Genomic DNA, 144,179 nt, shown 5'->3' on the forward strand with positions numbered 1-144,179 from the left:
AGGAAAGAAATGAACTAGATTCTTTGGGAGATGTTGGGGGCACCTAGTTTAGACAGACAAGACCAAGAAAGGCCTCCCTGAGGAAGTGACATTTAAGCTTTAGCCTAAAAGGAGATGCACTATTTTTGTCTGAATTTGCCATTTAGAAGCAGAATTTGAGGACCAAATCAGAATGTGACTGGTGAACAAAAGACAGATTCCTTCAATATTAGAAACTATGTGGCAACACTGGATTCTCTGCGTATCCTTTGCTTCCCTGGAATAAACTGAAGGGCTGCATTATACTGGTTGGCATTTACATAATGTTCACAGTGCTCTTGCCTTAGAACCTTGCCCAAAACCCATTTCTACCTGTCAATTTTTATTAGAATTTGCATATTTTTTTCTTTAGAAACTTAGCAGAGGAAAAGGGGGATTATTGTTCATGAGAAACATTTTGGCTCTGAAATAATTAATGTTTAAGAAGATTAACAACCGCAGTTGCTTCACGAGCAGGGGCTCATGCTTTTGGTAGGTGTTCAATGAAGGCCATGCACAGAGTGAAAGTGCCCAGTGGGGGCCTTCAGTCTGGGCATGCATTTGTGTATTTTTCAGTGTCCCAGAGCCCAGAGTGCAATGTGCCTCTCCCAGCTAAAGTATGTGACGTTCATATTGTGACAAACACAGTCACAAAAACACTCTACCAACAACAGCTTCCTAGGAAGCCTTCATCAGCTTCTCTAATCTGCGTTGATCCATCCCTTCTTCAACACCTTGAGTCACTTATCTTTATTACTTAAGACTCTATGATCAGAACCATATAATACAGCCCTTCCTTATTTTTCTTGTGATTTCCTGGTTACTAGGACTTCTTTTCTCCCTGAGTAGACTCAGGGCCCTCAAAAATTAGAAAAACGGCTTCTTGTCAAGATAGAAGGGCCTCATTATACACCCAGACCGATCCCCTCATTGTGCAAATGAGAAAACTAAGATCCAGAGAGAGAAGATGCTCAAAGACTGAAAATGCTTTGTTACAGACCTGTGGCTGGGACTCAAGTCTCCTAACTGCTAGCCCATTGCTTTTCCCACTACACCACATCATCTTTCACAGCACCTAATTGTGATAAATACACAGTAGGCTGTTGGCAACTACTAATAATGAAAGCATTTTAAAATATTCAACAGAATGAGAAAGAGCTGTCTTGCTGACTCACCCTATAACCTCCAGCAGCTCAGGTGGCACTTCCGGGCTATGACGGTTTCAAGAGAGAAGCCCCTGAACCTTAAAAGCGCAAGGCCATGTCCACATTTGATTGAAGCCAAGAACACACAGATCTGTTGTTTCTCATTTTTTAGGGAGTCAGTAACAAAGTATCTCTGAAGAGCAGTCTTCTAATTCCTCCAAAAGTTGCATTCAGAAAGCGACTAAACAGACCAATCACGTTTGGCAGAAATGCTTCTGCCAGGTGTATGATCAGGCCCAGTCCTGATGCTTGCTATTGCAAAGTCAACCTGTCTGCATAGAAGCTACCTGGTCTCTAATTTGACAAAGCCTTAGTTTCCTCACAAAATCGTAATCAGAATGAATCAGAGCCATAATATTACTTCCAGGTTCATAAAGCACCAGAGTTTACAGAGGTCACCTCAGAGCCCTTCATCTTCCTGTGTAGTAACTGCCTCTCAAAGACAAAAACAACAATGAAAGAAACCATATCCAACATCAGAAAGCAAGTCAGCAGAAGATCCAGGGCTACCTAACCTCAGAACCCCTCATTCCCAAATCATAGTTCACTGCATTGTAATGACTCCTTCTTAATAAATCTCTCTGAGTTCCCTTCAGTCATTGCCCCAATTTTAGTTTTCTTGTCTTCATATTTCAGCATCAAGCTCCCCTTTCTTCACATGAAAAGGCCAGTCATGCTCGGCGTCCCTGAGGCATGGGAACAATCTCTTTCATTCTAAGGTCAAACCAGGCATGCTGACAGCAGAAATTCTAGACTTAACAGTCACAGTGCACATTTGTGATGATTCTCTCAAGTAGTCTGTCTCTGGGAGAGCCATCATCATTCATTCATTCATTTGTTCTTTCACTCCACAAATATTTATCAAACACTTACATTGTGACATTGTCTTAGATGCTGAAGATATAGCAGAGGAAGATATAAACATGGTCTGTGGCTCAGGAAGCTTACTTTCTAGCATAGGAACAGAGACATTGAACAGATAATTACCAAAATAAATGGCCACCAGGAAATACTGGCTGCTATGCACATAAACAACAAAGAAAATATGTCTAGTTCAGAGAATCAGGAATGGCTGTTCTGAAAAAGTGACTAACTGAACTGAAAGAAGAATAGAAGTCACCCAGGGGGAAAGAAAGGTGAAAGCATTGCTGAGAGAGAGAAAAGCACGTGTGAAAAGACCAAAGCAGAGAGCAAGTCGGTGGATTTTGGTAACTTAAAGAAGACCAGGGTAACTACCAGGGGGGAAATAAGGGAAAGGGTGATGTACAAGGAAGTGATGGGCAGGGACCAGATCATGCCAGGCCTTATGCCCCATGTGAATGAATTCAGACATTCACATGGGGAGATGTGAATGTTTAAACCCAAAGAGGTTGGAAAGCCTTTGAAAGGCATCATCAAAGAAGTGATACTATCAGATTTGCATTTTTAAAAGATTCGGTTGGTTGCTGTGAAAGTAGGCAAAAAAGAATATGGGGAGAGACCAGTTAATAAGTCTCTAGTAAGAGACCAGATAAGAGATGATTGTGACTTGGTAGTTGGGGCACATGTAAAGAGGTGAGGAGAGGGAACGTCTAAGTGTTTATGATGTGAGCAACTGGCTGCTTGATGGTGGCATTTAACCAAATAGGGAATATAAAAGAAGCAACCAATTTATAGGGGAGAGATATCCAAAAGGAACAGACAGATAGTCAGGTCTGGAACAGAAAACAGGTTTAAGTGGGAGTTAAACCAATGAGAGGAGATTAGATTTTGATGCAAGGGGATATAAAAGAGGACTAGGACAGAACCCCAAGAAACTCTGATATTTAATGACTTCCAGTATGTAAAAGCCTTCAGTAAAGCCTCATATGGAACAGAGAGAGGATTTAAAGAATAATAGAATGGTCAGTCATGTCAAATCCTGCTGGAAAGTCAAGTCAGTAGAAGTCTAAAAGTTTGTTTGGAATTGTCAGCCTGGAGGCCATTTGCATCTTAGCAAAAACTTTGGTAAAGGGAGCTGGGAGAGACATATTACAGTGCTATGAGGTGCAAAAACATGCATTGATGTATTTTTCATGTATGACTTTTGTGATATTATGTCACCTAGTTAAACCTATGTCTTCAGCATCCTTAGAAAACCTTAATCAGTTATTAAATGGATTACCCAAATTCTACTGTCCACCACAACTTTATAAATGGCAAATAATTATCTACATTAGTGATTTCAATATTCTTCTTGAATTAAACCTATTCTTCATCCTTACAAAATCTTTGTCTTACTTAAATATACCTGGCAATGTTAAGCCACAGTTTTAAAAATTGTAAGAACTCACACTATTTTCCAAGCCTCCTTCTCCAAGAATTCTGAAGAAATCCTATGATATCTGTTAAGGATATCATAGAACAAAAATCTGGGGGACAGGGAGAATTAGAAATAGGAGAAAGGAAGTACATTTTTAAATTTTTAAATTAAAATTAATATCCACGGCATGAATCTCTTTAAACTTTTTGAGTCTATTGTCATTTACATCCCTCATTAAATAGGCACTTTCATTTGGGGCAACTGAACCATATTCAAAAGTATTTGAAAACTAATGGTGGGGTATGGATAAATAAATTGGAACACTGTAACTTCTTTATATTGAATTTAATTGCAAATGATCTCACATGTTTGTTTAGTTTATACACTGAGAGCTAGCAGTGTGGAATTGAAATAGGCTAAGTGGTTATTGGCTATTAAATCACATATGTAATGGAAATATTAAGGTCTATATTATGCATTTGTCTATAATTTCTCTTACAAAGTGCTTTCATGTGTATTTTTTGATTTTAACAGCAACAGTGTTAGGTGAGTGGGGCAGAGGTAATCATCTCCAGTTTACAAATCACAGAAATGAGGGTCAAAGAATTCAAAAGACCCAGTCAATGTCAGAACTCATGCTTCCTGTCTTCGAGCCCAATGGCTAAATAACATTATTTCTCTGGCTTTTTGGAATGATTGTAACTCAAGGTTTCTGTAACTGACTCAATCCACCATCCTGAGTTTTTTGGTTCATGACACTTTCAGATCATGTGATGAGGAACTTCTTTTCTTCCTTAGACACAAAAATTTATTCCTTCTTTATGATCCCATTCTCAATGGGTTGGAGCAGATGATATGGAGGTAAAGACTCATGAGAAGGTAACATTTCTCCTCTTCAACTTTGTATCTCCATTCAGGTGGCAGCGCTGTTTTAGGCACTTTCTTCTCCAAATTCCAGCTTTCTTTCTTGAATTGCTCTCTTCTTCCCTTTTAGCACCCACAGAAATACACCTATCCTCAGCACTTCAGCCTGGTACACTCATTCAGCACTACAAACAGATCAGTTATTCACGAAGCCCCACAGAAAATCAGACTCACTCAGCTTTCACCCATTCCTTCCTCTCTTGTTCAGTACCTCGGTCAGCTCAAATCCAGCCTAGACACCGTCTAGCTATATCAGAACCATGGATAGCGCACGCACTTTTCTCCTCCCTATAAATTACTTTGGTCCTGCTCCAACAACAGATTACCTAGCTACTATCTCTGAGATCATTCAAAGGTGATTCAGTTAAGCAAATAGTTCCCTAGCACCATTCTTTGGTATCAGAGGCAACTTCAAAGGATTGTTCAGCTTCAAAGATAGCTAAGTGCTATTTTCCAGTGTCACAGATTACTGAGACGCGTCTCGAATCACGGGCAGGATCATGTAGAGAGCGGTCTTACTTTCGTCACCACAAACAGCTTATTACACTTTCTCAGTGGCATATCTATTAAAAATGCTATCTCTTTCCTGGACAGCTTACTCATATGTCCGGTGTCCTGTTGCTGCCATCAGATGTCTAAAGATTACAATTTTCGAGGCAATGGACTGCTTAGCTTAACACATATCAGTATCACTGGCTATATGAAATGCTTACATCTTGGAGACAATCTTAAAGTCTTGACCAGTCTGGCCGCATCTGCAAAACCAGGAACATTTAATCTCATGCTCCTGTTGCCATGGAGAGCCCAGCAATATCTTCAGTGTTAAAGTTAGCTTGGTTATTTGTTCCATGTATTAGAGAACCCAATCACACTCTCAGCACCATGCATAACACAGTTTCACTCAGATATACCAATAGTTCAGTTAGTATTTCTCAGCCCCAGCTCAGTCACACTTTCACCCAATGCTATGAAATTTCCAACCACATTCTCATCCTTACAACATGTTAATTACTCCACAAAGCAGCTAAGTCATACCAGGCAGATAATGACTTAGCTTATCATGGCCTTCTCTTTTGTTATCTCTTATAATTAGCTTAGTCATGTTTGCAGCCACACCAATATCCCAAACATCCTCTTCCAGCAACTCGAGAAATCTAGTCACATTCTCTCCACTCCACGGTACTTATTCACACTTCCTCTCAGTCTTCATGACTAAAATCATTCCCACAACTAGAACAAGACTCAGCAGTTCTTGAAACTTTTCTGCCTGCTGTTTCTATGATACTGACATATCCTTTTTCTTCTCCTTCATTTTTGGCTACCGCATCTTTGTAATATTCAGTGCCATTCTGCCCCCACAACCCTCCTGGTTTCAGCCTTTATTGTTCTCCTCTCACTTTGGAGGACAACTTTCATCCAGATCATGGTGGATTTTAGTAAGTTGAGATTGAACATAAGACACTTGTCTTTTCAGTAGCATGGAATATGGTCAGTTTCTACCCACCCTGGAATCACAGTTCAGGTACACGTGCTTTCTCTTCCCTGTGTTCCCTAAACTCAATTTTGCTGTCAGGTGAAAAGCTCTTATTATAAATATCTGATGCATACCCATCCAGATTTCTTGAATATTTATTTATTTATTCAACAAATATCTGTTGATTACCTACAATGTACTAAACATTATTCTCAGTGTTTGGGGTTCAATAGCTAACCAAATAGACAAAATCTATACCATTATGGGACAAACATTCTAGCTGAAGGAGATAAATAATGAATAAAAAATGCTAACCATTAAGTAGTAGAAGTGTTATGAAGAAAAATGAAGACAGAAATAAAGGGGTCGAAAGTGGCCAGGGGCTGTTGCTTGGGAAAGGATGGTCAGGGAGTCTTCTCTAGCAAGGTGATAATTGAATGAGATATGTAATTACAAACATGAAGAGAATATGGGGAGAGAGACTAGCAAGTCGAAAAACAGAGGCAATATTGTGCTTGGTGTGTTCAAGAAACAGCCAGGGAAGTCTGTGGGCCTGGGTTCCAGTGAACAAGAGAGAGAACGATATGAAGTGAGTTCAGAGATTAAGTTTGTGGGAACACACTACAGAGTATATTTTAAAAGGGTCATTCTGACTGCTACAGAAAGTATAGGCTTCAAGCAGTTGAGAGAATGCTAGCAGTGAGGCAAGTTAAGAAGATATAATAGCAGTCCAATTAAGAGCTGATGGTGGATTGAACTGTGGCAGCTGCAATGGAAACAGGCGATAGTGGCTTGGACTACATGGTTAGCAGTGGCTCTGATGAGAATTAGACAGCCACACTTCAGCATCAGAGTTTTCTGAGGGACTGGATAGGAGATATGAGAGAGAAGTAATGGGTTATTTAAAAGTTTTAAGGCTTGGGACCTAAGTTACTAGAATAATGAAGTTACAATGTGTTAAAATGGGACAAGGCTAAGGAAGCAGTATATTGGGGTAAATATTATAATTTCACTTTATACTTCTGTCAGACATCTAGGTGGGTGGTGATGAATAGATGGTTGAATACAAGAATTTGGAATGTAACTGAAAGACTTGGGCTAGAGAAATAAATTTATGTTTCAAATGTGGCCACAGACTACTTAGGTTGTCATCATAACTTCAGCCTTTTTCTCCTCTGAAAAGTAACGGTCTGGGAAGCTGCCAGATTTGTTGACTGAGGCCCAGAGCTATGTTTAAGCTTCCAAAACTTATGAACCTATAGTCTGTGTACTGCCGCATCCCAGAGTGTAAAAAAGTGTCAGGCATAAGGGAGGAAGATTTGAGGAAACATAAAGGAGGACTCCTAAGTTTCCGACTTGGAAAAATGGCTATGCAAGTTATTGAGATAGGAAACACAGGAGGAAGAGAAGCTTGGTTTTGGTGGAGGAAGATGATGGGATCATGGAAGACAAAGATTTTGAGGTGTTTAAGGAGCATTACAGGGGATACGTCCAAAGGCAGTGGGCTAGTGTGACTGGAACTCAGAAGAACACTCTAGATTCGGGAGTCGCCTACATGAAAATGCTAACTGTAGTTGTGTATAAGTAGATGAGAGCAACCACGGGAAGTATGAGAAGGCACAATCCTACACAGGTAAAATCTTACATTTTGCTTACTAATTAAGCTTTCTGGAAAAACTATAATTACCTGTTTATCCACACCATATCTGCTATACAGAGACAAATGCTACATTAGTAGGGAAAGTCCTCTATTGGGTTCTTAAGACCTCAATGAGTTATGAGACAAAAACACTGGTCTCTGAGGCCCCTTGAAGTCTCACCAAATCTGAACACATTCAGATCAGTTGCTCCCTCTCTCAAGTCCCAGAAATCTGCAATGATGCCCCAATCAGTAGGATTCCAGAACTGCTCCAATCAGCCAGACCTGTCCCAGAGATGGTAAAGCTCTGACTCTGGAATCAAAAGACTCAGAGATAAGCTTGTTCAGTCTAATTAACATCTTTATAACACAGTAAGCACAGACCCACATTGGTTCTTAGTTTTTCTTATTTAAGGGAATACCTTTCACCTACTCTACAGGATTTTTGTTGGATGAAAAGGAATAATTACGCAGAAGCACTTTGTAAACTCACAGTACATAAATGAGGTGCTGTTGATACTGCTGTGGATGGGGGATTTGAGTAACTCATCTCATGAGGCTTGGTCATTTCTGTGATCAGACTTAACTAGTACACACTCAGGAGATAGGGAGTTTGTGATTTCTGTGTAATCAGAGAAACATCCTGCTAAGATCTACAAAATCTGGTAGAAAGAACCCTCTGTCCTGCCCTGCCCACTGTAATCTCAGGGAGACCCTCGTTGTCACCCTTATTCACACCAGCCTCTATCAAGAAGCTCTGAGTCAGCTGGCTCTCCCAGACCATAGATTTTAATTAAAGACCAACCACAGCTATTTTTATCACCATCAAAATGGCAAATGTGAAGCACCTGTTATCTGTTTAATTACATTTAATCTCCTTCTTAGAAACTGCTCATTCATCAGGTCTCAGAAATTCAAGTCAAGATGCCACTATAGCCCATGAAGAAAAGACCCAGAAATCCCAGAAACAGGGTAAATATGTACAGAAACTTAATCCTCAGAAATAACCAAACTCCACTCTGTTCTCATTCCCTGGGTGTAAGCTTTCTGATGTTCCTGGCCAGGAGTTGCCCTGATTCTGACAACAGAAAGAGGAGGTCCTAAGAACTGCCCCAACAAAACCTCTGGGGAGTCAAAGTTTCCTAGAACAAATAAGAGTACCTGCCATTTGGTGCCAGATTTCTTTTTCCCTAGCACCCCAACACTGGCTTCTGACCTACCTCCAAAATCCAGAAAGATTTCTCCTGGGCCCTAGGACTGTGGGAGTATATCGTGATTTTACCAGATTCTTTAACCTTGTCCTGTTTCATCTCAGAGTTGCAGAGAGTTTCAGTGTTTCTCAAAGGGAGAACGTCTTTGGCAGCTTCAGCCATGAGTCTGTTGAACATGAGACTCCCTGGGCCTCACCTCAGACCTACTGAATGAGAATCTTTGCAGGTGGAGTCCAGGAATCTGCATCTTAGCCCATTTGCACCCTGTGATGGCGATACAGCTAGCTCAGCACCAGACTGTGCACTGGCATGTGAAGATCACTGCACTAGAGAAGGTGGAAGAACTATGTTGTCACAAAGCCAGTGGTTACTGCAGAGAACTAAGAGGATTAGTGCCTGTTGCAGGAGCTTCAGATCTAGCTTCCCTAAAGCAAGCAGAAAAAATTCCACGTAGATACTCCTTTATCCATCTGTGATGGCAAACCATCCTGTTTGCTTCCAGACTAGCCGTAGGACTGACGAGCTTTCTGAGAATATTGTAATTCATAGAGAACTTAGAAAGTCAATGGACTGCCTTTTCGGGTTTGCTTGGACCACGATGGACCAGGGATCCCAGAGATCTTTTCTGGAAGCATTAGGGAACATATCCTAGGACAGGGTTTTGCAAGCTTATGGGACCAGAGAACAATTTAAAAATCATCACACACTGTTAAGGCATCAGTTGGCCATCAGGGGATGCAAGACACACTTGAAGTAAAATAACACAGCAAACATGGTTTCATGAACAAACCGCCTGAAGAATGATAAAAATCTTACTCATATGATTTTTTTTTTTTTTTTTTTTGAGATGGAGTTTCGCTCTTGTTACCCAGGCTGGAGGGCAATGGCGCCATCTCGGCTCACTGTAACCTCCACCTCCTGGGTTCAGGCAATTCTCCTGCCTCAGCCTCCTGAGTAGCTGGGATTACAGGCACACACCACCATGCCCAGCTAATTTTTTGTATTTTTTTAGTAGAGACGGGGTTTCACCACATTGACCAGGATGGTCTCGCTCTCTTGACCTCATGATCCACCGGCCTTTGCCTCCCAAAGTGCTGGGATTACAGGCGTGAGCCACCGCGCCCGGCCTCTCATATGATTTTTTTAAAGAAAAACATTATATGAGAAGGAAAATAACCAGTTAGAGAAATTAAATAATTTATTTTATTAAGAATGAAAGACTGCAATTGTGCTGCCAAGCTGTAGAGCATCAGGCAGAAGCACATTCTCAATTGGCAAGTACAGCACGTATTCAAGGAGCTGGGTCTTCTCCTCTATCTCCCTGCCACGTGCAAGGTTGGCTGTCCCTTCTTAAAAGCATACCATTATATAATAAAAAGAACAATAAAACATATTAGTGTCTTCTATACTTTTCACAAATGCATTATAAACGGGAACAGTTTACCTACATTGCTTTTCTCATAGGACACTTGTTTACGAATTCCGCAGAACACATTTGGGGAAACGCAAGGTTAGACAGTCCTCTCTGAAAGCTCTGAGCCAATACCCCTATAACTGATCAGCCAGTGTGAGTGATGGGGGACTGCCTGTGAGAAGAATTTCTGTAGGCCTGGGTCTGGCCCTCGGGATCTGGGACCAAAGAGGGTCATGACTGCAGAGAAGAAAGCATTGGCCCTATAGCTAATCTGTTCTGCCATCATTCAGGTTAGTATTCAGGAAGCTCAACCTTCCACAAGAGATCCTACAGGTTCTGGAAGACATGGGATCTTCAGAGAAGAGCAATAAAGAAAGATCCTCCCCCACCTGATAGTAAGAAGGCAAAAGGGGCTGGGCACAGTGGCTCATGCCTGTAATGCTAGCACTTCGGGAAGCTGAGATGGGCAGACTGCTTGAGCCCAGGAGTTCGAGACCAGCCTGGGCAGCATGGTGAAACCCAGTCAAAAATACAAATTATCCAGACATGGTGGCACATACCTGTACCTGTAGTCCCAGCTACTTGGGAGGCTGAGGTGGGAGGATCACTTGAACCTGGGACTTCAAAGCTGCAGTGAGCTGTGATTGTGCTACTGCACTCCAGCCTGGGCAACAGAAAGAAAAAAAAAAGGAGGCAAAAGGAACCAAATATCACTGTTTGTTCAGCTTGGGAGGGTTGAATGCCCACCAAATAGAGAGGCTTCCTTAGCAGAAACAGCTACTAAACTTCAGGGAATACACCTGCAAAAACTCAGGCAGACTGTTTAAAAGCCAGGGCTGAGTTGGAGCCAAACTAGAATAGATGTTTCCTGGATTGTCTCCTCCTCAGCCGTCACAAAGGATGTGCCTTCCTCACTACATTCAAATGAACCCTAAAATAAGGATTCCCAACTAAGGCTGCAGGGACTGTAGCAGTCACTATCTGTGCCTTGCTCATATCCCCAGGACCTAGCTGAGAGGTCACCTGCAGACACTTCCTACATGTTGGCTTCCTGCCTCTCTCTGCCCAGGGCTTTCTCTGGCCACTGAAGTAAGTTCTGTAGAGCTAATATCCCTGGATGACCCCAACCAATAAGGGGTAGGACTGGTAGATAAAACCCTAGTATCCTTACCCCTCAGTGAAACAGTTCTGAGCCTGGATTGTCTGTAAGAGTAAACTGCTCATAAAAATACTGCTTTCTTCTTCCTACCTTACTTTTCCACTCTTCTCTGACATTCCTAGAAATAGCTCTCAGATAAACTACTCGCACCCCAATATTTTTCTCAGAGTGTCATATAAAGACACTGGGTAACAGATGGAAATACAGAGAACCATTTCAATCAAGGGATCTCAAGTCCAAAGCTATTACTTCTGATGGGAAAGTCTTAAAAGAAGGACTAGTCTCTCATACCTACGTTACATTGCTGCCAATTCCCACCTCAATGTTGAAAACAACCTTGTCCTTTACCAGAGGGATTTATGGTAGCCCAGAAGAATTATGGACATTTGGCACCAAGTCAGTCTCATGGCTGAGTCTGCTTTTACCTCAAGCCCCAGCTCTAGGACCTGAAATTCTGGCTTAATCCTGTTTTCAATTCTCAACATCGCATTCCACAACAATCCAGGAATTCCTGCATTGTTACTAAACCACTGAGTCCCGGGATTCAAATGTGGTTCCAAACCCTAACTATCTCTTCTCCTCTAGACAAGAAAGAGAAAGTTAACTTAGTCCTTGTTTCTCAGAAGGGAATAATTAAAGACACTGAAGTCAACAGTGTTTCAATGGTCATTACATAAATACACCATGTTAATCAGGACTTGGGCACACAGCGCATAGAACTAAGTTAGAAGAAAATAGGAGACAGATGTTCAATTATGTAATGTAGGTTGACTATGAAAAGCTCACTAAGAGACAGATCAAATACAAACAGGCAGGCGGAGAAGAAGGGGGTCAGGGAAAGTTTCCAGAAGAAAGTCATGGAGGACGTTAAGGAAGAGGAATGATGTCAGAGCAGTGAGAGCTCCTACCAGGATTTCAGTGCATGGAAGGACTGGTAACAACCAGCAGAGGCTCCCATATATAGGTACTGGGTACAAGAGCTGCCTCTAGGGCTGGTGACAATAAGCAGGCTCTGTATCACAAGGCATTGGATTCAAGAGATACATCTAGGTATGGTGGGAGCAAGCAAGAACTCCGTCATAGTGGTATTTGATTTAAGCACTGCCCCTGCCACCATCTGCTTGACTTTGGGGTGTGTTAGCTTTAAAATGTCAATCCTTATATTCCTATGATTGGACCTGTGATTTTTGCTGCATTTTTCTAAACAAAATGTTCTTCGCTTTTTCAGCTATTAAGCTTTGTGGTTACCTCTGTTCATTCAACAAATGTCTATTCTGTGTCTACTGCGTGCCAGGCACTGTGCTAGGTTCTGGAGAACTGATGCTGAACAAAATAGATGTGAGTTTAGCCCTCACTGAGCTTGCAACTGGTAGAAACCATAGAAAGGCAAACAGAAATTCCAGAGCAGAGGTTTATAGAGAAAGTGCAGAAAGCTATGGAAACGTGAGATGAGAATCCTCACATAGACTTCATATAGGTCAGAAATGGAAGAAATTGCCTAAAAGCCAAGAGTAGAAGAATGAGAGAGGATTAGCCGGGTGAGACAAAGTGGGGGGATAATTTGAGGCAAAGGAAGTGGAATATGGAAAGGCCCTAACATAAAAAAGACTGGATCAAATTCAAGGAGAAACTTATAAAAGTAGTGTGGCTGGGGACCACCGTGCTGGAGAGGTCAGCACACAGTTTGGGTTATCTTGAGTGCTATGGAGAGCTTTAAAAGGACCATAAATAAAGATATCACATAACCAGATTTGCATTTTAGAAAGATCACTTGGCTACGGTTGGAGAATGGGTTAGAAAGGACTAAATGGGAATAAAAATAACACATAGGAGGCCAGTGGGATGACGGTGATTGGACCAGCAGTATAATGGAGAGGCTGGAGACACATGAAGAGAAGATACTAAGGAGACAGAAGCAACAGCACTGGATGTCTGATTGTATGTGGGAAGGAAATAGAAAGGGCATAATTATGGTACCCAGGTTGTGAACAGACACAGAAACAGGCTATCTGGGGCTAATGGCAGTAAAAAGACATAGAGGAGAGGCAGATATTAGAAAGAAGTGGGCAGATGCTAATGAGTTTAGTTTGGGGCATGCTGAGTTTGAGGTGCTCATGAGACACTCAAGTGGAGTGGTCAAATGAAGATCTGAGCCCCATGAACTTCTGAGAGCCTCAGATAAAGACTCAGTCATCTGCATATAAATGAGAAGCAGAGACATGGGAATGATGAGATGCCCCCAAGAGATTGTGGCAAATGTCCCTGAGTTTAAGTACTGTTCTGCCACTCATTAGTAATGTGACCTTGGAAAATTTAACTTTGCTGCTCTGGTATCTTATTTATATATTGGAGATAACACTTCACAGGTAAGGTGATAGTCGATGCAATAATGCATGAAAATTGCTTAACCGAGAGTCTGAAATACAGTGGAATCTCAGTAAATGCTAGTTAGTGCTGCTGAAGCTGTTAGTATTGTTGTTATTCTGAAAACAAAAGATAGAGTGTCAATATTCACAGTCATGTATGGGAGAAGCTGAGAAAGGAGAGACTGAGAAGGAGAAGACAGAAAGTTAGGAAAACCAAGAGAGTGTCGTGGTAGCCAAGGAGAGGCAGTATTTTAAGGAGGAAGTTGTCAAAACAGCCAATAGGACCAACAAGATAAGAACTGAGATGGACCTGGACAATATAGTGGTACATTGTATCTACAAAAAATTTTTTCAAAACTAACTGAGTCTGTAGCCCAACCATTCAGGAGGATGAGGTGGGAGAATTGCTTGAGCCCAGGAGGCAGAGGTTGTAGTGAGCAAAGATTGCACCACTGCACTCCAGTATGGGTGACAGTGATACCCTGTCTCAAAAAAGAAAAAAGTTAAGAACCGATAAGGGACCCCTGACTTAAGCCACAAGGAGGTCTCTTGTATCCTTGCAAGGAGGACTTTTAGTGAGATATGAGGGCAAAATCCAGGCTTCAAAGACTGAAGAGTGACTGGAAGCAGTGAGTAGAAGTAACTGCTTTATTAAAACCCAGCGGAGAACAGGAGGAGAGAGAAAAGAAGACCTGGATGGGCTCAGTATCAAGGGAGAGTTTTTAAAGTTGAAGGAAAGTTAAGCATCTTTAAATGCTGATAGGAAAGAGCTGGGAGACAAGGAGAGAGAGAAAAATGAGGTGGCTAGGAGATAAGATTCTAAGCAAGGGAAAAGGCGTGGTCCTCAGAATGTGGGATGACACCTCTCATGTTGTAACAGAAGGGAAGGAGAGAAGTCTGCAGAGGCAGGTGAGTTGGAGGTTTGATGGCATGAAGCTGCCAGAGTTCCGTTTTTCCCCATGAACTAGGAAATGTGGTCATTGGCTTACTGCAAGAGAAGACAGGAAACAGTCAGAAAAGAGTATATTGGAAACCTCAGACTAGAAGAAACTGCTGACTAGGGAAACCATAGGATTCCCAGGTGGTACTGAGATTCCCCATCACCCTTCAGCAGTTCAGGGGAATTGTTCTAGGTTAACTTCGGCTTGGGATTTAGGATAAGCATGAGGGAGTGGCTAAAATTGTGGATCACAGATCTGATCTGGTCATGGAGAGTCGTGTTCAGCCACAGACAACCTGGAGGGCCCAATGAAATTCTCCAGTAATCCTGAGTTCTCCAGTAACTTGGAGGTCTGAATGAAATTCAGACAGGGGGAGAAATGTTGACAATGTCAATAAATAAAAGGTTGTGATAAGAAAGTGGCGTGAGACTTAAATAAACCAAAGTCTTTGATGAATACGGGAGAGTGCCTGGAGCTCAGCGGTCCCGGAAATAAGGAGAGAGGACAGCATGGCTAAATCTGGTGGTGGTGGTAGGATGGTACAAAGTGGCGAAGAAACAATGACATAGAGGCACATGGGGAGCAAAGACCTAACCCTGAGGCACCTGCAGTAGGGTGGAATAAAAGCCTTCCCTGAGAGCATTGCAGGGGAATGGGAGAGGCTCAGAGTGAGCTCAGGGAGAAGCCAGGTATGAGGGTGGGAGGGAGGCTGTTCCCACAATCAAGATGCGACAGATGAGAGGGACAGGACCAGTGGGCAAACTGTCACCTCTCTGTGGTTATGTCCACTCTTAAAGAGTACAACTACTTCCTGAAGAATGAGAAGATGGAACTCCCCATTGGGTCCCTCGAAACTAACAACTTCCGTCGCTTTACTCCGGAGTCGCTGGTGGAGATAGAGAAGCAAATTGCTGCCAAGCAGGCGGCAAAGAAAACCAGAGAGAAGCACAGGGAGCAGAAGGGCCAGGAGGGGAAGCTTCGGCCCCAGCTAGACTTGAAAGCCTGCAACCAGCTGCCCAAGTTCTATGGTGAGCTCCCAGCAGAACTGATCGGGGAGCCCCTGGAGGATCTAGACCCCTTCTACAGCACACACCGGGTAAGAGCTATGGTAGGAATGTCTTCTCTCAGCTCTTGGAGAGGAAGTCTCAAGCCACCCAGCCCGGGAAGTCCTCCTGAGCCCTGGGTGACGCGGCAGTCTGCTAAAGACTCATGAACAAAACAATATCTAACTTCTTTGATGATCTCTTTGAATCTTTTACATTTATGATAGAAGCTAACTAAACCCACACCTCCAAAAGCAGGTAACTGCTGCAGAGCTTGCAGGAAAAGTCGATGGTTCCCTTGGATGAGCTCTGGCCTGGGGCCTCCAGAGGAGTTGGCTCGCTTCGCAGGTAGAGAGCAGACATCTTGAGGTTGGGGGAGGAGTGTGGGGATGGGGACAGAAAGCAGGATGATTTAAGCCAGTGGTCCTCAACTATGATCTTGGAACCCCTGGTGTCCCCAAAACTCTTTCAGTAGGTTTATAAAATCAAAACTATTTCCTAACAATACTTGGCTGTAATTTGTATTTTTCACACACATTCTCTTATGATCATACATTGGTGAATATAAACTATCGATGGGAGATGATGTCATCACTCTAACTACTGGAATGTGTGCCTGTATATTCCTGTGTTTTAAAATTTCCTGAGTTTTTAATTTCTAATATGGTATATACACACACATATATAATATGTATATACATATATAAACATATATACTTATATATACATTAATTTCTAATATGCTATGGATATGTATGGCATAAACAAAAAGATATAGACATAAACAAAACTTATTTGGGGTCCTCAATAAGGTTTGAGAGTAATAATCCCTGAAATCAAAAAGTTTGAGAATCACAAGTTTAAACAAGCTCTTCTTCATGACAATTATCTCACCTATATTGTATTTTAGATGTTCTACACAGCCAAAAAATGGTGACTACATGTTTGGGAGTTAGGAGGCCAGGAATCAACCATCTCAAATGCGGCTGGCAGAGTAAATAAAAAGGCACTGGACTATGTTTTTCCCTCCTCTCCCATGCCAAGGGCTCATATCCTTCTAAATGCTCAGAGTAAGAAAATAGGAGAGGGTTTAAGAGGCAAAGACCTAGGAGATGGAGACAGAAGGAACTTTACAAAACTGGGATGGTTCTCTAGTGAGAAGAGAAATTAAATCCAACCAGAACTTCAACATCCTGCTGCTAGAATTCTCCCCTGGGCATACTACATCTTACCAGCCTGAGGATCAGCTGTCTGTCCATTAAAGCACCCTCAGTGTGCTCATCTTGGAGCTCATCATCCTGTCAGCTCCAAAGACCAGGATCTTGCAGAGAGGCTGAGGATATAGCTTTTAGTCCTCGATCCTCTCTACCTCTCTGTACCTCCATTTGGCTCTCATTGACCTGTGGTTTCCAGAGCCCTTCTTGCTCACGAGCCTCAGATGATGCCACTCACGTTTAAAAACATGATTGCACAAGGAATCTTGTTTCTCATTGGAGGTCCACTTTCTGTTTTGTTTTGTTTTAGACATTTATGGTGCTGAACAAAGGGAGGACCATTTCCCGGTTTAGCGCCACTCGGGCCCTGTGGCTATTCAGTCCTTTCAACCTGATCAGAAGAACGGCCATCAAAGTGTCTGTCCACTCATATCCTTTGCACTGTTACCTCTTCCACGTGTTAGAATTAGACCTTGCCCACTGTGTCTGGTACCTGCTTTAGAGGTTAGCAACAGAGCCCTTCTCCAATTGAATCCCCAAAAGACAATGAGGTCATTAGATTGACAAAATGGTTTGTAGCTTTAATGTGTGCCGTACCCCAAAGCAGTCCCAAGACACAGAGGAAGTGTTCATGCAGCACACAGGGGTTTGGATTCTCCTCAGACTAATCTAGACACAACTGTGGATGCACAACTTGAAAAATGTCCTCTTTATAAGGGGAGGTTTGCTGATGCCCCCCGAAACATTCTCACCACCTTGTGTGGCCCGCTCTCCCCACAACATAACAGGCAGTAAGAAGGCTGCAAGCCTTCTTTGGGCAGATGAGATAGGCATGGGTTGTTACTCTGTGCCATAGCCATGCTGAGAAGTAGCTGCTTACTGAGCAAAAGAGCAGCACCTCCCAGAGGGCAGGGAAAACAGACCTTGATGGGAAGAGCACACATAGTCTCAAAGGGACCTCATTGGTCATGGGGCACTGTTAACGTCACAAGTTACTCGAAAACTACTAGCAGGTTTAAAGTGTCGACAGTCCAAGGTTCATGCCACACAAGAATGTAAAGATTAGAGACACATTCGTCAAATGTCTATTATAGTAATTGTTTTAGGTAGTGTTGGAAGCTGCCTTCAGGGGATTTTGCAAGACAAGCCAAACTAGCAGAATAAAGAGACTTTGGTTTGGTTTCCTACGATCTTCCCTGCTGGTCCTAATGGAAAGATCCTAATGACCTAAGATCCTTGGTCACTGGAAAGATTGGAAGTTCCTTATGATGAATTTAGCCCTGGATTCCAGGAGGTCGATGTGCAAGAATAGACCTGCCTCAGTTGCCTGACAGATGGTAACCAGCCTCTTCTTAGAAGGCTCCAGTAAAAAAGAGCTGTACTCTGCTCCCTAACTATGAGGCAGATTGTTGGATTTCAGGACAGTTGTCACTGAGCTGGTAACCTTGGCACAATCATCTATCTGCACACTCAGCATGAAGCTGCACGCTTGATGAAGTTGCATTATGTTTTCTCTTTTTACATTTTTTTCTTTGTGAGTAACCAGTAAGAATTATATTTTCTGAGCTGAATCTTGGGATTTCAGATCCACAGAAGAATATTTAATGACAATAGCAGTCCCCCACTTGCTAAATACTTCCTAAATGTCAACACTATCATTGGTTCAAAAGCCTCTGAAGGAGAGATCAGCATCCCCATTTTACAGATAATGAAACTGACACACAGAGGCACTAAGTGAATTATCCAAGACCACACAGCTAGTTAAGAAGTCCAGCCTGCATCCTACATGGAGCAGTATCTGCAGTGAGGAAGTAGGCAGTTAATGGAAAGTAATCAGGGTAATTATTCTCTCAATGTGTCATCTCTGCTTGGGTAGCTGTTGCTTTTTCAAAATACATACAATTACATGGAAATTACAAATAAAGAGAAATCGCAAACATACAAACTTCTCTTTATGGATTCTGGTTGACTTACATTTGGATAAGTAAGAAACAGTTAATTAGAAATAAAATCCCTTTAAAAGAACCAAGTGACCAGTGAAAATTCTCTTCATCTTGAGATTTGATGAGTAAGTGATTACTTAGTAGAGTCATAGCTGGACAGAAAAGCCGTTGAGGGGTTCTCTTACTCACAAAAGTCTGCATTTAAATCTCATAAATTTGGTAACTCCAGCCCGAAAAGATGCTAGAATTCTCAGGGCCCTATTATTAATATTTCACCAAAAATATAACTCCAACCACATTTGCTTTGTTTTCACAAGTAATATTATACATAAGATATATTACTTTTAAAGGTTTGTAGAACTGGAGACACAATTTTAATTTAATCCTTGGGTTAACATTTCCCCCAATGTGAGCATCTTTCTTAATGTAATTGTAAGTCAGCAGGAAAATGTGCTTTAATTAATAGAATTTTCCTTTTCAAAATAGATGTGTTCCTAAGTAACTGTAAAACCAGACACATCAAGGCATTTACAGAAAACTAAAATACATTTAAATACTTCTGCTCAAATTGAAATTATGAAAAATGAGTATTGTACTCTTTCTGTAGGTCAAGCTCATTTTCAAGCTTTGTTTTTCCTTGGGAAGTACTGTTAGGAGCCCAGCTATTCCTGAGAAAAATGCCCAAGCAGGAACAATTTTCCTTTAGATTCTCCCCACCAATGTTTCTTCCCTTCTATTTACCCCTTCCAGCCACCTTCCTTCCAACGTCTCCTTCCCCTTCTGGTGATCCCTTGGCCCGTTGTCTGCTGTCAATATTCTCTGCTCTGGCTATTCAGAGTTCTCCACTGCAGCCTAATCCTCTTTGGGGTTTTCTTCCTGAGCCAATATTTCACTTCCCTGTGCCTGCCTCCACCGTTCCTAGCCAGAAGACCATTTCCTCGGTGGAACTGATCTCATCTAAGTTATGCAAGCAATCTGATGAAACTAATCCCCACCAAAGCTTGTTCCCCTTGACTTATCTCCAAGTTTCTAACTTCTCTTTGTCGTTTAAAATAAAAAGACATTTTCCAGATAAAATTTCAGGCCACTTTGTATAGTGAAATGAAGGGTTTGAGGCAGAAGGACATTTCAGAAAACAAAATATGTTTCCTTCCATCTTGCTCAGAGTTTGTTATCAGACAGCTAGAGTTCACATCTCTGCAGCATGGTTGATAGCTGTGTGACCTGAGAAAAGTTATTTCTTTTATTTTTTGTCAGCCTGTTTTCTCAGCTCCAGAATGTGGATAATAATACCCACCTGTAGATTAGTTGCATTAGAAGTAACGTGGGCAAAGTACTCAGCCTAGCTTAGGCACTCAGTAAATGTTAGTGGTTATTATGTGACAAGATCATAAAGCTAATATTAGCTAAGAGTAATGAATGTAATCATTCAGCATCAAAGTGATCCTAGATGACATCACAGAGACTTGGTGATCTCAGCTTTTCCTTAACACAGGCCTTCCAGGTGGTTCAGTTTATTTATTACCGTCACTATTTTGGTCAATTGCGTGTGCATGACCCAAACTGAGCTTCCAGAGAAAATCGAGTGAGTAGATTTGCTATCATTGCTGTACCTCCTCTTTTTGCTTTCTTTTCTTCCTTCACTTGGCAGTCTTTGTCTTTTATTTATCCTCCCAGGCCTCATGTGGATATTGCCAAATCTTATTATCTATTTGTCTTTGTAATAACTAGGTCTCTTCTTCTGTGAACTTTGTTTCATAAACACACATATGATTTTCAGCTTCAAGGAGATACAGATTAGTGGTTCTCAACCTTGACTGGCTATTGGCATTTTCAGGAAAATTTTCAAATGCCTGAGTCCCAGGCCCAAAATGTTTAATTTCTAATTTCATTAGTCTAGGGTGGTCTAGGAAGATGAGTCCCCTCGCCTCTGACACAAACACACACACACACACACCTGCTAGATGCACACACAAGTGTATGTCTTAGAGAAGATATGCCTTTGAGAAGGCCTACTATGGAAGAGAGACAGCAGCAAAACTGAGACAGAACTAAGAACAAATGGCTCTGAGATATATTTAGGAAATAGCTCATAAATGAAGCTGTGTAAGTTATCATGCTTCATATGCCTCAAAGCAACCTTAGGATTCTCGAGGTTATTCTATTTCCCTAGGTTAGTGGATGAAACGTCTATAGTTTCAGAATGTGAGAACTTTCCAAAAATATCGCATATCTACACATCTGGGAGGGGTGCTGCCACTCCAGCTTGAACCTAACATACCTGTGGGTATAATAATAGGTGTTTTGCAGAGGTTTCTTTTTTTCCAACTTTTTTTTTTTTTTTTTGCTAACCATAACAGTAATGCATGCCACAACAAAAACATGTTCTATTTCTATTAATAGATTAAAGGAGAAGAATCACATAGTCTTCTTAATTGATGCTAAAAGTCATTTGATAAAGTTCAATTTCCATGTATGAATTTAAACTCTTAGAAATTTGGAATAGAAGGGAATTGCATCACTCTGATAAAGGGCATTCATTGTTTTAAAGCATCAAGCCTCATACTTAATTGTGAATGTGGAAAGCTTTCCCTTTGAAATCAACAGAAAAAAATAACAAAGATGTCTGTTCTTCTCAGTTCCACTTTGTAAAGGAGGACTTAGCCAGCATAATAAAGCAAGGAAAAAAAAGGTTAAGAAGAAAAAAACTGCCAAAGATATAGTTTACAGATAATAAGATTGTATACATAAAATATCCAACATAACCTAGAAATAAACTGTCAGAATTAAAGAGTATAGTAAGGTAGCTGGGTACAAATTAACACACATAAATCAATTGTGTATATACACTATCAACAAATAGAAAATCGTTTTTAAAAATACCATCGACACTGGCATTTTAAAATGTCAAGTATCTAGGAATAAGATTATTAAAGTATGAGTAAGATCTCTATAAGGAAAATTATAATAAGTATTGTGTAAAATTTTTTTTAAAAGCAAATCAGTGCAGAGACATGTTCTCAGATTCAAAGTCTCAGTATTGTAAAGACTCCCCAAAATGACTAATAAATTTAATGTGATTCTCAAATCAATATTTCAACAGTTTTTTTTTTGTATTACTTGACAAACTTTAAACTTTAAATTTTCTTCCTCAAAAGTTTACATAAAATTTTAAAGAGCAAATTAAAGCCAAGAAACTTTTGATGAAGAAACGAAAAGTGGGAGAACATTCTACTGGATGTCAAGGTTTACTCTAAAGCTCTAATTGGAGCAGCGCACCATTGGTGTAAGATTGGTCAGAACAATGTAACAGAATAGACAGTCCATAAACAGATCAACACATATATAAACATCTAATGTGTGAAAAAGTGGCACCTAGGGTGCCACAGGAAAAATGTGGCCTTCAGTGAATGATGCTGAAAAATTAGGAATCCCACTGGAAAAACTACATGAAACATCCAACTTTGCACCACACACAAGAGTTGATTCTAGGTAGATCAACACCTCATTTCCTTGGTAAACCTTAAATATACAAAGCTCTTAAAAGAAAAAAAAAAAAAACAAAGAAGAATGTCTTTATGACCTCAGATTAGGGAAAACTTTATTACATATGACACAATAAGCACTAACTATGGAGGAAAAAGCTGATACGTGTTAGTATACTACGATTAAGAATGTTCATCAGAAGACAACTTTAAGGGAGTGAAAAAGCAAGTGCTTATATTCAGAGTAATGAACCCCTACAAATCAATTAGAAAAATGTCAGAACAACCACTTGCAAAATCACACAAAATTTGAATAGTCATTTTACAAAAGTGGAAATCCAAAAGGCCATAAACATGAAAGTCTTCTTAACCTTTTTTTAAATCAAAGAGATGCAAATTAAAATCACAATGAGAGATTATTACACGTTCTTCATAGGAGGAACATTTTTTAAAGTGTCACATACCAAGTATTGGGAACGACATGGAGCAACAGAAATTCACACACTGCTGGTGGGAGTGTAAATTTGGGTGGCCTCTTTGGAAAGCAATGGGCATTATCCAGTAAAGGTGAGGGCACACATATACTGTATTCTTCCATTATACTCTTAAGTACCTATGCTCAATGGAAATATGTACTTGTGGCCACCAGAATACAGCTACAAGAAAGTTTATAAACATTGCCCATAAAAACCTCAAACCAGAAACCACTCAAACATCCATAAACTTTGAGTACGTTAACCATTTCTGTCATATTCTAAAATGAAAAAATTTACAGCAATAAAAATGAATAAACTTGGCTGGGTGCGGTGGCTCACACCTGTAATCCCAGCACTTTGGAAGGTTGAGGCGGGTGGATCACCTGAGGTTGTGAGTTTGAGACAAGCCTGACCAACATGGAGAAGCCCCGTCTCTACTAAAAATACAAAATTAGTCTCCGTGGTGGCATATGCCTGTAATCCCAGCTACTCAGGAGGCTGAGGCAGGAGAATCGCTTGAACCCAAGAGGCTGCAGTGAGCCGAGATCACTCCATTGCACTCCAGCCTGGGCAATGAGAGTAAAACTCCATCTAAAACAAAAAATAAAATAAACTTTAGTCCTGCACAACAATAAGGATGAGTCTTAAGAACCTAATACTAAACAAAAAAACCCAAAGGCAAAGGATTACATAAATTTGGTTCATTTATATAAAATTTGAAATCAAGCAAAACTAAACTATTTCATTATGGATGCATACTTATGAAGTAAAAAGCATCAATAAAGTAAGGCAAGAAAAAGTACCAAAAATTAGGAGAATAGTGACCTCCAGGGAAGAGGAGGGAGGAGGCAATTGGGAAGGGGCTTGTGAAGTGCTGGTCATGGCGTGGGTAGTTGTCACATAAGCTGCTATGGAGTTATGTCCGTATGGAATTGTGTCAGAATTCAAATGTTGAAACTAATTCCCCATGTTGCTGTGTTGGAGATGGGGCCTTTTAAGGAGGTGATTGAGGTTAAATGGAGTCACAAAAGAGAAGCCCTTAAGTGATAGAACTGGTGTCCTTGTCAGAAAGAGACAGAGTTTTCTCTCCTCTTTGTTTTTGTTTTAAAAAAAATAATAATAATTTTTAAAAATAAATGACCATTACGTAAAATGCAGAACATTGACAAATATAAATCAGAAGATGGTAACTAGGTAGAGAAATCACAAAATAATGAAATTATATTTAATATAGCTGAGATCATATAGAATGTAGAATGTCTGTGCTTCTTCTGGATTTTTAATGCAAAACTTTTGGTTTTCAAAATGAGTTATTTGGGACTTATTTGAACATTTTGGTTAAATATGAAAAATAGAATGCATGTGCTTTACCTCACCCTCTCAAAATGCCAATAGAATGACAGCATGGGGAGAAGAACAGTATAAATACACAAGAACAAAGAGAAAGAGAATGGAAAACACGGAGGACAAAAGATGTCAAAACAACTGGAAGACCAAAAGAGGGTGGAGAAGTGGTAAATCACTTAGCAGACCAGGGCTTGTTAAACCACAGGACCTCCAGAGGGTCATAAAAATGAGAATAAAGGCATTTTACCCCCTACAATCCCCAAGGCCCTACAAGTGTTGACATGATACAAATAGCAAGAAATGGAAGCAGAAAGAGGAAGGAATGTGGGAGCAGAGTATGTTCACTTATTCCTGCTTCTATAATAACAAGAAGTTAAAGAATATTATTTAAAGTTGATAAATCAAAAAATTGACAAAATAATTATATTCAACAGTACAAAAGTAAGCACAAAAAGATATTATTAAATACAGTCAGATGATGGATGAAACAGTGAGGAATGGAAAGAGAATTACCAAACTGAAATGAGAGATTTTGTTTAAAGAAATAGCACACTAAGCACAATGTATTACAAGGTTTTAATTATAATAATAAATTTATAATAGTTTTCACTTATAAATGAAACAACTAGGATAAAAATACAAACTCTTTAGTGATCTGTATATTTGCAACAAATAATATGACAAACTCTAAATATTGGAAAATTTTACATCAAAAAATAAAAAGCAAACAAGACACACCGAATAATAAAATGGTACAAAAGTAATTGGGGTTTCAGACCATGAATATTAAGTCATTGTAACTAGGCTCCAACATTTCTTTATTAATCAAAGTAGGAACTATTACAATCAACATTTTTGCCAATGAGAAATGAGTTTGTTTATTCCTGTAACATAAAAGTCCATGTTGGCCAGGCGCGGTGGCTCATGCCTGTAATCCCAGCACTTTTGGAGGCTGAGGGAGACAGATCATGAGCTCAGGAGTTCGAGGAGACCAGCCTGGCCAAAATAGTGAGACCTCATCTCTCCCAAAAATACAAAAAATTAGCCGGGTGTGGTGGCATGTGCCTGTAATCCCAGCTACTCGGGAGGCTGAGGCAGGAGAATCATTTGAACCTGGGAGGTGGAGGCTGCAGTGAGCTGAGATCGTGCCATTGCACTCCAGCCCGGGTGACAGTGTGAGACTTCGTCCAAAAAAAAAAAATCCATACTTCAGGATTCAACGAACTCTTGGAAAGCATTTTCTGTATCCTGCTGGTGGTGGAAGTGTTTTACCTGCAAAAAGTTGTGGAAATGCTTGAAGAAATGATAGTCAGTTGGTGAGAGGTCAGGTGAATACGGCAGATGAGGCTAAACTTCATAGCCCAATCTGTTCAATTTGTGAAGTGCTGGTTGTGAGACGTGCAGTCTGCTGTGCAGAAGAATTGGGCCCTTTCTGTTGGCCAATGCCGGCTGCAGGTGTTGAAGTTTTCCCTGCATCTCATCCGTTTGCTGAGCAGACTTCTCAGATGTGATGGCTTTGGTGGGATTCAGAAAGCTGCAGTGGGTCGGACGGGAAGCAGACCACCCAACAGTGACCATGACTGCTTTTTTGGTGCAAGTTGGGCTTTGGGAAGTGCTTTGGAGCTTCTTTTCAGTCCAGCCACCGAGCTGGTCATTGCCAGTTGTCCTGTAAAATCCACTTTTCATCGCACATCACAATCTGATCAATAAATGGTTCGTTTATAGAATAACAGAAGACGTCACTTCAAAATGACAATTTTTTAAAATTTTCCCTTAGCTCACGAGGCACCCACTTATGGATTTTTTTTTTTTTTTTTTTTTTTTTTTTTTTTTGCCTTTCAAATTTGCTTCAAATGCCAAACGACCATAGAATAGTCAACGTTGTGTTCTTCGGCAACTTCTTGTATAGTTGTAAGAAGATCAACTTCGATGATTGCTCTCAACTATTTACTGTCAACTTCAGATGGCCAGCCCCTACTCTCCTCATCTTCAAGGCTCTCATCTCCTTTGCAAAACTTCTTGAACCACCACTGCACTGTACTCTCGTTAGCAGTTCCTGGGCCAAATGCATTGATGATGTTGTGAGCTGTCTCTGCTACTTTACAAACCATTTTGAACTCAAATAAGAAAATCGCTCGAATTTGCTTTTTGTCTAACATAATTTACATAGTCTAAAATAAATACAAAATAAACAGCAAGTAATAAGCCATTAGCAAAAAAATACAGTGAGAAATGTGCATCAAAACGATGTATAACATAGCCACATTTATTTAAGAATGTATTCCAATATCAAATGGCAAATTCCAACAATGCAAAAACCACAATTACTTGTGTACCAACCTAATATTTTTTAAACTACTAAATAGATCATATAAAATAATATAAACAAACTAAGACTAAGCAAATCCAATAAATATAAATGGATTTGACTCACCTATTTTAAAAAATTCCTATTATACTGTAAAGCAATATCCAACTGTATTGAACAAAAAAGATACTCCTTGCAGTGACACAGAAAGACTGAAATTATAAAATTTGAAAGATATAAGCAAAGGCAAACAAGAAAAGCAGAAACTATGATCTTAATATCAGAGAAAGTGGAATTTAGGTCCAAAAGCATGAAATAGAACAAAAATGGCATTTTGTAATGCTATTACAGACATAGTAATATTAAAGACATAACAGTAATCTATATCTTTACAACAAATAATATGGCAACAATATTTATAAATCAGAAATTATTAGAGTAGGAGGATAAATAAAAACATTGTAGGAATAGAACATTTTAATTAATTTATTTTAGCCAATAACAGATTAAATGTATTAAAAAGTATGTATAGATGACCTAGTAATATAATTAATATAGCTGATTAACATATAACAAACTACCTTCCCTAACAATAGAAAATGAATCTCCTTTTCAAAAAACCAAACAAATCAAACCAAATATTAAGCCATGACAAAAAAACTCAATAAGCTCCAAAGAGTAGAAATAATATAGAAAACATTCTCTGATCACATTGACATAAAGTTAAAAAATAATAACCAAATTTAATAAAATGGGAGGACTTTCACTCAATTTTTTTTTTAATCTGTCTCAAAGAACTCTTGGACAAAAGACAAACTACAAACTAAAATGATACAATTTCTAGGGAAGAAAAGATAAAAAACAGTTTAATCAGAACCTAGAGAGTGCAGTTAAAGACATACATATTCAGGGATTAATTCACAGCATTGAAGCATAAAATACATCAGTAAAAACTGGAAAGAAATTATTTAAAGACCTAAGATAAAACTAGAAAAAGATTAATAAAATTAATGAAAGAAAAAAGAAAAAATTAATAATTATAAAAAAGCAATAATTTAGAAAATAGCAAAACAGTAGATAAATTAGAAAATAGGAAACCAGTAGATCTAATAAATCCAAAAGCTGTTGTAAAAATATGCACAAGATCTTTATACCAAAAAATGATAAAGCATCTTTGAGAGAAATTTTAAAGTACCTAAATGAAAGGATGCCTTATGTGAATAGATTAGAAGATTCACTGTTGTTAAAGTGTCAGTGCTGCCCAAATTAGTCTATAAATTCCATGTCATCCCCTAAAAATTCCAGCAGCAGCTGTTTTGTAGAAATTAGCTGAACAGATTTCATTTGCATGGATGAAGCAAAATTTATTTAACTATTGTCCTATTGATAGACATTCATGTTTATCATAATTAACATAATCCTCATATTTTGCCACCACCTATTAATATTTTGGTGAATATCCTTACACATGTCTTTTTGTACACATAATATGTGTAAAATTAAGGGATGAATTTCTAGAATTAGACTTGCCAGGTCAAAAGGGTGTACATTTTAATTTTTGAGATATTGCCAAATCGTCTTCCAAAGTTGTATCCATTTCCACTCCCACTAATTTTCAAATCCATTCTTTATAAGAGTTTGCATTAACTGAATTGTTGACATAATTCCCTTTATATGCACACTATGAAAAATATCATACATACAAATCTACCTATATGGTCATGATCCTGGGAATTTGTGTGACAGGTATTAGATGATGTTCAGCATTCTTGGTCTTGTGGAAATGATCAGACTAGATTTTCTTTTTGAAATGCAAATTGATAATAGCCATTAGTTGTTTCCTATGTTGCTGAGAGCCCAGAGGAAGAGAATAAATGTCCTTGGGATAGACTGGGGCTCCTAATATCATGCTGTATATTTTTGAAAAAAACATTAAATTTTAGCCAGTGAGGAATAAGAAACCAATCTCATTACCATGTTCTTAATACAATCTTTTTCCTTATCTTCCCTTCCTTCCATTATTCCTTGCTGAAACTTTGCACGATTACCTGCTGATAATGGTACCTCTATGTCTCTCTGTTTGCCTGCCTATCTGTCTGCTTGTGGGAAGATAAAGATATATATTCCATTTTCTAATCCCCTCTTTTACTCAGGAAGAAACTAGAGGTTCTTCCTCAGATTGGACACCAGAAGGTGAAGAGAACAGGAGTCAAAAATCGTTAAGAAGGACAAGACCAGAACTTTCCTACTCTATCCCTGCCCTGGTTTCATATAATCATTGAAAGGGCTCTTTGATGACCCTAGGACACCCATCACTAACCATATCAATATTCTAAAAAAAAAACCTGTGATGAATTATAGCAATTTGGTTGTAGGGAAGATAAATGTTTTCTCACCTGGAAAAGAACATGTGAAATGAAGCTGAATCTACTGCAAACAAGAAAGTGGGTGTTTGCCTTTGCATGCAAAAAATATTGATTTATAGCTTTTAAAATTTATGTAACTGTTATCATATTGTATGTGTGCTTTATCTGATGTTTTAAAAATTATGTTTTTGAGATTTGTCCAAATGGATACATGTAGACCTAATTCATTCATTTTTAATTGCCATATAGTATTCCATAAAGATATTATCCTGTGTTTTCTCCTCAAAGTCACAGTTTTTCTTTCTACATTTAGGAATTTCAACCTCTGAGAATTTATTTTTGTATGTGTGTGGTATGAGACAGGCTTCCAATATTTTTCCATATGGATTATTTCAACATTATTTTCAATACGTCACTTCCCAAGTGGTTCCTACCACTGCTTCTGCCATGCACCAGATCCCCATGTCTACTTGAATCTGTTTTTTCCAGTAATATCATTGTCACATCTTGAGTCAACACCACACGGATTTAAATGCTCTATAGTAAGACTTAACCTGCTCGAGTTGCATGCCCCTCCTTATTTGTCTTCTTGAAAACTATTTTGGTTCTTCTTGTTTCTTTACTTTTCCATATCAGTTTAAGGGTCATATTCTCTAGCTCTTTTCTCCCAACTCTGTGGAAACTTTGTTTGGTAATGCACTGACTTTATCACCACAGGAAGAATCAACACATTTACAGTATGAAGCCTTCCCATATATCAGCATGGCAGATCTCTTAATTTATACAGACATTTCTACAACATTTTATAATGTCTTTTTCCTAGGTACATTGCAATTTTGGTTGCCCTGTTGAATACTTATTATTGCTAAAATACCTTAATATTATTAATTTCTACATATTGATTTTTGCATCCAGCAACACTGCTGAGTTCCTTAAAGTTAAATTTTTCTGTAGATTCCCTTGGACTTTCTACTTAGACAGTTATATTATCTGCAAATAATGACGTTTGTTTCTTCCTTTATGATTCTTATACCACCTGTTTATTTTTCCTGTCTTATTGAATCAGCCAGGACCTTCAGCATGTTGCTAATGCAAAACTATAACAATGAGCCTATTTATTTTGCTCTTGATTTTAAAGTGTGTGTTTCTAATGTTTCACTATTATGCTGTTTATGAGAGTCTCATAATTATTCTATATCAAGTTATGGAAACTTTTTTCCATTTCTTGTTTGTTGAGACTTTCATCATGAATGGGTTTGGCTTCTATCGATATTTCCATATTTATTAAGGTTATCATATCCTCTTTTATCTGTTAATATAAGCTACTATATTAACTAGGCAGATTTGCTAGTCTATTTTTAATGGCTCCAGCTGATCATTTTACTGGATTCAATTTGCCGTATTTCATTTTATCCATCTTGCTAAATGAGCCTGGCCTACAATCTTCTTTCTTAAACTGTCCCTTTGGGATGTTCCAACTCTCCTTCTGAATTATCCCTGGGAACTCCAACTTATTCTTACTTTGTTTAGCAGAGCAATTCATCTCTTTCCATCTCCTGCAATGTTTCTCAACAAGTGATCTAAGGATCTGTATGCACATATAATTTTAAAATCTAACATGTAAGATTATGATTTTCATAGAATTTCTAACTTTTTATGTTTTTGAAAACAGAGCATGTGCTTCAAAAACCGATTTCATTCATACTGGTTAACATGGAGTTAATCATAGGCAGTTTATCTTTACTCATGTATTTTATTGTCACCTGACAGTTGTTTACACTTGTCAGACTTGTGTCTGCCATTGTCACTGTGGCCTTGCATAATATCACAATTCAAAAAAAATGAGTCATCACTTCAAAAGTGGTTTTCTGAAGCATAACAATAATGACAAAAATAGAAATATAAATCCTACAATGTGAAATAAGGTCACAATATTAGTCATGAATGGCCTCCATTATAAAAATAGAAAGCGTGAATCTGTTTGTCATGAGACAAGTGGACAATGGATGTGGATAATCTCCCTAAAACAGACAAAAATATATAAGAAGATGACAATGAAGAATCATAATTGAATTTTTTGGACCAATGATCCTTTGGCCTAGTCTCCAGTTTATTATCTGTTAATATTTTTGTCAAGTAATGATATAAAGCTATCAAAACTTCCATATTATTTTTCAGTAAAACTTATCAACCCCACTTTTAAACCAATTGACTGTCTCTAGTACAAGCACAAAATAAGGCTTTCCATTACAAAACTGAAAATTTTATGTTAAAGGTTGAGAAGACCACAAAACTATAGTTATCATTCATCCTCATATCAAAAACAAGCACAACTGCACTCTTGCTGGTAAGATACAAAACCAGCTTCCAAACCAATTACAAATATTGTAGTTGGAAAAGAAACAAGAAAAACAATTGGTATAATTCCTTAATTAGAAGTATCACATTCCTTGTAATGTAACTGGCATTTCAAGTCAATGATTGCTATATACATGAATAGACATTTTATTTTATAGTTGAACAAAACTATGAATAAATAAGTTGTCAGCATATGTTCATTATATATGTGGGAAAGACTTGGTGACCTTTTGTTCTATTTATCATGAAGCTAATTTTAAAAGGAAAGATTTCTGGTTTAATTAAAAATTAGTTTTAACCTAGAAAACAGACTTTAAAAAGTATGTTGGCTTATACACCAATGTTTGTAGCAGCATTATTCACAATAGCCAAATGTCCATCAACAGAGGAGTGGATAAGAGCATGTAGTATATACATAAACAATGGAACATCATTCCGTTTTAAAAATGAATGAGATCTGATACATGCCACAATATTGATGAAGCATTGTGCTAAGTAATATCACCCATACGCAAAAGAACAAATGTTGTGTTATTCCATCTTTAGAAGGTAGCTAGAATAGGCAAATTCATGGAGACAGAAAGTAGGATGGAGGTTGCCAGAGAGGGGGAATGGGGAGTTATTGTTTAATGGGTACATTTCTGTTTGAGATTATAAAAAGTTTGTAGACAGATAGTTGTGATGGTTCCACAACAGTGAATATACTTAATGTCACTAAATTGTGTACTTAAAAATGGTGAAAGTGGTAAATTTTATGTTATGTATATTATGCATATTTTACCAAAACTTTTTAAAAGAGGAAAGGTGTTAAATTGCCATTGAAGAATGTCCAGCCACATGGTCAGCAAGGAAAGGCATCACTATTCAGATAGAAGATGCTGCTTCCAAATCCCAGTGCTAGTGCATACCTTATTCACAGAACACAGCTGGGGGTCCGTAACATGCCTCCAGATTCTGATTTGCTGTTGAGGCACACAGTGGAAACTGTGACTACAAACTGATTGTGGCCACTTAGTGTACATCTCCTCTGCCTACTGGGCTGAAATGAAAAGTGAGTAAGAGAGGCTGCTCTCCCACACTGAATTGCATTGGCTGGCAAACAGGAAAGGCTTACACAGAGTTGTTTTTTTTTTTTAATTTAATTTCATTTTACTTTAGGTGCTGGGGTACATGTGCAGGTCATGCAGGGTTGTTGCATAGGTGCATAATGTATCCGGCATTTCTCCCCATGTTATCCTTCCCCAACCTTCTCACCCCCAACTGTCCCTCCCCAGCACCCCCCAACTGTCCCCAGTGTGTGATGCTCCTCTCCGAGTTCACGTGTTCTCTTTGTTGAACACCCACCTATGAGTAAGAACATGTGATGTTTGGTTTTCTGTTCTTGTGTCAATTTGCTGAGAAGTATGGCTTCCAGATTAATCCAAGTCCCTACAAAGGACACGAACTCATCGTTTTTTATGGCTGCATAGTATTCCATGGTGTATGTATGCCACATTTTCTTTGTCCAGTCTATCATTGATGAGCATTTGGGTTGGTTCCAGGTTTTTGCTATTGTAAACAGGGCTGCAATGAACATACGTGTGCATGTGTCTTTATAGTAGAACGATTTATAGTTCTTTGGGTATATACCCAGGAATGGGATTGCTGGGTCAAATGGAATTTCTATTTCCAGATCCTTGAGAAATTGCCACACTGTCTTCCACAATGGTTGAACTAATTTACACTCCCACCAACTGTGTAAGAGTGTTCCTATTTCTCCACATCCTCTCCAGCATCTGTTGTCTCCAGATTTTTTAATGACACCATTCTAACTGGCATGAGATGGTATCTCAATGTGGTTTTGATTTGCATTTCTCCAATGACCAGCGATGATGAGCATTTTTTCATATGTTTGTTGGCCTCATATATGTCTTCTTTTGAAAAATGTCTGTTCATAACCTTCACCCACTTTTGAATGGGGTTGTTTGTTTTTTTCTTGTATATCTGTTTTAGTTCTTTGTAGATTCTGGATATTAGCCCTTTGTCAGATGAGTAGACTGCAAAAATTTTTTCCCATTCTGTTGGTTGCCGGTTCACTCTAATGATGTTTCTTTTGCAATACAGAAGCTCTGAATTTTAATTAGATCCCATTTGTCTATTTTGACTTTTGTTGACATTGCTTTTAGTCTTTAAGTGTTTTAGTCATGAAGTCCTTGCCTATGCCTATGTCCTGGATGGCTTTGCCTACATTTTCTTCTAGTATTTTTATGGTGATAGGTTTTATATTTAAATATTTAATCTATCTGGAGTTAATTTTAGTGTAAGGTGACAGGAAGGGGTCCAGTTTCTGCTTTCTGCACATTGCTAGCCAGTTTTCCCAACACCACTTATTAAAACATGGAGTCCTTTCCCCATTGCTTATTTTTGTCAGGTTTGTCAAAGATCAGGTGGTTGTAGATATGTGGTATTGCTTCTGAGGACTCTCTTCTGTTCCACTAATCTATGTCTCTGTTTTGGTACTACTACCATGCTGTTTTGATTACTGTAGCCTTGTAGTATGGTTTGAAGTCTGGCAGTGTGATGCCTCCAGCTTTGTTCTTTTTGCTTAGGATTGTCTTGGCTATGTGGGCTCTCTTGTGATTCCATATAAAGTTTAAAGTGATTTTTTCCAGTTCTGTGAAGAAGGTCATTAGTAGCTTGATGGGGATAGCACTGAATCCATAAATTACTTTGGACAGTATCGCCATTTTCACAATATTGATTCTTCCTAACCATGAGCATGGAATGTTTTTCCATCTGTTTGTGTCCTCTCTTATTTCATTGAGCAGTGGTTTGTGGTTCTCCTTGAAGAGGTCCTTTACATCCTTTGTTAGTTGTATTCCTAGGTATTTTATTCTCTTTGTAGCAATTGTGAATGGCAGTTAATTCTTGATTTGGTTCTCTGTCTGTTATTGGCATATAGGAATGCTTGTAATTTCTGCACATTGATTTTGTATCCTGAGGCTTTGCTGAAGTTTCTTATCAGTTTGAGAAGATTTTGGGATGAGATGATGGGGTCCTGTAAATATACAACCATGTCATCTGCAAATAGAGACAGTTTGACTTCCTTCCTTCCTTCCTAATTGAATATACTTTATTTCTTTTTCTTGCCTGATTGCTCTGGCTAGAACTTCCAATACTATATTGAATAGGAGTACTGAGAGAGGGCATCCTTGTCTAGTGCCAGATTTAAAGGGAATGCTTCCAGTTTTTGCCCATTCAGTATGATATTGGCTGTTGGTTTGTCATAAATATGTTTTGTTATTTTGAGATACGTTCCGTCAATACCTAGTTTATTGAGGGTTTTTAGCATAAAGGGCTGTTGAATTTTGTCAAAGGCCTTCTCTGCATCAATTGAGATAATCATGTGGTTTTTGTCTTTGGTTCCATTTATGTGATGGATTACGTTTATGGACTTGCATATGTTGAACCAGCCTTGCACCCCCAGGATGAAGCCTACTTGATCGTGATGAATAAGCTTTTTGATGTGCTGTTGCATTCGGTTTGCCAGTATTTTATTGAAGATTTTTGCATCAATGTTCATCATGGATGTTGGCCTGAAGTTTTCTTTTTTAGTTGAGTCTCTGCCAGGTTTTGGTATCAGGATGATGTAGGTGTCATAAAATGAATTAGGGAGGATTCCCTCTTTTTGTCTTGTTTTATATAGTTTCAGAAAGAATGGGACCAGCTCCTCTTTGTACGTCTGGTAGAATTCAGCTGTGAACCCATCTGGACCTGGACTTTTTTTGGTTGGTAGACTATTGATTGCTGCCTCTACTTCAGCCCTTGTTTTTGGTCTATTCAGGGTTTCAACTTCCTCCTGGTTTAGTCTTGGTAGAGTACAAGTGTCCAGGAATTTATGCATTTCTTCCTGGTTTACTGGTTTATGTACATAGAGCTGTTTGTAGTAATCTCTGATGATAGTTGGTATTTCTGTATGATCAGTGGTGATATCCCCTTATCTTTTTTTATTGAATCTATTTGGTTCTTCTCTCTTTTCTTTTTTATTAGTCTGGCTAGCGATCTGTCTATTTTGTTGATCTTTTCAAAAAACGAGCTCCTAGATTTATTGATTTTTTGAAGGGTTTTTTGTGTCTCTATCTCCTTCAGTTCAGCTCTGATCTTAGTTATTTCTTGTCTTCTGCTAGCTTTTGAGTTTTTTTGATCTTCCTCCTCTAGCTCTTTCCATTTTGATGATAGGGTGTCAATCTTAGATCTTTCCTTGTTTCTCATGTGGGCATTTATTGCTATAAATTTCCCTCTTGACACTGCTTTAAAGGTGTCCCAGAGATTCTGGTAGGTTGTGTCTTCATTCTGATTGGTTTCTAAGAACATCTTTATTTCTGCCTTCATTTCATTGTTTATCCAGTCAACACTCAGAAGCAAGTTGTTCAGTTTCCAAGTGGTTGTGTGGGTTTGAGTGTGTTTCTTAATGCTGAGTTCTAATTTGATTGTGCTGTAGTCTGATAGACTGTTTGTTATTATTTCCATTCTTTTGCATTTGCTGAGGAGTGATTTCTTTCCAACGATATGGTCAATTTTAGAGTAAGTGAGATGTGGTGCTGAGAAAAATGTATATTCTGTGGATTTGGGGTGGAGTGTTCTGTATATGTCTATTAGGTCCTCCTGGTCAAGCTCTGCATTCAAGTCCTGGATGTACTTGTTAATTTTCTGTCTCATTGATCTGTCTAATATTGACAGTGGAGTGTTGAAGTCTCCCACTATTATTGTGTGGGAGTCTAAATCTCGTTTTAGGTCGTTAAGAACTTGCTTTATGTATCTGGGTGCTCCTGTGTTGGGTGCGTATATATTTAGGATAGTTAGCTCTTCTTGTTGGATTGATCCTTTTACCATTATGTAGTGTCCTTCTTTGTCTCTTTTGATCTTTGTTGGTTTGAAGTCTGTTTTATCAGAGACTAGGATTGCAACCCCTGCTTTTTTTTGTTCTCCATTAGCTTGGTAAATCTTCTTCCATCCCTTTATTTTGAGTCTTTGTGTGTCTTTGTATGTGAGATGGGTTTCCTGAATACAGCACACCAATGGGTCTTGACTTTTTATCGACTTTTTATCCAGTTTGCCAGTCTGTGTCTTTTGATTGGGGCATTTAGACTGTTTACCTTCAATGTTAATATTGTTATTGTGAATTTGATCCTGCCATTTGGTTACTGGCTGGTTTTCTTGCCCATTAGCTATCTCATTTTCTTAGTTGCATTTTTGGTCTTTGCCATTTGGTGTGCTTTTGCAGTGGCTGGTACTTGTTCCTTTCCATGCTTAGTGTTTCTTTCAGGAGCTCTTGTAGGGCAGGTCTGGTGATGACGAAATCTCTCAGTAATTACTTGTCCATAAAGGATTTTATTTCTCCTTCACTTATGAAGCTTAGTTTGGTTGGATATGTGATTTTGGGTTGAAAGTTCTTTTCTTCAAGGATGTTGAATATTGGCCCCCACTCTCTTCTGGCTTGTAGGGTTTCTGCCGAGAGATCCACTGTGAGCCTAATTGGCTTCCCTCTGTGGATGACCTGACCTTTCTCCCTAGCTGCCCTTAGTATTTTTTCCTTCATTTCAATCCTGGTGAATCTGAAGATTATGTGCCTTGGGGTTGCTCTTCTTGAGGAATATCTTTGTGGAGTTCTCTGTATTTCTTGGATTTGAATGTTGGACTGCCTTGCTAGGCTTGGGAAGTTCTCCTGGATAATATCCTGGAGCATTTTTGCCAGCTTGGATTCATTCTCCCCATCGTATTCAGGTACACCAATCAAGCGTAGACTAGGTCTTTTCACATAATCCCATATTTCTTGGAGGCTTTGTTTGTTTCTTTTCACTCTTTTTTCTCTTGTCTTGCCTTCTTTTCTTATTTCATTGAGTTGGTCTTCAATCTCTGAAATCCTTTCTTCTGCTTCATCGATTCAGCTATTAAAACTTGTGTTTGCTTCACGTAGATCTCGTGCTGTGTTTTTCAACTCCATCAAGTTGTTTATATTCTTCTCTAAGCTGGTTATTCTAGTTAGCATTTCCTCTAACCTTTTTTCAAGGTTTTTGGTTTCTTTGCATTGTGTTAGAACGTGTTCCTTTAGTTCAGAAAACTTTGTTATTATCCATCTTCTGAAGCCTGTTTCTGTCATTCAACACATTCTTTCTCAGTCACGTTGTGATCCCGTGTTGTTGAGGGGTTGTAATCCCTTGAAGGAGAAGAGGTGTTCTGGTCTTTGATGGTTTCATCATTTTTGCACTGGTTTTTTTCCCATCTTTGTGGATTTTCCTGGCTGTGAACTCAGGGAGCTGCTTGATGAGGTCGCTGGTCTGCCTGTCAAGGCACTACTTGGTTTTTTTTTTTTTTTTTTTTTGAGACGGAGTTTCGCTCTTGTTACCCAGGCTGGAGTGCAATGGCGCGATCTCGGCTCACCGCAACCTTTATGGACTCCTTCAGGTTGCTTCCTGTGTCTATTTTGTTTATACTGGGAGATTAGGCCCGCCTCTTCTGCTGACCTGGAGGTGCTGCTGGGTGATCAAGGGCAATGTCCCGTTGCTACCTAGGCTTCATGTGTTTTTTGTTAAAACCTGAGGCCTAGTCCCACTCCTTTAATGGTGGGCTATGTCCCTCCTCCACAGGGCTGGATCATTCAGGGTTCAGCTCAGACTGTGGCACTGGCTGTGCAACCCACTAGAGTTAGTGCTTCAGCCCTCTGGGTTTTGTGGGGGAGGAAAGGGACCCACCCAGCCACACTGGCTGTCTCCAAGTTTTCAGCTCCCTCTCTCAGGTCATGGGGGAGAGGACCACCCAGCTGCTCTGGCTGTCCTTCCACCTTCAGCTCCCTCTTTCTCTGGTCAGGGGGAGGGGGTGATAGCTCATCCACAGGCTCTCCCAGATGGCTTATGAGCTTATGTGTTTGCTTAGATCTGTGTGCCAATCCAGGACACCGTCCTAGATTATTATTCAACTCTGCGCTTGTAATTCCTGGTGCTTGACTGGCAAAGATCCCCTATTCTGTGTATTGCTGAGGCTTTGGGGGAAGCGTGGTATCTGGACCAGAGTGCCAGAGGGGGAGCCTCCAACTCACCAGTCAGATGCACTTTCTGGGTGAAGTGGCACCCCTCCTTGCCATGCCTGGGCTTTGCTCACCGTCAGACCAGACCCGTTGAAATGCACCTGGTACCTCGGTTGGAGCTAGGAGATCTCTGGATTTCTGCATCTCTCTCGCTGGGTGTTGTGCACCAGAGTTGTGTCTATTCAGCCATCTTGACTCCCCACACAGATTTTTAAAAATAAGGAATGAAATATTTTAAATTACCTTTTTTGTGAATACAAGTTGGGTATCTCAGAGATCCATTCAGAATTCGAATATTATGGATCTCTGCCTTCATATCAGGCCTGAATATCAGGATTCTTAATGATCAGATATCAGTGGTGCAAGTGACTTGATGGCTGGAAACTTGACTTTTTCAGAAATCCAATGATTTTTCTTCATTCACCAGAAAAAGCACTTAGGAAATAACACACTGGGCTTATTAAAAATTACCATCTGAGTGCTGCAATCAAACATCAAGAAATACCTTGCAGAGTCAAATACCACCAAAGAGAGGATGCGACTCCATTAGCTGCTGTTGAGCTGGGGCACTTGCCTTCTGGTGAAACACTGAAAATAGCCTTTAGAGAGAACTCTCTCCATAATTTCTGGGTCTGTGTTTGATTTGACAAACCAGAAATATCCGTCAAAGCTTCCCAACAACCTATAATTCTGAGTTAAGATTTTCTAATTTAGAAAACATAAAGAGTGGGGGGGGGGAACCAGCAAGATATGGAAGCTGACAGCTCAAGCAGCTATGCGGCCAGATATAGATTTCTTCCTGAATGACTTCAAACACAATTTCTCCTCTTACAGATGTGAAAAAAATAGTTATTCGCTTATTAATTTGACTTTTACTTCTATTTAAGACATATATGTTCACAATTTAAAAAGTCACAGAATCCTATAAAGATTCAGACAAAAAAAAACCCAGCAATTTCATTTTTCTCCTCCCTTCTTTCCAGAGGCCACCACTTTTAGCTTTATTTTTTACTTGTGTCTTCTGATACCTTCCTATCTCCAATAATATACTCATACTACTAATTTTTAATTTTCCAATTTCTGATATTATTTATTGGCTTCCTATTATGAGAAAAACTTGGGGCCACATACACACACTCATTTCCTCTCACCCTCATCTTCCTGTCACAGTTACAATCTTTGTTTAGATCATCTGATAATATATCCATTGTCTGACTACATATATAATTACATTACATTGTTAAGTTAAACCCTGTTTACAGTTGTTATCATGCAGTGTACTTCGATTATATTTCCTTTTTGCACAATGTTTTTGCTTTGCCTGGAGTTAATAAGGATTTTTGTTTGTTTGTTTGCTCAGTTTTTTATTTACCCCTAATTTGTTCCCAAACTCTTCTCCAGATGTTTAATTGTTGCTTCAATTTATTTGCACACATCAGGTGCATGTATATCATTTTTTTCCTATGGAAATCACTGCTAGAGTACTCTATCTTCTGCCTCATTCTGACCTAGATCTTCTCCAGACCTGATGCAAGCTCTTTTCCAGAGATTTTTTCTTCTTCATCCTTTTTTTGGATTCCTTTTGCCTCTCCCTTGGATTGCAGATATGTTTCTTGTTTGAGTGGAGCACATCCTCTAGTAACTTTCTTTTTTTTAGACAAGTCTCTCTATGTTGCCCAGGCTGTTGGCCTCAAACTCCTGGGTTCAAGTGATCCTCCTCCCTCAACCTCCCAAGTAGTTAGGATTACAGGTACATACCACCATGCCCAGCTTCTAGTAACTTTATTAGAAGGGTAGCTAAGAAGTAAATTTTCTGAGACTTCATATATTCTACCTTCTTCTTTGACAGTTTAACTGGGGAAAGACTTCTGTATTAGAAATAATTTTCCTTTTAATTTTGAAGGGCCTGCTTATTGTCTTCTACTTTCTTTCTAGACCTCCTATTAGTCAGACAATATACCTCCTAGTCTGATTCTCTAATTTTCAAACTTTTTATCACTTCTTTTCCATTTCTGCTTTTTTGTTCCACTTTTTGTGAGATTTCCAAAACTTTATGTACAAGTCCTCCTATTAGTGTTTTACTTTTGCTGTCATATTTTTGTTTTCAAAATTCCATATTATCTTTGAAGGTACGTTTTACAGGCTTCTGTTCTTGCTCTGTATGTGCAGCCTCTCCTCACCTAACTCTCTAAAAATATTAATACAGTTTTAGTCCTCTAACTTTTCTTCTGCTCTCTGTATTGTCTCTTTTTCTTTTCTTTTTTTCCAGTTGTTTCGTTGCTTTGGTTTCTGGTGTTAGAAGCATCCTTCAGATTCCTGATGCTCCTTGGCTGGCTGCTCTTGTTAAAAGTGCAGCATCTTCATGGGCTATCAACCTATCTTCTGGAAACGTAATGAGGGGCAGAAGTGAAGAGGGAGGGGAGTTGTTTGCCTTTCAGTATGTAAACTTTCCTTTATATACATTTTTCAGTGTGCAACTCTTACCCTCTTCTTCAACTCTTCAGAAAATGAGCATCCAATCCATCTCTGGAGCAGAAGAAGCAGTTTCTCATGGAATGGATGGTATAAAGTGGCATCTAGAAAGCCCAGCTGATTTTTGTAAAAACTTTCAAACAGTCCTTCCAGCCCTACTTCTCACCCTCCCCCTCAAACCTCACTTTTAGGGATACTTAGTATCTGTAAGTTCCAAGCAGTTCTGGGGCTCTCCAGTATAGCTGGGCTTGCTTCATGATATTCCCTGTTTCAGCCTGTTTTCAGCTTTCTCAGGTCTGCTCTGTCAATTACCACTCATCAGTCTGCACTCCAGTTTCTAAAAATGCTGTTAAGAGATAAGCTTCCAGCGTCCTGCAGGGTAGGGAGACCCTGGCAGACACAGAACAAGAGAATCCTTGCTCTTCACCCGCTACTGCTCTCTGCCTAACCCCAGAGCAGCAGAGGCTGCTGGCTGTCCCAGCCACACACATCCCTCCCAACTCCATCTATTTGTGTGGCTCTTGTTAGTTCCTCAGTCTGTGTCTTGTCTCCTTGCCTTCCCTTCTTCCCCCTTACCACCTTGGTGATGTTCTTTGCATGTCTTTTCTTGGAACAACCACAGCAGCTCATCCCTTCCTCCTGGAAGCAGAAGGAATGCCCTAAGTACTCTCCGTGGCACAGTTGATACTCCTTTTCTACCCTCCTTTTCAGGTACGTCTTCACTGCCATTTACACCTTTGAAGCCTCGATAAAGATACTGGCAAGAGGGTTTTGTCTAAATGAGTTCACGTACCTGCGAGACCCTTGGAACTGGCTGGATTTCAGCGTCATTACCCTGGCGTGAGTATTTCTCTATGCAGATTTGCATGTGCGAGAGAAAGGTGGGTGGGAGGCAGGGCTAACATGCGTGTCTTACTTGGACAGCATGTGGAGACTCACACCATGAACTTTTGCTCCAAGAACCACTGCAGAAATGCACCAGAAGAACTGAAAGAATTCACAGATCCTTTGAAATATGTGGCACACTGCTGCAAATTCTGCAAGGCAGGTGAAAAACTGTGAGCTCCCAAAGTGTGAGGGAGGGAATCCTGCCTCTAAACACACATCTCCACTGGGGAATCTGAAAATCCGGATCACAGGAGAAGAATTCACCCTTACCTAGAACGGAAATAAATTTAGCGAGCCACACAAAATATAAAAGTAGAAGCAGCAGAGAGAAGTGCCTTGTAGGCACTCCCAGTCTCCAGCTTGAAACCAGGGAATCCATCCTTGACTATATCTCACAGGGGCCCTTGAGGAAGAGGAAGAGAGCCAGTGATATCAGGGAGGGGTCACAGGGTGAAAGAAGCCTCAACTAAAATTAGTAATGATTTCTACTGGGCACAGATTTTCTTGAGTAGAATCCAGGGGTCAAATGGGAACTGCTGCAGATGTGAATGCAGGAGCCACTACTAAAGAGATGAGCAGACAGGGAGGAGTGAGGTCCAAAAGTCATGCTTTCTTTCTCAGCAAGGAAGCTCACAGCCTGGGGCAAGGTCTGAGTGGGGCACTGCAGGAGCAAGACCAGCCTCACCAATGACATGAGAGCTAGGTGAGGCCTCTGGCTACCAGCTATGTATGCCCCACCTCCCTGGAGAGCTCTATGGCACAGTAGAAGCAGCCAAAACTCCCTCTGGAACACAACCCTATTGGCCTGAGAACCAGCTCCCCATCCCCCACTGGCCACAGCAAGCCCCACCCAAGAAGAGTCTGAGTCCAGACCTGCCTAAACCTGCCCCTACCTGATGGTATTTCCCTACCTGCCCTGGTAGCCGAACACAAAACTAGAAAGTCTTGGAAGCTTTATGGCCCTGCTCATCACCTGAGAAACTAAAATACTTACTGTGGCAAACAGGGTGAGCTTAGATCCCCCTATTATTAATGTGCTAGTGCTCTCTTGAAAGCATCAACTCCTGGCTGGAGGCCAACCAACTCGGGCCATTAAAGCAACTCATGACAGAATAATCTTGATGCCAGGAAGAAGAAAACAACAGCCAATTACACTGCCTGCAACATCCTGGCTATCAAGAGGTCTTGAGTCTGTCCATGTGACGGCTTCACTGCTAACATAACCAGCATTCCAGGAAGCCAGCACATGAAGGACTCTCACAGACTCTACTTCACTCCTCTGCCACCTTCACCAGAACAGGTGCTGATATCCATGGCTGGGAGACTTCAAGATGAATCACACCATAGGACCCTTTGCAGACATTTCTCAGCACCACCCAGAGCCTGGTAGCCCTGCTGTGTGGCTAGACCCAGAAGAGCAATAATAATCACTGCAGTCCAGCTGTCAGGAAGTCCCATCCCTAGGGGGATGGGGAGAGCACCACATCAAGAGATCACCCCGTGAAACAAAAGAATCTGAACAACAGCTCTTGAGTTCCAGATCTTTTCACTGAAATAGCCCACTCAAATGAGAAGGTGCCAAAAAAGCAGTTCTGGTAATATAACAAAAGATGGTTCAATAACATCCTGCCAAAGATAAAACTAGCTTCCCAGCAATGGATTCAAACCAAGAAGAAATCTCTGAATTGCCAGATAAATAATTCAGGACTGGGCACAGTGGCTCATGCTTGTTATCCCAGCACTTTGGAAGGCCAAGTGGATGAATCACCTGAGGTCAGGAGTTCAAGACCAGCCTGACCAACATGGAGAAACCTCGTCTCTACTAAAAAATACAAAATTAGCCAAGCATGGTGGCACATGCCTGTAATCCCAGCTACTCAGGAGGCCGAGGCAGGAGAATCTCTTGAACCCAGGAGGAGGAGGTTGCGGTGAGCTTAGATCACATCATTGCACTCTAGCCTGGGAAACGAGCAAAACTTCATCTAAAAAAAAAAGAATTCAGAAGGCTGGTTATTAAGTGACTCAAGGAGATATCACAGAAAGGTAAAAGTCAGCTTAAAGAAATTTTTATAACAACAGGATATGGATGGAAAATTCTCCAGATAAATAGATATGAAGAAAAAACAATCACAACTTCTGGAAATGGAAGACACATTTAGAGAAATGCAAAATTCAGTGGAAAGTTTCAACAATACACTAGAACAAATAGAAGAAAGAATTTAGAGCTCAAAGACAAAGCTTTTAAATTGACCCAAACTGAGACACACACACACACACACACACACACACACACACACAAACACACACAAAGAATTTTTTAAAAAATGAACAAAGTGGCCAAGAAATTTGGGATTATGTTAAACAACCAAATCTAAGAATAATGACTGTTCCCAAGGAGGAAGAGAAATCAAAAAGTCTGGAAAACTTATTTGAGGGAATATTGAGGAAAACTTCCCTGGCCTTATTAGAAATCTAGACATCCAAATTCAAGAAGCTCAAAGCATACCTTGAAAATGTATCACAAAAAGATCATCACCTAGGCAAATAATCATCAGGTTATCTAAATTCAAGACAAAGGAAAAGAATCTTAAGAGCTGTGAGGAAAAAAAAAGCCTCAGATAACTTATAAAGGAAAACCTATCAGATTAACAGCAGACTTCTCAACAGAAACCTTGCAAGACAGAAAGGATTAGGGTCCCATCTTTAGCCTCTTGAAACAAAATAGTTGCCAGTCAAGAACGTTGTATTCAGTGAAACCAAGCTTCATAAGTGAAGGAAAGATAAAGTTTTTTTCAGACAAACAAATGGTGAGAGAATTTGCAACTACCAAGCCAGTACTACAAGAAATGCTAAAAGGAATTCTAAATCTTGAAACAAAACCTTAGAGTACACCAAAATAGAGCCTCCTTAAAGCATAAATCGCACAGGACCTATAAAACAATAACACAATGGGAAGGAAAAAACAAGGAATTAAGGCAACAACTAGCATAATGAATACAATGGTACCTCACATCTCAATACTAATGTTGAATATAAATGGTCTAAATGATCTGCTTAAAAGACACAGAAAGGCAGAATGGATAAAAATCCACTAACCAAGTATCTGCTGTCTTCAAGAGACTCACCTAACACAGAGGGAGTCACATAAACTTAAGGTAAAGAGAGGGGGAAAGATATTCCACACAAATGGAAACCAAAAGCAAGCAGGAGTAGCTATTCTTATAGCAGAGAAATCAGACCTTAAAGCAACTACAGTTAAAGAAGACAAAGAGGGACATTATATAATGACAACATCATTGGTCCAACAGAAAAATATCACAATCCTAAATACATATGCACCTAACACTGGAGCTCCCAAATTTATGAAACAATTACTAATAGACCTAAGAAATGAGATAAATGGTGATGCAATAATAGTGGGGCACTTCAATACTCCACTGACAACACTGGACTGGTCATCAAGATAGAAACTCCACAAGGAAGCAATGAACTTAAACTATATCCCAGAACAAATGGACTTAACAGATATTTACAGAACATTCTACCCAACAACTGCAGAATATACATTCTTTTCATCAGCACATTGACTATTCTCTAAGATAGACCACATGATAGCTAACAAAACACATTTCAATAAATTTAAGAAAATTGAAATTATGTCAAGCATCTCCTTGGAGCACAGTGGAATAAACATGGGAGTTAACTCCAAGAGAAACCTCAGAACTATACAAATACATGAAAACTAAATAATCTGCTCTTGAATGATCTTTGGTTTAATGATGAAATCAAGATGGAAGTTTAAAAAGTTTTTGAACTGAATGGTAATGGTCACATAACTTATCAAAACCTCTGGGATTCAACAAAAACAGTGCTAAGAGAAAAGCACATAGCATTAAATACCTACATCAAAAAGTATGAAAGAGGACAAATAATCTAAGGTCACACCTCAAGGAACTAGAGAAATAAGAACAAACCAGACCCAAACTCAGCAGAAGAAAAGAAATAACAAAGATCAGAGCAGAACTAAGTGAAATTCAAACAAAAAAATAATAATACAAAAGATAAGTGAAACAAAAAGCTGGTTCTTCAAAAATGTAAATAAAATTGATTGACCATTAGCAAGATTAACCAAAAAGACAGAAGATGCAAATAAGCTCAATTAGAATTAGAATGAAATGGGAGATATTACAACTGATACCACAGAAATACAAAAAAATCTTTCAAGACTGCTATGAACAACTTTATGTGCACAAACTAGAAAATCTAGAGGATATGGATAAATTCCTGGGAATATACAACCGTCCTAGATTAAATCAGAAAGTAATAGAAACTCTAAACAGACCAATAACAAGTGGCGAGATTGAAACAGCAATTTAAAAATTGCCAAGAAAAAGTCCAGGAGCAGACTGGATTCACAGCTGAATTCTATCAGACATTCAAAGAATAATTGGTACTGGTTTTACTGAAACTATTCCAAAAGATACAGAAAGAGGGAATCTTCCTAAATCATTCTATGAAGCCAGTGTCTCCCTGATACCAAAACTAGAAAAGGACATTCAAAAAAACTACAGACAATATCCCTGATGAACATAGATGCAAAAATCTTCAACAAAATGCTAGCGAATTGAATCCAACACATATCCAAATGATAATATACCATGATCAAGGGGGTTTCAAACCAGGGAGGTTGGGATGATTTCACATACACAAGTCAATAACTGTGATACATCGCATAAACAGAATTTAAAATAAAAATCATATGATCATCTCAATAGATGCAGGAAAAGCACTTGACAAAAATCCAACATCCCATTATGATTAAAACCCTCAACAAAATTGGCATGGAAGGGACATACTTCAAGGTAATAAAAGCCATCTGTGACAAACCCACTGCCAACATTATACTGAACAGGGAAAAGCTGAAAGCATTCCCCCTGAGAACTGGAACAAGACAAGGATGCCAACTTTCACCACTTCTGTCCAACATAGTACTGGGAGTCCTATCCAGAGCAATCAGACAAGAGGAATAAAGGAAATCCAAATCAGTAAAGGGGAAGTTGAACTGTTGCTGTTCACCAATGATACGATCATATGCCTAGGAAACCCGAAAGACTCATCCAAAAAGCTCCTAGATCTAATAAATGAATTCAGTAAAGTTTCAGGATACAAAAACAACGTGTACAAATCAGTAGCACTATTGTACACCACCACTAACCAAGCTGAGAAACAAATCAAGAACTCAAGCCCTTTTACAACAACTGCAAACAAAAATAAAGCAAAAAAGCCTTAGGAATATACCTAACCAAAAAGATGAAAGATTTCTATAAGTAAAACTACAAAACACTGCTGAAATAAATCATAGATGACACAAACAAATGGAAACACAGCTTATGCTTATGAATGGATAAAATCAATATTGTGAAAATGACCATACTGCCAAAAGCAATCTACAGATTCAGTGCAATTACCATTGAAGTACCATCATCATTCTTCACTGAAATAGAAAAAAAAATCCTAAAATTCATATGGAACAAAAAAAGAATCAAAATAGCCAAAGCAAGACTAAGCAAGAAGAACAAATCTGGAGGCATTGCATTAGCCGATTTCAAACTATTCTACAAGTTATAGTTACCAAAACAGCATGAAACTGGTATAAAAATAGGCATACAAACTAATGGAGCAGAATAAAGAACTCAGAAATAAAGCCAAATACAGCCACCTGATCTTTGACAAGGCAAACAAAAACACAGAGGAAAGGACACTCTATTCAACAAATGGTACTGGGATAATTAGCAAACCACATGTAGAAGAAAGAAACCGAATCTTCATCTCTCACCTTATACAAAAATCAACTAAAGATGGATAAAAGACTTAAATCTAAGACCTGAAATCATAACAATTGGAAGAAGATAACATTGGAAAAACTCTTCTAGACATTGGCTTAGGCAGAAAGTTCAGGACCAATGACCCAAAGCAAATCCAACAAAAACAAATATAAATGGATGGGAGGTAATTAAACTAAAAAGCTGTTGCAGAGCAAGAGAAATAATCTTCTGAGTAAACAGACAACCCATAGGATGGGAGAAAATATTTGCAATCTATGCATCCAACAAAAGACTAATATCCAGAATCTACAAGAAACACAAACAAATCAGCAAGAAAAAAAAAAATCCAAAGGTGGGTAAAGGACATGAATAGACAGTTCTCAGCAGAAGATATACAAATGGCCAACAAACAGGGAAAAAATGCTCAACATCATTAATTATCAGGGAAACACAAATTAAAACCACAATGAGATACCACCTTATTCCTGCAAGAATGGCCATAATCAAAAAAGTATAGATGTTGGCATGGATGTGGTGAAAAGGAACACTTTTACACTGTCAGTAGGAATGTAAACTAGTACAACCACTACAGAAAACGTTATGAAGATTCCATAAAAAATTAAAAGCAGAACTACCCTTTGATCCAGCAAACCCACTACTGGGTTTCCAGAGGAAAAGAAACCATTATATGAAAAGACAATTGCACGTGCATGTTTATAGCAGCACAATTTGCAACTGCAAAAATATGGAACCAGCCCAAATGCCCATCAACCAACAAGTAGATAAAGAAAATGTGGTGTATACACCCCAGGGAAAACCACTCAGCTGTAAAAAGGAATGAAATAATGGCATTTGCAACAAGCTGGATGGAGTTGGAGACCATTATTCTACGTGAAGTAATTCAGGAATGGAAAGCCAAGCATCGTATGCTCTCACTTATAAGCAGGAGCTAAGCTATGAGGATGCAGAGGCGTAAGAGTGACATAATAGACTTTGGGGACTTGTGGGAAAGGGTGAGAGGAAGGTAAGGGATAAGAGACTACACACTGGGTATAGCATACACTGCTCAGGTAATGGGTGCACCAAAATCTCAGAAATCAGCACTAAAGAACTATTCTGTGCAACCAAACACCACCTGCTCCCCCAAAACTATTGAAATAAAAATAAAGAACTTATGCAACCCAAAACCACCTGTTCCCCTAAAACTGTTGAAATAAAACAAAAAGATTTGCATGTGTGTCCGTGTGGGGCTTATGGATATATCCAGGCTCACACTCTGAAGATGTTTCCTCATCTCAGTTCGGCTTCCTCATTTGAAATTGTGTGGCCTGGGATTTTCTTTCCATAGAGTGCCGCTTCAGTGCTTGCTTTCCAAGATTAGTCCCATGTCCATGAGGCAAAGTCAAAGACCTCAAATCTGAGATAATAGCTGGCCTGTCACAGTGGGTCAGACAAGGCTCAGCCTTGTACTCCCCAGACATAGAGGTTTCCTCCTGAGAAACCAGTGCCTGCGGAGACTGGTTGGTCAAATGCCCATGTTTGAAGATCCATCCACATGCACAGTGTTGCCTAGATTGCAATGCATCTTCTCAAAGGGTCCACTCTGAAAGATGCTGCAGTAGTGAAATCAGTATCAGCGTCAGTCTGTAGATGGCAGTACCACTAGATTCTAAGTGTCTGTTCCGCATCCTTTCTATCCAGGCTCATGATACCCCAAATTGTCCTTATTTATGGGGCATGCATTCTGAGGACCTTTGCTTGCAGAGATGCTGACTCACTTCTTGTCCTACAGATATGTTGGCACAGCAATAGATCTCCGTGGGATCTCAGGCCTGCGGACATTCAGAGTTCTTAGAGCATTAAAAACAGTTTCTGTGATCCCAGGTGAGCTGCTTGAACCAGCACATTTATTCACAGAGCATATGTTATTTTTTACAGTCTAACTCCCTTCTTTAATTTTCACAAGAACTCTGTAAGGTTCCAGGGCAAGGACTATTGTCTCCACTTCAGAGACAAAGCAACTGAAGCCTGGAGTATAGGAAGCATGAACCCAAGGCCTCTTCACTAGTAAGAAGCAGTGTGACCTCTCCTAGGCCAGGCTTTTCCCAATACCACATGGCTTCACAAACAATACATAGCAGGAGGGGCATGCCCTCACTTCCTGTTCTGGTTGTGGGATTCAGGCAAGACCCTCAAGTTGAATTTTTATTTATACCATGAGCTAAAGGATTAAACTTGGAAATGGGGAGGAAGGGAGAAAGCAGTCCCAGTATCTTCACTATTTCCATAGGTCCACAATCCTGTCGTTAGACACCCAGAGGAGAAAAGAATTAGTTAATTCTTGATTACTGAGAACTCAGAACCAAAGTAGAGCTCCATTGAAGCTCATTGAACGGTGCCTCTAAGATCTCCACTATCACCAGTAGCCCAGCGACTACTCCTCATCCCCCATGAGGTTGATGGTGAGGATGGGGAGGCCAGAGACAAGGCAAACTTTCTGAAATGGGACTCAACGCTTCCCCTTTGTGGCCTGAAGGGTTCTCTCCTCTCACCCCCGAGCATTCATTCTCTCATCTGTAAACAGAAACACCCATTCTAGAGTGAATGGGTGTTTTTACCATTTCATGTCTGGCTGCGCAGGGAGAGGTTGGAAACTCTGCCAACTCCCACTGGACACACTTCTTGAAGAGAGCCCTGGTCCTGCCCCTTAGTATCTCTCTCGCTTGCTCTCAACTGGGAACACCCTGAGTCTTCTTTGCAAGACCTGGCCTGTTCAGACTCCCTCTCCTGCCTCATCTCTCACCTCTCCTCACCTCTCCCCGTGCTCTGGAATCCGCCTATGGCTCCACAGACACCCACACCATTGCTCACCTCCCAGCCTTCAACTCTGCTGCCGCTTCCTCCACGATATCCTTCCTCCTCTCTTTATTCAACTCACACTCATTCCTCAGGGCTCTGCCAAGGTTTTACCTCCTCCCTGGTTTTTCCCACCTTCCTCACACTCCACCCACCCCATTCCCACCCCTGGAACTTCAGTTCAGGGCTGCTCCCCTGTGTGCCCGTCTGCTCACTAATGCTCTGGACTTTCTCCTCAATTGTCAGACAACAGCACTCGACATGCTGTTGCCTTAGCCATCACTCAGCTCCCAGCCCAGGGACTGACACATGTAGCGCTCAGTGGATTATTTGCTGACCAAAATGACTAGCCAAAAATAAATCCTAGATCGCTTCCCTGGTTAGAGCTCTTTCTGCTACCTGCGAAGCTGCTCTCCCAAAGAAGTTGATTTTACTTACCAGAGAAACAAATCATCCCTCCTTAAACAAGCAAGTGCCCCGTTCTTTGCTGACAGCTGTGCTTGGCGCAAATTCTATTTCTGCCCCAATGACTGTCTCAGTGTTTCTCATAGTCTCTCTCTGTTGCTAAACTCACCTCTCTGTTTCTCTGTGTCTCTGTATTTTTCTTTCTCTTGGTCTCTCTATTTTTGTTTCATTCTATCTCCTTTGCATCTCCATCTCCCCCTACCTCTCTCTCTCTCTCTCTCTCTCTCTCTCTCTCTCTCTCACACACACACACACACACACACACACACACACACACACACACAGAGTGAGGTTCATGTGTCCCAAGTCTCAAGCTGCCTCCCGGAACTGAGATGTGCATGCAGAAAGATAGATCCCAAATTACTGGGGTGAAGTTAGTAGCCTCATGCCTAGCACAGTGCCTGGAAAAAAAAAAATAAGTACTCAGCATAAATTATTTAAATTGAATTGCTAGTGTCAGGAATTTTATTAGCCTCAAGATCATAAAAAATAGATTGCCTGGGTCTCAGTTTCATCGTCTTTGTAATGAGAACAATAGTCCCTGCCTGCCTGCCTCTCAGAGTAAATCAAGCTTCGGATGAGAAATAGCTTGGAACTGCCCAGGAGTGTGTGAATATTTCACCCCTGTATGTAGAGATGAGGAAGTACTCTGAGTCTAGCTCATTCATGCGGCCATACCACTGTCATCTTCCCGCAGGGCTGAAGGTCATTGTGGGGGCCCTGATCCACTCAGTGAAGAAACTGGCTGACGTGACCATCCTCACCATCTTCTGCCTAAGTGTCTTTGCCTTGGTGGGGCTGCAACTCTTCAAGGGCAACCTCAAGAACAAATGTGTCAAGAATGACATGGCTGTCAATGAGACAACCAACTACTCATCTCACGGGAAATGTGAGTGGAGTTTCTCCTATGGGGACCAAGGTCTGGTGGGGGCCTCAGTACCATATAGAGACAGGGGATGTAGAGCCCCTGTGTGTGCGTATAGATATGTATTTTGTTTCCCTTTTCCTGCCAAAATGCTTCTCTTGGGTTGTGTTTTACTTTTGGGTACTCTGTTTCCTGTTGTTCAGCATCCCTCTTGCAAGGAAATGAGCCATAAATCTAGAGACAAGTCATTCTACCTCTGCTGGGGGAGATTGAGAGCCGAAGTCACTGCTCAGCTCTTCTCTTCTCAGATGTGACTTTACACCTTCCACATGGCCCAGCATGCCCACTGAGTACATGTAGCCAAAGGAGCTCACTTTGGAAGACTTGACAGTGCTGCATTCACCACACAGGGCTTGGGTTGGAGGGTTCAGAACCATCTGTGAGGCTTTCTTTTCTTCCTTTCTTTAGCAGATATCTTCATAAATAAGCCAGGCACTTCTGATCCCTTACTGTGTGGCAATGGATCTGACGCAGGGTGAGTGCCCAACTTATGACAAAGCACCAATGCCCAACAATTTTTTCCTCCATCTTGTCCTTGGCATTTTATGGTCACAGATGGGATTGCAGGTCCTGGGAAAGATGTTTAAATAAAAAAGTCATGGCCTTTGCCATCCCAGAGCTCATGGGCAGGGAATGTATGAGTTAGTTTTTGCTGTGTAACAAATGACTCCAAAACTTTGTTAATTAAAACAACAATTTATTTAATTCATGATTCTGTGCATCAGCATTTTGGACTGGGATCAAATGGGCATTGGCTGACATTGACTAAGTTGACTAGGCTCATTCTCGTTTATTCAGACAGCAGACAGATTAACTGGGAGATGCCTGGGCTAGGATGTTCTGTCTCTGCTCATGTGGCCTCTCACCCCAAGCAAGTTAGCCTGGTTCTGTTCTCATGGCAGGGTTTCCAGAGAAACAGTGCAAGTTTGCAAGGCTTCTTCAGGCCTAGGCTTAGAACGAACACAGTGTACCTTTTTTACATTCTATTTACCAAAGCAAGTCCCAGGCAGTCCGGATCCAAGAGGTAGAGAAATAGACTCCATCATTCAATGAAAGTAGCTGAAAAGTGACATTGGAAAGGGTATGGATGCACAGGGAGGAGAACTGTAGCCATTTTAATAAACAATCTACCCCGGGAAGGAACCAATAATTATTTTTGTCAAATGCTCTACATTTAATCATCACAGCTAACTCCATTCTGTAGCTACATTATCCTCACAAACAGAGGAAGAAATACATGTATCAGACTTTGCCATTTCAAATTCTTAAAGAGGCCAGATTCATAACAACAAATGACTGGAGTGGGCCAGGTGGGAACCTGGGAGCTGAGAGTTCATGCCTTCTCTAAAGGGACAGCCTCACTGCTCAGTCCAGCTTTTAGTCGCCATGTGGAAATGTGGGTTCATTGCTTCCAGCTCTTCCAACTTTTAAAATAGAGATACAAAATTTAGGTTTTTACATAAAATCTCCCAACTATAAACATTGGCTACCTATTCCAAAAACTCTCTCCATATTTTTGGGCCAAACAAAATATTTTTGCGGGCCAAATCCAGCCTATAAGCTGCTAGTTTGCAATTTCTCATGCATCGACATAAAGATGCTACTCTGTGGAAAACAAGTTCTTTACTAGAGGCTTCATGGGCTGGGGAAACACTGAGCTGGTGGTGTGAGGCAAGGGAGAAAGTCGGGAAGGCTTCCTGGAGGTGGTGTTTGAGGTGAGCTTTCGAGGGCAGGTAGGATGTTCCAGGCTGGGTGAATACAAGATAGTTTGAGTGAGGGCCATTCCAGGTGGCAGAACAGAATGTGAGACAAAGCTAAGGGATGAGGACCCTTCAGCTCTGCCTGCTGCTTTAGCCCCTAGAGGAAGGCAGTAGTAGAAAGCCTTTAGGCAAAAGGTCAAAAAGGCCCACCTCACCCACCTCAATGACTGAGAGCTTGGAAGAGCAGAGCTCACAATGCCCCCACTCCCTGAGAGGCTGACGGCTCCATATTGTCTGGGCGGACCTATTTGGAGCCTGCATGGGGCTCCACCTTCATCAGCTCACTAGGAAAACCATCTCAGAGCTGACTACTGGAAACAAGCAGGAGTATTTGGTCAACATCAGGTTCCTTGGCCTCTTCTTTCTCAAATGCACCTGGCATTTGGTTCTTTGGCTCACGGGAGAGTTGTTCTGACATCAGTTTTCATTTGCCTTTGACTTAAATGTAAACCAAGAGCCCCCTCAGCACCCTTCTTCTGTCTAAATAATGACATTTCTCAAGGCTGTGGCTCCAGAGTAGCTCAAGTCCTTATTGTGGTAAAGTTGTGGGGTCCAACTACACACCTCCACAGCTCAGCTCCCAGAGAGGCCAGGCCTGCTGCTTGGCAGGTCCCAGCCAGGCAGTGGGGGAGTGGACCAGCCTGGGATGGGAGAGAGAGGCCAGCTCAGGACAATGGGCAGAGTGAGCCCTGCAGGGGCTTGCTGTGAAAGCTCAACCTGGGTCCTCTGCAGAGTAGCCAGAGCCCTCAGGAAAAGCCCACATTAAGCAATGTCACTGTGAGAGGAAGGTCAGGGGTCTCAAGGCAGAAAACTGATACCCAAAAATAGCCGGTAATTTTCAGTGTTCTTCCACATATATTATTCCAGTGTATCCTTTCACTAGCTTCCAAGGTTAAAAACAGTAGGAATTTTCCTTTGCATTTTATGTACAATATTTACTATGTGGGAGGCCAAGGCGGGTGGATCACGAGGTCAAGAGATCAAGACCATCCTGGCCAACATGGTGAAACCTCATCTCTACTAAAAATACAAAAATTAGCTGGGTGTAGTGGCATGCGCCTGTAGTCCCAGTTACTCGGGAGACTGAGGCAGGAGAACTGCTTGAACCCGGGAGGCAGAGGTCACACCACAGCACTCCAGCCTGGCGCCTGGCAACGGAGCAAGACTCTGTCTCAAAAAAAAAAAAAAAAATTACTATGCAGAAGTGCAAGACACTGTAAAATGATCTCATTTAATCTTCAGAGAGGTGAGCTGTTGATATATAGTGGCTATATATAGTGGGTTTCTACAGAAGACACAGAAATAAGGCTGCCCTCAGCATTAATTAGGAAACCTACAGGTAATGGCTTGCTTAGCCCCTTGGGAGACCAAACCGAGAGCCTGCCTTTAAATGTGGGTATACAAAGCCAGAGAACTTGCAATCTTCAATCCAGGTGGAGACAGAATTGGAACTGATTAGAATTAAGTTGTCAGAGCTCTAATTCATGATATGGGTTGTTCACATGGATGTCTAAGATAAGGAGAGCTCCAGAGGTTGGTGTTCATGGAGAAATCCTGGGAGTAAAAGAATTCCATGTATTTGCAAAGAGTGCAGGTAAATAAAAAAGGAAAAAAGAAAAAAAATTTTTTTAAGAATTCCAAACTTCAAGTGAGGCATTCCTGCTTCATTGATCAGGCCATCTCCACTAGGGTGGATGAGAGCACTTTACACTCCCTGAGCTGACAGATACTTCTTGATATCAACTCATCCTCGTATTGTGAGAGAGAGGAAGGTGTTCAGCACTCCTACCCCAATACTCACCAGGCAGTCATTTTCAATTTGGTCTTCCTTCATAGGCCACCTTCAGGAGGAGGCTAGGCTGACTCAAGTATTGGGCTACTTGACAGTTACATCACTCCTTTTAATAAATACATGACACCTGTGTGGTTTTAGGCAACTGACTTCTTTCTGACCCCCAGCTCCCTTATCTGTAAAGAAAGAATATTGAATGATTAAATTACAGTGTTTGCGAAGCACTTAGTGGGAGAGAGAGGAACACGGAAAGCGCTCAGTAAGTGGAAAGTGTTATTTCCATTATTATATATAATTAATCAGTGAACTTGGATCATATGAGACCTCCTTTGATAGACAACTCTGCAGGTGATGCCAACAGGCTCGGGTTCTAAGTCTGATGATTGCTACTGATTCTCCCTTCCCTGGCGTGAACTGGCAGAGGGCCTATGGTATCGTGTCTGGGCAGTCAGCTGCCTTCCCAGGCCACTCCCCTGTGTGTGGAATTCTGAAGGAAAGTATTAGCATCCCCATTTTATGGATAACAGAAACTGAGACCTAAACAGACCAAGTGTCCAACATCATCCTGTTTATAAGAGGAAGACGAGACCTTGAACTCTGATCTCTAGCATCAAACTCTGTGGTCGTCTTGCAGCCCTGGGCTGCCTTGTCCCCAAAAGCAGGGGATGACCTTCTCTGTTCTTGCTGCAGCCACTGCCCTGATGGTTATATCTGCCTTAAAACTTATGACAACCCGGATTTTAACTACACCAGCTTTGATTCCTTTGCCTGGGCTTTCCTCTCACTGTTCCGCCTCATGACACAGGATTCCTGGGAACGCCTCTACCAGCAGGTACTGAGCTGCATGTCCCCACACAGACTTGGTTGGAGGCTGGTGGGTCAGCTGCATGGTTGTGCTTTCCCTGGAGGACATGACTTAAACTCGGGCATCCGTGCACTATGGGTACAGGTTTCTTTTCTTTCCCTTGAATCTGCAGACCCTGAGGGCTTCTGGGAAAATCTATATGGTCTTTTTCGTGCTCGTAATCTTCCTGGGATCTTTCTACCTGGTCAACTTGATCTTGGCTGTGGTCACCATGGCATATGAGGAGCAGAACCAGGCAACCATTGATGAAATTGAAGCAAAGGAGAAGAAGTTCCAGGAGGCCCTCGAGCTGCTCCGGAAGGAGCAGGAGGTTTGTGAGGAGTGGAAGCTTTGTGAAGAAGGTTGCAGATTGTCCATTCTTGGATAGAGTTCTGGACTAGCCACTTCAATTAGGGCTGCCATCTAGGGAACTATAGGAGGAATCATCTTCCTCCTATAGGAACTATAGGAGAAACCAGACCATATCAGGTCAGGTTTTCTCAAAGAAGAACCTAAGTGAGGATTCTTGTGTAACTGATCTATTAAGGGAGTGCTCTCAGGTGAAAGCTAGTGAAGGAAAACAGAATGCAGCAGAGGGTGGAACTAAGCAAGGAGTGTTCTCAGCTAGAGACCAGCTTCAGCCTGATCCCATAGGGAACTCTGGGGCATGACCTGTACCATAGTTAGCCCTACCTTGAGGCAAGGGTGCCAGCTTTTTGTACCCTCTCCATACCTATCCCAGAAGCAGGCAGCCAAAAGAGATTTTTTGCAGAGTACTGTAAGTTTGAGCCTCTGGCCACTGCCACTCAAGCAGATAGGGACAGGTGTGCTGACCTGGTGAAAGGGACCTGGGTGGGGCACCAGCAGAGTGGCCCATGAATGAGTGGGGGGTGATCCAGAGGTGTCTGTACCTGCCATGGCCTAATCCCACCACCACCCAGGTCCTAACCCTTGAGTTTCTCTGTTTCAGATCTCTCACCCCCGTGGCACCCCATGTCTGGGGGACACATTTATGCTAAATCCAAGCAAATACTATTGACTACAGCTGCTGTTCCTCTTCGCAGGTGCTGGCAGCACTGGGGATTGACACAACTTCTCTCCACTCCCACAATGGATCACCTTTAGCCTCAAAAAATGCCAGTGAGAGAAGGCACAGAATAAAGCCAAGGGTGTCAGAGGGCTCCACAGAAGACAACAAATCACCCCACTCTGATCCTTACAACCAGCGCAGGATGGTAAGGGGCTCGGGTTTGTGCTCTAAAGATTACCCACCACTGCAGCTGCCATGGACAATGGGTTGGAGTGGGAAGAGGTTTGTGGCAGAGAAAGAGCTGGAGGCACAGAGCTTGGAAGGATCCAAGGATATGCTAAACTAGGAGAGAATTATAGATGGGAAAAAGGAATTAACTGTAAGGACATTTTAGGGGAGGGGATTAACAAGATTGGGATTGTGGACTGTGGAAAAGGGAAAGCGGAGTCCACTTTGACTCCTAGGTTTCAGGATTGGGCAATCAAATGGGTGGTGATTCCAAGATGGGGACCCTGGAGGAAAGACCCAGGTTTGTAGGAAAGGTGGAAAGCCTGTATTGAACATGCCTGTCATAAGTGTCTGTGGACCTGAAAGGTCAGCTTCCTTCTGATGCTCTGAGCTGCAGTCTAGAGCTCAAGGCTCTCTGTCCATGGTGCCGAGATCCTTCACACACCTTTTTATTTTTTTCTGATGTGTTAAGGTGGTTTTTATTTTTTACTTGGTTATTTTTTTAATTAGAACATCACAGTTTTCATAATTATTGGGTATAATTTCTGACCTCCTTCCTAAGGTCCTGCAATTCAAGCTGTCACCTGTTGTTAGCAGAAAAGGTCCCAGCACCCATCTCTGTGACACAGTCCAGCCTGGGAATGGCTTCAGCACCTCACCTCAGACCCTGTAGCAATTTTGTTCCCCTAATAATAACTTTCCGCCTCCCCCTCTAAAATTTGCACCGCAACTTTCCTCACCACGCTTCCTCCCACCACCTTCCTGCCCCTTGAAAGTCCTTGTACCCCAAATATGCCCTTTCCCTAGGACTGACAGAAAACATCGGCTGTGTGGGAGGATGGTTCCACGCTAACAGTGTAGAAAAGGGGATCGGCATGGCTACTTTTTATGCTTTCTGCCTCTCACTTTCCTCTCAATCTCTTTCCCTGTGCTAAACCAAAGGGTTTTTACTTTTTTGCAATACCATCTCTCCAACCCTCAGATTTGTGTGTGCATATACAAACACAGACACACTTGCATGCACACCGATCTCATGACACACCCACACTTCAGCATTTATCTGCCTCTGTGCCCTCCTCTTCCTTGCTTTGCCTCTTTTGAGCAGCACCTGGCATACATGGGGCACAGTTCAGACAATGTTTCAAAGGGATTTGACTAGGGCTCTGGCAATCACAGAACAGGATGAATCACAGCTTCCATGGAAATGTCAATGACACTCTGAATTGGGCTTTAATTTCCCCTATTCTGTCAGCCCCACACAAATTAGCACCTGGATGTCCAATAATTGGTATGTGTGCTTGTCTCTCCAGTGATACTTACTTTCAAAGGGAAAAAAGAGGAACTTCAACTTGTTCATTCAACAATGTTAGATTCTTGGTATAAAGATATGACTAGAAAATGCTCTCTTCCCCAAGGATTTCCATTTGGGTGGAGGAGGCAGATATAAACACAGCCATATGCTAAATAGTGTGTTAGAGACACATACATAGTATTTTGAGAATAGAAGAAGAAACATCCACTCTTATGCGGCTTAGACAGGTATCAGAAAAGGCTTCCTGGAGGAGGGGATAATTGGGGCCAACTGCAAATAGCATGTAGAGATTCTTCCAGTAATTGAAGACTTTAGAGAATCTGGGAAGAAGTATTTTTCAAGCAGAAAGAACAACATGTATGTGGAAAGCCAGGGAGGAACCATTTGAGTACTTCTTTAATGCTAACTGATTGATTGGAGCCATTCAGGAAAGCACACTCTTTTCTTCCATTCCCAGGTATATTCATCTGGTAAACAGACCTTACACAGTTTTTATATAAAGCCATTTTCTAACCAACAGAAATGAAATAGAAGAATATATAGGAGTGACCCAGGAGGGGTTTCGTGGAAAATTACAGACCAGTTGGCCTGCTTAGAGGATGAATTCTTAAAGCAATTCTAATGCTTGTACTCAGAAGACATTGCCCACCATTTGTCAAAAAGCTTAATTCTAAAATAACTCATGGCCGTGGAGACACTGCTGTCAAATACACAACCAAAATTTTCTTCTCAGTTTCTTCATTGTTTGCTTAGTGCTCAAGCGCAAATAATGTAGTAATTCCCTTCTTTAATATGGATTTGTCAATTTTTCTCATTTGCTTAAAAAATGGGAAGGACTTTTGCATATTATGAGTTCTTTATGAGTCCTTGGGTATGCACTACAGGCATAGTATTCTGTTTATAATACTGGGCTTTTAATAATGGTTACTTAACAAGATTGGGCTTCAAATTATCAAGAGAGGAAACACCAGTTCTGTGAGATGAGAGGATTGATTAGTTAGGAGGACCCCAACTGGCAAGATTCTCCATTTTAGTAGTTTAGTAAACAAAAGGAAGTAAGGAAGGTGAGTGGAATAAATCAGTATGATCAGAATTCGGTATGAAGTCAATGTTTAGACTGCGGATGTACTATAGACCACCTGAGGACGGAAAGTATGGTCAGTTATGGTCAAGTTTCACTATGGCCATGGGAACTACCTAACCCAGCACACTAACTCTCTGAGGGCTCTGGGCTTATGAATTAGCTCTTTTCTCTGGCAACTTTAAGCCACACAGTTCCCTCAGTAAAAGATTTTGATGGGAAATGTTTATTGATTGGGAGGAATGACATTATTCTTCCAGGAAATTAGGCTGCAACTCTCCTTCAATCTCTCCATTGTTGACTGTTCAAAGCTTGCCTCGAGGGATCCTGGAAGCTCATTACACTGTACAGCTCTTGTCTCCTCCTTTGCAACACAAACTCACACTCATACAGACTGGAACTGATGAACTGTACAACCTAATTTTCAGACAATGAAGTGCACTCGTTTATTCAACAACCACTTACCAAGGACGTTCCAGTACTGGTGTGCATGGAAGTCTCCTCAGGTCACAACTTTGCATATGGAAAAGGGAACTTCAGACAGCTTTGTCTAGCGCTGTGGCCAAAGGTTGGCAAACAGCTGACCTACCGAGGTGACAAGGTTTCCTCTAACATGTTCCTGGCCATGATGACCTATTTGCTGAGCATCGGTACCCTGTAATCTCTCCTCCCTCCTGGTCTTTCCCCCAGTCTGTCTAGAATCTCCTTTTTTTCTTGTTCCCTCACCACGCATTTCTAGAATTTGTGCCTTACATTTGTGCCTTTATTTAGCTACTGAAAGGTCATAAAAATAGGGGCAGGGAAATGGGAGTAGGTGGAGGAAAGTGTTGGGCTCTAGATTTGCCAGAGGACCAGCTGCCAGCCTTTCTGCTCCTTCGGGGCAATGCCCAGTCTTTTCTAGGCCTCGCCTCTGGAAGACGCCGGACCAGCCACGGCAGCGTGTTCCATTTCCGGTTCCCCGGCCGAGATACCTCACTCCCCGAGGGAGTCACAGATGATGGAGCCTTTCCTGGAGACCGCGAAAGCCATCGGGGCTCCCTGCTGCTGGGTGGGGGTGCTGGCCAGCAAGGCCCCCTCCCTAGAAGCCCACAACCCAGCAACCCTGACTCCAGGCACGGAGAAGATGAACACCCCCCGCTGCCCACTAGTGAGCTTGCCCCTGGAGCTGTGGAAGTCTCGGTGAGTTTGTGAATCTTCAGACTCCCCCAGGCTGTCTTCCAACTAGAAGCCTTGGGCCAAGAAGCCTGAGTGTCACCAATGGAAGGGATCTTTAGCCATCATCCTGTCCAATGCCTCCCCATTCTACTCCCTTTTGACGGACATAGAAGGTGAGACCCAGAGAGAGAGAGAGACCGAGTTGGCCTGAGGTCAAACAGGTTTCCTGGCTTACTCTGCAGTACAGTGATGCAAATTATTTTCCATTTGACCCCATTTCCTCTCAGTGTTTCTCTGTCCCCACTCAACATCGCTGCCTCTGTGATAGGCCTGCTTTCTTCCTGGACAGGTATGAGAAAAACTGAAGGACCGTCTTTTCCTGCCTATGGCTCTGTGCACACTCCTTTAGGCTGGGCAAATGGAACCCAGAGAAATTCTGGGAGCTTCTCAGGACAGATCTCAACAGGAGCAGAGTATTCCTTGCTTTACTCACAGAAGAAATAATTTGCCAAAATGCACAAATTAGGCAAGAGTGACTAGCTGGCTAGCACTCTTTAATAGAATAATCGCAGAGTGTAATGGCAAGTGAGGGATTCCTCACTGGACTAGGAGGTGTGAGTTAATTCGAGTCCTCCCTCCAGTTTCAGTAATGATGTTTCTAGTGTTTTTCATTTGCCCTCTCTGGCTAGCTAGGGATACAGAGCAATTTGCTCACTGCAACCTCCACCTCCCAGGTTCAAGCAATTCTCCTGTCTCAGCCTCCCAAGTAGACAGATGCGTTTCACCACACCCGGCTAATTTTTTGTATTTTTAGTAGAGACGGGGTTTCACCATGTTGGCCAGGATGGTCTCGATCTCCTGACCTCATGATCTGCCCGCCTCGGCCTCCCAAAGTGCTGGGATTACAGGCGTGAGCCACCGCGTCCGGCCAACTTTGTGTTTATTAACTGTTTATAATTACAGTATTCAACAATAATATGCTGTACAGATTTGTAGCCTAGGAGCAATAGGCCACACTATTTTTCCTAGATTTATATAAGGCTATAGCATTTGTTTGTGTAAATACACCGTAGGATATTCACAGAATGATGAAATCACCTAATGATACATTTCTCAGAACATATCCCTATCATTAAGTGACACATGACTATATGAGACTGGCCAATAAGAGGCTGAATGTTCCATCTTTACCATGAAGACATCAGGTTAAGGGAGTGTCCTGACTCTGTGTTTCAGCAGGCATTTGATGCAGGACAGAAGAAGACTTTCTTGTCAGCAGAATACTTAGATGAACCTTTCCGAGCCCAAAGGGCAATGAGTGTTGTCAGCATCATAACCTCCGTCCTTGAGGGTAAGTGTTGCTCATTGCGTTGTTCATCCACTGTGCCGTGATGAATTCCCATGTGAGTGGCAGAAGCAATGCCTGTAACCCGTGTCAAAGCATCCATCTCTGTGTACTGGGATTCCAAACACTCCTCTTTCTTTTGCCCTAGGCCCCACCATCTTTTATCAATGTGGTTTTTTATATGCATAATTTTTCAAAAGCAAAACAATTTGATGAATAAAATATCCTAGCTTGTCTCTTGTTCAAATTAGCATCTGCTTTGCATGCATCACAAAACTAGATTTTTAAAGGTGATCTGGCAGGCATCAGAGAATTTCAGGCCAGCTCTCAGGTGTGCAAGAAATTTAACCATCTTTAATTTTCCAACATGGCAAAATTATCCTTTTCATGGTTTCAAAATTATATTTTTCATGGTTGTAACTTACACAGCTGTAACTTAATTTCTTTTTCAAGCCCCCATTATGCTGAATATTGGAAGACAATTTAAGACCATTAATCAATCAGTTTAACTAAGTCCTTGTTAATTTAAAATTCTACCAGTCAAGTGGGAATCCATTCAGTCTCACCAGGGATGTGTCTAAGTTCCAAGACAAGGAGTAGAGGAAGAGAGTGGTAATGGTCATGGCCACCTATCCACACACATTGCCACAGAGCATGATTGCATCTCCCTAACCCTGAGCAGGAGGTCTGTTCTAATCTAGCCTTTTCTTTTCTTTTTTTTTTTTTTGTCTCAGGGTATGGATAATGCAACCTTAGTCATTTCCAGTTATCTTACTCCCCTAGACAAATTAAACTGACCCGGGCTAGAGGAGTTGTAAGGGAACTTGAATGCCACTGTGCTCCTAAGAAGAAGTCCTGTGTGCTTTCCTCACAGCCCTAGGCTGAATCCTAATTTGAGGGGAAGAAGTGGTGGGCACCAGAAATCAAAAAATAATAATAATAATAATAAAGTTTGAGGGATTTAAAAACAGAACCAATATGTGCCTTAATTTCTAGGTGAAGCCAGAGGTGGCAAGCCTTAGAGAGAGAATCACATGCACAGAAACTGTAGAGTAGAACTGCCAGTAATATACCAGATGTGCAGAGATGTATCTGTTTTGCTCACAGCTGGATCTCCGTTACCTAGAAGAGCCGTGCATGCACAAAGGTGATATCTGGGGTGTGATGCTGACTTGTAGTGGTGTGAACTGATAAAAAGGAAGAAAATAAGGAATAGTCAGATATCCTGGGGTAGGATAGACTTCCACTCAAGGAAGATACTGTGAGAGTAGAGTAAGATAGTCTGGAGAAACGATGATTTTAAGAAAATCTGGGAAAAGACAACCTTAGCTTAGGTCAACCTTAGGTTAGAGAAGGCCTGAAGCAGCCTCAGAGAAAATCCTGTGGCTCCAGAATGGCAGAGAGGAGCTGGGTGATGATGTAGCCCCCAGTGAAGGCTATGGAAAAAGATGAGTGAGACCCACAGAGAGAATCTAGAGAGAGAAGAGCCATCTTCTTGGACTCTCCCACCAGGGACCAGATGGGAACTACAACTCAGGCAAAATATGCTAGCAATGACAAAGGACCAGCTCACCCTCCACCAGGCTTGAGCCCTACAAAACTTAGACACAGACTCAGATATTGAAATAGTATCCAACATTGACTTAACAAAAGACATTGCCCATGGTGAGAACTTGAAGCATAAACTGAATTCAACTGAGTTACATTTCTTGCATACCCGAGTGTGTGCTTTGAGAAATGTGTATCCATTCTCAACAACAATGTGTATAGACTCGCTAATATTTTTTCTCATTGATAATTATTTAATATCACTGTTCATTGTAATACTGTCTGCACTTCTAACATTTTTCATGGCATAGAATTTCACCAGGCTGCTAGTCCCACAATTGTTTTCTTGGTCAGATAGGTTTCTTGGTTTTTTCTGGTTTTGGTTTTGGTTTTGCCATCAGTCATCAAACAGCAAACATTAAATACAAACAGTTTGTTTTTTCATTTATTCTCCAAAACTGTTAAGCTTCCTCCTTCTCTCTCCTTTCATTTATTCACTTATCAACAAGCATTTGTTGAGCCCCTGTTGTGTGTGTGGCTTTGCTGGGATTCAGTGGTGGACAGGGAAGGGGACACAAAAGATGAACATGAATAGATATTCAGCCAGTGATAAGAAGTAGGAGAAAAAAACAAGTAGGGAAGGAGATGGAGAGCGTCCTCCAAGAAGAACAGAAATCTGCATTAAACAAAGTCGTCAGCTATGTAAGAACCTGAGGAGAAAGTTTGCAGACACGAACAGCAAGCACAATGCATTCTGCAAGAATGAGACAGGAACGAGCAAAATGTGCGTCCCAAACACATCCTTCCTATGCCTCCCATTAACCAAACCTGGGCAGCACCAGAGGGTGAGGGCAATGCATTTTGTACAGGCCACCGTCCCCAGGCACAGAGAGAGCAGAGAAGGTGGAGAGTAGGAGTCCAAGGCAAACCTTGCTAGGGAAGACCAAACAAAGTCATAGGATGAATGAGAGGCAGCAGAGGGTAGCAGTTAGAACACTGCTCTGGAGCCCGGCTGCCTGGGTTTGCATCCCAGCTCTGCCGTTTATGGTAAACGGTGACCCTGGAGCTTCAGTAAGCTCTCTGTGCCTCAGATTTCTAGCCTGTAAAATAGTGAGAATATACTTATCTTGTAGAGTTTTGTGAGGATTAAACGAGTTAGGGCAAGCAGAATGCTTAGAACCATGACTGGCATTTAATAAATACTCATCACGTTTGGCTATGATTATTCACTAGGTTGTAAAATCCATGAGGGCAGAGATGTATCTGTTTTGCTCACAGCCTGATCTCCATTACCTAGAAGAGAAGTGCATGCACAAAGTTGATATTTGGGAGGGTGATGCTAATTTATAACAGTGTGAACTGATAAAAAGGAGAAAAATAAGTAATAGTCAAATATCTTGGGGTAGGACAGACTTCCCCTCAAGGAAGATGCTGTGAGAGTAGGGTAAGAGAGGCCAGAGAAACAATGACGTTTTAAAGAAAATCTGGGGAGAAGAAACCTTAGGTGAAATCGAAGAGGTCAAAGTTTTCTGAGGATAGGACACATCATCTTCTCTGGTTGGATGTTATATTCATTATATACATGAGATACCTGAAGGATGCTTTGCGCTGCCACAGTCACAATAGGACTTACAAAGGCCACCTCTTTAAGAGGGATTGTGCTTAAGAAAGTTTGACCCAAACCAACAGGAGCTTGACAGTTAACTTAACTGAAAACATGTGAACCATCTATGGTTGGCATGCAAGCTGAGATTTGACAATTGTCCAAGCCAGAATCCCAGAAGCTGGGTCACAGCAGTGAGCACAGTTGAGTCTCTGCCCTCATGTTTAGTGGGGGTAGAAGGATATGAAACAAGCTATTACTGGAGCGCTGAGTGTCTTAAAGATGAAGTGCAGGATACCAAGTGAAATATGGTAAGGTTAGCCTGGAGTCAGGGAATTATTCCAGGCTTAAAAGACTGCAAAGCAGAAGAGAGAATAACATTTGAAGGAATGAAAAAGCCTAATGTAGCTGTAACCTAGAGAACCAGGAGAACTCAAAATGAGGCTAGAAGGATGAGTTGGGGCCAGATCCCAAGAACCTCCTAGACCACATTAAGAATATGGGACTTCATGCTAAGAGGAGTGGGGTGCCATTAAAGGAATGGAGGCAGGGAAGTCACATTTGCATTTTATAAAAGTTACTCTGGATACTTGTAGATAATGAAATTAAGGGGGGAAGTATGTTGTCAGGGAAACCACTTAGGAGGAAAAGGGGTGCAAGATGGCAGTGCTTGAAGTCTGGGGCAGTGTCAGTGGGGATAATGGGAGATGGAAGGATGTGAGAGCTATCTAATTCATATAAGATTCAGGACTTGATGATGCATATGGTTCTGTTATAAGTGCCTAAAGATATGCTGGTGCAATAACTTATTAAAGGGAGCATTTCAGGGGGAGAAGGGGGCTTCCCTGGGGAAAGATGAAAGGAGAAGATCATGAGTTGAGTGTGGGACATAATTGGGTTTCAGGTTCCCTTGAAACATCTAGGTAGGGATGTTCAGTAGGAAGTTGGCTTTATGATATATGGGTCTAGAAGTTAGATGGCAAAGATGGCCTAGATACATATATATATTTGAAAGCAGTTTGCATGTAGGTGGTAATTTTGAAAAGATGCAAGTGGATAAGATAACACAGAATGGTTGAAGTAAGAAGAGAAGAAGGCCTAGGACAGAGTTCTGAAAAACTAATGTTTAGTGGTTAAGCAGAAGAGAGAGACCCAGCAGACGTGACTGAGAAGGAAGGTACAGAAATAGGAGAAGACCTAGAAGAATACAATGCAGACCCAAGAGTAAAAATTTCTTCAGGAAGACTAGAAAGACCAACAGAGGTGGAAAGTTCAGGTAAAATGAAGCCCTGAAAAGGCCCAGGGACTTTAGTCACGTGGGTGTCTTTGGTGATCTAAGCAAAAGAGGATTCGTGCAGTAGGAGGGTAGGCATATTGAAGGGGCTTGAAGAACGAATGAGAGGTGAAGAAATGTTGATATTGTGTACAGACAGCTGTTTTCAAGAAGTTTGCCTGTGAGGGAGAGGAGTTAGTAAGATGGCACTAGGGAGTAGGTCGAATTGAAAGAAGATTTTTGGTTTTTTGTGTTGGGGGAAGGTTGGTTTGTTTGTTTTGAGCATATTTGCATGCTAATGGAAAGGATCTGGGAGAATAGGAGAGACTGAAGATTCAGGGAGGAGAGGGACTATTCAACAGACTCCTGCAGTGGCAGGAGAGGATGCACAAGTGGAGACACTGATGTTAACAGGAGGAAGGGGAACCTCCCTAAGTGTAACAGGATGAAGGGAACGAAGTTCTTTCTGGATCAGCTTTTTATATGAGATCCTTTTGAGGGGGAGCCATCATCATGTTTTAAGCTGGCAAGTAGCTACTTTTAGCCTCCGTGTCAATGTCACGGCTGCCTGCAAAGCTGCCTCTCTTTTCCCATCATGCCTCACAGGCGGCTGCTTCCTGCCAAAATGGCACCTCTAAAGTGTCCTCATTCATCACTACTTCCTGTGCTTCTTTTTAGTGCCAAAATAGGTCCAGGGAAACTCTTGCTTTTGTTCCAACCAGGCATTGTTGATTTTGGTCCCAGGATGTGCTAACTTCTTTAGAGAACAATGCTTTGCCAGTTTTGACATCTGTAGTTTCTAAAATCCACAGTCAGTGATTAAAACAGCATGACAGTGAAAATAGTCTGATCTGTGGAAGAAAAATGGACATGTGTATATAAAAACATATGAACATAAATGGCAATAACATGACAAAAATCACATTTCAAATCTTTGGAAAAGGAGAAATTATTCAATAAGTGATACTGATATAAATAACCAGAGATAGGAAAAAATAAACCAGATCATTATATTACTCTATCCAAAATAATTTCAAATGCACCAAAGTTTTAAGTGAAAAAAGTGAATCTACAAAAGAAAGAAAAAAACATGGAGAAGGTATTTTCCAAGCCTTGCAGTGACAAATTAAAATACTACTGATAAATTTTGACTACATATAAATTTTTAAATTACCTATCAGGATAAAGCACTGTTAGCAAAATTTGGGGACATGCAATTATTTCTCAAACCCATTTTTCAAATGCAAATAGTAAAAAAAAGTCTAAACACTGCAAATGTGTATGCATGACAGCTCTGTCTCCTTCCCACTATATACCCTTTCTGCTCCCCAGACTCCTGGTGCACACCTCCCCCACACCAGCTCCAGTTTATCTTATATTCTTCAAGCAATGTTCTGTGCATATATAATCACATACACGCACATGCACACATTACACATATATATTTTTCTACTTCACCACAAATAAGTCTGCCTCATCCTTTTTCACAATGTATTATACTTGATCAGTTGTTGTTTTCTATCATTATTACAAACAACGGACCTCATCTTTCTTTGCCCACATGGGCTGGTATCTATACAAGATGCATGTCTTGCTGCAAAATATCTAGATAAACCTAAAGCCATCGAGGTAGCCACAATTACACATCCACATGGGAATTTAATGGAGGCAGCCAGAGAGATGAGCCTAGTGTTCAGGAAGGGATCAGAAACTGGACACGTAATTTGGTGGGAATCGGCGTGAAGATGGCTTTTTAGGTTCAAAAAAACAGAGGGGCTAAGGTGAGAATGCTCGAGTTCTCCAACATTTACAAGCAGGAAAGGAAGAGGGAGACAGAAACAGAAAGTGAAAAGAAATAGTCACCGATAGGGAGGAAAAACAAGAGACGACACAGCCCCCAGAGCAAACGAACACTGGTTTCAAAGAGAACAATGTAAATTCTGTCAAATGCTGTGAGAGTACGATGAGAACTGGAAGCTGAGGATTTGAATTTGGAAGCAGTGGAAGTCAGATTCCAGGGGCTGCAGAGAAAAAAAGAGGTAAGGAGGTGTAGAAGGTTAAGTGTAGAAAACTCTTACGAGGAATTTTGCTGTTAAGGAAGCAGTAATGAAGGAGAGCATGGGATCCTGGGGGACTTTTTCAAAGCTGCGAGATAATTAAAGCGTGTTTATGTGCTGATGGGAATGGTCCGGAAGGGAGAGGGTCTGGAAAGGAGAGGGATGACGCAGGCCTTGAGCAGGTGGGAGAGGAAAGGGCCCGCACTGTGTGGGGCACAAGGGCAGAAGACCGGGTGCACTTGGGATATGCCAGAGGTTTAGTGGTGGGAAAAAGGGGAAGTTCTTTTGTGAGCTATTCTATATTCTGAGTGAAACAAAAGGGAGCTCTTAACAGAGTGAGGAGTAGAAAGAAGAGCTGGAGGTTAGAGGCAGGGAAGAGGAAGTGAGAAACAGTCATCTGGAAGACTGAAGGAGTGGAATATAATACAGAAACACAGCCAGATTTCTGCACAGGGCAAGGCTGGGCTCACGGATCTCTAGGAGGACCAGTAAGCACAGTTGTATATTTTTTCCAGCCAGGTCCAGCTGGTTGGGTGCAAATGCAGAGTAGTCTGCAAATTGGGTCTATCTGGAGTTCAGGTTTTGCCAGGCAAGTGCAGTGAAGGAGGAGAGGGGCAAAGGAATTGAGGATGCCTGCAAGGGAGTAGTCAGAGAGATGGATGTGAAATCTAAGCTGGGTAAGTTGAGAAGTAAGGACATGATATAGGTGATGGGCAGTAAAAATATGTAATGTCAGTGGTTCCAAGGACTGGATGGGGCAGAGATTAATTGGAGTTACAAGACTAAAGGAGTTCAAAATATAGGAAATGAACACCGGGTTGGGGGGGTGGCAGGTGCTGAAGTCAGGATTTTGGAGGTGGTAGTTATTAGTTACAACAAGGTCTAGGGGATGACCACAGAATTGGGGTCCAAGGTGACATATGGCTAACAGCTGTCATTGACCACACCTGTAATGCAGAACTCGAGGAGTCTGAACAGAGGTGCCCGCCCTGCTTGACCAGGTTGGCTCAGAAGTATCTGATCTGGGATTGCTGCCCCATGTGGGTGAAGCTCAAGACAATTCTCTTTGGGCTTGTGACGGACCCCTTTGCAGAGCTCACCATCACCTTGTGCATCGTGGTGAACACCGTCTTCATGGCCATGGAGTACCATGGCATGAGCTCTACCTTCGAAGCCATGCTTTACATAGGCAACATTGTGAGTGCTCTGGCTGGCACTGTCCTCACTGGTATGGCCGGGGCAGGGGTGGGGGTGGGAGCAGGGTGTGGTTCGGGTGGGGTGGGGCATGCCCTTATTGGTTAGTGTGTTGAGCTAGTTAGCTGACAGCAGAGCAGCAGTGCGGGACACATGTGGACACCAGGTTCAGGAGGTCAAGTGTGGGAGGACCCAGGCTGAGCTGGTGTGAATGGCTTTGGGATGAAAAAGAACAGGAAAGTAGACCAAGAGAGCCTGGAGCCAGAGGCAGCCAGCTGCCCTTTACAGAACACAGGGCAGCCACTGAATTCTCCAGATCTCAGCTGCCTTTACCTTGAAATGAGGATAAATGTCACTTTTTCATCTAAAGACAATCTTTGAACTTGTCAATTTCCTTCCAACATAATTACTTTTATGACTGCAATTAACAGTAGCCACGATTTTCAGTGCTGTCACTTAAGGAGAAAAAGAGTGGGGGAGGGAAGGGGAAGGCAGTGGGAGGGCGGGAGCATGGAAGCAGGGTGGCTGTTGTAACAAAACCGTCAGGAAGTCGGAACTTTTCTCCGGCGTCAAGTTTAGACGTGATGCTACTTTAAATTTCCCTCCATCATTGGCTGGTATGATTTACCCTTAACAAGATACAGTCCATCCTGGATTTCACTATATGCTGAATAAAGTGTCTGACTCAGAGGGAGAGCAAGCGCTCCAACCTTGCCCCCTCCCCGCCCCACAGGGATAGTAATAATACTCAGCTGCTTCTCATGGATTATCTCATTTTATGTTCACAATAACCCTATATGGTAGGTATTATTATTATTCCCTTCCCAGATGGAAAAACTGAGATACAGAAGGCTAAATAATCTTCCCAAGGTCATAGAGTTGACTTAGTGGCCACACCAGAATGTGAATCCAGACAGACCGGCTCCCAAGCTCACTTTTCCTAACTCCTGATTAAGTCACCTCACAGGACCTGCTTGTGTGTGTGTGTGTGTGTGTGTGTGTGTGTGTGTGTGTGCTTTCAAACACACATGCACACATGATAGGCAGAAGCTAGAAAGAGTCAATGTCCTGCCTTCATGTCTAAAGCAGGGCCCACCATGCTGGAGGTGACCTACTGGATTCACCAGAACTGTCCAGCTTTGGGGTCCAGCTTCTTAAAGGCTGCAGATCTAGGTGGAGCGGAAAGGCCCAGAGGAAATGTGACTACTCTTCCCTAGAAACCACTCTGTCCCCCATTATCCAGGGCTGTGAAAGGGGCTGCGGTAGGTTCTGGAACACGGTGGAAGCAGCATGCCTCATGCTTTGGCAGCACCTAGGCTGAGGTCACATCCTAAAGTTGATATGGAAAGGGAAAATGGAAACAGAAGAGAATGCTTGTTCCCAAGAAGTCAGCCTAAGACCACAGAGGGCCTTATGGAATAGACATTTGAGCCCACACCCTCATTCTACAGTTAGAGAAGTTGAAGAAAGAGAGAGAAAAGGCCTTTCCCATCATGTCAGAGCACAGCACCATTGTTTCTAAGCGAGAAAAAAAACTTATGTGTTTGGTGCCCGCAATGAGTCAGCTGCTTTGTGGATGTTATCTCAGTGTCACAACAGCACTATGAGATTATCATCACCCTCACGTCACAGAAGAGAGCGCTAAGACTCAGAGAGGTTAAGTATCCTGCCCAAGTTGTATAACTGCTGAGGGTGGAACCAGGGTCGACCCAGGTCTCTGGAAGACACAAGACCTCAGCCCCACCCCTCATCATACCACACTGACTTGCCTACACAGGGCCCCCCAAAAATACTCTTTGAATTACACAGGGGCAGTCTTGTGGCATGAGCAAGTCACTTAAACTCTCAGCCTGTTTTCTTCTCCGTAAGAGGGATGCATTGTCCGTGTCTCAGGCTGGTGAGGGGCTCAGATAAAAGGATAAGAAGGAAAAGCGCCTGACCCTGGTCTTTGCTTTCCTCCTTCTCTGTCTCCTTTCCCTGCTGGTGTTGTGTGACTTGAACCTGGTTCTGACCTCCCTCAATGTCAGAATGCTGTCCTATTTAAGACAATTAAAGACACACAGAGCCCAAAAGAATCTTAGAGACAATGAATCATTGTTCTTGCTAGCCACTATAATTTATGAATGTATTACTATTGCCAGGCCCTTTGCTAAGAACTGCACATGCATTCGCTTATTTTATGCCCATTATACAGATGAGGAAATTGAGGCACAGAGAGGATGCGTTATTTGTCCAAGCTTACATAAACTAGGAAATGTCTGAGCTGGGATTTTAATCCAGGTCCGTGATGTCCCACAACCTAGGCTTTTTAACCACTGAACCAGACTGACTCTTCAAAGACGTACTGATCTTGTAATAATGATCTTAAAGACTGTCCACTTACTCCACTCCCACCACCATTCATATGGGAAAAACTGCGGCATGCACCGCCCCGAGAATGGTGCAGAAATTTCTCCATTCTGCTGCGTTGACTGTTCCCTTGGCCAATGCTCAGGAGCCCACAGGTAACGCAGCAACTGAACAAGACCAGAGGACTTGCTGTTTTGTAAATAAGACATTTTCTTGCTGCCATTTCTGTCATTGCCCCCGACCCCACAGATCCCACCGTGATGAAAACTTGTTTCCGCTCCTAGGTCTTCACCGTAGTTTTTACCGCTGAAATGGTCTTCAAAATCATTGCCTTCGACCCATACTATTATTTCCAGAAGAAGTGGAATATCTTCGACTGCATCATCGTCACCGTGAGCCTGCTAGAGCTGGGCGTGGCCAGGAAGGGAAGCCTGTCTGTGCTGCGGAGCTTCCGCTTGGTAATGTTCTTCTCCTGATGGCTTGGAGAAGCTCCCACCCAGACTCAGGGAAGACACTGTGCCCTGGGGACTGCATCAGCCCGCTCCCCCTTCCTCTCCTGTCCTTGTGGGAGGGAGCTGGGCATGACTCCTGGGCCACTGGAGACTTAGGTCTGTGGTTCCAGCTTTTCGTTGACTCAGATCAGGGACATGTCTTCTCCTCTCTGGGCCTTGGTTCCCTCATCTGCACCAAGAGGGGACTTCCAAGCACTTTCCTCCTCTCTTATCACATTACAATAACAGCGATTATCATAGCAGCTAATACTTACTGAGCACACAATGTGCCAGGCATAGCACTGGACACTTGATAAAAAGTACCTCATTTTATGCTCAGGACAACCCTGCAAGACAGTTGCTTTTAAGATCCCCATGGCTGGATGAGGAAAAAGAAGGGTTCCATGATGACCCCAGTCTCCCATATGCCAAGCAAGCGAATAAGCCACAGACCTGGATCTCAAATCCAGGTTGTCTGACTGCACAGCTCAGCCCCTTCCAGCCTCAAGGACGTCATTCTCCAATTCCTTGTTGCCCCAAGTCGCAGCCCCAATGTCTCAAGCACCCCCAAACCCGCCTCCTACTGGCCTCACTCACATGCAATGATGGCTCTTCTCCAAACTCAGCTCCAGGACGCCCTCTACAGGAGAAGTGCCACAGGCCACCCACTTTTATCAGAGCCACGTTTGCCAGCCAAAGCTGTCAGATTCCCAGGACAGTCTGGGGTCACTAGGTTCTTCCAAGTCTCCAGGTCATGTGGAGGAAACTTGGCATCTCGCTGACTCTTGGGAATGGGAAAGAGGCCTGGAGAATGTCATGGCTTGTTAGCACAGGCCACCTGCTCTCAGGAATCTCTCAGTGTTAACTGGGAACCCTACATCTAGCTTTGGAGAGAGATGACAAAACAAAGGGGAGTGTCCAGCAATCTCCCCAAATGCCACCTAAAAGGTTCTGACAAGTGTTGGGCATCCAGAGGTTGAAGGGGGTGCGTGGTTCAGGGAGCGAGGTGCTAGAACGGATCTGCCTGGGACCCTATCATAGGATCCAGTGAGATGGTGCTGAGCCCCTGAACGTGGTGTACGTGGTCTGGGATGGCAAACGCAAACGCCCAAGTGCAATGACATAGAGCCAACCACGGAAGAGATTTGGGCACTGGATATTTGCCTCAGGTAGACAGGCAGAGATGACTCCATTCCACCCAGGCAGACCTGAAGCAGTGCATGACTCTAGGGAGGGAGGTTTACGCAGAGATCAATGCGACTATCTCAGGCCGGGCGCGGTGGCTCACACCTGTAATTTTAGTATGTTGAAAGGTTGAGGCAGGCAGATCACTTGAGCTCAGGAGTTTGAGACCAGCCTGGGCAACATGGTGAAACCCCGTCTCTACAAAAATTGAAAAAATTAGCTGAGCCTAATGGTGCGTGCCTGTCATCCTGGCTACTCAGGAGGCTGAGGTGGGAGGATCACCTGAGACCAGGGAGGTGGAGGCTGCAGTGAGCCATGATCGTGCCACTGTACTCCAACCTGGGTGACAGAGTGAGACCCTGTCTCAAATAAAAAAGGAGACAGAGAGAGAAAGATCGAAAAAGAGAGAGAATGATGAGAGAGAGAAAGAAAGAGAACAAGAGAGAAAGAGAAAGAAGCAAGAAAGAAAGCAAGAGTCCCAGCTACTCGGGAGGCTGAGGCAGGAGAAGTGCTTGAACCCGGGAGGCAGAGGTTGCAGTGAGCTGAGATCACGCCACTGCGCTCCAACCCTGCACCTGGTGACAGAGTGAGACTCTGTCTCAAAAAAAAAAGAGAGAGAAGAAAGAAGAAAAAGAAAGAAAGAAGAAAGAAGGAAAGAAAGAGAGAAAGAAAAGAAAGAAAGAAGAAAGAAAGAAAGAAGGAAAGAAAGAAGGAAAGAAAAAGAAAGAAAAGAAAGAAAGAAAGAAAGAAAGAAAAGCAGGCAGCCCTTTCCATTATTGTCAGAGTTTCTAATTTTCCATAAAAAGTCAGAAATCCAGACTTTTGTGCAAATATCTTTAATACTGGCTACTAATCCAATTTTTTAAAAACACTCTAAAGACCAGGTAAAGCATGTCCTGAGACGCAGCTGTGCCATGAACCGCTGGTTGATGACATCTGCCCGAGCTGATGGTGCTGTCACCATCCCAGGGAGAAGGGCAGAGTGGACCTGTAGGACTCTTTATCCATAACCTGGAAATTTTAGAAGATCAGAATTAAATCACATGTTTAGAAAGACAAATTTCTCTAGGTATCTAGAAAATGATGACAAGAGGCAGGCCCCTAAGCTAATGGTCAGTGTAAGGTACCTTCGCACAATCGTCAAGAGAGCAGGATTCCACACCCCCATGCCCTGGCAGGCCCACGGTCAGCTTTCTGATAAAATACCAACGTTTCGAGTACACTTGGGGAGGCAGGAGCTTGGTGTTTTAAGGTCTGTGTGCTACTTTTGTTCTGATGCCACAAAGTCTAAAGTCCCAAACAACCAAAAATAGGCAGGGTTACTTCACGACCTCCCCCCACAGAGTTCTCCAGGGGGATGCCCCTCAGTCCCCACCTCACTGAACTTAACATGCTGATCAACGCACATTCCCTAAGGACACCCACCAACTGCACACTTTCTTGGGGTCTATTCCACTTCCTCATGACCTGGCTTAGATTTCACGGCCCACCAACATTATTATGCCCTTGAAAACAAACTCAATCACCTTTCCCCTCTGCCTCTTTGCATTTTTGTGTTTGGCAAAACCTCACTGTAGAGGGTAAGTCAAATACTTCTCTCCACGTTGCCTGCACCTGAGCTACAAGAAATGCTGGAGAAAAATCACCGCCAGCTGGTCAGTTTCATGGTTTTAATTAATAGACTTTATTTTCAGGACAGTTTTTGGTTTTCAGAAAGAAAAACAGTTTCCCTATTACCAACATCTTGTATTAGTACCTACGTTTGTTACAAGTAACTTCACTGGTTTCCCATTGCTCTAAGAATAAAATCCAGACTCCTCATGATGGTGCACCAAGTTCTGCATAACAGCCTCCCTCTTGCCCACTTTGCTCCAGCCAGAGAGACCTCCTCGCTCTCCTTCACACATAGCAGAGATCTTCTTGGCTCTGGGTCTTCTAGGTTTTTTTCACTGTGCCTGGAATGCTTTTCCTCTAGTCTTCCCTTAGCTCACTTGCTCTCAACCTCTGGGTTCAATGCACTAGTCACCTCCTTAGAGGGACCTCCCGAACACACTGTCTAAAGTTGGATTCCCTCATCAAATCAACCTGGCATTTACAATTGTCCTGCTGTCCCATGAGGCAAAAAACAGAGTTTCTTATCTACTGTTTTATCCCAAGGGCCTAGCACGAGGCCCAGCACATACATAGGAACTCAAGAAATACCTGTTGATTGATGGAAGGAAGGAAAGAAAGAGAGGAGAAAGGAGAGAAAAAGGAAGAAATAAAAATTCTGTCTTCCTTCTCTCCCAAAATAACATTGCTTCTCTGCCCATCATTGAAAGCCTTGCTTCATTTGCTCCATAGTCCATTGATCTATCCTGGTACCAGTATCCGTCTTAATTATGGCAGCTTTAAACATATCTGTGCCTGTAAATCAAGTAATCCACCTCATTTACTTCAAGAATATGTTGGCCTGCACACTTTCATATTCATTTTAGAATTAGCTTGTCAAGTTACATACCCACATACCCACAAAACTCTAATCGTTTTTCCTGTTAGGGACTGCTATAATTGATAGGTCAATTAGGGAAGACACATAATCTTTACATTATGCAGTCTTCTGATCTATGAAGATAGTATACTCTGTACACCAGTCTTTCAATAAAGTTTAAAAATGTTTCCATAATGTTTTTATAATTATCTCCATAGGATCTTGCATATCTTTTTAAACATTCTTTTCTAGCATTTTTGGCTAGCATTTTGGTATTTATCTGAATTTCTGACTTTTTATGGAAAATTAGAAACTCTGACAATAATGGACAAGCCATAGTCCCTCCCTCCCTTCCCCCCTCTCTTTCCTTCCTTCCTTCCCTCCCCCTCTCTTTTTTCTTCCTTCTTTCCTTCCCCCTCTCTCTTTTCTTGTTCCCTTCCTCCCTTCCTCCCTCCCTTCCTCCCTTCCTTCCTCGCTCCCTCCCTTCCTTCCTCCCTTTCTCTCCTTCTTTCCCCCTCTCTTTCCTTCCTTTCTTCCTTCCCTTCTCTCTCTCTCTCTCTCTCTCTCTCTTTCTTTCATTCCTTCTTTCATGGTCCTTGCCAGGTTTTGGTATCAAGGTACCAAGATCATACCAATTTTTATTAAAAAAAAAAAACTAAGAAGGCTGGGTGTGGTGGCTCAAGCCTGTAATCCCAAAATTTTGGGAGGCCAAGGTGGGTGGATTGCTTGAGGACAAGAGTTGGAGATCAGCCTGGCCGACAGGAGGAAACCCCATCTCTACTAAAAACACAAAAATTAGCTGGGTGTGGGGGCGTACACCTGTAATCCCAGCTAGTCGGGAGGGTGAGGCAAGATAATTGCTTGAATCCCGGAGGCAGAGGTTGCAATGAGCTGAGATCACGCCACTGCACTCCAGCCTGGGTGACAGAGCGAGACTCCATCTCATTAAAAAAAAATTAAAAGAAGGCTGGGCGCAGTGGCACAATCCTGTAATCCCAGCTACTTGGGAGGCTGAGGCAGGAGAATTGCTTGAACCCAGGAGGAGGAGGTTGCCATGAGCCAAGATCATGCCATTGCACTCTAGCCTGGGCAACAAGAGCAAAACTCAATCTCAAAAATAAGTAAATAAATAAATAAATGAAAAAGAAAAAACTAAGTTAGCTGGGCATGATGGCACGCACCTGTAGTCCCAGCTATTTGGGAGGCTCAGGTAGGAGGATGACTTGAACCCAGGAGATTGAGGCTGCAGTGAGCCAAGATCCAGCTACTACACTCCTTGAGTAAAACTGAAATTATTTGCTCCTTGCAGGTTTGATAGAATTCACTAGTAAAGCCATTTGCAGTTCAAGATTTTTCACTACCAATTTAATTTTCTTAATGACTATGAGACTAGTCAAGTTTGCTATTTTTCAAATTGATTTTGGTAAGTGATGTTTTTCTAAGAACTTCCTTTTTTCTAAATCTTCAAGTTCATTGGCATAAATTTGTGCATACTATGCTCTTATCTTTTGAGAGTCTATATCACCTGTACTTACGTCACCGTTTTCCTTCATGACTGTGCTTTCTCTCATTCTTCATCAGTCTTGCCAAAGGTCATCAACTTAATTTTTTCCAAGAACCAACTTTTAACTGTTGATCCTCTCTATGTCATTGATATTTTTCTATTTCAATTAATCCTGCATCTCATCTTAATTACATCATCCTTTCTACATATTTTGTTGTGTTTTAACTTCTTAGGATGGAATTTCCTATTTATTTCCTTTTCCATTATTTTCATTTAAGACTTCAATTTCCTTCTGAAAATTGCTTTAATGTGTATAATTTTCTTAGTGTTTGGTTCTAAATATTTCCCAATTTCTACTTTGATTTATTCTTCGACTCAAGCATTAACTAGAAGCATAGTTGGTTTTTGTTTGTTTGTTTGTTGTTTTTTGTTTGTTTGGTTGGTTTTTTTTGAGGCAGAGTCTCTCACTCTTGTTGCCCAGGCTGGAGTGCAGTGGCACAATCTTGGCTCATTGCAACCTCCGCTTCCTGGGTTCAAGCGATTCTCCTGCCTCAGCCTCCTGAGTAACTGGGATTACAGGTGCCCGCCACCACGCCCAGCTAACTTTTGTATTTTTAGTAGAGATGGTGTTTTGCCATGTTGACCAGGCTGGTCTCAAACTCCTGAGCTCAGGTGATCCACCCACCTTGGCCTCTCAAAGTGCTGGGATTACAGGCATGAGCCAGAAGCATAGTTTTTTAAAAATTTCAAAGCACATGGTATTTCTAGTTATCTTCATGGCATTGAGTTCTAGCTTCATGTACCCTTAAGATTTTTATATGTCTCTCGCAAAGAGCAGACAATCAAATTTTGGATTCTTATTCAGTTCTGACAATTCAGACCTGTCATTTGCTACACAAAGTACTTTCTTTGACAAAGTTCTCGATTGTTCTTTATTTCTTTGCTTTCCTTTCACCATGCCTTTCTCTTGCAAGAGAAACCGTGGCTACACCGTTACTATAAACTTAGCTGAGAATTGTTTCATTTAATTGGAAAATTTATGAGTGAAAGTCTTTTTCAGTCAGGGATTATGGTTTATTTGTCTTTTAGCCAAAGCATTTAGTCCACTTGTATTGTGAACACTGATCTATTTGGATATGTGTCTATCCATAGATTTGAGGCTGCTTCACCTGCTCATGCTCTCACACATGATCTCTCTATATATATTTATTTTCAAATGTTTGTTTTTCCTTATCTCATTTTTTTCCTTCTGATTTGGAAACTAAATATTCTGTTTTTACTCTTTGAGTGATTACCTTATAAATTACTGCATAAATTAACTCTCCATTAGTTAACTTAATCAAAGCCAAAAATTAGCTAAAATCTCTACCCTTCCTGCAAGACAATTTTTCATTCCAGGTATCCTTTCCCAATTTATTATAATGATAAGTATTTTAATTTTATCTTGTTTGTAAGTTTTTTATTAATGAGAAATAATGCTAACTATTATGCAAACAATTCATAAAACTGAGTAACTTACCCCGATAAAAGTTTATTTCTCACTCATATTATAGCCTAATGCAAGCAGACAGCGCTAGGTGGGACTCCAAGAAGTGACTTTGCCGTGCCTGAAGGAGGATAGCATAACCTTCAAAGTTTGCCTCTCACTTGTGGAAAAATGGAAAGCCAAGGTGTGTGTTAAGGTTTAAGCAGTGAAAGGCTTTTTCAGTCAGGGATTATGGTTTATTTCACAATACAAGTACTTCGAAAACTTAGATGGCTTCAGACCTGTCATTTGCTACACGAAGTGCTTTCTTTTACAAAGTTCTCAATTGTTCTTCATTTCTTTGCTTTACTTTCCCCACGCTTTTCTCTTGCAAGAGAGACAGTGGCTACACCATTACTATAAGCCTTGCCAAGAGTTGTATTTATTTTTCACAACTTCTTCTTATCTACAGCTTTTTATTCTCTGCACATAGTTTCAAGTTATTATTTTATTTCTTTAACATATTATACCTAATTATGCTGTTATCTCTGACTAACAATTATATCATCTGAAGAAAAGGAATGACTATTTCCACATCTGTGGTTTCTCCTGGATCTCATTCACTCCTGGTGACTCATTCCTTCTGTTTTTATTTTTTTGTTTTTTACTGCAACTCTTAAATGATCATTGAGGGAATGCTTTGAAATCTGGCATAAAGGCAGGTTCCTCCAGAGAGTATTTGCACTTAATTCTGCAGAGCACTTTGTAGAATTGCTCTAACTTAAATTCTCAACTTAAAATACCTAGGTAGTGTGAATTCCAGCTAAAATCCTGTACGAGCACCAGTTTGCTGTTCCAGATTCTCAGTGTCAACTTTCCTCTTGTAGCTGGTACCTAGCACCAGCTATCCTTGCATTCTCCTGGGCTTGTTTGTGGTTCATCCTTACATGAAAGGTGTAGCTCTTTGGGATCCAGTCTTAAGGCAGGGAGAAATTCCTGCTAGGCTTACTTCCTTAGGCATGCCATGCATTATGTTTCCTGCTCCCCATACCAGTTACTAATGCTCGGTTTTTATTTGTGTTTATCAGCTGCCTGTGTGACTAGTCCACAGAGTTGTTATAAGCTCTGCTTCCCATATGCGGAGAGTAATTTCCAGATTAGGTCAAAGGTGAACATGGACTCCCTCTCCTCCATCACCTAAAGAAGTGTATATAGCACTTACTGTATGAGGATTAAACCTCTCCCGTGGGATTTACTCACTGATATGTGGGTGATAAAGTTGTTGCTGCACTGTTCCGTTCAGCATTGCATCCTGGCACCTAAGCCACAGCCTGGCTCTTAGTAGGTGCTCCATAAACACACCCTGATTGATAGACTGACAGTTGAGCTCAGATTTTTTCTTCTAACAAATTAGAGAACCATACAAATGTATTTTAAAACATTCATACATTTTTATGCTTGATGCTTTTGCTGTTTTGTGAGATTCAGCATATTTGAATTTACAGGGAAGACCTTTTGGATCTTCTTCTTTTCTCAGTAATGAAACCATTAGTTCCATGACAGCAAGAACCCACATACCTCTCTGCATATGCATACACCTCACAGGCTAGCACAGTACCACGCATGTGCATGGCTGGTGTTCCGGGGGGTAGGTAGGTTGGTCAATCAGATGAACGTATGAATGCTGAGTCCATGAAATCACGGACACTTGCAGTTTCAAAGCTGGTGGGAGCAACAGATGTTGTCCACTGCCCCAAGATGAGAAATGCCCTAAGAGATGTTTGCCAATACCTATCAAATGCAGAGGGTCATCCTCTTCCCAGGAGGCTGGTCTCTCTTCAGGTCAAAAATAAGCTTGTTGTTACTTATTTGTAAGCCCCATCACACCCACCCCACCTCCACAGAAGAGGCCCACATTCAGGAGGGATCAGGCTTGTGGCTGTGGAGCAGAGTACAGATGGCAAGGCCACCACCCCAGTGTAAGACCCCGACTCAGCCACAGTCAATGAAGCACATTGATACTTAGGAGCCACAGAAGGCTGATCATATTTTTGAGTAATTGATAGCCTTGGATATAAGGTCTCCGAAAACAGCTTCCAGAAAACATCCTCATTTAATGGGATGAGATACCTTGTGTTTTTCCCAGGTCTTTGGTTTCCAGCCAAAACTTTAGATGAAAGGTAATGAGCACAGCTACCAAAACCTGACAGTCTCTGTTTCTCTGCAGCTGCGGGTCTTCAAGCTGGCCAAGTCCTGGCCCACCTTAAACACACTCATCAAGATCATCGGAAACTCAGTGGGGGCACTGGGGAACCTCACCATCATCCTGGCCATCATCGTCTTTGTCTTCGCTCTGGTTGGCAAGCAGCTCCTCGGGGAAAACTATCGTACCAAACGGAACACTATCTCTGCGCCCCACGAAGAGTGGCCCCGCTGGCACATGTGCGACTTTTTCCACTCTTTCCTCATCGTCTTCCGCATCCTCTGTGGAGAGTGGATCGAGAACATGTGGGCCTGCATGGAAGTCGGCCAGAAATCCATCTGCCTCGTCCTTTTCCTGACGGTGATGGTGCTGGGGAACCTGGTGGTGAGCCCTGCTGGGGGCACTGCCTCCTGGGGAAAGGAGGGGCTTCTGGGTATCTGAAAAAGCTTTGGTGTGCATTTTTATGCCCAGATTGTACTTCTCTGGTTGAAAAGTCTTCAAACTTTTCAAATTCAGGTGGGATTCATTACAAGACGTGTGCCTTGGGAGGTAGCCTGATTTGCAGGAGTGAGAACATACGATTAAAAAGGAAAGTCCTGGTGTAGAATCCCAGCTCCACCATTTGCTAGGTAGTGACACCAGGCAACAGACTTAATCTCCTCAAGCTCTGATTTCCTTAAAATCAGGAAAATAGTGCTTACTCATGGGTTTACTGGGAGAATTAAGTGACAGGAGATGACATATGCAAATTGCCTAATGCAATGTCTGGGCCGGGCAGGAACTCAGTAAATGGCAGCTATTAGTTGTTGAGAGAAAAATGTCCTTCCCCACACTAGGGGGGCTCAGAAAACATTTTTATTCAGGGAAGTAAGAGCTGACTGATTTCTCCAAGCTGCACAGGTCCCAGCTAAGAGCAGGGGGAGAGGCTGCAGTAAGGGTTACAGTGGGACAAGACAACAGAGAGGAGCTGGTCACAGACAACATCCGAGGCCGTGGGGCTGAGAACAAAACCCACTTCCAGGTTTGGAGGGAGCCGCTCTGGAGACTTACTTGTCAATTAGCCCCAGTCCCCCTTCTCTGCCGCAGCCTGGCCCCCTGCCCTCTGCTTGTCTCCACCCACTCTGGTCATGGGGATTCTTGCCCTCCTGGGACTGGCTGGCTGTATGGGAAGATGCAGTCTTCCAGAAGCCCCTTTCTTATTGCCCTGGACATCAACCAACTTGGATTCTTTCCTCATGAGAGTTTTGTAGACACAAGAGAGCTAAACCAAGAGAAGGGAAGAAACAACAAATCCAGACTCTTCAGTCTTTTTCACGCTGGCCCCTGAGCCAGAGATGCCTCTGCCAGCATCCCAGAAACTCTGTTCCTCCAGGCTGAGCCCACCATCCCTGCAGAGCCACAGGTGCCCCTTACCCCCAGACAGGGGAGTTTGCCCCTCTGAGCAAACTCGTATCACTTCTCGTATCATTTTGTCCTCACAACCACTCTTCACCTGCTCTCAAGTGAAGAACGGGAAGCAGCGACACACGCCCAGGATTCCAGAGTCGGGAACAGAACCCAGGGCTTTGGCACGTGAGGGTGGTCACAGGAAGGGCTGATGCCTTCTCTCTGTTGTCCCTAAATGTCCCTCTGCTCAGCAGGGGGCTCCTCCATTATGGTGGAAAATGTACTTCCAAGCCTCGCCCACTGAAGCAGGTCACTCTGGGACATCCCCAAAGCTCCCCTCAACTGCTCTCAGAATGTCCATTCCCCCAAAAGGGGCAGCATCCCGGGTAGGCAGGGAGAACTCAGGCCATGGCTGTCCTGCCAGCCAGCTGCTAACCCGGTGGGCCAATGTGGGACTCAGCATAGTGATTGATCAATCTTCCCTTCCACTCCTTCTCCTCAGGTGCTCAACCTGTTCATCGCTCTACTATTGAACTCTTTCAGTGCAGACAACCTCACAGCCTCAGAAGATGATGGGGAGGTGAACAACCTGCAGGTGGCCCTGGCACGGATCCAGGTCTTTGGCCGTCAAACCAAGCAGGCCCTTTGCAACTTCTTCAGGAGGCCCTGCCCGCTCCCCCAGCCCAAAGCAGAGCCCGAGCTGGTGGTGAAACTCCCACTCTCCAGCTCCAAAACTGAGAACCACATTGCTGCCAATGCTGCCAGGGGGAGCTCTGGAAGGCTCCCAGCTCCTGGAGGTCCCAGGGATGAGCACAGTGACGTCGTCGCTAATCCTACTGTGTGGGTCTCTGCGCCCATTGCTGAGGGCGAATCCGATCTTGATGACTTGGAGGAAGATGGTGAGGAAGATGCTCGGAGCTCCCAGCAGGAAGTGATCCCCGAAGGTCAGGTAAGAGTTCTCCCCACGGGACAGCCACAGGCAGTGGGGAGGGGCTTCAGGGCTTGAGTAACACAGGGCAAAAGGGAAATGCACAGGAGACCTTGATGTAAAGAAGCTTAAGCCATGCCAAGCTTTCCAGAGGAGATGGCATTTGAGCAGGGCCTGGAGGAAAAGGTCAGAATTCCCCAGGCAGGCAAACAGGGAGTCGGGGGCTCAGGGCAGCAGGTGAGCAGCAGGCCACCTTGAGGTGTTTGGGGATTGTCTTTCACACAGCTGCCGCATTCATTCTGCCCAGCCCAGGCTCTGTGCATGAGATGCTGATGAGATTCCTCTAAGAACAAGATGTCCAAGAGCAAGGCTCATCTAATCTTCACCAGTATCCTAAGAAGTCCTGATTCTTATATGACTCATTTGGCCAGCTTTTCCCCACAAGTGATATCATAGGGAAATGACACATTCCTTTTGGCACCAACAAATTTAAAGCACATTTAAGCCACTTGACAATATATATTTTTAAATACTTGGCACCATTCCTTACTACCTTAAACTGGTATATCAACTCTTGTTAACCTCTTCTCAGTAACACAAGGTGTACGCCTCTGCCCGATGTGGGAAGGCAAGGATCCCTGTGGGGCCTCAGGAACATGCAGGGCTGCTGGCCAGGTCACTAAGTGGTCTAGAAACGCTGTGCTTTGGGTCTGGAGCTCTCCCATAGCCTTCTTCCCTGCAGCTGTTACTTGTGTTCCGGCAGCTACTGTTATCAGCTGCCATAGTTTACATGCCTTTGTCTGGGTGACAGCAGAGGGCAGGGCATCGCCATCCCCAGAGTAAAGGACGTGAACTCTGTGACAGCTGTCTGCCACTCAGAAACATTTTCAGTTACTTTGGGGCTCTTAGGGAGCTCCAGGTGGCCAAGTTCCCTACGATTCTGACCTCTGGACAAATAACAATCATCATGGCTAACATCTATTGAGCCAAGCACTTCATGCAGAGTGTTTTACAAGCACTAACATGTCTAGTCATCAAAAAAGCTGAATGATGCAGACCTAGCCTTCTCAGTTTTGAAGATGAGAAAAATGAAGATCAGAGAGGTTAAACAACTTGCCTAAGGTCACACATCTTATAACTAATGGAGCCAAGGATAAAACACAGACCTATGTAGCTACAGTCTTCATGCTCACTTCATGCACGTGCATATCTGTCTGTCTGTATGTGAGTTGCATATATGAAACCCTGGGCTCTGGCAGCCTGTGATGTGCAAGATCCCTTCAAATTTAGAACTGGTCACCTAAGGGTGGGACCAGGCACCCAGCTGGAACTCTCTGTCACTAGCAGGAGCCACTGCAGCAAGTTGAGATGTGTGAGGACCTCCTGACACCCAGGAGCCCAAGCTCTGGAACATCATCTGAGGACCTGGCTCCATACCTGGGTGAGACATGGAAAAACGAGGCTGTTCCTCAGGCCCCTGCAGAGGTAGGTATGTGAGCTTCCTGGAGAGGTCAGATAGCCAGCCAGGCACTGACCAGTGGGCTGGTAGAGGCTGGAGGGTGGCAGTGAGGGTCAGGTATTCCAGACTGCACTCAACCACATAACCTCATTTTTCATCCTGGGAATTTTTAAAGCCACCCTCCCCCCAGCCTCCTGCCAATCCGCACAATTTCCACTTTCACCATGCCATCGCCACAGTCTCACTCCAGGACAGCTGTAGGGAGAGGAAGAAAGAGTGAGACTCCACAAGCTGTGGGACCTAAGACCAGTTCCTAAACCTCTCTGAGCCTCCATTTCTTCATCCATGAAACTGAATGGTAATGCCTATTTGGTAGGATTGTCTTGAGGCTTAAACGAGATGCTGCTTGTCAAATGTTTAGCTCCTGCCGGAAACAAAGTAAGTGCCCGGAAAATGACAGCCAAGAAAAAAGGAAACGAGAGGCAGTGCACAAAGAACGTCAAGTATTTTTCAGAGCCAGCAGATAAGAGTTGGAGGTGCTCATGGAGGAGGAAGTCTTCCCTTGTGATTCTTCCCTGCTTTATTTTGTCCACATCATTTTCTCTAGGCAAAAACAGCCTGGGGCTGAGGAGAGGATCTCTACAGGTGAGTCGTCAAGTGGCAGCCTCATAGAGTCTGAGCTGTAAGATTTGAGGTTTAGGATTGTCTTATAACAGGTAAAAAGAAATGCTGTAGCTTCACTTACAAATATTGAAAACAAGCTACAGGGAAAGAGGCGTCTGTAAAAGTTTAGCATCTTTAATAACACCGCCTTCAATTCAGGAGTTTAATTTGACACCTAGCCACTGAGTGCTGACTGTGTGACAGGCACCGGGCTCAACAGAGATAAGGAAGACATAATACATCCCCAAAGTTATCAAGCCCTTCAGCTTGAAGAATGTCAGCTACTGGCTGCGTGCCCTAGGCAAGGCTGGCCACAGCAGCGTAAGATAAGACGGAGGGCTGAGACGGGCTCTGGGGGCTGTGGGTGAGCGTAAGCCGCTTGGTTCCCACTGGGTGAAGGCTGCCACATTCTGCCTGCGGATGTCGTGCTTCTTCCTAAGTGCTCCAGGGACTCCCCCGGCTAGTTGTCCCTACTCGACGTTTTCAGTTCACAGCTTTTGGGGTTGGTGGTGTTTTCTTGCCATGACCCTGGCTAGGCAGGAGGGGCCTGACAGCGACAGACGGGGACCCGCCCCACCATTTGGGTCCATTAGCCAAGTTATCAGGTTTAGTAATATGAGAGCAGCTTCGACTCCTAATTGAATTCATCTGGAGACATTATAGGGCTGGAGCTGCCAGGAGGGCAGCAGGCCCCTGCAGCAGCACTCCGTGATTAAATATTCAAGCCCAGTGAATGCTGAGAGTCGTTATGGGTGTAATTACGGTGTCTCGGGCCATTGCCAGCACTCCATCAGGGGCCCAAAGGTTTACAGCCTCACACAGCTAAGCCTCTGGGGCTCCAGGGAGAACAGCAGTGTTCCAGGCCTCAGCTGGCGAGGCACCAAACACGGGTGCAGTTGGACCTGCCGTGACCGCATGAGATTCCCCAGGCCCGGCGGAGAGACGAGTTCACCGCCCTGGGCTTCTCCCCTGCAGGGAGTGGACGACACAAGCTCCTCTGAGGGCAGCACGGTGGACTGCCCAGATCCTGAGGAGATCCTGAGGAAGATCCCTGAGCTGGCAGATGACCGAGAAGAACCAGAGGACTGCTTCACAGAAGGTAAAGGGACAGCCACAGGCCCCCTCACACTGATGTTAATTAGGGCCAGAATCCAGTCGAGCAAACACTCACCTGGGCACTTCTGGGTCCAGGGCGCTGGCCTGGCATCCACAGGAGACAAACAAGCCATGCCTACTTGCTGCCTCACTGCCAGGCTTCAGGGCGCCAGCATCAGACACACATGCCCCAGCTGGCAGCAGCCTGGCCATGGTATCTGCATCCCATGCTCTGTCAGACACCACAGAGAGACGTGTGCCTTCCTTGTTACCCTCAAAAACCCCTCTCTGAGTTCTAAACCAGACCGCTTGGTCACCACCATAAACACCACCGAAAACTCTTGATTTGGACCATAAAGGACCCAGAGGAGGGCCGTGATGTACCTGCTTCCCTCAGTCTTTTGTTTAGCTCTTAAAAGCAGAACCTCTGTCTTAGTCATCTTTCTTCTCAGTGTTTAGAGCAGTGAGGGACATTATATTCTCAGTAAATACTTGTGCAATTAATGAATCAAGAGTCCATTCTATGAAGGGAATTGTGGCCTCGATGGTTTCTAAAAACACATAGACAAAATATTTTAAACACTTGAGTTTCTATTAATAGTTGTATTTGATCCTGGGATGGGCTGGACCCAATCCCCATCCCAGCCATGTCATGGCCCCTCAGTTCAGCTTGGGCTCGGAGCCCCCCTCAGACACCCCCAGGCTCATACCCCATAGCTTGTCTGTTTTCCAGGTAAAGGTAGGCAGGACAGAGACTGCTGGTACCATCTGTAAGAAGGACATGGCTAGGAGAATATATCAGAGTGGGCAAGACTGATGATGGAGAGGAACACCTGCAGGTCTGGATGGAGGGACTGCCTGGAAGGGACCCCTCTTCTCCAATATTCCAGGAAAGAATTCTTTTCCAAGGGGACGATGAGTGGGTTTCCTAGCAGAGTGGTTTCCCTGCAGCAGAAGCAGAAATTATCCCCTCTCCCCAGTGGGCGTCACCCACCATCAGCCACCTCTCCCCACAGGATGCATTCGCCGCTGTCCCTGCTGCAAAGTGGATACCACCAAGAGTCCGTGGGACTTGGGCTGGCAGGTGCGCAAGACTTGCTACCGTATCGTGGAGCACAGCTGGTTCGAGAGCTTCATCATCTTCATGATCCTGCTCAGCAGTGGATCTCTGGTAAGGGGAGGCACAGTCCTTGACGGCAAATCCTCCAGATAGGAATCTCATGCAATCCAAAGGCCCTGGAGCTGCATTGGTGGGTTCTCCTGACTCCTGAGCAGAAAGTCCCCTACCTGTCACTAGAAGAGCTGCAGCCCAGGGTAGGGCCCTCTTAGCAGCAGGGCACAGGGGGTGTTCAAGGTGCCCGTGCCATGGCCTGCCAAACCTGACTGCAAGCCTTTGAGTGAGGGAGTGTATGCATCCCCCCATATAGATAGGGAAACTGATACGCAAAATGTTTAAAAGACTTGTCCAAGGTCACCCAACTTGTCAGTAGCAAAACCCAGCTTTGCCTTTATTTAATCCCAAAGCCCTTGGCTTCCCACCCTCTGACTCCCAGAAACACAATACATGGCCTTCTCTGAAGGCCTATAGTACAAAGAGGACTGTCTTTCCTTATCAAACCACTTCCAAATGCTACTAATTACTCTTTTAAAGCTCACAGAAAATCATTACAATAGCACTTCTCAACATTTAATCCCTAGGAGCTTGTTCAAATGCAGATTCTCATTCCATAGATCTGTGGCAGAGCCTGAGAATTTGCATTTCCAACAAGCTCCCAGGTGATGCTGGCGCTGCTGCCCTCAGTGACCCACACTTCGAATTACAAGGCCTTATGGGAGTAGAGATTCCGAGTTAGGAGGCATCTCTAAGGCCCTGGCTGAATACTGGGCTTTGTACAACAAAGAAGGAAGGTTCTTCTCTGTTCTGTGGCTTAGGCTTCCTATACAATCTCAACTACTCCCCCAGTAGACCAAGGTAGACATAGACACAGGCAGAGACTTACCATCCCCAGTTGTCTGCATTTTCTAGATGAGGAAGTCGAAGCCCAAAGACATGAGGGGCTTCAGCTAATTAGTGGAAGGACTAGGACTACAGTCCAGGGTCACAGGTAATTAGTAGAAGGGCTAGAACTACGGCCCCACTCTTCTGATTCATGGCTCCCAGTGATTTCACTCATCTTATGCCTCCTATGTCATTTACTCTCTAAAAACCACCTACTAGGCTGGGTGCGCTGGCCCATGCCTGTAATCCCAGCAGTCTGGGAAGCCGAGGAAAGCGGATCACGAGATCAGGAGATCGAGGCCATCCTCGTCAGCATGGTGAAACTTCATCTCTACTAAAAATACAAAAATTAGCTGGGCGTGGTGGCGTGCCCCTGTAGTCCCAGCTACTCAGGTGGCTGAGGCAGGAGAATCGCTTGAATCCAGGAGGTTGCAGTGAGTTGAGATCATGCCACTGCACTCCTGCCTGGTGACAGAGCAAGACTCCATCTCAAAAAACAACAACAAAAAATAAAAAAACACCTACTAAATATCTGGGCCTCCACCTAAATGCCAGATTGCCAGGAAGGGTGACAAAACTGCTTGGTGTGTGGCCTCAGCCTTAGGGAGGAGCACAGGTGGAGGAGAAGGCAGGATCTGAGAGGTGGGAGGGAAACCAGGGCGGCCATGGTGCAAAGCCAGTGGAGAAGAGAGTTTCAGGGCAGGGACTGGTCTGCCGTCTTGGGTTCAATGGGGAAGGTGAGGCAGCAGCTGCAGGTGCCCAGTGACCTGGCACAGGGCGGTCATTGTCCTCACAGACCTCAGCACAGTGCAGAGGCCAAGTTGCAGGGCAAGAGGGGGCTGGGCAGTGCTTTCTCCACACCTACGCTCCTCTCCTTCTAGTCCTCCTGGATTAAAATGATAACCACATGTGCTGTGGGCCAGATGCCGTCCTCACTGCCTCACTGGCTTGTGGGCTTTCTCTCCGCACTTCTCTTCTCCGCTCTCCCTTGCTCCCTCTCTTCTCTCTCTAACCCCCTTCTCCTCACACCTCGGCCCACCCCCCACATTCCCAGGAGGAAGCTCAGACCAGCAGCCCTGTTCCAGCCCAGCCCGCCCCCTGCAGCCCTCCCATCCCTCCCATCTCCTTCCCCATGGGACTGAACAGGCTGGCACCAAATTTAGTCTTCTTTAGGCTTTCACTTTGAGTACCTTTTAAAAATAACATGCATTTTCATCTGACAAAGTAAAGTACCAAAAAAATACTTGGAAATTATAGAAAAAGGTAAAGAAAAAAAAAGTCATCCATTTCCCTATCACTCAGAGAGAAGCTCACTTTGAAAGCATTCTGGTATACCTCCCTCTCATCTTTCTTATGCATAAAATATACACATATTATAAAAATAAAACCACATTCATGCATTCTAGAGCCTCAGTAAATTTTCTCATATTATGTCATTAATGGCTATAACATATTCCTTTATAATTTATTCAACCAATTGCTATGTTTACTTCTAATACACGTGGAATATTCCCTATGTGTGCTCCCCCAGAGACGCCAGATAACCTCCTGTCTTAGTCCTGAACCCAGACACATAACTGGAAGCTAAGAAAAGATGTGGGTTCAGTTGAAATCTGGCTTTGGCTGATCCCATGGAAAGCCCTGAAGCAGAGAGGGCACCACAGAGCTGTCCCACCTTGAGGGAAAGGAGGCAGCCTTGTACACCCCGCTGCCAGTGTCCCTGGCTGAGGGCGGCCCCGGGGGGGAGGATAAGTATTTCCCAAGGTGGACACAGTTCCCTCCAGCCCTGCAAAGCCATTACGTAAAGGGGGTGTCTGCATCGATGAACTCTTAGCAGCCGACACTCCCAGCAGATGAAGGATAGGGGCACCAGCCACTTAGAGAGGACCTGAGTGGGCACCAGTGGCCTCCAGTGTCTTTAGGATAGGTGCTTGAAGGGGGACTTGCTGGGTTCCCAAAACCCTTGAGTCACACTGCCAATTTGGCTTCACACAAGGACCGGCCCGTGTAAAGAGTGGCAGCTCCCCACAGCCACAGCGTCCTAGGCTTTCCCCCATTCTTTTCCATCTCCACCAGTCTGATAAAACAAAAATGGCGTCTTCTTTTCATTTGAATTTCCTTGATTACCACTGAGATAGAACATTCTTTTTCAGAGGTGTGTTGGCGATTCTTACTTTCATTTTTGTAAACTGCCTGTGAACATCCGTTGATGCTTTTATTTTTAAACAAAGTCACTGTTAGCATCCCTTTGGTTCACTTCCAAAATCCAATTTGAGAAGGTTTTCTTTCTCCCTTGCATTCAGCATCCCTGCAAGTATCAGCAGGGCTGCGTGTCCCTGTTGGCCCTGAAGAAGCCATGCTTCGTAGCTCACAGTGCCCCACTATCCTCCCCACAGCAAACAAAATGCTACCGGCAAGCTGGCTACCAACTCCCCTTCCAGGGACTGTGGACAGGGCTTGCGGGGTCCTTCTAGGTCTGAGCCCCAGTGCTGCGGGTCCAGGCACCTTGCCATTCTGCATCCTTGCTTCCTTCCAGGCCTTTGAAGACTATTACCTGGACCAGAAGCCCACGGTGAAAGCTTTGCTGGAGTACACGGACAGGGTCTTCACCTTTATCTTTGTGTTCGAGATGCTGCTTAAGTGGGTGGCCTATGGCTTCAAAAAGTACTTCACCAATGCCTGGTGCTGGCTGGACTTCCTCATTGTGAATGTGAGTGGCTCAGTGGGAACACGTGGGGTTTGGGGTCCTCCCCTCTGATTCCTGGCTACAGCTAGTGCAAAAGAAGCTCAGAGACCTGGCCGCCCTCATGGGCTACTTCAAAGAAAAGCTTTGAGCGTTTAGCGAGAGTCTGAGAATAGCCCTGCACACCCATGAGTGGTAAAGTCCAGGCAGCACATGATTGTGACACAATAGTGACCATTAGGTGAGTTGTTAGGTCTCTATTCAGAAAGACCACTGCAATCCTCTGCATTTTACATGATGGAGCAGCGAGATGACGCATGCCGCTCTCAGAAGTCTTCTGGTCCTGCATCCACAGATGGGGCTTTCGGACCTCGGGGAGCCGTGAACTGTGAGCGCAGAGAATCTTCCCACCTGCTGCCTGTGGTCCTCACATCTGGCTGCACTTTAGAATCGCCTGGGGAGCTCTGAAATATGCAGTGAACGAACACCACTACCCTAGAGATTCTGATCTTATTGGTCTTGGGTGGGGCCCAGGCATCTGTATTTTATAAACGCTCCAAGCATTTCCAAAGTGCAGCCATGGTGAGAACCACTGGGCTTATACTGCTGCCTCCTCCCTAGTGGCACTGAAAGGAACAGAGGGCCCATTTGGAGAGGTCATGAGCTGGAGTTCGTGTGTTCAGCGGCGACCAGCAACCCCTGCAGGAAGGAATGTACTGTGTGCTTCTCACATCAGACATGTGATTCCTCTGCGTCATCTCGTCCTCATCTTAACTACTACATTGCTCAGTCACTGTCTAGGCCCTACCTTCTTCACTTTGCAACATGGTTACCTGAGTTATTTGTTCACTGCCGCGTAGCTGAGGGTTCCTGCAAGCAGGGTGAGGCATGTGCTGTGTTTGACTCTGCCTGCTCTACTCCAGCAGCTGCCAGCAGCAAGGTCTGCACAGCAGAGGTGTGAGGAAATGTGTCCCTATGTGGTGCTTGCCTCCTGAAGCTGGACGAGGTCCAGCACACATCCTGTCCAGCCTCCTGTGCTGGCAGGTCCTCCACAGCAGGCCTGTGCATTCAAGTCTCTTCTTCCCTGATGCCAATGCTCTAGCAGCTTTAGGCCACGGTACCACAGGGATTAGCTGTGAGGCCTGAAACCCGAGTCACGAGTGATAATTCTGTGCATATAAAATAATTATCCATAAATGAAAGGAAAATTATTTATTCTGGTGCCCCACCCCTGTTAGGGGAACAGTCACTCCTGCCTATGTCAGTCTCACCAGTCTCAGTCCTAATCACCTTAAACAGTCACACCCTCATTCCATCCATCCTCCTACTGATTCTTCCTTCCAACCATCCATCCTTCCTCCCATACATTTCTCCTTTTGTCTACCCAACCATTCAGTCTTCCTTTTTCCTTCCTGCCGAACATCCATCCATCTTTATTTCTTCCAGCTGTACATCTCCGTCAGTCCTCTCTTTCCATCCACCCGTCCATTCCCATTCTTCTTTCCCTCTTCTCTTCTGCGCAGTCATTTATCCTAAACTTCCTGCCATCTATTCATCATCCTTAACCCTTATATCTTTCTATCTTTTGATTCATTCTTCTAGCCAACTGTCCAGTCATCTAATGTTCTGTTCACCCATTCGTGCATCTTCCATCCAAGCATCCTTCTGCTCACTCATCCTTCTTCCACTCATGCTTCCATCTTTCTATTTTGCTTCAACCATCTGTCTGTTCTTCTTTTCTTCCACTTATCTGTTCATCATCCCTTTCACTTTCATTCATCATCCATTCATCCAGCCTATCAACCTTCCAGTCATCACTAATTTCTTCCATTCATCTGTTCTATCCAACTCCCCATCTTTCCATTCATGCATCAGCCATTTTACCCAGACATCCATCCTTTTCCTGTTCCCCTATCTCATCTACCCATCCACTATTCCCTGCTTTCATACTTTTTTCTTTCTTCGTTTCTTCCATCCTTCTATTCAACTATCTATCCTAAGGGTGATAAGGTACCAGTGAAGTTTGGGAGTAAGAGAAAGACATGATCATAATCAGATTTTCAGTGGAGAATACATGCCTGGATGCAGTACTGCGGCCTGAAGATCACTTGGGAGGCTGTTGGGCTGAGCAGCAGGAATGGAAGTGGGCTTGGGTGGATGGACTTTGCTGGAGAGGCACCAGCACCTGTCTGCTGCAGCAGCAGATTATCCATGTGAGGCAGACTTCCCGGGGGCTGAGCACAAGACTGAATAGGATTCAGTGTGGCACTGACCCCAAACCTTGCCCTCAGGCAGCAAGGCAGCTGGGTTTCACCTGCTGGTGTCTGGAGCCTTGCATGAATGAAATAAGGGGGTTCTTTCTATTCCAGTTCTTTGTCCTGGTAGAATAAGACACTCATCCAAAGAACAGGCATTGCTTGGGGCTCTGGCAGTCAAGTATAAAGCCCTTCTTTTCAAAAGCTCCTGTGTACATCCCACCTAGCTGCCAGGATAAACTGAGCCTGAATTCAGCCCACCATCCACAGCGTGGCTAAGATCTCACAGGATGGGGTCATAGCCTCCATCAGGCTCAAGCCCATGTACATGACATCTCCCTGGCAGCTTCCTAGTTCCTAGCAAGGATGACCTTTTTTTTGCATATCAGTTTTTGTCCTTTGCCATCTTTGGACCACCACTTAGCTGACAGACCAACAGGGGCTCACAAGCCAATCAACGTGTCTCAGATATCTACTGAAGCTAGATAAAATCTCATGGACCCATACCAGAAATGTTTGAAGAACTACAGAGCTATCAGAACTTTGGAATTCTCTTAGTCTGATTTTTTCATTTTACAAAGGACTACCCTGGACTAGGAGGGCATTAACCCAAGGTCACAAAAATATCACGGCTCAAGAGGGAATTAGACCCCACACAAACCACTATTCTTTCCACCCCACTTCTCCGAGCAAATATAATTGAGACTACTATATTCCTCAAAACAGACCGTCAGCACAGCCCCTATGAGGGAACATCATGTCTCCAAGCCTCTAATAGTCAGTTTCAAGGTTGTTGAGGCCTGACTGCTGCCCCTAGAGAGGAAATGATGAGTTGATTTAATACACTGGGAGCATGGCCATCTACATACTAGGGGTTGATGATGTTTGAGACTGAGTTTTTCTTGCTCAGATTGTTAAGAGAGTGATTAATAAAATTTTTAATAGAATGGAAAAGACTGAACTCTTTCTAGACCTATCATTGGAGTTCAGAATAAGGTGGGAGCTAGGATAACGGCTTAGCCGTGTAGGGATGGGAGGCCGGCAGGGACTTCCCGTCTCCTTCCACCAGAACTGCCCTTCTGGAACCTAGAATGGTGTGTCTGCTCTATCCTGCACTCAGATCTCACTGACAAGTCTCACAGCGACGATCCTGAAATATTCTGAAGTGGCTCCCATCAAAGCCCTTCGAACCCTTCGCGCTCTGCGGCCACTGCGGGCTCTGTCTCGGTTTGAAGGCATGCGGGTAAGTCTGATCTTAAAACTTCTCTCATCTGGCCAGGCGCCACGGCTCATGCCTGTAATCCTGGCATTTTGGGAGGCTGAGTCCGGCAGATCACCTGAGGTTAGGAGTTCAAAACCAGCCTGGCCAACATGGCGAAGCCCCGTCTCTACTAAAAGTACAAAAATTAGCCAGCCGTGGTGGCGTGCACCTGTAATCCCAGCTACTCGAGAGGCTGAGGCAGGAGAATCGCATGAACCCGGGAGGTGGAGGTGGCAGTGAGCTGAGATTATGCCATTGAATTCCAGCCTGGGTGACAGAACAAGACTCTGTCTCAAAAAACAAACAAAAACCTTATGTGACCTGCAGTTTTTGATAATCCTTCCCCGTTTTTGCCCTCCAACTCACCAACCCTGAGCTCCAGGCCCCACCTCCAAAGGTAGGTTCTGAGTCTTTACTTCTTGCTCTGACTTTGATGGTGCTGCAAGTCCTAACTCTCTTAATTCTTTTTCAAGTCCTTTTGTGGCCCCCTTTTCCCTTGTCACGCATAAACTTCACAGCCACCAGGACTCAGACGTCACTCCCTTTGCTCTTAGTGAATGATCCTGAATCACGGCTCCACAAGCTTCTATTATCTCAATCCCCCAACTCTGTCTCTTACTGCCAGCATCTCCAGAACATCTCAAGTTCTCCATCTTTCCATGACAAATGAGTCTTTCATCTAATACTTCATTTAAAAGTAGTGACATCATCAGCTCAGTGCCTCAGCTGCCACCCACTGGAATGCCTCTCCTCTCCAACCTAATGCAATCAAGAGCGTTTGGATTTTTCCCTTCCGTCCACCTTATCCACCACCGTCAGCCTCCACCTTGCCCTCACTGCCTCCATCAGGACAGAATGCTCACAGCCTGAGCTTTGTCTTAGGGACTGCTGATTGACACCCACCTCTTCTTCATAAGTACAAAAGGCTCCCCAGCAGAAAGTAAGATTTTGCTTTGCTCCACTACCATTGGCTGTAAGCAGTCATCATGGCTTCAGAAATGAAAGTGGGCTTTTGAAATTAACTTGTGCCTTTACAAACACTAGGAGCTGAAGATTAAAATAGTTTGAAATTTACCTTATTTTGTATCTAATAGATTCTCATTTGCTTATTTACAAATGAGCTATTTTTTGAATATGGATTTGGGTTTTCACTAGTTCTTGACCAATGCATACTTTAAATTGTATTTAAATTGCATTTGTGCTTTATGTGTGGTATTTAAGAAGAGCAAGTCAAGGTTCTAGAAGGCTGTATGTGCAAGTACAACACACACACACTCACACCTCTGAATGAGTGGGGTATGCTTGTAAACCCATCCATCTCCTCACTGCAACCCGCCCTGAATGAGGATTAGGGAAGAAGGTCGAAATCCACCTCATGCTGCGCAGTGTCTCTCAGTCTTCTGAGTCTGAATTACTGCACTAATTAACCCACTTCCCTTGCTGCTTCCAAAGGCCACTGGCTCATGAAGCAGCCTGAATGAGTATAGAAAGAGCTAGAATCCAGCAGAGGGGGTGGGGCATTGGGAGGTTCCAGATCCTTCTCTATCTCCCACCAGGTGGTGGTGGATGCCCTGGTGGGCGCCATCCCGTCCATCATGAACGTCCTCCTCGTCTGCCTCATCTTCTGGCTCATCTTCAGCATCATGGGTGTGAACCTCTTCGCAGGGAAGTTTTGGAGGTGCATCAACTATACCGATGGAGAGTTTTCTCTTGTACCTTTGTCAATTGTGAATAACAAGACTGAGTGTGAAATTCAAAACTCCACCCGCAGTTTCTTCTGGGTCAACGTGAAAGTCAACTTTGATAATGTTGCAATGGGTTACCTTGCACTTCTGCAGGTGGTGAGTCAACCATGACATTGTCCGTATCTCTTGCTTTGGCTGCTCAATAAGATGGAGAGTCTGGGTGGCCAGAAGATGCTACGTGGGGACATTGCAAGGAGTAGCACTCAGTGTGAACTAAGGTCATTCTCTGTTCCTCCAGACCACACCACGAGGCTAGAGGGCCTTCCTAGTCAATATGATCTCACGGTGGTGCAATTACACAGTGTGGGCTAATAGAATAGTATACAGGTGATGACTTAAAACACAGTACCTGTGCAAAATAGACAAGGCATACCCGCATGTTCAGTCTTCAACTTCACATCATTTCCTAAATGGTAATAAATTACATCTAATTAGATCTATTTTAATAGGTTAGTGATAATGACAGTCAAACACATTCACACCATCCATCTTTCTTTCATCATTCATTCAATCGTTTATTCCTTGCCCTCATCCACCTGTTCCTTCAGTCCTCTGTTCACTCAAGGGTTAGTACAATTACTCACACATTTGTCATGCAGTTACTCTTGAGTTTCTACATTCCACCAATTGTTCTTGCATGTATTCAACAAATAATCTCTGAGCGGCTCTGTATGCCAGGCATGGTAACTCAGCCCTGGGAGATACAGCCCAGAACTGGCCTTGGACACTGATGCTGCATGAGAGAAACAGGCTAATAAGTGAATCAAAATAGCTCATCAAGTGCTGTAACAGGCCTAGGAGTGCAAGACCTGAGAGGTCTTTCATGCTCTGAACACGCTGGAAGGCACACCCAGGTTCCAGACCTCAATAATGCTAAAGCTGAAGGCAGGAGTGTGGAGGTCTTCTATTCTCAACTGCTCCATCTGGAAGATGTCCCATTTTACGTCATGTGCATGAGGTGGGAAAGTGGCTGAGAAAATGGCAGCCCTGAGAGGGGAAAACTTAGGCAAGTGCACAGAGCAGCCTGGTAGCAGTTGGCACTAGAACCAGACACCCAGACACGCAGTCCTCAGTTCGTACTACGTTCTGGAAGGCTGTGTCTTTAATGCCACCCTATTCTTAAACAACCATGTTTGGAATGACTTTAGATCATCATATGGGATTAGTCAAGTAACCCAAGGGAACCTTCCCTTTTATTCTTTCTGCCCAAGCCTTTTCCGACTCAGGACTCTGCCCTCTCTCACTTGGTCACCATGGCTTGGGAAGGGTCCAGTGTAGACGAATGGGCAGACACTGAGTGGCCTCTGCTCTTTGTCTCCAGGCAACCTTTAAAGGCTGGATGGACATTATGTATGCAGCTGTCGATTCCCGGGAGGTGAGTCTCAGCCCACTGTGCCTGTAGCCTAACCCTCCGTGCATCCTACCCATATCGGTCTGCATTTGAAATGAAATGGAGATGACCCTGGTGCTGGGAGAGGCGATCACCCCGCAGCTTCACATTCTGCCTGCCTGCAGCACTGTCAGGTGGCTCTCCATGGGTGTTTCAGCCACTGAGCCTATTCCCTTTCACGCACACTCCCCAGGCTTCTCGAGGCCTTCCTCTGCTCACCGTTGAGGAAAGCATCAGATAACCTCTAAGAGGCAGTTCACATGAGCCACTCCCTGGACAGGGGTGGGAGCACAGCAAGGGTAGTGGCTGGAATCAGGGGGCTTAGGAAGGAATGACGTAGAATCTCAGGAACTATCAAAAAAGCCAGGCTGGGGAGACACTGTTGGGGAATGGCCCCTTCCTCCTGTGGCAGGCACTGTCGATTTCCTGCCGCCTCTTCCCTTAGCCCACGTCTGATTTCACCTGCAGGCTGCACTTCTGATTCTGTTTGAAGACTTCAGGGCTTAGGAGCATGTTCAGCAGCTCCTCCCCCAAGGAATGGGGGTGTAATGTCCCCAGAGGCAACCCTTACCAATAAGCTTTGGAGTCTGTAGACAAATGCTCCAGCTTCCCTGTCCCTTGGTGATCCAACCCTGCACGTGCTCTACACAGTTACTCAGAGGACCCAGCAGGATTGCGCCCCAGTTGCCCACAATGACGTCCTACTTACCAAGAGCCTCTTCACGGGCTCTTCTCCCGTCCCCGCTTTTCCTCCCCCACTTCCTCATTCCTGCTTCCTTGGATCACCTCCCAAATAAATCACCTGCACCCAGGTCCCTGTCTCAGGCTTGGCTTTGAGAGTGCGCCTGAACTGAGACCCCCACCCTCCTTCCCACTGTGCCTTGTCTGGTCACAGGTCAACATGCAGCCCAAGTGGGAGGACAACATCTACATGTATTTGTACTTCGTCATCTTCATCATCTTCGGAGGCTTCTTCACACTGAATCTCTTTGTTGGGGTCATAATTGATAACTTCAATCAACAGAGAAAAAAGATGAGTGGGGCTCAGGGGTTTCTGGTTTCTGCTGTGGTGGTAAGGATCTATTTCCTGTTCTCAGCCAGGTCTGGCCTCCCGACAAAAGCCAACACTCCTCACAGCCCTTCACTTTAATATCAGTGCTAACGCTTGCTCCCTAATTGCTGCTGCTGGAAGAGTTGCATTTCTCTCTGCCAGCAATGCCCCCTAACATCCTCACCCAGGGTTCCCATCCCAAAGGGACCTCGGTCCTCCCAGCTAGAATCAGGTGTGTTAGATGCGTTCCAGGTAAGCCCTGGGAGAATACAAACAAGGAAAGAAAGGGATCCAGAACTTGCTTCTCTGCTGGGGGCTCTGATCCCCACAAAGGACTGAGTCGGGACACCTCCCAAAAGGTGATGGCCCAGCACTGGCAAAATCCCAACCTTCCTTGGGATGGAGAGGAAGGCTTGTGGCTCCAAGGGTGCCGACTCTGATGAATAGGAATCAAATTCCAGATAACCTCTTATGTTTACAAGAAAATAGCAAGGTAATAAAGGTATAAAGCACTTTTATATTATCCTTTCGTTTAATGCCCTCCACACCCCTGAAGTAGATAGGCAGTGTTTTAGATTTGTGTAACAGAGATCCAGAGAGAAAAGGAGCTGTATGGATAAGTCATGGAGCACATGCAAACCTGGGTTTGCATTTCTGACTCAACTACTTGAGGATGGCTTGTGCTGGCAATATTTTAAGCCTCTCTGAGTCTCAGTTTTCTCATTCATTCAATGGGGGCTAATAACACCTACTCTCTGGATTGTGGTCAGGGGTAAACAAAACCCTGAACAAAGAGCACTGAGGTTAGGACCGAGCATATAGCAAGTACCAGATGCTGTTACTATTAACAATTTAAAATATACACCTAGTGGGGCAGGCATCCCACTCACAGGAAATCCTTGCCCAGGGTTCTGGGCGTAAGAAGAGGGCAGGATAGGTCTGCGACAAGACAGTGCTGATCAGTGTGACCAGTACCCTGGGGAAGTTTGAGATTATTCAAGCAATTGTTTCTCCCATTTTACAGGATGAGGAAACTGAGGCCTAGAGACAGATTACAGAGGGAGATATTAGTCATGGAGGGAGATGAGCCAAAGACCAGGCTGGGGTCGCTGATAAACTGCATCTATGAATCCTTGGTCAGAATTCTCAGCATGACCTCACCCGGAGCTCACCTACACCCTGCCCCTGCTCTTTCCTTCTCTGTCCCACAAAGATGGTCCTCCCAGGAAGCGCTTTGTGTCCACAGATCTTCTCAGATCTCCTCTCAGATTCCACAGATCTCAGCCCATTTTCCCAGCATTTGCAGGGACTAACTTACATAAGCATGCTGTTGAAACAGGTGGCTTTCAAATTGTGTCAGGAAGTTAAAGGTGAGAATTTGGATGAAGAAAAACCAAAGATTCCCTTAAGAAAAACTCATATCCAACCCTAAGGGAGGAAGACATCTTTGGTGGTGCAGTTTCTGGCACTGTACAGCAGAGGGCAGTGTGACTGGCAGGGCCTCAAGTGAACCAAAGGTCCCTCTGAGACCAACGACCCAAGGATAAGGCAGTAATTGTCCTCAGCTCCTCCTCTCCAGAAAGGATTTGAGGACTTCTGTCCTAGAGTGTTTGCTTCAAGGTCCTCAGGAAATCCCTTGCTCCCTGGAAGAGACTGTGACTCTAGAAGCCCAAAGAATTTCACTGGAATGAACAGGCCAGATCCAAGGCTCAGACTTCAGCCAACATGTACCTTCTCATTGAGTCCAGTTTCCCAACCCTCCCCACCCTCTATCCAGGCAGCATTTCTGTGTCCCTGGAGAACAGAAACTGGCTTTGCTTTAGGGACCCAGGCAGGGAGTCAGCAATGCAACTGAGTCTCACTGTTCTGACACTGGTTATGGCAAGACGCTGCTTGTTGCTGGGCTTGGTGTGTCTATCTGCAGAGGAGGGGAGAAGGTTGATGTGATCCTTTCTCTCCTGCCTGTTCTGATTTTGGTATCCCTGGGGGGTTTCTCTTGCTTTAATAACAGTGTGGCCCTCTCTGCACTTAGGGGGCCAGGACATCTTCATGACAGAGGAGCAGAAGAAGTACTACAATGCCATGAAGAAGCTGGGCTCCAAGAAGCCCCAGAAGCCCATTCCAAGGCCCCTGGTGAGCCCTAGAGCTTTCCTCTAGCACAGCTTGTCTGTGAATCAAGCATGACAGTCTATGCCTGTGCCAGGCAGGGGCTTGAGGGAGTGCTGCTCATGGAGGGGAAGACGTGGATTGACTTTGGGATGAGAGTGATGAGGATTCCCAAGCCCAAGGAATGAGAAGTTCAAAAGAAACAACTCTGGTCTTCTGGAGTAAACACACCTTCTAAGGTGTTTGAAATGAATCTGTTTGGGGAAGCACTGAGTTTCTCCAGTAGTTTTAGGGTTCAAGCCCAGGATTCGAGGCAGATGAGGCTAAGTGACAGTAAGGGTGGTCAGAGCCCAGAGATGAAACTTGTGTGGTTATGCATTATGGTCTAGGTCACAGTTTTGGTCTCCAGTATATTCTACCCCATGCCTACAGGTACAGAGAGAAAATGGCCACAGCTCAGCCCCACCCAGAACCCAAGACGCAGTCATGGTCACAGTCGAGTGGCCCGATAGGAACCAAAAGTTATCCCACTCTGGAGTTTAAAGATTGGCCAAAAATTAGGAGCAGACAGAGACATGGCTTTGTGTTCCTCCATTAAACGCACTACCCATACCGCACACAATATCACCTAAGTTCTCAGCCCTCTGCCAGAAGATAGAAAACATCAAGCCTCTGAGGGCCCCAAAATAATGCTTTTTTGGGGAATGAACAGGTTAGGGGGTGAAGATGTTGATGTGTCAGAAATTATTGCCGATCTTCTTCAAAGAATTTCTGAGCCATCCACTCCAGTGAATGGAATTGGCACTGTGTCCCTTTACATAAGCTTTTTGTGGCTAAGATGCAGCACTTGTGAAGAAAACCACAGGTATTGCTCACGGCACAGTTTCGTTAGCCCTTCCCCACACAAGTGAAGCAGAAGGCAGGGATCAACCTCATCACAGCACTTCCCCCTCTGCCTGCTGTGCAGCTCCTGTGGGCTCCCTGGCAGGGATCTGACAGGTTCCTCTCTTCCTCCCTCATAGCCATTCATGCAGAGCCCTATACATCTCATACATTCAGTATGTACCGTTTGTACAGAATTGAATTTAATCAAATATGGTAGGGTGACTTTAAATTTTTATTTGAGCTATGGTTAAATCAGAGCTGCCCATTCTGTCTTCCATTCATTTACCAATTTTCAGAGCATCTATTGCAGCCAGGCACTATGCAGACGCTAGTGTTAGAGCAGTGAGCAAGAGAGACAAAGTTCCTACTCCCACGTGGCTTACACTCCAGTGACAGAGGCAAACAGCCAAAAGTTACACACGTATAGTAATTCCTGGCTGCAGAGATTGTCAAGGGACAAAAAACTGAGGTGAAGAGCAAAGGATGATCAAGACGGAGCCTTGAAGAGCTCTGATGTCTACAAGTTGGATAAAGGAGACTGAATATAAAACAGCATCACAAATGGCAAGAAAAGAAGTGGAAACATAAGGCATGGTGGAAACCAGGAAAACGTTTCAAGGTGGAGGGGGTACTAGGCAATGTCAGACAAATGTCCTTGGATCTAATATTATGGGAAGTCATTCATGATCTTGGTGAGAACCATCCCAATGTCAGGATGGGGCAAAAGCTCTGTTGACATGGGCTGAGGAGTGAATGAGGGACAGTGATTGTGCACAACTCTTTCAAGAAATTTTGCTTTGAGGGTGGGATGAGATCTAAGGTGGTAGCTGGAGGGAGATGGAAGTTTCTGGAAGATTCTGCTTTAAGTTAGGAGTACCTAGGTCATTAGAGATTTATGCAATAAACCAAGAGACTAAGGGTAATGCACATGGACATTAATGTTGCCTAGGATGATAGCCAAGAGTGGGCAAATGTGGCCAAGAGCCTCAGCCATCGGTAATGAGGCAGAGGGACCAGCGTGTTGGCAAGCAGCAGTAATGAGGAGGTAGCAAAGCTTCAAAGCAGGAAGGGGTTTTACAAGACACAGGAAGAGCAGTGGTGCTGAAGGGTCAGTGGTGAACAAGGAGGACCCCAGGCCTTACCCCAGAGGTACATGGGGTATAGGAGAATGGCAGTCTTTGAAAAGGGGGAGATCGGTGCTGACCAAGGCAGGTGAGCTCCATAGAGGTGAAGGTCTGGAGAAGGTGGAAGAGTGGGGAATGGGGTTGGGATCGAGGACTCACAGAGCAGTAAGACGCTCACAGCACTGAAAGAATAGAGGATCACACTAGGAACTTTTTTAAGACACCATAAAAATAAGCAGACATAAATGATCTCTTGGTTATCCAGACCACTCTGCCTCCTTCCAAGATGTAAACAACCAAGACCTGACCCCACGCCCTATACCTGCATTTGCTTAGGCATTTGCACAGCACCAGAAATAAAGAGAGAACATTTACAAGAATAAATTTCCCCTTTGCACTTGACTTTACTCTCAGCAAAGCAGCTCAAATTAATATTTCAAGCAGCTCTTGAACTCTTGCAATATGCAGGGTACTACAGGAAAACAAAGTTGAGGAAGGTACAGCCCTTGTCCTCAAAGAGCTCATTGTCTAGTAGAGAAGAAGAAATGCGTACATGAAATGCTAGAACTCGAGGCTGACTGAAAAGGCTGTGGGAGCCCAGAAGGGAGAGGGAAGTGTGGTGTCACGTGACTAAGGGAAGTTCCATGCAGTAGGTGGGGCTTAAGAGAGGTGGATTACTCAAGAGTATGGGAATTTAGACAGCCGAGAGAGGATTGGGAGGGCATTGCAAATAGAGGTAAGGGCACAGACCAGGACAAAGGAAGGGCCTGGTGACATCAAGGGGCCAGGAGAAGTATTAAGGACTTGAACAGGGCCAGTGAGGTAGAGTCAACAGAAAGTGAAATTTTGGAAGATGTAAGGATAGTATTTGGCTTCTGTTCGGATGTGGAGTGTGATGGAGACAAAACTCGTCTATGGATAACACAGGTGCCTGGTTTGTGTTGGCCCGAAGGCCCTGATGCCACTCTCTCCTGTTTTCTCAGAACAAGTTCCAGGGTTTTGTCTTTGACATCGTGACCAGACAAGCTTTTGACGTCACCATCATGGTCCTCATCTGCCTCAACATGATCACCATGATGGTGGAGACTGATGAGCAGAGTGAAGAAAAGACAAAAATTCTAGGCAAAATCAACCAGTTCTTTGTGGCCGTCTTCACAGGCGAGTGTGTCATCAAGATGTTCGCCTTGAGGCAATACTACTTCACCAACGGCTGGAACATTTTTGACTTCATTGTCGTGATCCTCTCCATTGCGAGTAAGTGGGCAGCCACATGGTAGGGAAGCCCCACCTCTGCTTGGGGGTCTTTTGGAGACTCTTTTACAACCAAAGAAATAACCAACCAACTTTTGGAAATACATGTTATATGTTAGAAGAACCCTGTATTTACAGTTTTCCAAGAGCAGCAGGTTTTAAATGCCTTAGGCTTCTCTCAGTGAAATGAAGAGGTTCTGTTGGCCTTCTCCACGCTCACATGAAGTGTTTTCAGGCGCCTACTGTGCGCAGCTCATGGCCAGAACCTCGGGGGTTGACAGGGAATAATCACTCCTCCTGAGAACTTCAGAGTGTAAGATGATGGAATTTCCAGCAGACCTTACTTTTATGGTCTTGAAAGCAGGGGGGCGTGTGGTGTAATGTGAGGTGAGTCTTAAAATATGTTCTGGAGAAGGAGGTGGGTTGCCATCAAAATGAAGAAAGACCAGGAGGAGATTGTTCAAAGGAGATTCTCAAGTCTAGAGTCTGGAATTAAATCTCTACACAACTGTTCTGTTAGGGAGCAAGAGTAAAAGAAAAGTCAAGATATCAATGTCAAGAAATTAATACTGTTAAGGCCCAATCTGGGTGCCGTTGAATGACAGATCCAATATTTTGGGCCCAGTGGTGTTCAGAGAGAATTACTAGACTTAGAGGCTAACATAGGGGAATGGAGCTGCCATGATTGAATACTTACTAAGTTCTGGGCGCTGAGCTGGGCTCCGTGAATGTTCACAGCAGCCCTGTGAAGCGAGTGTTATTATCCTCATTTTATACATTTAAAATTGAGACTCAGAGATCAAGAATATTATGCAAGGTCACAGAGTTTCCAAGGGGTGAAGCTGAATTTAGACCAGGCTCTGTTCTTCGAATGAACTTGCTGCCTGTCACCAGCAGCCAAGAGACTGACCCTGGACTTCTTATGGTTTAGCTGAAGTTTGACTCTATAAAGGCCAAATCACAGCTCACCAGCTTCACCTGGAATTATAAATGTGTCTTGATTGATTATATCCTGACCTGCTTACTTTTCATGTCAGGGCATAGCCTGGGTTTAATTTCCCACTGATTTACTATCAAGAGCTGACGGTATCTAAATACAACTTGCCAACATGTCACCAACCTCTCCACCTTGGTGCTGAAACACAGCCTTGCGCTGCATGTATTTCTGGAGATTTCAGTTTGTTTCTGTTCTTGTTTTGTTTTGATATTGCTGCTCTATTTTTTGACACTTTATTGAGGTACTATCGACATGTAAAGATCTGTGCATGTTTAATGTACATAACTTTTTATGAGTTTGAGAATGAGTATACACCCATGAAACCATCACCACCATCAATGCCAGAAACATGTCCATCAGCTCCAAATATTTCCTCCTGTCCTTTTATTTATTTATTTATTGGGTGCTAAGAACACTTAAGCTTTATTCTTTCAGCAAATTTTTAAGTAGACAACACAGTATTGCTGACTATAGGCACTATGCTATAAGTAGAGCTCTAGGATTTACTCATGTCACACACCTGAAAGTTTGTACACTGTCAAGTACTTCCACCACGTCCCCTCCTCCCAGCTCCTGGAAACCACCATCTAGTCTCTACTTCCGTGAGTCTATTTTAGATTCCTTATATAAATGGAATCATGTGGCTTTTGTCCTTCTGTGTCTGGCTTATCTCACTTAGCACCATAGGAGTTTTGGTTGGTTGGCTGGTTTCATTTTTGTTTTGTTTTGTCTTTCAAAGTGAAAGATTCCAAGATTCCAATTTTGATTTTATATTAAAGAAGGGAGCTTGCTTATGTATCATTTATATAGAAATAAAACATAGCCAAGTGCTTAGTTATCTGATGGAGATACCTTAACTACCAGTTCCTGTAACTTACAGGGTAGCACCATCTGCTGGGGCAGGAATCCCTTACAGAGCTGGAAAATAAGCAGAAAAACCCACATATCAATCTTTCTGCCCTCTCTCCTTACCTCCCTTTCTTCCTTCCCACCAGCAAGAGGTGATGAGTATTTAACTGTTACAAGTGTGAGGACTCACTATCCCTTAAGATAAGATCCTGGAGCAAATTAAAATATACTGTAGACCAGTAGTCTGACAGAAAATTTTACCAGAGTATATAGACAAATAATGTACCCTACGCTGTGGGAACATGTCCCAGATAAACTGGAATTTCACAGAAGGTCTTCCACAAAGATTTTATAATCCAAAATTATAATTATTTCCCAAGTCTCCTTCTACTTTCTTCCTCTTTCCAACACAATATTATGACCTATGTGCACGATGGCAAAGGGTAGGTGGGGGAGAGGGCCCGGGGAACCCGGCAGGGAGTGAGAGCTTGCTGCTACATCCCTCGCCATTTTTCCTGCGAGATGTCGAACCATCTCATACCCAAAGGCTTGTCTCATCTTTGGTGGAAGCCTTTGGTACAAATAGGACTCCTGAGGTCCCCAAGACCAAGCTTCAAAAATCTTCAAGTTAGATACCATATAGAGGGACATACACATTCTTTATATTTCCAACTTTGTTCATAGTTGGAGTTGGGGGCAGAAACTGAGCCCCCCCAAAAAACTTATCTCCAGGCCCTAACATAAAGTTCAAACACAGCTGGAACTGAAAGAAACAAATTAAACCATTGTGCAGACAGCTGGTCATTCAAAGCCATTCTGCTTTGGCTGTCATCAAGTTGCACGACTCCTCAGGCCCTCTTGTAATTAACACCAGGCTCTGTACAATTACCCACAGGACTGGGTGCCAGAAACAGTCAGTCTTCACAGTAGGAGGTAGGGAGAGCAATCATAGGGGAGCCTGGCCTTCAGAGAGCACAGGACCAGGGTGCAGGAAAGGGCATGACCCAAAGGCTGCAATCTCAGTTAGGAGCAGTGTCTGTGTCGTAGGTGAAAACAGGCCAAAGACTGTGGGTCTGTGGAGTAAACTGTAATCACTTCCAGCTGAACTTGGCTGCAGAAGACAAGGTTTTGACTGTGGAGGGCAACCAAGAGGATATTCTGGGTGGAGGCAAAGATAGCATGGTACGAAGGGTAGGACTGATGAGGAAGAGAGGATTTATGCAATGGACATTTACTGAGCTCCAACTCTGTGCTACCTGACATGCCAGGCTCCGAGGGCCCAGAGTCCTCCAATACGGATGCCCAAGTGGCAGTCCGTACCAAGCCGAGCAGAGTGCCATCATGGCCAACTTTGTCAGGACTCACAGCTGGAGATGCTAATTAGATCATTCCCCCTTCTTTTAAAGGCCTGGTTTTCTCTGCAATTCTTAAGTCACTTCAGAGTTACTTCTCCCCGACGCTCTTCCGAGTCATCCGCCTGGCCCGAATCGGCCGCATCCTCAGACTGATCCGAGCGGCCAAGGGGATCCGCACGCTGCTCTTCGCCCTCATGATGTCCCTGCCTGCCCTCTTCAACATCGGGCTGCTGCTCTTCCTCGTCATGTTCATCTACTCCATCTTCGGCATGTCCAGCTTTCCCCATGTGAGGTGGGAGGCCGGCATCGACGACATGTTCAACTTCCAGACCTTCGCCAACAGCATGCTGTGCCTCTTCCAGATCACCACGTCGGCCGGCTGGGACGGCCTCCTCAGCCCCATCCTCAACACGGGGCCCCCCTACTGCGACCCCAATCTGCCCAACAGTAATGGCTCTCGGGGGGACTGCGGGAGCCCAGCCGTGGGCATCCTCTTCTTCACCACCTACATCATCATCTCCTCCCTCATTGTGGTCAACATGTACATTGCAGTGATTCTGGAGAACTTCAATGTGGCCACGGAGGAGAGCACCGAGCCCCTGAGTGAGGACGACTTCGACATGTTCTATGAGACCTGGGAGAAGTTTGACCCAGAGGCCACTCAGTTTATTACCTTTTCGGCTCTCTCAGACTTTGCAGACACGCTCTCTGGCCCCCTGAGAATCCCAAAACCCAATCGAAACGTACTGAGCCAGATGGACCTGCCTTTGGTCCCTGGAGATAAGATTCACTGCTTGGATATCCTTTTTGCTTTCACCAAGAATGTCCTAGGAGAATCCGGGGAGCTGGATTCTCTGAAGGCAAATATGGAGGAGAAGTTTATGGCAACTAATCTTTCAAAATCATCCTATGAACCAATAGCAACCACTCTCCGATGGAAGCAAGAAGACATTTCAGCCACTGTCATTCAAAAGGCCTACCGGAGCTATGTGCTGCACCGCTCCATGGCACTCTCCAACACCCCACATATGCCCAGAGCTGAGGAGGAGGCTGCATCACTCCCAGATGAAAGCTTTGTTGCTTTCATGGCAAATGAAAACTGTGTCCTCCCAGACAAATCTGAAACTGCATCCACCACATCTTTCCCACCATCCTATGAGAGTGTCACTAGAGGCCTTAGTGACAGAGTCAACATGAGCACATCTAGCTCAATGCAAAATGAAGACAAAGCCACCAGTAAGGAGGTGACTGCCCCTGGGCCCTCGTGAGGACACTCCAGCCTGGACATGTACAGTTCTGATGTGTCCTTCTGCTCTGTGTTAACTCTTTCCCACCACAGATCACACCCAGCTACAGCCTCACCAATGCATGCCTGCCACTGGTCACAATGTCAAAACAGGGCAAGGAATGCAGCTGGTAGCCACCTTTGAAAAAGCCCCCGTATACAAAAAGGAGTCAGACACACAAAAAGGAGTCAGAAGCCAAGAGCACTTCCACTGTGATTTCCCTTCTGCATTTCAATATCAGATGATGGGTTCTCTTACTCTCTAGAAAATATCCCTGGTCCTTTTATTTTGGTTGTAGTCAGAGATCATCTTTACTGAGACAAACTTCTCAGGACCAGAACTTCCAAAGATACAGAACAAGAACATTGCTGAAGGTCCAAGGTAGTCCTCTGTGAAGCCCCACATAGAGATTGGCAATGTTATTTAAGATTTTGCATGATTGCATGTTGAGAGCTGTTGGACACCTTCTCTGACCCAGGGTCACACCTGTGGCCTATGTCATGAAAAGCCTTTGAGATATCCATTAAAATTAATATTTTTAAAGGTATGTCCAGATGTTAGACCTTAAAGCATCATTTTATTTTTCTCTTATTTCTATGATACTGACGTGTATCATGAATCGCTTACCCTTCACTTTATGGGATTTTGATATTTTTCAGTTTGAGATTGAGGCTGGGTGGAGCAGGAAAGAGATTTGTCCTGGTATCTGGAAATGCCAGTTGGAATCCTAACACTTCCACTGATTGCCTGGCTGACCAGGGCCAAAGTTTTTCTCCTCTTAATTCCAATTACCTTGCTTGTAAAATTGGTGGGAAGGGAAGAAAATGAATGCTTTCTATAGCCCTTGCATCTCATGTTGTAGAACTCAATGATGCCTGCCCCATTTATATGGAACAGAAACTCTTTTCTGAGGCTGAAATGGCTAGACCTTTCTGTTGTGTAGCTAAAAAGGCGGCTTTTGAATACATTCCAGAGTCTGCTCACGTCTCATAATCAGACATTAAGAAGGGAGTTTTTGCATTACCCTGGGGCCAGAACTCCATAGTTGGTACAATCAGAAGGAAAAGTATGATCATGAGAATGATGACCCAGTAGATAAGGTGTGGCCAGTAGTTTCTTCCACTCATCCTGCAAATGTTATTAAGTACCTACTAGATGATGGGCACTGCTCCAAGAACAAGAGAGAAAATAGGAGTTAAGCCCCAAAAGATAAATTGTATGGGCTGAATGGAGTAAGAATTGTCCGAGGAGTTTATTTAGGCCAAAGGCATGTTGCAGATTTTGAGATGCAGGAAAGCAAAGACTCCCTATGACAACACAGGACATAGGGATTGTAATGACAACCATCATCTTCCATTAACTCTTGGGCCATGCCCAGCCACAATCACAAAGACCAGGCCAGTTTATTGGATATATATTTGATCATTTCGTAAGATTTTCCATTTGTATAATTACAAAGCTCAGTGGCGATACATCTCACATGCCTCAAGGATACAGATTTGCTGAGGCCTTGCCCTCTCTTCTGTCACTATTAGCCCATCAGAAGCCAAAGAGACCTTCAAGATGCTTGTTGGGAGCTGGCAGCACCCACAGATGCATAAGATGAAGGTGGGATGGCAGAGGGCCCAAGCCATCTCATCACAAATCAGCTATTCTCTGAATGCCTGATTTATTCTAAAAGATGGGTTCAACGAAATGACTCTTCCTGTGTCATACCACTGACCCAGGGAGCACAGATGTTGACTGTGCAGCTTCGTCAACATCTAAACCCCATGTGGATGATGAAAAAGCCATCTGAGATACTAGCCCAAGTGTTTATAAGACAGCTAAGTAGACAGAGAGTTTGGGCACAAGTTTATTTTTACAATGATATATGGATGAATTAAGTGTGCCCATCCATCAGACTGGTTCTATTAAAGTAGATGATACTATTTGCAAAAGTATTATGTTCCTATGTTTAGGGAACATAATTGAACTTCCCTAAACAATATGCTTTGGGTTGAATTATGTTCCCTTAAAAGGTATGTTGAAGTCCTAATCCATAGTACCTGTGATTGTGGCCTTATTTAACATTAAGGTCTTTGCAGATAGAAGAAAATTAAGATGAAGGTGAGCCCTAATCCAATGACTGGTATCATTAAAATATGAGGGAAATTTGAACAGAGACACACAGAGAGAAGAACACCATGTGAAGATGCAGAAAAAACACACAGAGAGGCACCAGTTGTGTCACACCAGACAGCTGTGTGAAGACACAGGAAGAAATCAGAGAGACACATCTGCAGGCCAAGGAATGGCAGGGATTGCCAAAGCTAGGAGGAGGCATGGAAGGCAAGGTTCTCCCCTGGAGGCTTCAGAGGGAGTACAGCCCTGCCAATACCTGATTTTAGACATCTAGCCTCGGAAATGTAAGAGAATAAATTTCTATTACTGTGACCTACCTAGTTTCTGGTAATTTGTTACAGCATCCCAGGAAAACAAATGCATCTCTCATTTTTTCTACACAAATGCATTTCCTGAATTGTAATGGGAACCATTGGAAAACGAATGCAATCTATACACCTTGCATTACACAGAGTTTTTGGAAATATATCCAATGCAAATGCAAGATTACCTCTTGAAAATTTCACTATATTCAGTTTCCAAGTTCACGTGGTGGTGCAATTACAAGGTAGAAACTAGATTTCTATGGGAGGCAACCTGAGAGCCAGAGCTAACTTCTCAACCTACCCATAGGAGATAATACTGGAATCTCTCTGGCCCAGAATATGTGAGGATACCTTAGCACCGAGGGGACATAAGAGGCAGGACAACGATGCTGACCGTACAAATATCTGGAACCTGCAAGTTCTTAAAAATATGCCTCTACCATAAACACCGCCCTAACTTTTTATACCATTAAACTGCATAACATATAGACACAAATGGCAAAGAACATTCGGAACATCCAGTTAACACAGAATAGTAGGTATAGGCAGAGCCCTGGTGTGCTGAAGCATTTGCTTAAGACGTCCTAAGTGCTAGAGATGCAAAATAAGACTGATCTTCAGTCTGGAGCTGAACACAGCCTGAAGGTTTGCAAATGCATTAAAAAGACAATTCCAAGGTTTCTAGCAGTGACAGCATAGGTTATTTGAATCCCCCTCTCATTTAAAATATCAGAAGTGCTAGATAAATACCAGACAACAATAACATGTAAGTTGGGAGGGCATGATTAGGGTAAGGGTTCTAAGAATTTATTATCATCCAGAAGAAAAGTAAAGGTTTTTATTATCATTAGACTGTGTAACTTAAGAATGAATTACTTAATTATTAGGGTTGCTAGTAACAAATCAGAAATAGAGTATATCATTTCCAAAGTAGGACAAGGAGGAACTATGCTAAGAAACAATTAGCCAATCAAAAAAGTCAGGAAAAAACGGGCTATAGAGACCTACAGAATATAAGAAATAAATAGAAAAGACAGAGCAAAGCAGTATATTCAGAAACAAAATATTCATGAAGTACATTAAATGTAAATGGACTCCAGGAAATAGACTATCTGTCAGGATTTGTAAAAATTCAAATAAATTCTGTTTACAGAGAGCCACACCTAACTTAAGGTTACCAAATACAAGTACAAATTACAAGCACATAGGGCACATTTACAAAAATAGTTCATATATCTGGCCATAGAATAAAATTCAAACAATGTTCAAGGGATTAAAAGTATATGCATGTTTTCAGATCATAGTACAATTTAGCTGAGAATCAGTAACAAAAGGAAGCAGACCCAAGCTTATATATGGACGCTTCATGTATGGTAAACATGGGATAACATGGAGTGAGGAAAAGATAGTCTTCCTGTAAGTGGTGCTAGGATGAGTGAGTTTTCAGAAGAAAAAGAAAAAATATTAGACCCCCACCTAAAACTGTACTTGAAAATCAATTTCAAGAATACCTAAATGTGAAAGGTAAATCTATAAAGCTTTTAGAAGATAATAGAGGAAAACATCTACATGATTATAGAATAAAGAAGAGACTGATAAATTTGACTGCCTTAATGTCTGGAACATCAGTGTATTAAAATATACCATTAGGAAGGAAAAGGTAAACTAGAGAATGGAAGAAAATATTTAAAACACTTATATCCGACAAAATGATATTCAGAGGAGATTTTTATTAACTTCTGCAAATCATTGCAAAATAGATAACACAATAGAAAAATATGGCAAGAGACAGGAAGAGGCACTCCACAAAAAAGAAAATCTGAACAACTAGTAAGCATATAAAAGTGTGCACAACCTAATTAAGTAACCTAGGAAATGCAGACGAAAATCACAGTGAAATACCAGCACACATCTGTTCATCTGCAAAAACGTTCGAGTCTAAGAAATATCACATGGCAAAGGTGGAGAAAACAGGAATTCCCATTAAAGAGAGCGTAAATTGGTACAACTCCAGTCATGTGTAGCTTAACAACGGAGATACATTCTGAGAAATGCGTCATCGGGCGATTTTGTCATTGGGCAAACATCCTAGTGTGCATTTACACAAACGTAGACGATAGAGCCTACTACGCACCTAGGCTGTATCACATATAGCCTGTTGCTCCTAGCTACAAACCCGTACAACGTGTTACTGTACTGAATACTACAGGCAATTGTAACACGCTTGTGTATTTAAATACAGAAAAGGTACAGTAAGAATATGGTATAAAAGATAAAAATGGTATGCCTTTGTAAGGTGCTTGCCATGAATGAAGCTTGTGAGACAGGAATTTGCTCTAGTGAGTCAGTGAATGAGTGGGGAGTGAATGTGAAGGCCTAGGACATTACTGTATGCTTCTTACAGACTTTATAAACACCGTATAAAGTTAGGCTACACTAAATTGTTTTCACTATTTTTATTTCTTCAATGATAATTAACCTTAGTTTACTGTAACTTTTTTACTTTATAAACTTCTTAATTCTTTTTAATGTTTTCACTCCACAATAATACTTAGCTTAAAACACAAGAACCTTGTGCAGGCTGCACAAAAGTCTTTTCTTTATATCCTTATTCTACAAGCTTCTTTCTATTAATTTTTTTAACTTTTTAAACTTTTTCGTTAAAAACTAAAATACAAACATATCGTCCTAGGCCCACACAGGGTCAGGATCATCAGTGTCACCGGCTTCTTCCTCCACATCTTGTCCCACTGGAAGGTCTCGGGGGCAGTAACACTCGTCGAGCAGTCATCTGCTATGATAACAATGCCCTCTTCTGGAATACCTCCTGGAGGACCTGCTTGAGGCTGTTTTACAGTTAACTTAAAAAAAAAAGTAGAAGACATATACTTTAATAATAAAAATATGGTATAGTAAATATACATACCAGTAATAGTCATTTATTGTTGTTATCAAGTATTATGTACTGTACATAATTGTCCGTGTTCTACTTTCATAGGAGTGGCAGCACAGTAAGTCTCCTTACACCAGCATCACCACAGACACAGGAGTAATGAGTTGTGCTACCACGTTTTGTTGGCTACGACATCACTAGGCAACAGGAATTTTTCAGCTCCTTATAATCTATGACACACTGTCTTATATGTGGCCCGTTATTGACAGAAATGTCATTATGCAGAGCATGACTGTATTTTGGAAAACAGCTTAGATTTACCTAGAAGAGATGAAGATTCAAAAGCCCATGGCTCAGGTTTTCCATTCTTGGGTATGAAACCCAGAGAAATCCATACACATATATTCCAGGAGACAGTTACTAGACGATTTCTTATCAATATTGTTCATGATGGACCCAAGTTAGAAACAACCCCAATGTCCTTCAACAGTAGGATAATTTAATAAATTGTGGTATTTTTAAATGTAATTTTATACAGTAATGAAAATGGATAAGACACAGTCTCAAACAAGTCTAAAAATGAACCTTATTAAATGAAAGAAGCCAGACACAAAATTATATCTACTCCATGATTATATGAGTTTCAAAAACAGGCAACATTAAACTATATTGTTCAGGAATGTATAAACAAAAGCAAGGGCTGGTGAACATACAAGTCAGGGTTACTGGTAGAGGGAAGACAGAGCTTGTGAAGATCGGCAGTGTTCGAATTCCTCACCTTCACGGTTCTCTTAACGAGTGTTGTCTTTATGCATAAAGCTGAACATTTATCTCATGCATTTTCTGCGTGTGCGCTTTATCTTGCAATTTTAAGGGGGAAAAAAAGAAATTTTAAATAGTTCAGCTTTGATACTCCTCCCTCTTCACAGAAGTAGTCAGTATTTGCTACTCTCCATGGTGAATTTTATGTCTTGGACTTGGATTATCAGAGCCGAGTTGTCAGAGATGGCGTAGGAGTTCAATAGTGGGTAATAGAAAAGAAAATTCTAGGAAAAAGGAATAAAACCTGAAAAAGACACAGAAGATGTGCCTGTGGATGAAAGTTTGAGGAAAGGTAACCAAGCTACTGTAATGCAAGTGTGTCATGGAGTGCAGAAGTGAGTAGAATATGCCCACAAAGGGGACAAAGTTTTATATCCCTCTGAATTATTTTGGATGGTTCTATGGGTGATATTAAAACTTTTCACAGGCCCAGCACGGTGGCTCACGCCTGTAATCCCAGCACTTTGGGAGACCAAGGTGGCCAGATCACGAGATCAGGAGATCGAGACCATCCTGGCTAACCTGGTGAAACCCCAGCTCTACTAAAAATACAAAAAATTAGCCGGGCATGGTGGCACCAGCCTGTAGTCCCAGCTACTCAGGAGGCTGAGGCAGGAGAATCACTTGAACCAGGGAGGCAGAGATTGCAGTGAGTTGAGATCACGCCACTGCACTCCAGCCTGAGCGACAGAGCAACAGAGGAAGACTTCCTCTCAAAAAAAAAAATTGCAGAAATTGACCACATTCCTGAAGCAGGCCCCCTGCTGTGCCAGGTATTAACCCTTTCATTGTTGGCTTGTGGGGAGGTCTAGAGGGAGGTCCCAAAGAAGGGACCAGGACAGCTGGGCAGTGGGGAGCACTTGGAAGACTTAAGGCAGCTGCTATTTCCCAATCAGTATAGAAATATCTCATTAGACCTGGGTATACTGACCAGACGTTATCTCATGCTGCAAGTGATAGAAATGCAGCCTACATTAGTTCCTAGGAAAAAGAAGAAATAAAAGAAGACATTTTCCTCTACTAAACAGGAAGATGTGGTTGGATTCAGGCTTAGCTGGATTCAGGAACTCACATGATGCCATCAGGTCATCATCTCTCCCCCTTGACTCTGGTTTCTTCTATGTTGGCTCCATCATCAGGCAGGCTCTCTCCATGGGGTAGCCAAGATCGCCTGTATGTTGCTCATATCTGTGATCACAGAGGAGAAAGTTAATTCCTACCCAATGATTCCAGCAAAAATCCAGGAAGGCATGTCATTGGCCCAGACTGTATTACATCATCCCTTTTCCTAAGCAAACATGTCCAGAACGTGCAGCCCACTGGCCATTCCCGGATTGTGTGCTCAGTCGGAATCAGAAGCTGGGTGGAGAGCAGTTCCCATATGAAAGAGCTCTGTGGCCGTAAGAAGAGGGAATAGATGATGAACAGTAGCTGCCCACCATATTCCACCTCATGGCTGCCCAGTGTCAGCAAACTTCCTTCTTTCCAGACATGTAATAACAAGAATAACTTCCTAACATGGTGTAGCTTTCTCACATAAAACCATACACTCCAGAGCCTTGTCTCAGTATTGCATTCAGCTGCAAGTCAAGCATGTTTCAATAATAGGTATCGGCAACTCCTGTCAACTCTGCTTTCAAAATCCATCCAAGATTTGACCATTTCTTACCACCTTAACTTTCAACTTTATCCAAGTCATCATTTTTCACAAGTTTTATTTCAATTTCTATTCTTACCCCTCAACAGTCAATTCTCAAACCACAGCCAGAGCTCAAAATCCACTCCTGACTCCAAGATGCTCTGAGTAAATGTCATCACAACCGTTTCACATCATTGGGCCCTCATTTCTCCCTGACCTCATCTCCCCTCCACTCACTCCCTGCGCTGCAGCCACGCTGTCCTCCTGCTGTTCCTTAAACACACCAGGCATGCTCTTGCCTCAGTGTCAAGTTCATGGAACTTGCTTTCCCTCGGCCAGTATAACCATATCACTCAGCCCTGCCCTTTCTCCAGTTCTTCTCTGACCAGCCCAGCTAATCACCAGCCACATCCACAGCACTCAGCACCCTCCAGGATCTCATACATGAACTTGGCTATGGCCTGTCTTCTCCACTAGAATGTAAGCTCTGTGAGGGCAAGGGCTCTACTTTACTCATTGATATATTCCTAGCCACCAGAACAGTGTCAAAGTAAATTCGAAGATATTTGTCAAATGAGTGAAATGCTTTCTTCTTGATCAGTTTAGAGGTAGCTCCTCATGGGCCAGTACCCAAATGCTAACCATGCAATCAATATATAACAGTAAGACCCTATTTAGAAATGGAGAAACCACAGCCCAGAGTGCCAATCCACAGTGTACCCTGAAGCATGTACTCCTTTTCCTGGCAATGGAGGGTCTTCTTGGTCTTGATCGATGGAAGAATTCCTCATCCACTGTCTTATTGCCTCATGAAACAAGAGCACTGGGAAGAGATTCCTTCTTGGGAATAGGCAGCTTATTGCACTTTCCGTTGGCACCGATGGGCCCTAGAAATTGCCTTCAGGTTTGAGCAATCACGGGTTGTTTCTCATCTGGACTGAAGCTTCTCTGGCAGTGCAGCTCCCTCAAACCCCAGTCTCTTAAAATATAAGAGGATTTTTCTGTTATATTTTACCAACTTGTCAGATCTAGCCATTCAATCTAGACTTATACCTGTACATCATTGTCTTTTAATAATAGACCTCCTGCCCTCCCTCCCTCCCACTCTCAGCTAAGTGGCCTTCATCCTGGCCTTGGCCAGCCACTGTATAAAAATACTACTGAAAAACCATAGGCTTGGCTTTGGAGGCACAGTTTACTCCCCCTACCCCAGTCTGTATCCCCCTGGACAGCTCTGTAAATTGGAGTAATGTCTCCTTTGCCCTACAGAGAGTGTGAGAGATGGGAGGAGGTGTCAGGCTTCTCCCAGCTCCTATTCTTACCACATCTCAATGTACCCAACCAGTGGTGTGCTGGTAAGAGTTTAAAAAATCAGCTCTTCAGGAGAAAAAAAAAAAACCTGACATGTAGCATTTTCTCACTTGTCCACTGTAAATACTTCCACCATGGCCCACGTGAAACTACTAAGGTGACCTCCCTGAAGATGGAATTGGGTAGAGATGTATGCAGTCGACCTGAGGCACTGTGAGCTGGCTCTGGCGCACCGCCATTTCCAACTCCACTGCCTTCTCTCTACCGTTGTTAGCTTGGGACAGAAATTTGTTTTTTCCACTCTGCAATGCGTAAGCCTATAAAATCTAGGTTTCTTGCCTTAAAGAGAAAAGGCTTCCCCTTCTGCTTCAATATGGCCCAACTTAGGCAAAGTAAGTTGCCTTTCTTTGTACGACTTTGTTAAGCCCATGGAAAGTAGCCCACACCTTTCCAAATCCTAGAATCTTTCCATCAAGGTCCTAAAAGTCCTACTGCAGGAGGCAGGTGGTCTGAGTCTCCAGATGCAATAGGCTACAGCTAACGGCATCATAGAGCTTTCCAGATTTGGATCTGGGGATAGGAAAGTCTCCGTGCTCTACGTTCAACCTCAGTTTAGCCAACGACACATTTTAGGATCTGCTAACGGTAACACCCATCACCAGGTATCAATTTCTGCATCAGAATTATTCAGTTACAAGCATAGAAAGAATCTACTAGAAGGCTATGGGAAGCTCCGAGAATTAAAGAAAATGCTGAACCAGGGAGGATGGCACCCCAGGCTAAGTAGGTTTCTGGGCGGCAGGCACTAATAAATAAAAAGTCTCTTCAGGAGACCAAGACCAATCAGTTCCAGTGTTTTCCCTTGTGAGTCTCCCAGTTAGGATTCAAATTTCAGGGAGAAAACACCTGATCGGACCAGCTCCAGTGGAGGAAGAGAGGGGCATTTAGACTGATAGCTCCAACAGGGCCATGTGCAGTCACCTCCTCTCTCCAACCCCCTCCCTCACCCCCAACAAAAACGTTAAGACGCTGTTACCAAAAGGAGGAAGGAAGCTGGCAGGCAAAAACTCCCCGTGAATATTACAAGTTACAGGCTGCATTCATGTCTTGTAAAGACCCTTCTGGCCACAGTTATAAATTACATAAAAGCTGAGCTTAGGAGCAGGGAGATTAGGGAGGAGGTTGTGTCCAGGGCTGACCTGATCTAGGAACTTTTGAGTGTCTCAAGCAAACTAACTAAAAGCCACCAAGCCTGCTCAGATAGGGTGCCAAGGACATGGACTGGGTCCCACTCCCATCGTCACCTAAGGGGACGGGGCCAAGTACTATTCCTCCAGATAAACGCTCCCTGGGCCCCAAACACTGACCATGAACTTTGGCTCCAGAAAGTCATTCAAACCTTGCTTGAAATGTTTGAAATGTGTCCTCCTGAGGAGACCCAGATAAATCATGACTCACCTGAGTTCAGTTGGAAAAAGGCAGGATTTGCTGGGGGCATCAAATGTATACCAAGGAAATTCCTTTAAACCCCAGTTCTGACCACAGAACCAACAACAAAACTTGGTCCGTATGCTTCACTGATAAATTCTAACACGCGGTACATGAAGAAGACTCATTTTTTTTCATTAGCAGAATTGAGTCAATTGATTATTAGAAATGTGGCTCTCCCTACTTCCAGCTTACGGATTTAATTGCATTATAAAGCAATATCAACATGGGTGTGTTTGTGCGTGTGTGTGTACGCACCTGTTGAATAATGATACTTCTTGAAGCTAGAACAGGGAGCCTCAGAAACACTTGGAAGCTGATGATGTCTGCAAATGATCCACGCAGAAGCGTTCAAACTCATCTGCTAAGCGGTATGGCGCTCCAAACGGAGCTCTGGATGAGAGGACAGATGGTCTCAATTTGATTCCAGGCCTTCTGTTGCTCATGTCACGAGTTCCTTGAGCAAGTTTTCTTGTCTACACAATTAGAGGAAAGATTACTGCCTTACCAAACCCATCAAAGAAGTTCAAAGGCTATGAAAATACAGCCTATAAGATTTGAAGGAGAAAAATGCTTTGGGAGGGGTTGTTATGGTGAGATCACTATGAAATTCTTCAGCAAATAAGAGAGTGCTTAACTCCCAGAGCTTCCTCCTAGTGAAGTAGAGCTATGATTGCACCACTGCTCTCCAGCCTGGGTGTCAGTGTGAGACACTGTCTCTACAGAATAAAAATGTGAGTGCTCCCCAGAGTTCAGAGTCACCCCTCCTCCCCTGGCTCCAGTGCCTCCTGGTCACGTCCACCTGAATGTCCTCAGATCACGACAACTCACTCCTCTTTTCTCTTAACAAGCCTCCAGTGCCTTCTCCCTGCCCTTTGCAGGATACCACTCACCTCCCCATCCACCCAGTTTGGACACACACTCCACCCACTAAGTTCTGGGATCTCTACTTCTCACCATCTGTTATTTTTACCGCTCTAACTCAGGATCTTGTCTTCTCTCTGGATTACTATGATTACTTCCCCCAATCTCTTTGAAATATTAAATTTACTGCCTAGAAATGTATTGAGCCTCACAACCTCCACCTCAGTCCTGTGCTGTAACTCTCATCATTCTGCCCCCAACCCACAGTGACTGAAACGTCATGCCCACTCCACCCACGGCCAAGCTTGCTTCTAGCTGACCCTAAACTCCTCCAAAGCAGAGGATGATGCTGGCGCTTCTTTGCTGCCCACTTAGTGTTGCCTTGCAGTTCACACAGAGTTGGTCAGCCATGGCCCCATTTTGCCCTCACCTTTTATGTCAAGTCACTGAGTCCCATTGGCCCCTACCCCATATTCTTTAGGGAAGGTCACCTACAGGCCAACCATTTATTGCCATTAGCATAACTTCTAAACATTCTCATGGTAAGAGATGCCTTCCACTCCTGCGCAGGCATCAATGAAGAAGCCAAAAGATAAAAGGGGGAACGATTAGACATTCTGCCACACTGTGCCCCCCTGCAGGAGCAATGCGGCTGTCTCCGTCCCATTGAGTAGAGGGGTGTTGGGTGGGTGACATCCCTTGCCTCATCTGACTTGGGATGCAGCTCTGCAGCTCTTCTGCCTCAGGGCTTTCTCCAAAGCCATTGGGCTTTTCTCCACTGCTGATTTTCAGGCACAGCATCCCAGGAGCACCAGGGTGGCAGGGCGAGTGCAGGGGGATGTCGAAACTCTTAAGGACAATGCTCTACGCATGGAGGACAGGAGTTGGGTGATAAATGTCCTAATCCCTGTGGAGAGACAGTTCTGAGCCAGATTCCTCAGAGAATCCCCAGCAAGTCCAGGCTCTAGTGTAAGGCTAGGTTTTCATGAACCTGAGAGTGAGTGCCTCCTTCTTAACTTAACTTCGCACCCCAGGCCACTCTCTCAACTCACCTTAGTCCCTGCCCTACCCTGTTACCCAGGGCATTAACCAGCATTTCTTGGAGTTTCTTCCTTCATGGCTAACTCTCCCTGCTTCTTCACTTTTACTTCCTGGAATAACTACCCAAATTAACTATCTGTCCCCAAATTCTTGTCTCAGTTCCTGTTTGGGGAAGAAGCACAAATTAAGACAAACCCTAGACATGCCCCTGCTCAGAATTGGGAAGTCACTTTCCCATGTCACCCACATGCCACGCCCCCATCTCAGGCTTGCTATAGACGGCTCCTGGAGAAAGGAAATCACTTCCTCCAGCTTATGTGAGGTGTTGAAGGGTCCCACCCAGAAATAACATCGTCACCTCCAGCTCCCCACCTATCAACCACCTGCTTCTGACCAAGGAGGCAGGTGAAATTCCCCTCTACACCCTCTCAAAGCACTACTGAAGGCTTTGATTTTGGTGGCAACTGCTTTGGGACCAAGTAGAGCCTCATCTCCCCTCTCAGCTGTTCTGTGAGGAAGACAAGGTTAATTATAAGCCCAAGTTCTAGCTTCTCACAGCCTCTTGTAAACTGATGAGATTCTCAACAAGTCTATAACCACCTATGGCCCCTTTTTCCATTAGTTCATTGTACTGGACTGCTTTGGAATTCACAATTTGCAACAAGACTCTCCAAACTGAGACTTTACCCAGAAGCTGTCACGGTTCCTTTTCCTGGCACACATCAGGCTAAGTTGCCGTGGCCTTCTGTTAATAAGCAGATTAGCTTGTGCTGCTCAGAGCAGCAGAGGACGACGACTGTGAAAGAAACTCTCTGTTTTCCTCCTTGTTGTCCACCTCTTAAAAAAAGTCAGTGGGCAGCCACGGCTGTCTCCTGAACATGGAGAAACAAGGGCTCCAGCTAGTGGCTTTACTCTAGTGGCAGCGTATGTGTGGGCTATGAGGTCCACCTACCCCGCTTACTGTCCCTGTTTTGGACAGGGACTCTACACTGTCTTACTAAGCTCTAAAGTCTTTCTAGATAGGGATCTCCTTGAGGATGATGGAGCACATTTCAGATACATTTATCCTGCCAGTTTGAACACTTCCCATAGTTCTCAAAATCCCTCCCTGAATCTCTCCCATACAGAGTCTATAGACCAAGATGAACTGCCCCCACAATATGTTGCCATGATGGGAAGAGCTTCTCTGTGTCAATCTTGGTCCGGCAAGAGCCAGTCTCTCAAGTCAGAATTATACTCCAAGAGATTTATGCAGGGAGACATTTATAAAGAATAAAAGGGAGAGGAACAGGAATCAGCAGGAAAAACTTTAGACGTGAGGCAGGTCTGATGTCTGTAAAAGGAGAGAAGGAAGGAAGTAGGATTAGATTGGAAGATCCTGGGTCTGCAGTGCAGCCAGCAGTGGGCAAGTCTCAAGCAGGTTGGTGGAGAGTCTCAGAATAAAGAGTGCCATTCAATATGCAAGAATGGCCCAGTTCTAGAATCCCCACTCTCTTTAGTCATTGATGGAGCCGGCACAGGAAGAACATGGCTTCTGCATGAACATTATACAGCACAGTAGATTCTGAAGGTGTCACAGATGGAGTCCCTCAGAGCAGATGTTCAGCAACATGTCATCTGAGCATCCTTAGCCATCTTGGAACAGAAAAGCTGCTTTCTAATTAGATCTAGCAACAACCCCTCCCGTCCCTGAGTGCCCGCAGTCATCATGGATCATCCTCAACACTATGAAGTAGTGTTTCTGAAGCAGAACCCCCATTCAAGAAGCTCCCATGCAGTAATTTTGACCTCCTCAAATCAGTGCTTTGAGAATAGGCTTCCCCCTACCACCTGCAGGGATTGTGCTTTCTCCTCTAGTACTTACTGTGCGCCAAGGTGGGGACCAGGGTGAGGCTAGCATGGTGCCCTGGACACAGGATTTAAGGAGGTACCCACCCTCAAGTGCTGATCCTGCACTTGCATGAGCCTGAGAGTTGGTGTCTCCTTAGATTTTGCACCCTGGCACACTGCTTGTCTCTCACTTCTGTGTTCAATGATGCAACTTCATTTTTGTCACTCACTGACCCCTTAAATTTCATTCAGAATGGAAGTTGTAACACTTCCAGATTAAATCTTGATTGTCCCTTGCCTCTTCTGATTACTTTTTTTTTTTAACCTTAAGTTCTGGGGTGCAGGTGCAGATCGTGCAGGATTGTTACATAGGTATACACACGCCATGGTGGTTTGCTGCAAATATATTAGGTATTTCTCCTAATGTTATCCTTCTCCAATCCCCCCACCCCCTGCTATCCCTCCCCTAACCCCCCACCCTCCAACAGACCACAGTGTGTGATGTTCCCCTCCCTGTGTCTGTGTGTTCTCATTGTTCGACACCCACTTATGAGCAAGAACATGTGGTGTTTGGTTTTCTGTTCTTGTGACAGTTTGCTGAGAATGATGGTTTCCAGCTTCATCCATGTTCCTGCAAACAACATGAACTCATCTTTTTTATGGCTGCATAGTATTCCATGGTGTATATGTGATTACTTTTATGTAACAAGAAATCCATTGATCACTCTTGGTCACAAAATACAGTCCCAATTTGGTACTTACAATGCCGGTCCTATGAGGTAGCCAAAGCTTTCCACTTCATTCACAGTTCCAGTTCCCGGAAAGGGGATGTTGCTTGTTTCTCTCTCACATGCCTTCTCCCTCTTCTAGCTGCTGTCTCTGAGCCCTTTGGGGTTTGGGTGTTGGAGAGGAAAGAGAACTGGAAAATTCTTTCCAGCTGTTACTGGTGTGAGTTGATCTCCGGCTCTCTGAGCCGTCCCAATGTTTAAAGATGATTCTGTGGGGGATTTTGTGTGTTTGCCTCTAGCTCTCATTCCTGGAGCGCTCCCACCTGTAGTTCCTTCCTCTGGCATAAGATGCCCTCCTCTAGCTCATCTGGTCCCCTACCAGCCCACTTCCTTCCACAGCCCTGAGAAGTCCTGATGTAAACCCCTACAGATTCTTTCTGCTAAGATCCCTAGGTCCTTCTGGGCATCCTGTTTGATGACAAATTCTAGGAGGGCTCATGTGTCCCAATATAGCCACCCTGCGTTCGGCCTCTATGCCAACAGCTAGCCAGCCCATCTTCAGCTGTTCCATGTTCCAGGCATGACAAACACCAGCCACTGCATCTCCCAGCCTCAAATCAGTGCTTCAGGAATAGGTTGGTGGTCAGTACTGGAGGGGAAAGCACCCTCAGGGGCCACAGCGTTGGCCTGTTGAAACCCTCCTCACAAGGTTCAGATACAAGACAGGCACTCCACCACAAACACCAGACACGCAGGTTTTACCTACCGTGAGACCTCGGGTAAGTTATCTAGCCTTTCTGTGTCTCACCTTACTTGTCAGCAAAAAGGGATAGTGTATTGTTATGAATATTAAGTGACCGAATCAAAGACTTGAATCTGTTCCTGGAGAATTGTAACTGCTTAACAAATGTCAATCACATTTATTTCAGGTCTCTTCCTTTATTCCTGAAAGAATTCAAACACTAAAGAGTTGAGGTATCCCTTGTATCCCCTCCCAGTCCGATTCTCTTTCCTTCCTTCCCAGAGACAACCACTGTCATGAATTTAGAGCACCTATTTTTTGCAAGATTTTTATCTTTATAGCATATGAATAAAGGTTTTGTGTTTATATTACATAAATTTGTTTAATGAATAATATATGATATCTTGAACATTTTATAAACTTTGCATAAACAGTATAATATTTCCTGTATCTTTCAATGTTACTTTTTTACTCAACATTTTTAGTTCATCATTCATTTTAACTTTTATTTTTCATCTTTTGAATATAACCACAATTAAAGCATTTCCAACTGATGGACATTTACATTGTTTGAAATTTTTACTACTGAAAACATTGCTGATCGGAGCAATCTTATAAGTAATTACTTGTGCATATTTGTAAAAGTTACTCTAGGGTACCTACTTCAAGGTTTTGTGGGGTGTGTTCTACACCTCAAGAGCTGTATGTACTCCAAAGTGGTCAAACCAAATTATGCTAATAGTGTGGAAAGCTCCTGCTTGCCTATATCATTATCCACACTAGATGTTGTCATAAATTTTTATTTTAAATTAAGTTAATTTTAATTATATTTCATCAATTTAAATATGATGAAATGGCAAATCATTGGTATTTTAGTAATACTTTCCTGGTTCCTTTTTTTCTTTTCTTTTTTTTTTTTTTGAGACGGAGTTTCGCTCTTGTTACCCAGGCTGGAGTGCAATGGCGCGATCTCAGCTCACTGCAACCTCCGCCTCCTGGGTTCAGGCAATTCTCCTGCCTCAGCCTCCTGAGTAGCTGGGATTACAGGCACGCGCCACCATGCCCAGCTAATTTTTTGTATTTTTTTTTTTTTTAGTAGAGACGGGGTTTCACCATGTTGACCAGGATGGTCTCGATCACTTGACCTCGTGATCCACCCGCCTCGGCCTCCCAAAGTGCTGGGATTACAGGCGTGAGCCACCGCGCCCGGCCCCTTTTTTTCTTATCACTTACAATTTTTATTTTGTACTTACTGAAATAGTTCTTTTATATTATTTAGGTATAAATTATATATTATTTCTATGCATAGATGTAAAAGAGTATATAATCAAAACTAATAATTTAAGGTATTCCTAAAACTTCTTCACAGAGTCTCAGTAACTTAAAAAAAACAAACAAACAAAAAAAAACCTTGCACTCATTTGTGTGTGTGCACCTGTGGGTATATTTTGTTTTACACAGTTTCGTCACATATAGATTCATGTCACCACCACAGTGAAGATACAGAACAAAGATCCCTTGTGCTACCCAAAATTTTATATGCACAGTCACCCACCTCCTTTTTCCACCCCTAACCTCTGGCAATCACTAATCTGTTCTACATTTCTATAACTTTGCCATCTCAATAATACAGTATAATAAATAGAATCCTACAGTATGTAAGCTTTGAGATTGGCTTTTTTTTCCACTCAGTGTAATTCCCTAAAGATCCCTCCAAGTTGTTGTGTGTATTCATAGTTCATTACTTTTTCATTGCTGAATAACACCTCACGGTATAGATGTATCACAGTTTGTTTAAACATTTACCCACTGAAGGACATCTTGGTTATTTTAAATCTTTATCTATTAAGAATATAGCTACTATGAATGTTCATGTACAGATTTTATGTGAACATAAGTTTTCATTTCTTTGGAATAAACGCCCAGAAGTGCCATTGCTGTTTCATATGGTAAGTGCATGTTCACTTTTGTAAGAAATTGCCAAGCTGTTCTCAAGTGGCAGTACTATTTTACATTTTCACCAGCAATGCATGAGTGACCCAGTTTCTGCACATCCTAGTCAGCATTTGGTGTTATCACTATTTTGTATTTTAATCATTCTGATAGGTACATAGTGATATCTCCTTATGGTTTTAATTTGCACTTCCCTAATGGTGAATGATGTTGAACGTCTTTTCATGTGCTTGTTTGCAACCTAGAAATCATCTTCAGCAAAATGTCTATTTATGTATTCTGCTCATTTTCCCATTTGGTTGTTTGAGATTTTTTACTGTTGAGATTTGAGAATTCTGTATATATTCTAGATAATAGTCTTTTACTGTATATGTGATTTGCAAATATTTCCTCCCTATCTGTAGCTTGTCTTTTCAACCCCTTAATGATCTTTCACAGAACAAAATTTTGATGAGGTGCAATTTATCAACTTTTCTTTTGTGGATCATGTTTTTGGCATCAAATCTAAGTTCAAGTGTCTTGAAATTTTTTACCTAAATAATTTTCTTAGAGTTTTTTAGTTTTACATTTTACACTTAAATGTGTGATCTATTTGACTTCATTTTGAGATTGTGATTCATGTTTTTGCCTGTGAATATCTAATCACTCCAGCACCATTTGTTGAAAAGGATCTTTCTCTATTGAATTGTTTTGGCACTTTTGTCAAAAAATCAGTATGACATAAGGCTGGGTGTGGTGGCTCACACCTGTAATTCCAGCACTTTAGGAGGCCAAGGCAGGTGGATCACCTGAGGTCAGGGTTTCAAGACCAGCCTGGCCAACATGGTGAAACCCTGTCTCTACTAAAAATACAAAAATTAACCAGGCATGGTGGTGGATGCCTGTAATCCCAGCTACTCAGGAGGCTGAGGCAGGAGAATCACTTGAGGCTGGAAGGCAGAGGATGCAGTGAGTCAAAATCATGCCACTACACTCCAGCCTGGGCAACAGGAGCAAGACTTCATCTGAAGAAAAAACAATCAGTTTGGCATGTATGTGTATCCTATTTCTGAGTTCTCTATTCCACTCTATTGATCTATATGTTTATCTCTCCACCAGTGCTACACTATTTTAATTACTATAGTTGTGAAATAAAACTTAACACTGAAAAGCGTGATTTTTTTCCACTTTTTTGTTTTTCAAAATTGTTTTAGCTATTCTAGGTCCTGTGCATTTTTATGTACTATTTAGAACAAACTTGTCAATGTCTACAAAAACTGTTGCTGATATTTTTATAGAAATTGCATTAAATCTATAGATTAATTTGAAGAGAACTGATATCTTAACCTATATCAAATCATCCAATCCATGAACATGGTATATCTCCCCATTTATTTAGCTCTTCTTTTTTCACTCACATTTTCTAATTTTCAAGATGTAGCCCCTACACGTTTCATTAGATTTAAGTATTTCATTTTCTTTTAAATGAATACAATAATGATATTGTGTGTTTTTTTCACCAACTGATATTGTGTTTTTAATTTCAGTTTTTATATGCTCATTGTTAGTATATGGAATGTGATTAAATTTTGTGTGTTGATCTTGTATCCTACATCTTGCTAAACTCATTTATTAGTTCTAGGAGTTTTCTTGCTTGTTTTTGTAGATTCCTTGTGATTTTCTACTAAACAATTATGTCATCTGCAAATAGTAATTATTTTATTTCTTCCTTTTTGTATGCTTTTATTTCTTATATTGCCTTATGCACCATCTAGAACTTCAGTAGTAGTATATTACATAAGGACAGTGAGAATAGATGTTTTTTTCCTCATTCCCAGTCTTAGGAGGAAAGCATTCAATCTTTCATCATTAAGTATGATGTTAGTCATAGGCTTCTCATAGATGCTTTTCATCAAGTTGAGAAAATTTCTCTCTATTTCTAACATGCTGAGACTTTTTATCATGACTGAGTGTTGGATTTTTACAATATTTTCTTCTTAATCAATTAATATAATCATAGCATTTTTAGCCTCTTGATATTGTGATCATATTAATTGATTTTTCAAATAATTTTCAAACCACTCTTAAATACTTAGAATAAATCCCACTTGGTCATAGTGTATAATAATTGTTAAGTGTTGTTAGATTCAATTTATTAATATTTTGGTGAAGATTTTTGTGGCCAAGCTCATGAGAGACATTGATCTCTTTTTTTCTTTTTTGTACTTTTTATGTCTGGTTTTGATATCGGGGTAATACTAGCTTCTTAAAATAAGTTTGGAAGTTCTCCCTCCTCTTTTATTTTCTAGACTATTGTGTGAACATGACTATCTGAAAACCCTTTTTTGGCTCTTTGTATTTCTTCTTCTATGGACTGCCTGTTTGTACTTTTTGTTCACTTTTCTAATACATCATTTGTCTTTTTATTATACACTTGTAAGCATTCTTTGCATATATCCTTACCTGCTATAAATTGAAAATGTCTTCTCCCAGCCTATCATCTGTCCTTCTAGTCCATTTATAAGTCAATAAGGAGCAGCATAAAGTTGCAGTCAAGTGCATAACCTCCAGCACTTGATTGCTAAGGTTGAAACCCCCCTTCTACTACTGATTAGTCCTGTGCCTGTGGGCAAATTATATGAACTCTCTGTGTCTTCATTTCCTCATTGTCAAAATGGATATGGTAATAGCATTGACCTCAGAGCACTGTTTTGACCATAAATATGTAATTACTGAAAAGAAATTTAGAACAGTCACTTGCAAAGAATAAGCCTCATCTTATATAGTTACTATCGCTTTATTTCAATGATTTTTATAAAAAGAGAATTTTAATCTAAATATAGTCATATTTGTCAATCTTTTCTCTCTTTTGGTCTATGTAAGAAATCATTCCTTATATAATTGAAACTTTAAACATATTCTCTTTTTCTTCTAAAAATTTCAAATTTAGTATGTTTTGTTTTGACTTTTTTTAGACTTTTAATTCACCTTGAAAGTTATATTTTAATACACAAGGTATATATTTATGTTGGTTAGGATATAGTCTTGGCTATTGTAACAAAGAGACCCAAAATCACAGAGGCTTAAACAGAGGTACATTGCTTTGTCGTATGAAAATCCAAATGGGAAGTATAGGACTGGAAGTCTCCACAGCCACCATGAACCAAGGCTCCTTTTACCACGTGGCTCTGACATTTGCATCATGAAGCTTTCATCTCAAGGTCTAGAAGGGCTGTTCTGGACCCCACCATTATATCCACATTTCAGCCAATGGGAAACGGGAAAGTGGGGGGCACATTTTCTCCTTTTAAAGGTATGATTGGAAGTCACCCACATTTCTTCTCTCACAGTCTCCCTTCTAGCTACGTGCTGCCACCTGACTAAGCTCTAGCAAGCACACACTTCCTTCCAGGTTCTAGTCTTTCACTACATCTGTTTAGCACAGAGGACCAGCTCTGGCTGCACCCTCAGGCAATGACATACCATCCACAATGGCAAGTGACTTCTACAGAACAGGCTTGACCTACCCATTTATTATGCCAATGGCAGGCCACTTCTAAAGACTAGCTCCTGCTCACACTCTGTGGCAAATCTCTTTACCACCAGTGGACTGTGTTCCTGTGGTGGCCACATCATCTTCAAAGAGGACTTAGTGTCAGCCTTGGGGACCAGTCTGTGCCCAGCTAAAAATGTATTAATTTATGAAAAAATGAGAAGGATAATGGATATTAGAAGGCAACCAATTATCTTCAACACAGAATTCAATATTTTCCATATTAATAGTCATTTGTTCCAATACCATTTTGTAGAGAGCCATCCACTCCCTAAGTGATTTGAAATATCACCTCTTACACACGTAATATCAAGTTCCTATACATGCTTGGGCCTATTTATAGACACTCTGTTCAATCTCACTAATGTATATCTCTGACTTTTTATGGGAAAAATGCTATATTACTAGAGCTCTCTAATCTGATAAGCAAAGTCTCTCTCACTTGGTTTTACTCAGAATTTGATTATTGTTTGTGGTGTTTTAGTTTTCCATATAAATCTTAGAATTATTATTTGTTCCATATAATCATCTATTAGAATAATTGCTGAAAATACATTGAATTCATAGATTATTAGAAAAGAACTGACATCTTAAAAATATTCAGTCTTCAAGCCAACATCAAGATACACCTATTCATTTATTCATATTTTTTATGCCCTTTAATGACATATGACATTAATTTTCATAAAATGCTTACATAACTTTATTATATTTACTCTTAGGAAACAGTTTGTTGCTACAACAAAAGGTATATTTTGCCTATTACTTTTGTATGATTAATTATTACTATTATATAGGAACACTACTGATTTCCTTTTTTTTTTTTTATTGCATTTTAGGTTTTGGGGTACATGTGAAAAACATACAAGGTTGTTACATAGGTGCATCCGTGGCAGTGTGATTTGCTGCCTTCCTCCCCTTCACCTATATGTGGCATTTCTCCCCATGCTATCCCTCCCCAACTCCCCACCCCCCGCTGTCCCCCCCACTCCCCCCAACAGACCCCCGTGTATAGTGCTCCCCTCACTGTGTCCATGGGAACACTATTGATTTTCAAAAGTTGATCCTGTATCTGGAAATTTTTCTGAACTCTCTTATTAAGCACTACAAGTTTGCAGATTCTTAGATTTTCCTTGCAGATAATCAGGTCTTACGTTAAAAATATGTATATATTGTCTCTTCCTTTCAATCCTTAAGCCACCGTTTTCTTTCTTGTCTTGTTGCGTGGAGAACCTCCTGCACAATGTGGAATGGCAGTGATACGAGTGGGTATCACAATCTTGTTTCTGACTTTAATAGGTATATCTAAACCTTTCAGAATTTATTAAGGTGTTTGCTATCAGTTTTTGGTAGATTTCTTCAATCACATAGTGGAAGATACAGATAATTGCTTCCCAAAATCCAGTCTCTTCTTTTTCTTTGGTAACAGAATTCTAAGAAGTATACTCAGCTAAAACACAGCTTTCCCAGCTTCCCTTGCTGCTAAGTGTAGCTGTTTAACTAAATTCTGATTAATGAGATATAACCAGAGGTATTTTTATGACTTTCAGAAAGCTTCTTAAAAGGGAGGAGGCAGATTCTTTTGAGTTCTGTTTTAACTCTTCCACCCAGCTTACCATGCAAATGACACAGATGGAGTAACCACCTTGGACCATAAAGTGACAGAAGCTGTGAATTAGGATAATGAGTTAGAAAGACAGAATTGATGGGTTCCTGATGATCACAGAACCACAAAACTTGGCCTAGACTGCCTGTCTTCGAAATTAATTCACACAGGAAGAAATAAACTTCTGTTTTGTTTAATCCCCTACTATGTTGGTGTTTTGTTAAAAGTCACTGGACTTTATGTTAGCAGATACAAAGGTTAAGAAACTTCTACAAGTCATGTGCTGAGCAGCAGAGCCTTCCCAAAGCAGCAATTAAATCTAGTTTGCATTTTTCCAGCACTTGCAGAACCAACCTCATCATGCTTTTACCCTAGAAACACCTTCACTAGCCAGCCAGCATCACCTGCTTAAAGCTCAAGTTTCAGCTCTTTAGGACTCCTCCTTCCAACTCTTTCCTTTGTGCCTCCAGCTCTATCTAATTATATCTGCTTCCTGTAGTTCCCACTGCTGCGAGACCTTAATGTTCTCTTTTAACCTTTCCAGTTAGTTAACAGATTAATACCTATTTCGTAATCCTCTATATTATCTCTATTAATTTATCGCTATTAAAATGAATAGTGTGAAAAATGAATAGTGAGAACTTCAGGTCAAGCTTGAAGATATAGAGAGCTGGAAGGAGCATTGCTCCCACACTTAAAGAAAAAAGCTGAAAAAGTAGTGACTTTTCTTAAATCCGTGAGCAAACTGAGCTCACAGGGCAAGGAACTAATCCAATATCTGGAGAAAAACAGGTGCTGTAGGGAAAAACAAGCCCTAAGCATTGCTTACCTGAGACAAATGTTGCTAAATACCATGTACGCCAACGAGATTTAACTAGAATTTATTTATTTATTTATTTATTTATTATTATTATTTTTGAGACAGAGTCTCACGCTGTCACCAGTCTAGAGTTCAGTGGCTCAATCTCGGCTCACTGCAAACTTCGCTTCCCTGGTTCAAACGATTCTCCTGCCTCAGCCTCCTGAGTAGCTGGGACTTCAGGCACATGCCATCATGCCTGGTTAATTTCGGGGTTCTGCTGTTGTTTTTTGAGACAGAGTCTCACTCTGTCACCCAGGCTGGAATGCAGTGGCGCAACCTCAACTCACAGCAACCTCCGCCTCCTGGGTTCAAGCAGTTCTCTGCCTCAGCCTCACAAGTAGTGAGATTACCACAATAACAGAAATTCTGCCACCACACCTGGCTAATTTTTTTTGTATTTTTGGTAGAGACAGGGTTTCACCATTTTGACCAGGCTGGTCTTGAACTCCTAACCTCATGATCCACCCACTTCAGCCTCCCAAAATGCTGGCATTAGCCAGGCCTAACTAGAAATTTTTAATAAATTGTAAAGTACAATGGTGGGGCAGCATGAAAGAGTAAAGCTTGTAGGGAGTGGGGAGGCATATAAACAGGGAGTCTACATTCTCTTGCATCTTTTTATTCCGGAAGCCCACCTAGTTCTCACAGGGAACATGGGGAAGAATCTTGCTAAAACTCCCTCCCCATTGCTGGCTGGGGAAGGGGAACAGCAGCCACTGCAAAAAAACAAACAAACAAGCCAAAAAAAAAAAAAAAAAAAAAAAAACCTCTACCCAGATCCCTGTTCCCTATCTCCCCTAGTTTTAAAAAAAAGCCCTAGTCCACAGAGGACAGGTAACAGAATGATAGCCTTAAAGCACTGGTGGAAACCCACTGCAGCCAGGGAGACCAAATAAATAAATAAAACCAAACAAACGAAAATCCTGTATCCCTAGAGGGGAGGAACAGGAGTATACACAAGACCCAGCATTATATGAAGAAACAAGAACACTTTTGGAGGCCATACTCCCAAGACTCAGGTTCTCAGTACCTGCCTAAGAATGAAGCTAAATTAACACATCAAAAAACGTTTCCCTCTCCTGTTCACCACGACCATGCTAACAAGTGTCATGTAAAAATAACAGCGGAATACAACAGAGAGCGAGCTGCAAGAAATTCATTCTCTCTGAGACGCAGCACAGAGAGACACCCCAAAGCCAAATGGGGAGCAGCCCTCAACCCAGCCCATCTACTGACTGGATTAACACAAACCCCCAAACTAAAGCCCTAGCAAAAACAAAAGCATGTGCATGTCCACACATAGAAATATTTACCCCAGTTTCTACTGACTTGTATAATGTGCCCAGCTGTTTTTTTTTTTTTTTTTTTTTTTGAGACAAAGTCTCGCTCTTTCCCCAGGCTGGAGTGCAGTGGCGCAATCTCGGTTCACTGCAACCTCCATCTCCTGGCTTCAAGCAATTCTCCTGACTCAGCCTCCCGAGTAGCTGGGACTACAGGTGTGCGCCACCACGCCCAGCCAATTTTTGTATTTTAGTAGAGACAGGGTTTCACTATGTTGGCCAGGATGGTCTCAATCTCTTGACCTCATGATCCACCCACTTCGGCCTCCCAAAGTGCTGGGATTACAGGCATGAGCCACCGCGCCTGGCCATGCCCAGCTTTTAATAATTAAAAAAAATGTGAGGCATACAGAATGGCAAGATAAAACATAACATGAAGACATAAGCAATAACCAAAACTAAATTCACATATGACATGAAAATTGGAAATATCAGACAGGGAATTCAGAATACATGTAGGTAATATGTTGAAAGGTTTAATGGAAAATATAGGCAACATGCAAGATCGGATTTCAGCAGGAATGAAAGCAGTAAGAATCAAATGGAAATAGTATAAATCAAAACCACAATAACAGAACTAAAGAATACCTTCAACTAATGTGTCAGTGGATTCAAAACAGCTGAGGAAAGGAACAGTGAGTCTGAAGATAGGTGAACAGAAATTACCCACTGCAAAAAAGGGTCACTGCAATAAAGAGTTACAGCCTCTCACCCAGTTTCCAAACCTTAAGATTCCTTCTATTGTAGAGACAAGTTGTCATTAAAAAGAGATTCTGCAGAATTTCCAAAAGTATATACTGTAAATCTTCCACCAGGCTTTTTCCAAAGGAACTTGCAACCATTTACTAAAGTAATTGTGCACTGGTGAAAAAGAAGCATCCAGAGGGATTAAAAGACGCTAACTCTGAATTGACGCTAACTCCTGGGGACACAAAATGCTACCGCAATCTGAGTGAAAAAGTGGGTGCCTATGGAAGTCAGTCATCATGGAGATGTGGCCCAAGTTCAAATCATAGTGAACCCAATAGGCCTATTGACATACTTCGTGGTTACTGGGTCTAGATCTGCATAGTCCAGTGTAGTCAGGCTATTTAAATTTAAACTTCCATCATCACATTACCACAGAAAGTTTTATTATATAGCATTAGTCTAGACCAGTGGTTGGCAAACTATGGCCTGGGCCAATTATGGCCTGAAGCTTTCTTCTTTTTTTTTTTTTTTTGGTACATCTTGTGAGCTAAGAATAATAGTTTCTATTTTTTTAAAGGATGAGAAGAAGGAGGAGGAGGAGGAGATGACAACAATGTAGCCCGCGAAGCCTGAAACATTTACTATCTGATCCTTCACAGGAAGTGTTTCCTGACCCTTGACAGATGGGAGAGGCATACCTGGAAGCAGGCAGAATCCCCATATTGGCTCATAGATACGTGGAGTAAGGGCTTTTACTGTAGCCCTTTGAAATTCCTGGGAGAATTTCAGAGATTAGTGCCACCAACAAAGACTTTGAAGTTGCACAGGTAGTGTTATCTATCACATCCTATTTAACTCGCTAATTTAGCTTGCTCAGAAGGTAGGTGGATCTTGGAGAAAAACTTCAGATTAATGTAAGCCTGATTACATAGTGACTCTAATTGCAACTGCTATTTCAGATGTAGTGTCTTTACTGGAACAAATCAACACAGGTTCTGATTCCTGTATGCAGCTATTGACCTTGCAAATGCTTTTTCCTTCACATCAATTTGCAAAGATCAACAGAAGAAGCTTACTTTTACCTAGCATGACTAACAATGCACCTGCACAGTTTTGCTACAGGACTATTTAAACTTGCTTTTTCTGCAATTATACAGTCTGGAGAAATCTTCATAATATTGGTATTCTACATAACAGCAAACTGATTCACAACATTCTTGATATTATGCTGATTGGATCTGATGAACAAAAAGTAGCAAGTTTTTTAGTTGCCTTAGTAAGACAGATGTGATCCAAAAGATGAGAGTAAATCCCATTAAAATGCAAGCACACATAATCTCAGATTCCAAGAGTCTAGTGACCTGAAGCATTTGAGATATTCCTTCCAAGGTGAACTATAAGTTGACATTTTAAAAAGTAAAACTTATAACAGCACCAAAAATCATCAAACACTTGGTATGAATCTACCAAAGTATGAAGAGGAGTTGTATGTTTAAAACTGTAAATACAGATATAGGAAATCAAGTAAATTGTAAATAAATGAAGAGATATACCATGTTCATGAATTAGAAGACTTAATATTGTAAGGATGTCAATTCTTGCCTAAACAGATCTATAGATTCAACACAATCTTAGTCATAATCCCAGTAGGATTTTTTGTAGAAATTGACAAACTGGCCAGACACAACAGCTCTTGTCTATAATCCCAACACTTTGGGAGGCTGAGGCAGGCAGATTGCTAGAGCTCAGAAGTTCATGACCAGCCTGGGCAACATACCAAAACCCTTTCTCTACAAAAAAAAAAAAAAAAAATACAAAAATTAACCAGGCATGGTGGTGCATGCCTATAATCCCAGCTACTCAAGAGACTAAGGTGGGAGGATAATTTGAACTTGGGAGGCAGAAGTTGTAGTGAGCTGAGATCATGCCATTGCACTCCAGACTGGGAAACAGAGCCAGACCCTGTCTCAAAAAATAAAATAAAATAAGAAATTGACAAGCCAAATCTAAAATTTATAATAAAAGATAAAGAAACTAGAATAGTCAAAAGAAGTTTTCCAAAAAAGAAAAATGTTTGGAAATTCTTGTTACTTGATTTATTTACTTTTATTTACTATAGATTTTTAGTAATCAATATAATACAGCATTGATGAAAGGAGAGACATACAGATCAATGGAACAGAATACAGTTTCCAAAATTACATCCACATATACATGGTGAATTTATCTTCGACAAAGGCAGAAAGACAATTTAATCCATTAAATTGAAAAGGATGGCCTTTTCAACAAACGATGCTGGAACAATTAGATATCTATATGCAAAGAAAAAGAATTTCTATGCATAGTTTACATCCTATACAAATATTAAACTCAAATTGCCAATATGTCTAAATATAAAACATAAAATTATAAAATTTCTAGAAGAAAATGTAGGAGAATATATATTTTTGACCTTGGATTAGGCAAAGCTTTCTTAGATATAAGCTAAAAAGCAATACAAGTTAAAAGAAAAAAATAATAAATTATAATTTATTAACATGTAAAACACCTATTCTACAAAGACACTGTTTTTATTTGCTTGTTTTCTTTTGGTTTTTTGTAATCAATTTTTTTTTATTTTTTAAATTATTTTTATAGTGGTACATAATTGCTGTACATATGCTTACATTACATGTAATAATTTGATACATTCATATACTTAAATCAGAGTAACTGGGATATCCATCACCTTAAATATTTATCTTTCTGTTATGTTAGGAATATTTTATTTATTCTATTCTAGCTATTTTTAAATGTACAACAAATTAATGTTAACTACAGTTGCCCTAACAATCTATCAAACAGTAGGTCTATCTATCTAAGTATATATTTGTATTCATTAATCAACTCTTCATCCTCCTCACTCTTACCCTTCCTGGCCTCTGGTGTCCATCAGTCTACTCTCTGTCTTTATGAGAGCCACATTTTTAGCCCCTATACGTGAGTGAAAACATGTGATACTGGTCTTTCTGTGCTTGGCTTATTTTACTTAACATAATAACCTCCAGTTCCATCCATGTTACTGAAAATGACAGGATTTCACTCTTTCTGGTGGCTGAATAGTATTTCCTTGTGTATATACACCACATTATCTTTATTCATTCATCCATTGATGGACACTTAGGTTGATTCCATATTTGGGCTATTGTGAATAGTGCTGCAATAAACATAGGAGGGCAGATATCACTAATATATTTATTTCCACATATATGGAATATATATACATATATGTATTATATATACATACACATATGTATTATATATACATATACATATATATGTATATATCTGTGCATGTATATACTCAGTAGTGGAATTGCTAGATCATATGATCATATCATAGTTCCATTATTAGTTCTTTGAGGAACTTTTATACTATTTTCCATAGTGGCTGTACTAATTTACATTCCTGCCATGGGTGGGAATGAGGATTCCCTTTTCTTCAGATTCTCACCAGCATCTGTTATTCCATGTATTTGTAATAGAAGTCATTCTAACTTGGGTGAAATGATATCTCATTGTGGTTTTGATTTGCATTCCTCTGATGATTAGTGATGTTGAGCATTTTCTCATATACCTGTTGGCCATTTGTATGTCTTTTTTCAAGAAATTTCTATTCAGATATTTTGCCCTTTTTAAAATCAGATTTTAAAAAATTGATTACTATAGCTTTGTAGTGTATCTGGAAATCAGGTAGTGTGATACTTCCAGCTTCATTCTTTTTGGTCAAGATTGCTTTGGCTATTCAGAGCTTTTTGTGGTTTCATATGTATTGAACTGTTCTTGCATTGCTATAAAGAAATACCTGAGACTGGGTAACTTATAAGAAAAAAAGGTGTAATTGGCTCATGGTTCTGTCGGCTGTACAGGAAGCATGACACTGGCATCCGCTTCAAGGGATGCTTCAGGAAGCTTAAAATTGTGGCAGAAGGTGAAGTGGGAGCAGGCACATCACATGGAACAAGCAGAAGCAAGAGAGAAAGAGAGAGAAAGTGAGTGAGGGGGCAGGTGCCACACACTTTTAAATGACTATACCTCAAGTGAACTCACAGCAAGAGCACACTTATCACCAAGGAGATAGCTCAGGCCATTTATGAGGAATCCATCCTCATGATCCAAACACCTCCCACCAAGCCCCACCTCCAACATTGGGAATTATATTTCAACATGAAATTTGGGCAGTAACAAATGTCCCAACTATGTCACCATGTAAATTTTTTTTCTACTTCTGTGAAGAATGTCATTGATATTTTGATAAGAATTGCATTGATTGCTAGTTTTATTCCATTGTGGTCAGAAAGTATCCTTGATATGACTTCTACTTCTTTGAATGTGTCGAGACTTTAGTCTTGGCCTAAAATATGGTCTATCCTGGAGTATGTTCCATGTACTGATGAAAAGAATGTGCATTCTGCAGCAATTGGGTAAAATGTTCTGTAACTGTCAGTTAGGCCTATTTTGTATAGTATGTAGTTTAACTCTGGTGTTTCCTTGTTGGTTTTCTGGCTAGATGATCTGTCCATTACTGAGAGTGGGGCATTGAAGTCCTCTGTTATTGTTGTATTGCAGTCTAACTTTCCCTTTAGATCTATTAATGTTTGCTTTATATACCAGGGTGCTCCAGTACTGGGTGCATAGACGTTTGTAATTGTTACATTCTCTTGCTGTACTGATCCCTTTGTAGTCTGTTTTATCGGATATAAGTATAGCTATTCCTGCTCTTTTTTGGTTTCAACTTGGATTTCTTGTAAGATGGGTCTGGTGACGGTGAATTATCTTAGCTTTTGTTTGTCTGGAAAAGACTTCATATCTATTTCATAATTCAAGGATCACTTTTCAGGATAGAGTATTATTGGATAGCAATTGTTTTCTTACAGCACTTTGAAAATGTCATTCCATCCCTCTTAGCCTGTATGGTTTCCATTGAGAAGTTTGTTGCCAGATGAATTGGAGTTTTTTATATATCATTTGCTTCTTTATTTTTCTTCCTTTAGAATCGTAAGTTTGTCCTTGACCTTTGAAAGTTTGATTATTATACGCCTTGTGTAGTCTTATTTGGGTTGAATCTGTTTGGTGCTCTCTGACCTTCCTGTACCTAGATGTTTATATCTTTCTCAAGTTTGGAAATGAATCCATTATTACTTGCTTCAACATGCTTTCTACCCCTTGCCCCTGCTCAACTTTCTCTTGAACACCAATAATTATTGATTTGGCTTTTCAGGTAACTCTCTATATCTTGTAGGAAATCTTCATTATTTTTAATTCTTTTTTCTCCCTTGCCCATGTTATTTCAAATAGCCTGTTAGTGACTTCACTGATTCTTTCCTCTGCTTGATTCATTCTGCTGTTGAGAACCTCCAATGAATTTTTCAATTCAGCAAGTATATTTCTCTATTCCACGATTTCTGTTTGATTTTTAAAAAATTATTTCAATGTGTTACCTAAATTTTTCTGATAAATTTCTGAATTCCTTTTCTGTGTTATCTTGAAGACCACTGTGTTTCTGTACAATTGCTATTTTGAATTCTAGGTCAGAGAGCTCACATATCACTGTCTCGTTAGGGTCAGCCACTGTTTCCTTGCTTTGTCCATTTGAAAGAGGTTATATTTCTCTGTGTACAACTAAGTTTTAGCATCAAAGCGTAAGTTACTCACTCCAGTATTCTCTGTATGACTTGCTTTAGTTCTTATTGGGTATATTTACTTAAACATTCTTCATAATCTACCTGTTGAATTTCTTACTTTTTTTCTACTAGGTCACTGCCTCCCTTTTGGCACTAGATGGCACCTTAAGCCCAGGATTGCCTCAGCTCTAGCAAGTAATGAGAGAGCTGCCAGTCAGGAACTGGGGAGGCCTGGAAGGGGATATTAGCAATGTGGAAATGCTGACAGGAAGTTTGCGCCGAGAGGACCTGTGGAATGTACCTCCTACAGTATGGTGTGCTGAATAACCACTCCAATTTGCCATCTCCTTCAGCTAAGTTACAAAGCAAATTTTCTAAAGCCAGGGGTGATAATCCTGCCTCCCCACTTTGTCTCTTGCTGTCCTTAAAAATATATCCCCTTTAGGCACTCATGCTACTTCCTGTGGGTTGAGACATGGACAGAGTTCTCGCCAGGGAATCTAGAAAATGTGGAAGTTGGTTACCCACCTTAGTATCACTTTTCCCAGTATAGAAATTATGAGTTGGCAGCTGTAATCCCAGCACTTTGGGAGGCCGAGGCAGGTGGATCACTTGAGGTCAAGAGTTTGAGACCAGCCTGGCTAACAGGGTGAAACCCTGTCTCTACTAAAAGTATCAAAATTATCCAGGCATGGTGGTCCACACCTGTAGTCCCAGCTACTCAGGAGGCTGAGGCATGAGAATCGCTTGAACCCATGAGGCAGAGGTTGCAATGAGCCATCGTGCCACTGTACTCCAGCCTGGGTGACAGAGCAAGACTCTGTCTCAAAAAATAAAAAAACTATGAGTTGGAAAGGGTGGAATTTTGCATGCTTGCTGCTAGGCAGCTTGGGGGAAGGGGCATTGCAGATATGAAAATCTGATTCTCCTACTGTCTGGTTGGAGTTGTTTCACTTCTTTGTGGCCCAGGGAATTGACTCATTCTCATATTTGAGTTCTGGGATATCGCTTGTGATCATCTCAGCACTGTACCATTTGGTTTTGGTTTTCTGTCGTGGAGGGGACAGTGAAGCTAGCTTGAATTTATGCTGCCATTTTGAAACCAGAAGTCCACAACATTGTTAAAAAAAAAAAAAAGAAAGAAAGAAAGAAAAGAAAAGGCAGCCACATACTGGGGGAAAAAAATTGAAAACACAAATTTGATAAAGGATTCAGATTAAAAATTCTCAAAACTCAGTAATAAATAACAATCTAATATTAAAGTGGGTAAAAGATTTGAACAGACACTTCAAAAAGTAGACACCAAGATAGTAAACAGACACACAAAGATGCTCAACATCATCAGTCATTAGGAAAACGCAAATTAAAATTACAATTATGTATTATTAAACACCTACCTAAAATTTTTAAAAACTGATCAGAACAGACCAAGTTTTGGGGAGGTAATGGAGGAAGTGGAATTTGCCACTGCTGGTGAGAATGGTGTAACCACTTTAGAAAACAATTTTATAATTTCTCAAAAAATTAGACAATTCATCTACAGTACAATCCAGCCATTTCACTTCTTGATATTTACTCAACATAAATGAAAGCCTATGTTCATACAAAGATTTGCACATGAATGTTCATGGAAGCTTTATTTATGACAGCTAAAACTAGAAACAACCCAAATGTCCGTCAACAGGTGAATGAGTAAACAAATTGTGATACAACCACACAGTGAAATACTACTCAGCAATGAAAAAGAGTGAACTATCAATACGTAAAGTGACATGGATGAATCTCAAAATAGTTATGCTTAAAGGAGCCAGATGAAAAATTATTATAATAATGATCCCATTATTTAAAACTCCAGACAAATACAAACTAATCTGTAGTGTCAGAAAGCAAGGGCAGTAGATCAGTGGTTCCCTGGTGACAGGGGTGAGGAGGTGGGTGTACAGGAAGGGACAAGAGGGAAGGATTGCAAAGGGGCACAAAGAAACTATTGGAGGTAATGGATATGTTCACTATCTTGATTGTGATAATAATTCCATGGATGTATACATATGTCAAAATTTACCAAGTTGTACAGATTAAACATTATCCCTTGTAAATTATGTCTCCATTTTAAAAAGAGTACTAATTACAATAGCTTTGATCCAAGGATCAGTGTTTTAATTGTCTGTTGAGATGCAACAATCTATCCCAAAATTTATTGGGCTTTAAAAAATTACCTTCTTTTTGTTTGGTTGTTTTGTTGTTGTTGTTGTTGTTGTTGTTGAGATGGAGTCTTGCTCTGTCACCCAGGCTGGAGTGCAGTGGCACAATCCTGGCTCACTGCAACCTCCGCCTCCTGGGTTCAAATGATGCTCCTGCCTCAGTCTCCTGAGTAGCTGAGACTACAGGCACGTGCCACCACACCCGGCTAATTTTTGTATTTTTAGTAGAGACAGGTTTTCACTATGTTGGCCCTGGTCTCGAACTTCTGGCCTTGCGATCCACCCCCTCGGCTTCCTAAAGTGCTGGGATTATAGGCATGAGCCACCAAGCCCAGCTAAAAATTTACCTTCTAATTTGCTAATAAGTGTGTGGGTTAAGAATCTTGGTAGGCTCAGCTGAGTGGTTCTTTTGCTGCATGTGGCATCAACCAGAGTCATTCATTCAGCTGCATTCAGCTGGTGGTTAGGATGAGCTGGAACATCCAAGAAGGCTTTACTCCCATCTTGGCATCTCATTACTCGTTTACACAGACTCTCTCTCTACCCACGGTAATCCTGAGCTTCCTCACAGCATGGTGATCAGACTTTCTACATGATGTTTGACTTCCAAGAGAGTGCTTAAGAAATGAAGGGAGAATTCACCAGGATCAGAAAGCCATTATACCTGCTACCTATTTTTTTTTATACTCATAAATCTAGTCGCAGGTCACTGGAATACTGATATAGAAAAGCCCAACATCTCTCTGACTATGCTCGCCAGGAGAAACAGCCAAAACAGTAGGAAGATGATTTCTGCTTTAAACCTGCTATTCAAATCTCATGTCAGCACATCTAATTGGTGGAATCTAAATTTAAATCCAGAACTCTATCTACAAAGGAGTCTGGGAAATCTAGTTGCTAGCTTTCTGGCTTGGGTACAGAAAGGTGCACTAGAAAGATGCTGAAATTGAGGCTGAGTGTCCCATCCATGGCAATCATTACAACAGAAATTAGGGTGATCTCAGAAGCATTAAACAGTTCAATTTTGCTTCTTAGTGTGATCCAACAGGTGTAGACCAGGCACAGGAGCCAGGAGGCAAATGGAGGGCCTCTCCCTGCTCGCTACCCCCAGAGGCTCGGCAGCAACCACAGGAGAAGGCATTTCTATTGGATGTTTATCTACCTGGGAGAAGCATCCCTGGTGGAGCCCTAAAAAGCATTACAACTAAGGTCTGGACCTGGA

At 42.5% G+C, this 144,179-nt stretch overlaps 1 protein-coding gene across 3 annotated transcripts; it reads left to right on the top strand.

The window, feature by feature from the left end:
- The first annotated feature begins 15,458 nt into the window (after nt 1-15,458).
- SCN10A (sodium voltage-gated channel alpha subunit 10) lies at nt 15,459-109,857 on the top strand. 3 transcript variants are annotated; one of them, XM_012455649.2, is made up of 27 exons: nt 15,459-15,728; nt 17,200-17,327; nt 20,337-20,417; nt 41,419-41,547; nt 49,213-49,304; nt 51,439-51,630; nt 52,075-52,141; nt 55,909-56,050; nt 56,196-56,393; nt 57,127-57,297; nt 60,605-60,892; nt 62,108-62,219; nt 69,653-69,891; nt 72,522-72,695; nt 81,580-81,939; nt 83,444-83,890; nt 85,214-85,354; nt 86,967-87,090; nt 88,103-88,257; nt 91,622-91,795; nt 95,144-95,266; nt 96,841-97,125; nt 98,351-98,404; nt 99,315-99,452; nt 101,499-101,603; nt 104,569-104,839; nt 108,089-109,857. In XM_012455649.2, the coding sequence occupies exons 1-27, from the start codon at nt 15,459-15,461 to the stop codon at nt 109,303-109,305; spliced, it is 5,877 nt and encodes a 1,958-aa protein (XP_012311072.2). In that variant the 3' UTR covers nt 109,306-109,857. The 3 variants fall into 3 exon arrangements, with proteins under 3 accessions (XP_012311072.2, XP_012311073.2, XP_012311074.2); XM_012455650.2 differs by having other exon boundaries at nt 85,217-85,354; XM_012455651.2 differs by lacking the exon at nt 60,605-60,892.
- Nucleotides 109,858-144,179: the final 34,322 nt, after the last annotated feature.

This window comes from Aotus nancymaae, unplaced genomic scaffold, assembly GCF_030222135.1.
Source record: "Aotus nancymaae isolate 86718 unplaced genomic scaffold, 86718_ANA_hifiasm-v0.15.2.pri h1tg000038l, whole genome shotgun sequence".
NCBI lineage: Eukaryota > Metazoa > Chordata > Mammalia > Primates > Aotidae > Aotus > Aotus nancymaae.

What these genes read in the sequence shown, in the direction of transcription:
- SCN10A (XM_012455649.2), top strand. Translation starts at nt 15,459, where the DNA reads ATGGAACTCCCCATTGGGTCCCTCGAAACTAACAACTTCCGTCGCTTT. An exon ending in CTTACAACCAGCGCAGGATG is followed by an intron (nt 57,298 to 60,604) that starts GTAAGGGGCTCG and finishes GGCAATGCCCAG; the next exon opens with TCTTTTCTAGGCCTCGCCTC. An exon ending in TTCCTCAGGCCCCTGCAGAG is followed by an intron (nt 85,355 to 86,966) that starts GTAGGTATGTGA and finishes TCTCCCCTGCAG; the next exon opens with GGAGTGGACGACACAAGCTC.